At 38.4% G+C, this 141713-nt stretch overlaps 3 protein-coding genes and 1 non-coding gene across 5 annotated transcripts; 1 reads left to right on the top strand and 3 right to left on the bottom strand.

Annotated features, from left to right (window-relative positions):
- The first annotated feature begins 970 nt into the window (after positions 1–970).
- LOC118767239 lies at positions 971–16650 on the top strand. Its single transcript, XM_036511531.1, has 8 exons — positions 971–1092; positions 2358–2442; positions 4856–4974; positions 7056–7346; positions 10347–10426; positions 12277–12402; positions 13299–13345; positions 16599–16650. Exons 4-8 carry the CDS (start codon positions 7115–7117, stop codon positions 16624–16626), a joined length of 513 nt encoding a protein of 170 aa, XP_036367424.1. The 5' UTR covers positions 971–1092; positions 2358–2442; positions 4856–4974; positions 7056–7114; the 3' UTR covers positions 16627–16650.
- On the bottom strand, positions 5481–5590 carry LOC115222720. The gene has a single exon (XR_003882753.1). It is a non-coding gene; the product is annotated as a U6 spliceosomal RNA (small nuclear RNA).
- Positions 16651–23311: 6661 nt separating the features above from the next.
- LOC115222679 (chromosome-associated kinesin KIF4A-like) lies at positions 23312–78624 on the bottom strand. Its single transcript, XM_036511530.1, has 27 exons — positions 78488–78624; positions 76558–76776; positions 70514–70698; positions 69425–69508; positions 65381–65547; positions 64351–64445; positions 63377–63496; positions 61991–62213; positions 61182–61230; positions 59098–59234; positions 57821–57887; positions 53812–53871; positions 51649–51813; positions 48308–48402; positions 43491–43635; positions 42332–42442; positions 42065–42148; positions 39816–39932; positions 37995–38129; positions 36622–36704; positions 35637–35686; positions 35412–35488; positions 33669–33839; positions 31350–31433; positions 30233–30349; positions 27638–27748; positions 23312–23595 (listed from the first exon to the last, which is right to left on the bottom strand). Exons 2-27 carry the CDS (start codon positions 76772–76774, stop codon positions 23521–23523), a joined length of 3024 nt encoding a protein of 1007 aa, XP_036367423.1. The 5' UTR covers positions 76775–76776; positions 78488–78624; the 3' UTR covers positions 23312–23520.
- A 21562-nt stretch (positions 78625–100186) lies between these two features.
- On the bottom strand, positions 100187–126969 carry LOC115222582 (microtubule-associated protein Jupiter). 2 transcript variants are annotated; one of them, XM_029792862.2, is made up of 4 exons: positions 126477–126969; positions 122550–122779; positions 108621–108655; positions 100187–101104 (listed from the first exon to the last, which is right to left on the bottom strand). In XM_029792862.2, the coding sequence occupies exons 1-4, from the start codon at positions 126527–126529 to the stop codon at positions 101033–101035; spliced, it is 390 nt and encodes a 129-aa protein (XP_029648722.1). In that variant the 5' UTR covers positions 126530–126969; the 3' UTR covers positions 100187–101032. The 2 variants fall into 2 exon arrangements, with proteins under 2 accessions (XP_029648722.1, XP_036367625.1); XM_036511732.1 differs by lacking the exon at positions 126477–126969 and adding an exon at positions 125325–125452.
- Between the last annotated feature and the right edge of the window lie 14744 nt (positions 126970–141713).

Genomic DNA, 141713 nt, shown 5'->3' with positions numbered 1-141713 from the left:
AAATAGGAGCTAAAGAATATAACTCAATAGCCACACAAATACCAGCCTCATGAAATGTTCAAGGAACTGTGAGTAGCAAGCCACATCTTTCTCCAGTGAGATGAAACTCACAGAATGAAGTAATTTGAAAGACCTTTCGCAGTCCCTTGAACATCTCATCAGGTTGATTTTGTGTGGCTATTTGAGTTATATTCTTTAGCTCCTATTTCTAGCAATTGTAGGTGTCATCCGTTCGTGTCCGTTGCCAGCCTCGCCTGGCCCCCGTGCCGGTGGCACGAAAAAAACACCATCTGTTCGTGGCCGTTTGCCAGCTCTGTCTGGCACCTGTGCAGGTGGCACGTAAAAAGCACCCACTACACTCACGGAGTGGTTGGCGTTAGGAAGGGCATCCAGCCGTAGAAACACTGCCAAATCTGACTGGGCCTGATGAAGCCTTCCGGCTTCCCAGACCCCAGTTAAACCGTCCAACCCATGCTAGCATGGAAAGCGGACGCTAAATGATGATGATGATTTGCACCCTTATTTATGCATTCTACTTTTTTGGTTTTTAATTGCTTTAGCCACCTATATCATAATGTATTTAATATATCGTAATACATTAATTTATCATTATGTCTTCTTGTATTTATATATATGTGCCCCAGCATGGCCACACCTTGTGAGCTGAAACTGGATAAAATAAAGTTATATTTTTTAGCTCTTATTTCCAGCAATTGTAGATGTTATTTGTGTGTGTGTGTATATAGACATTTTTTTCTCTCCTTGTTTCTTTTCTGTGTATCTTTCTGTCGAAGAGCGTAGGCTTGAAACGTAAAAGACTTTTTCTATTTCTATTCCTGAGCGCTATACTAATACATTTGTTTGTTTGTACTCCACCTGCCTTCGTCTTTTGTTTATTTTCGTAAACTTTCCCTGCATATATATATATATATATATATATATATATATATATATATGAAAGACCATTTTCTCTCTCTCTCTCTATAGACTCCAACTCAGACTTTGATGATGTTTTAACACCTGACTGTCAGTCTCTGAAAACTTTGTCATCAACACCTCGTAAAAAGCTTTACCAATCAGCTCGCAGAAAAGGTGAGTTGTACAATCACAGTCAGTATTCTCCATGAAATAAAGCAAACATCCTTGTCTCTTGAATAGATAATCCCTTGGTTTGGCTTAACACAGCTAATAACTCTCACTCATAAATACCTTTTTAATTTTTTTTATTTTTGCACTTGTTTCAGTCATTTGACTGCGACCATGCTGGAGCACCGTCTTTAGTTGAACAATTCAACCCCAGGACTTATTCTTTGTAAGCCTGGTACTTATTCTGTCGGATCTCTTTTGCCGAACCGCTAAGTTACGGGAATGTAAATACACCAACATCTGTTGTTAAGCGATGGTGGGGGACAAACACACATGCACACACATCTTATATACAATGGGCTTCTGTCTACCAAATCCACTCACAAGGCTTTGGTCAGCCCGAAGCTATAGTAGAAGACAGTTGACCTAGGTGCCATGCATGTGGTTGGTAAATGAGCTACATACCACACAGCCACTTCTGCACCTCTTGATATTTCAGCATGAACACAATGGTGTTGGTGGTGGTGGTGGCGGCACTGCCACAACCAACGACCCTTTCTACAAAAGGCACCACACCCGAAATTTGGTGGGAGGGGATTAGTCAATTACATCAACCCCAGTCTTTCACTGGTACTTAATTTATTGATTTCAAAAGGATGGAAGGCAAAGTTGACCTCAGTGGAATTTGAACTCAGAACATAAAGATGAACGAAATGCCACTAAGCATTTTGCCTGATGTGGTAACGATTCTGCTAGCTTACCACTTTAATAATAATAGTAATAATAATAATAATAATAATAACAATAATAATAATAATAACAACAACAGCAGCATGTGTTGAATGGTCCAACAAGATCTGACAGGCTGGAGGACCCTGTGTTACTTAAATATTTCTAGCTGAATGCCATTCCTAACCCTTGTAGGGTATACTGGTGTGTTTTTCATGGCACCAGCATTAGAAGGGTTGCCATGTCCTCTGTAAGACTAAAGTACCCTCTCAAGTTCATGTTACCCACACTCATTTCTCCAACCACTTTACACAGTGTATTGGCTGATTCTTTCATGCACTGGTACTAGTGTAGTTGTCTTGATAGGACTTGAACCCAGAGTGCAGGGATCCAGTAGCAAAAAATCCAACCCAAAAGTATTTTCTCTTGTGTCCAACAGTTTATGTCATCCACTGTCAGCCAATGATTGGTCACAACTTGCACCATGCCCTCACTTGCATTTTTTTACTGCAATTCCTTTTCTATTTTTTTTCTTGTTGCAGACCATAGAGATGTGGGTATCCCTCTTCCTGGATTGGATATTTCCAATTTATCAGGTGAAGAAGGGGACAGAACAAAATACATAAAGTAAGTTATCTATCTGTTTCTTCTCTCCTGAATCCTCTAACCTCCTCCCACCCCCCACCCCTAGTGCAATGGCCTCTGTTTCTCTGAATTAGCTAGTTGGTTGTGCACCATCTTTGTGTCATTCGATTGACTCTTTACCAGACACTGTCCCAATTATTAATTCCTCTGCAATTTCCAGTCTTCCTCGGATTTTTCTCTACTGATATCAACCAACTGAAGTTCAAACTGACATATGTAAACAATATCATTGAACGTTGGTCAGAATATTTTTCTTATTTCTGAAATAGGAAATCAAATGTAAGGAATGAAGTAATCAATAATCTTCCTCCAATGACCAGCCATCAAATCCTTTTTAGCAAAGCTTACCATCAAGGAAATTTTTTAAAACGGATCAAGCAACTCTCAAACAGTAAAGTTCCATGAAATGATGGCATCCCAGTTGAAATCTATAAGTGGGGTAGTAATGGTTTGATCAGCAAGCTATGTGAATTCCTAAATCTAATGTAGGACAAGGGATCAGTCCCTCAACAATTCAAGTCTGCATCCATCATCTACCATTGGAAGCACTCCGTCGGTTACGACGATGAGGGTTCCGGTTGATCCGAATCAACGGAACAGCCTGCTCGTGAAATTAACGTGTAAGTGGCTGAGCACTCCACAGACACGTGTACCCTTAACGTAGTTCTCAGGGATATTCAGCGTGACACAGAGAGTGACAAGGCCAGCCCTTTAAAATACAGGTACAACAGAAACAGGAAGAAAGAGTGAGAGAAAGTTGTGGTGAAAGAGTACAGCAGGGATCACCACCATCCCCTGCCGAAGCCTCGTGAAGCTTTTAGGTGTTTTCGCTCAATAAACACTCACAACGCCCGGTCTGGGAATCGAAACCGCGATCCTATGACCGCGAGTCCGCTGCCCTAACCACTGGGCCATTGCACCTCCATCATCTACCATTACAAACACAAAGGAAACAGGTGTGAATGTGACAACCACTGAAGAGTATTTTGTCTCCCGTGGTTGGTAAGATTCTTGCATAAGGGATTCTCAACAGTTTCGATATTCCTCTTTCAGAGTCAGTGTTACCAAAAACTTAACGTGGTTTTCAATCTGGTAATGGCACATTCGACATCATCTTCAGTTTAAGGCAGGTACAAGAAAAAGCTAGAAAACACAACGAATTCTACATTGCTTTTGTAGAGCTCACCAAAGTATTTGACTCTGCATTTAGTGGGGGCTCTCTGGAAAGTTCTAACCAAACTTGGTATACCTAAGAAAATGCTTAACATCATTCATTATATCCAGCTGTAGAAACCAAGCCAAATCAGACTGGAACCTGGTGCAGTTCTTTGGCTTACCAGTTTCGGTCAAACCGTCCAACCCATGCCAGCATGGAAAGCAGATGCTAAATGCTTATGATGATATTGAATCTGGAATAGCCAAGGCTTGGCTCAGCATTCAGTCAGCTTCATCATCAACTTTGGAACACTCATGATGTGTGTTTCAAGGTGAAAATTGATGTCTATGAGTCAGTTGTTCTCTCAGCCCTATATTGAGTGGCAAGGTAATATTAGAAACTGTGAAATACTGCATCAATACAACATTACTGATATTGAAGCAAGGGTCAAAATAAGAAGCTTCTATCATGGAACCAGCAGCTTTCTCAAGTAGATTTGTATCAAAGATCTTAATATAATAGTAGTTGCAAATTTTGGCACTAAGCCAGCAATTTCGGGGGAGGTGTAAGTCAATTACATAAACACCAGTCCTCAACTGGTATTTATTTTATCATTCCCAAAAGGATGAAAGGCAAAGTCGACCTCAGCAGAATTTGAATCCAGAACATACAGATGGATGAAATGCCTGGCATGCTAATATTAACTGGTACCTATACAAGTGGCACATAAAAAGTACCCTTCGAATTTTGGACCTCACAGAGGCAGTGACAGGTGACAGAGACCTTTGGCGATATACTGTGCTTCAGAAGACTTCTTAAGCCAAGTGAGATCTCATTCATGACCATTGTTGGTGTTTTGTAACTGGCACCCGTGCCAGTGGCACATAAAAAGCACCCGCTACACTCCTGGAGTGGTTGGCATTAGGAAGGGCATCCAGCTGTAGAAACCATGCCAAATCAGATTGGAACCTGGTGCAGCTCCCCAGCTTACCAGTTTTCAGTCAAACCATCCAACCCATGCCAGCATGGAAAACAAATGTTAAATGATGATGATGATGATGATGATGATTGAGTATTAAAAAATCAAAAATAGGAATTTTTCCCATTTTTTTTTTAAAATCTCTTTTCTTTCATTTTTTTAAATTCAGGTTTCTATTTACTAAACATTGTGAATACAATAACTTATTTCATTTCATAAATGTGGAAACATTTTCAACAAATGTTGAATTCAATTTTTAGGTCTGATGACGAACAGGGACATGGAGATGGAATAATACAGGGACATGGAGATGAACCAGTCTTGCAAGATTTAAATATATCCAACGATAACTTGAACTCAAACAGTGAAAGGAAAACAGGTCTCTGCTGTCTTTTTAGATTTGTGTAATTGTTGCTTCTGCTGTTGGTCTGTCTGTTGTTTTAATTGTTGTTGCTGTTGCTGCTGCCACTGTTGTTATTGTTGTTACTGCTGTTGTTGATATGTTGAGTTTATTACTATTGTTTTTGTTGTTGTTGTTTGAAAGGTGTCTCTTTAGAACAATGGTTCTTAACCTTTCCTTATCTCACCTTTCACTGAATGGCATTTTGCAAATGCCTCCTTTTGCATGTTTTGCACAATTTTCACACCCTGGTACACTTACCTACCCACCCACCTTTTCTTATTTCTTTATTGCCCACAAGGGGCTAAACATAGAGGAAACAAACAAGGACAGACAAAGGGATTAAGTCGATTACATCAACCCCGGTGGGTAACTGGTGCTTTATTTATCAACACCGAGAGGATGAAAGGCAAAGTCGACCTCGGCAGAATTTGAACTCAACGTAAAGACAGACGAAATACCGCTAGGCATTTTGCCCAGCATGCTAACATTTCTGCCAGCTCACCACTTCACGAATCTGTGTGTCATCCTTGCGCAGGGGCCAAGCTAATCTTCTCTGTATCATTCCAATTTTTTTAGAATATGTACCAATTTTTCTGCTTCTCTATCCCTGTTCTCTCTCTCTCTCTCTCTCTCTCTCTCTCTCTTTCTCTCTCTCTCTCTCTCTCTCTCTCTCTCAATTCTTCTCCCCCTTATACCTTGAAAGCATTTCCTCACCATCTCACAGTCTCTCTCTCTCTCTTCCTGGTTGGTTCACTTCTTCAGCAAGACACCTGTTCCTGTCCCCCCTAATTTATTTTCACCCACTTCAACACCAAAGCCCACTCAGTTAAGGGGTCTTCTCTTGTGGATGCTTGGTGACCTCACCAGTGCTGGTGCCACAAGGAAAAGCACCCAGTACATTCTGTGATTTGGTTGTTGTTGCTTTGAAGGACATCCAACTATAGAAACTATGCCGAAGCAGTCACTGGAACTCGGCACAGGTCTCTGGCTTGTCTATCCATGCCAAAATACGAAATAGCCCGGCTATGGAAAATGAAGGTGAAGATGGTGTCCATTATTGTTGAGTCCTTGGGTATAGCACCAGAAGGCATCAAATATAAAGGAAATTGGAATAGAGTGCCAAGTAGAACTGTTACAAAAGGTTTGCCTCCTTGACATGGCTAGAATAATCAGGAAAGTATTAGATAGCTGAAAAGAACAGATAGCATGGTACCGTAGGCTACTGGCAGCAAGCCTGCTTTGCATGCAAGACTCCAGGAGATACAACAAAGCTTGTGATAAAGAGAAACAATAATAATAGTCCTTTCTTCTAAAGGCACTAGGCCTGAAATTTTGGATGAGGGGACATCGACACTGCCCCCAAAGCTGATGCCAGTACCCACTGACTTGCCCTCATGCTGGTGGCACATAAAAAGCAGTCACTACACTCTCAGAGTAGTTGGCATTAGGAAGGGCATCCATCGGTAGAAACATTACCAGATCGGATTACAGCCTTGTGCAGCTGCTGGCTCTTCAGACCTCAGTCAAACCCATGCCAGCATGGAAAGCAGACATTAAACGATGATGATGATGACGACGACAGGGGGTGGGGCAAATTTGACTTCTGCCAGCTTGCCTTAGCAATAGATAGCAATGGTTTCTTTTATTATAATGGTTTCAAAATTTGCCACAGGGGCAAACATTTTGGGGGAGGGGATGTATCTATTACTTGTACTTAATTTATCGACCCTGAAAGGATGACAAAAAGAAAAAACCATCTCGATGGAATTTGAACTCAGAACATAGCAAAGGGGTTTCTTTTATAATAATAATAATAATAATAATTAAAAAAATTTTTTTTTTTTTATTTATTACCCACAAGGGGCTAAACATAGAGGGGACAAACAAGGACAGACAAACGGATTAAGTCGATTAATTCGACCTCAGTGCGTGACTGGTACTTAATTTATCGACCCCGAAAGGATGAAAGGCAAAGTCGACCTCGGCGGAATTTGAACTCAGAACATAGTTTAATATTTTCAGTTTCTAACTCAGTTGATTGTTTTATTTTAACACAGATTATGGAGAAAATGGAGAAGTCTTTAAAACCAGAAAATTGTCACACGCTTCAGAGACCATGGATAGAAACTATGGGTCTTCTGATCTTGACAGGATAGGAAATGTTCTCACAAAAGGAAGATCAGGAGAGAAATCTCTGGCAGACCCTTCGTACCTTACTACAGGCAGACCTGAAGCATCAAAAGAAACAGCTGAAGAAAAAGCATCACCTGTTGCACCTGCTGAGCCTTCATATGTTCTTCCAGCTATTTCTCTTGATGATGCATGGCGCTGCAGTAAAACTACCAAAGGTGCCTTTGAGTTTATTTCTGTTTTACCTTTTTGCTGTAAGATTGGGTCAGATCAAATATTTATTTATTTCAGCTTAGTAAAAGAACAAAGGGGCGAGGATCAAATATATGAGGGGTTTTAAGGTATCGTGAAAGGCCTGACTGAAGGCACAACTTTCCAAGTTCTTTTTTACAGATCTTAGAAAAACTGAAGGACTGCTACAAATAAGTGAGTGAATCTGAGAAGGGGAATATGTTGAATAACTGATCTTCCTGTATTTTCTGTTTACCCAAAGCCAGGAACTATTCAGTACCTCTTCGTGTATATGTATGTATATATATATATATATATAGTAATACTAAGTAATTAAGGGTTTAGCAACGATTTGCCTCACCACACACCGAATTTAGAAATAGCAGTCAAAGAGTTATGGCTATTCTTTCTACTTAAAAGGGAGATCTCAGTAAAACCACAGCTCTTAAAAGGCAAACAACGCAGGCAAAAGAGAAAGAAATGACGACAATCATTCTATATTAAGTCACCTACGGCCATACGTTTCGAAATTAAGTCATAGGAAAGCATAAAAATTACATAATTATGTCTTACCCGACTATTTTTCTCTTCAGCGTAGGACTCTACAATTATGAATAATTGTGTATTAAATTTCTCTTTTGCCTGCGTTGTTTGCCTTTTAAGTGCTGTGGTTTTACTGAGATCTCCCTTTTAAGTAGAAAGAATAGTCAGAACTCTTTGACTGCTATTTCTAAATTCGGTGTGTGGTGAGGCAAATCGTTGCTAAACCCTTAATTACTTAGTATTACTTAAACCTTCCTCAAATGGGGCTTTTACATGCCGAAATCTACTTGGTGAAATTAATGATTATTCCAAATTAATTAATTTCACCCTATATTATTATTATTATATATATATATATGGGGATGCTGAAAAGTTCCTGGCAAAAGGCCTGGTTGGAAATCTCTGAGTGTGTGCATCCTATCATGTAATGTTACTCCAGAGATCCTTGGGTGGACCCCCATTTTGGCCACTCGTATTCACTTGATAGAGGAAATGGCTGTGATATTTAAAGTTCCAGATTTTAAATCGATTATAATTTCCAATTAATATACACCACCTGGTGAGTGGGTAGGGGAGGGGTGGAGGGTCTGACACTGAAATACTGTTTCATATTGAAATTCAAATAACTGACTAAATCAATGTGACTTTTAATTTCATTTCAATTTATTCAATGTTTAACCCTTTAGTGTTCACATTATTCTGCCAAAATTAATGCTTCTTTATCCTCATTGTTTTGAACTAATCATGCATTATGTTGTAGCTATGAGATTTTGATGAGGTCGCTGTTAATTTTTAAAACGATATTGTAGGGCTGGTGTGACAGACCAGATCTGGCCAGTTTGAACATAAAACAGGCAGAATACTTTTGGCCGGATATGGCCGGTTTAAATACTAAAGGGTTAATGAAATTTGAAATTCAATCTAAATTAATTATGTGTTTGTGTGTTGGAAAGACTTTTAGGGTTTTCATAATGTAATGGAATCTTGTGATTATTTCACAAAAGTATCGTTCATAATACTGGTAAAATACCTATTGGTATTTACAAGTAAGATCTGAGACAGTATGGCCATTTATTCTCTTATTGTGTCTTAACTTGTGAAAGAATACCTTCTGCTGCTTTGTGGTATTGCTGTTACTAATGGTACCTTCTTTGTGGAGATGATGTCTTGGGTACCGTGAGAGACGTACCATTTTGTTCTCAATCTGTATGGGATCTCGCCTTTCCTTTGGACAATATCAGTGAAGTAATGAGGACAGACTTATACACATGGGAAACTGATGGTCTTCTGTAATAAAAAAGCAAACCATGCCTAGTTCTGTAGCTTGGAGATGGACTTCCCCGATGCAAATACATGGCCTCGTGAGAAATAGTAAGTCCTTCATTGAGATAGTACCCTCTTTTACTTGGTAATAGTATCTTCTTTTATTTGGTGATGGTGATATTTGTGGTTGCATTTTTGATTTTTGGTACTGAGAGTATTTGTAGTAGAAATACTATCAGCATCTTTTGTTGCTTGGTGCAGGTCAATGTTTGTAATGAACACACTGGTGTCTTTTGATACTTTGTGGTGGTAGTGTTTGTCCAGAAGATCAGGCATCTAATAATGCCTTGTAGATAACTTTATAGACAGGATTTTGGCAATCTTTTTTAGTGATTATCTGGAAATCTCCGATACACTTCTTTTTAACGTGTAGCTCACGACATAGAGCATAACAAAAACATTATATTAATGACTGGGTATGTGCAAGTGAGGTAGTATTCAAATAGCCATCTATATAGCATACTTAATATATACACAGTGTTGATAGGCCTGTTGCTGCAGGATTTGTTTCAAGATAACATCTATTATGGATAATACAGTTCTATATTTAAGAGATGAGGAATTATGTACGTTATTTACATTTGACAGATATTTGTCCTCATCTTGTTTGTTGTTAACACAACATTTCAGCTGATTTACCCTCCAGCCTTCATCAGGTGTTCTGGGGGAATTTCAAACCTGGTTTCTCATTCCTAAGTTGTTTTTCCAATATTATTATTATTTTTATTATTGTTAAGGCCACTTGGAATCTTGGGGTTAGTAGCCTGTGCTCTTAACCACTACGCCATATGCCCATGGGCAATTATGGAGTGAATTTTAGGGCTTATAAATCTAATATTTTATATCCTTCCTTAATACCAGTTCCCATATGCTACTCATATCTGAACTTTGATACTTATTATTTTTAACACAGCAGATCCGTTGAAGATGTTATCTCTGGACAAATACTGCAGCAACTAGCCTATTAACAGTGTATATACATTAAGTATGATACATAAATAGCAGTTTTATTAAGCATATGCTACACTACCACATTTTACAGAAACAAAGAAAATAACTACGTAAATGTATTTCTTATGTATTAAATTTATTTTATCCAAAAAATGTTCATTTATTTCCAGATGATGACACCCCCTTGGAAATTCCTGAAACAAAAGCTGAAACAGCTCTTGTTCCACAGATGCCAGATTCATCTCATAGAGTATGAAGTTTTTTTAACTATTTTATAAAACTAACTTTCAACCTTCTATGTTGTCGTTGTCATCATTATCATCATGATCGTCGTCATCATCATCATTCATCTTCCATACTAGCATGAGTTAGACAGAATGATAGAATAAGTACTAGAATCGATTCAGTCAACTAAAAATTCTTCAAAGCAGTGCCCCAGCATGGCCACAGTCTAATGATTGAAACAAGTAAAAGATAAAAGACATATATCTTTATAGGTGCAGCAGTGGCTCTATGGTAAGTAGCTTGCTTACCAACCACATGGTTCTGGGTTCAGTCCCACTGTGTGGCACCTTGAGCGAGTGTTTTCTTCTATAGCTTCGGGCCGACCAAAGCCTTGTGCGTGGATTTGGTAGATGGAAACTGAAAGAAACCTGTCTTGTGTGTGTATTTGTTATTTGTGTCTCTGTTTGTCCCTCCACCATCACTTGACAACCAATGCTGGTGTGTTTATGTCCCTGTAACTTAGCGGTTTGGAAAAAGAGACTGATAGAATGAGTACTAGGCTTACAAAGAATAAGTCCTGGGGTCAATTTGTTCGACTAAAGGAGGTGCACCAGCATGGCCACAGTCTGAAATGACTGAAACAAATAAGAGAATAAAAGTCATATATTTATATATCTCAGACAGTTTTGGAGTACCAAATCTTATGTGCATAGAGCATTACACTCACAAGGTGGTGTATAGTTACATGCTTGATCCATTACTCTAAGCTTGTCTTAACCTTTTACTTGACTCAGTTGTGGAGCTTGCCTTGGATGGTATTTACTTAAAGACGGTGAGCTGGCAGAATCGTTAGCACGCCGGGCGAAATGCTTAGCGGTATTTCGTCTGCCGTTACGTTGTGAGTTCAAATTCCGCCATGGTCGACTTTGCCTTTCATCCTTTCGGGGTCGATAAATTAAGTACCAGTTACGCCCTGGGGTCGATATAATTGACTTAATACCTATGTCTGTCCTTGTTTGTCCCCTCTGTGTTTAGCCCTTTGTGGGCAATAAGAAATAGGTATTTACTCAAACAAATCAACCCCAATACTTAATTTTTCATTTTATGCCTGGTACTTATGCAGTCGATCTCTTATGCTGAACCGCTAAGTTATGGGGCTGTAAATAAACTAACGCCCAATGTCAAGTGATAGTGGAGGACAGACACAAACGCAAACACATAGACATAGACATATACATATATATATATTCACGATGGGCTTCTTTCAGTTTCTATCTACCAAATACAATGACAAAGCTTTGGATGGCCCAGGGCTATAGTAGGAGACACTTGTTCAAAGTGCCACACGTGATTGTGAAGTAAACATTCAGAGTTGATCAATTACTCTTTTACTTGTTTCAGTCATTTGACTGCGGCCATGCTGGAGCACTGCCTTCAGTCGAAGAAATCAAGCCCAAGACTTATTCTTTTAAGCCTAGTACTTATTCTATTGGTCTCTTTTGCCGAACCACTTAGTTACGGGGATGTAAACATACCAGCATCACAAACATATACACACACATACATACATATATATATATACGACAAGCTTATTTCAATTTCCGTCTACCAAATCCACTCACAAAACTGTGATTAGTCTGAGGCTATAGTAGAAGACACTTGTTCAAGGTGCCACGCAGTGGGACTGAACCCGGAACCATGTGGTTGGTAAGCAAGCTACTTACCACACAGCTACTCCTATGCCTCAACGAGTATTGAATTTATTAGAATTAATAAAGTATTTTTATAGGAAAATTCTAGAGTGTTTTGGATGTCATTGAACTGGTAATCATTGTCTTTCTTTCACTCTCTATCTCTCTTTCTTTCTTTTTAAAGATGCCTGAACCTGAGAATGTAACAAACTCTGCAAGAGCTATGGAGGAAGAAGAAGAAGTTGCCAAGGTTATTAGTGAGAAAAGTAACAAGGATGACGACAGTAATCTGATAGCAAGTGAAATAATGGTTTGTATTTTATCATCTGCTTATTGGTAGTTGTACAGCTCCTAGTGGCTAAAAATGGTCCATGGTAACTAGATGTATGGAGGACTCTTAGTTGATAAATGTATGGTAGACCTCCAGTGGCTAGATGTGTATCTTGGACTCATAGTAGATAGAAATATGAGGAACCCTTAGTGGCTAGATGTGTATCTTGGACTCTTATTAGATAGATGTATGAGGAGCCCATAGTAACTAGATGTATGATTAACTTCTGGTGGCTGGCTGTGTATGATAACTCTTTTGTGACAAGATATACAGTGGACTCCCAGAGATTAGATGTGTCTCATGGACTCTTAGTGAATAGATGTATGATGGACTCTTAGCAGACAGACATTTCATGGTTAACTCCTAGTGGCTATTTTTGAAATGGTAGAGTCCAAGTGACTAGATGAATGATAAGCTCTTAGCTTCTTTTTTTTTTGTTTTCAGATAAAGTGTATATAGGAGTACATTATCTAATGTGTCTTTACTTTTTATTAAACAATAAAGTAAGATACGGAAGATATTTGGCTGCTACATCTAGCACATTGAAGGACTATCTAGAAGCTCTATCGTTAGTTCATCAATAAATAATTTTCAGTATAGACAAAAATTCTAAAATAAAAACAAAAAAAAACAGCTTCAGTAAAACAATCCAACCCATGCCAGCATGGATAACAATTATTTTGAATTAATCCGGCATTGTTCTCATAGCTTAGAAATTTTGATGATTGTTTTAGAATGATATTGTAGGGTAGGTGTGAGAAGCAGGATCCGGCTGGTTTGAGCATAAAACAGAAAATATTTTGGCCGGATATAAATACTGAAGGGTTAATGTTTGCTTTACTAATTACTTGCTCATATCTTGTGTTTAATTTCAGGAAGAATCCATCGTTGAATCTCTCTCACAATCAATTATGACCAACAGGTAGAATAATTTTTATTTTTGTTTTCGTATATTTGTAAAAGAGAATTTTAAAGAAATGTAAAATGAAGGCATATTTTCTTCAGTACATGTGTGTGTGTGCTTGTGTGTATATATATATATATATATATATATAATTTGATAGAATTTTATTTTTAAATATATGCACAGGTATGTGGTTATGGAGTTTTGCTGCCCGTTCATGTGATTTCAGATTCAGTTCCATTTTGTAGTATCTTGGACAAATGTCTTCTAAAGCCACAGACTGACCAAAGTGGATAGAAACTGAAGTATCCCGTTGTGTGTGTGTGCATATATATATATATAAATATACATACATATGACAGCCTGCTGCTGTGCTAACCTTGGATTGTAGAGTGACCCTCTGTTCTTGAGGAGACCTATTGAGTCAAGTACATCAACACCAACATCAAAATAAAAATCAAATGGAAACTAATTAAGATACCCATGCCAAACGTGGCAGATGCCAGTGCCGCCTGACTGGCGTCCGTGTCGGTGACATGTAAAAGCACCAACCGATTGTGGCCATTTGCCAGCCTCCTCCGGCCCCTGTGCCGGTGGCATGTAAAAAAGCACCCACTACACTCATGGAGTGATTGGCGTTAGGAAGGGCATCCAGCCGTAGAAACACTGCCAGATCAGACTGGGCCTGGTGCAGTCTCCTGGATTCCCAGACCCTGGTCGGACCGTCCAACCCATGCTAGCATGGAAAACAGACGTTAAATGATGATGATGATATATATATATATATATATATGTATGTGTGTGTATGTCATCATCATCGTTCAACGTCCGCTTTCCATGCTAGCATGGGTTGGACAGTGTAACTGGGGACTGGCAAGCCAGGAGGTTGCACCAGACTCCAATCTTGATCTGGCAGTGTTTCTACATCTGGATGCCCTTCCTAACACCAACCCCTCTGAGAGTGTAGTGGGTGCTTTTTACGGGAGCCAGTGGGTGGGTGGGGGGAGAGCTGGCATCGACCACGTTCAGATGGTGCTTTTTACATGCCACCAGCACGGGAAGCCAGTCTGGCAGCGACCCACCTTTGGATGGATGATACTTATCGCATGCCACCAGCACTGGTAACAGCCACAACTACAATTTCCATTTGATTTTGATTTTACTTGATTCATACCTTTTAAGTGGACTGGTTATGTGATACTGGTGTAGGCTACAGCGGTGATCTCCCTTTACTTGCCAGGTCTTCTCAGTCACAGCATATCTTCAGGGGTTTTGGTCTTTCGTCATTGCCTGTCTTGCCACGTTTTCCTGAGTTACCCTCTTCCATGGGTTTCTTCCAATGTTAGGGAGTGACACTTCTTCACACATCTCTTCTCATCCATCTGTAGTACATGATCATACCAATGCAATGTCTCTCTTGCACACCACATATAATGCTCTTTATGTCCAGCATTTCTCTCAGGGCACTTACACTCTGTTGTGTATGCACACTGACATTACACATCCAGTGGATCATGCTAGCTTCATTTCTTTCAAGCCTACGTATATCTTCAGTAGTCATGGTTCATGTTTCACTGCCGTGTAGCATGGCAGTTCATACACATGCATCATACAATCTACCTTTCACTCTGAGCGAGAGGCCCGTTGTCACCAGTAGAAGTAGGAGCTTTCTGAACTTTGCCCAGGCTATTCTTATTCTAGTGGCAATGCTCTCTGAGCATCTACCCTCACTACAGACTTGGTCACCTAGGTAGCAGAAGCTATCGACTACTTCTAGTTTCTCCCCCTGGAATGTAATGGAATCAGTATTCTGAGATTTGAACCTGCGATCCCTCGACCATGAGTCTGCTGCTCTAACCACTATACCGTGTGCCTCCACAATTTTCCCCATAGGTGAACAAAAACAATGGATATCAGTCTTTTACTGTTATTTCATCTCTTCAGCATCATATACCCTCGGCATCACCTCAAAATGAATTAGAATCACAGGTCCAAGGTATATATTCAAATAGTGTAGAGTCTATTTGTCAATGTGCAACAGTAACCACAGAATTAATGCTGAATTTACATTATTACAACCATTTATAATTCAAAATTTAAGTGCATAGGAAAAATGCCTTGTGGTAATTGGTTCTGCTGCAGGCAGCTTTATCTTTCCTCCCTTTAGGAGGTCATTAAAATAAAATATTAGACACCTACTGGGGTCAGTTTAATTGATTACTCCTTCCACCAATTTTCAGGCTCTGTGCCTGTGCTAAAAATAATTATTTAGGGCAGTGGATTCATGGAATTATTCAGTCTAAGTTACCACAATGTATTTGTTCTGGCTGTAAATGATGAGGCTTTCTTTCTGTTTCCATCTCCCAAGTCCCCTCATGGGGCTATAGTAGAAGACAAATTGACCAAGGTGCCATGCAGTGGGGCTGAAGCCAGGAAAATATATATTTTATTTCTATTTTAATGGTGATTCCCAACATGGCCACAACCCTCAAGTTGAAACTTAAGCTCAGAATACAAAGGCAACTTTGCTTTTCATCCTTTTGGTGGTGGGAAGGCATGACAAAATGAAACACCAGTCAATTACTGTGAGTGATTTAATTAATTAACACCTCATCCCTCAAATATTTTGCCCTGTACCTACGTTAGAAACAATTATCTCAAGACATCAGTTATTTTACAACTTTCCCATTTTACATCCCTTGCAAATTTCTGTTTGAGGGTTGCGGGGCCATGCTGGGTATCACCATTAAAATAGAAAGAAAATAAATAAATAAAAATATTTTCCTGGCTTCAGGTTCAGTCCCACCGCATGACGCCTTGGTCAATTGTCTTCTGCTGTAGCCCTGTGAGGGGATTTGGTAGATGGAAACTGAGAAAAGCCTGTTGTATGTATGTGTGTGTGTGTCTATGCGTTTGTCCCATGCTTCACAACCAATGTTGATTTGTTTACGTCCCCATAACTTAGCAGTTCAGCAAAAGAGACCAATTGATTAAGTACCTGGCTTCGAAACAAAGAAAAGTTTTGAGATTGATTTGTTCGATTAAAATTCTTTACGGTGGTGCCCCAGCATGACCACAATCTAATTACTGAAACAAATAAATGATAAAAGATGCCACTGACAACCCCTCCCCATTATCCACAACTAACGTCTGAGGGTCAATGTTATAAGCATTTGGTGGAATTGGGTCTCTTTATTTGTTTATTTACTTTTAGTAACTTCTCCAGTTGAATATGTACCGAGATAAATATTTGTAATGATTTCTCTTGCAGTGACGAAGATCCTTTTAAAAGCTGGTGAAACAACAACAATGGAACAAAGGAACAAAAATTGACCAAAAATAATCTGATATTCTTCAAAATAAAATAAAATTTTCAGTGACATAAAAAAATAATATTTCAGACAAAATTTAGATATTCTTTATTCTATATATATTATTAAACTGTATACCATGCCAGTGAGTAAGCTTCTTCTACATGGTAACTAGACTTACTAGATATAGCAGTCAAAACTCCCTCAAATCACACTCTCTGCTTAACCCTTTGGCAAAAGAGACACATATAATTATGTGTGTGTGTGTGTGTGTGTGTATATATATATATCATCATCATCATCGTTTAATGTCTGCTTTCCATGCTGCCATAGGTTTGACGGTTTGACTGAGGACTGGCGAACCAGATGGCTGCACCAGGCTCCAATCTTGATCTGGCAGAGTTTCTACAGCTGGATGCCCTTCCTAATGCCAACTACTCATATATATATGTATATGTATATATATATATATATGTGTGGAACCTTGGCCAAATGTCTTCTGCTATAACTTCGGACTGACCAAAGCCTTGAGAGTGGATTAGGTAGACAGGAACTGCAAGAAGCCCATCGTGTGTGTATATATATGTATGTATGCATATACATATGTGTTTATAGTATATATATATAGAGAGAGAGAGAGAGACGATAAGAAAATAGAGAAATAAATGAGAAGCGGATCTTTGGAATTATAAACCCATTATTTAATTAAGATGTGAGTATGTTAGAGTAAGTTTACAGCTGTTTCCATGTATCAGGCTGGGGTAAATATGTATTTACCTCATTGCAATTGATAGACATCATCTGCGGTTTATCTTTTAAATTACCTACTACCGTATACCTTATGACAAGGAGCATACATACTGTGGTAATTACCAGCAGTGCTTCTGGATACATCTATCCCTTAGTTGGTTTTAATACCTCCAACTTATATATATGTATATATATATGTGTGTGTATGCGTGTATATATCACGTGACTGACCAGGCCATCAGATGTTACTACACATCACTGGTCACAATGCGCTTTGCATTATTTTAGCAGGTCAACAGAAGAAAGTTGTAGTGAAAGAGTACCCCCCCCTGCCGGAGCCTCGTGGAGCTTTAGGTGTTTTCGCTCAATAAACACTCTGGGAGTCAAAACCGCAATCCTACGACCCTAACCACTGGGCCATTTCACTTCCACTGATCTGGCAATGTTTCTCCATCTGGATGCCCTTCCTAACACCAACCACTCTGAGTGTAGTGGGTGCTTTTACATGCCACCGGCACAAGGGCCAATCAGGCAATTCTGGCAACGACCACGCTGAAAGGGTGTTTTTACGTACCACATGCGTTATGGTCTCACTTGGCTTGTCGGGTCTTCTCAATCACAGCATATCTCCAAAGGTCTTGGTCACTAGTCATTGCCTCAGTAAGGCCCAATGTTCGAAGGTTGTGCTTCTCCACCTCATCCCAGGTTTTCTTGGGCCTACCTCTTCCACAGGTTCCCTCAACTGCTAGGGTGTGACACTTTTTCACACAGCTGTCCTCATTCATTCGTAACACATGACCATATCAGCGCAATCATCTTTCTTGCACACCACATCTGATGCTTCTTAAATCCAACTTTTCCCTCTGGGCACTTACACTGTCGAGTATGCACACTGACATTACACACGCAGCAGAGCATACTGGCTTCATTCCTTGCAAGCTTACACATGTCCTCAGCAGTCATGGCCCATGTTTCACTAACATGTAGCATGGCTGTTCTTTCAATTACTTGTACTACAGAGCCACAGTGAGAAAACATTGCTATTTTTTATCATCTTCTTCAGATTGTTCAGTACCTTATAAGTGGAATTTGGTGGGACTAAAACTGCATGGACATGCCTCCAAGTTTAATAGTAAACCACAATGACACTAACAGGATATAAAGTACAACATAGAAACAGGTGTGGGTGTGTGTGTATGTATGTATATATATATAATTCAGTTGAATTAGGTACTTAAATTGAGGCACCTCATTAGATCAGAATAATATAGACGTTATGTAATTATCAACCTTGGTACACATACCTGTACCTCCATTACTCATATTTATATTTTATATATATATGTTGTATTTTAGGATGGCCATTTTATTTTTTTGCCAAATAAACACATGCCCCAAAGTGCCTCTCTGAACATACACTCATCATAGTTACCATTAGAAATGTAGGAAACCAGTGAGTGATTTGTCGGCAATTTGTAACCAACAATATTATTTGCAAAATACTTGATTCTAAAATCTCCCTTCTGCTGGTTTCAACCAAACTACAGCAATGCAAGAGCACCATCATTAGTTTATATAAACATGCATATAATGCATGCTTGCTTGCTTGATGAGACTGGGGTCATCCCAGGTTAGTGGCCCCAGAGACATCACTGTGTGTAGAACCAACCAACCAACTCCACCAGTGCTCACAATCACCCTCTGCATCTTCCAAGGTGACACTGGGCCTCTGGTGTGGAGCCTGTCACAAGGCTTCTCCCAGCCTACAGCTGCTACCTTGAATGAGAGCAAAGCCCTATTAAGATGATCCAGCAGGAAAAGGAAGACATGCATATATCAAACGTTGAGAAAAGAAAAAAAAAAATATATTTTTTAACCAAATGACAGAGAAAAATTCCTTTTAATATATATATATTATATACAACATAGTAGATATCCAGTTCATAGAAAAATTTGAGTTATAAAATGTGCAATGGCAAGTTTGTGAATGATTGCATATATATTACACAGACATACATACATATATATATATATAGAGAGAGAGAGAGAGACACACACACACATAATCACATGTGCATACACACATACTTCGGGAGTCACTAAGCAACTTTCAATGAAGTTGCATTGTTTTAGATAAGACAGAACTATATAAACCTGGTATAACATTCAATTGTCCCATTGCCCAATGATTACAATGAAGGAAGGACAGCTGAACAGAATCACTGCACTAAGTAAAACTGTTAGATTTGCCAGTTTTGAAAGGACAAGAGCTGTATCTTGGAGGAAATATTTTAACCCTTTAGCATTCAGATTTCTCTGTCAAATGTAATGCTTATTTATTTATAATGTTTTGAATTAATGTGCTGCATATAAAAAGCTTAGATTCTCGACCCCATGTCGAATTTATCGATTTTTTTCAGAACTGGGGGAACTTTTCAAAATTTTCGCTGCGTTAGTTTTGAATTATTACATTGGGCTATGTGTGTGTCAAGTTTCATCAGAATCGGTCGAAAGCCGTGGTCAGGGTGAGGGTACAACCTGACAGCCACACAGACAGACAAACTGCTGTTTATATATAGAGAGATTTAAGCAACTAACTTGATGTAAGATCAAGTTGCTGTAGGGTTAACATGCAGTGAATTGCTTCTTGTAGTTGAGCCAAAATCTCACTTAGACTGGCCCAAGAGGAACACTCTCGGGGTTGTTATCTTGCATTACGGAATGCACATTGGTCGATGACAGACTTAATATTTCCAAGTAACAAGAAAATAAATCAATATGGTTTAACTGGGGACGTCAGCTGTCTTATCTAAACTGACACAGATTAACAAATGTACATTCTTTCACTACTATTGCAATAAGATGAAGAACATGTTGACTAATGAGATCAGAATAACACTGAAACAAATCTAGAAGTAAGGAAACCAATTTCCATACTTGTTGAAAAACTAAAATAATAGTAACACTATTTAGTATTTTTTTTAAGCTCGCTATATAGATTTCTTTTAAATGATCCAAATGTTGAACGTTAAAGACTAACTTAACTGTTACAAAGATTAACATTAAAGCTAAACCCAGCGTTTATACTTGATGAGCTACAAACACTTTGTGTCCTCCCTTTCAACTATTTTATTGACTATCAGTGCTTTTCAAAAAAATAAGAATGTTCTTACAAAGCCTCACTCACTTTTTCACACATGTGCACAATAAAACATCATCATTTTTATCTTTTCGTTATATCATGTTTGTATAAGTAATGTACAGGTCTCCTTTGGCGCAGCATCTCACAACTCGTGGTCCTTTGTCACCATGGTTCTGAAATCAGCTTTAACCACTCCTCCTCCTCCTCCTCCAATTTCTTTTCATTACTTCTGTTACTCAGCATTTGTTCTCACACAAATCACACTTCTGCAACAGCACAGTCGCATCTATCTATCTATCTCTCATATGATAGTACTTGTTTCCTCCAGCACCCACTTATTCCCTCAGCTCACTTCTTGTGCTCCGTCATTCATACACACACTAACATTAAACATCCAGTGAAGCATGTATAGGTCATTTCTTTACACAACCTTTACACAACCAGTCCACATTCAGTTACCATGTCTTGATATCAGCAACATCACCCTTCACAGGTACCATGCACTCTGTCTTTCACACAAATACAGAATCTCTCTGTTGTCAGCAAAAGTAAACATTTTTCTTTATTCTTGATTAAATACTCAAAATATGTTCCATTTTCCAATGAATTCCATCAGCAGACGTTGCTCAATTTATGTAGGAACAAATCAGGATACGTATTTGATTACACAATCCGAATGTAAAATTGTCCAAAAGATTCAGATCAATTATTATACAGTTATTCAAAGCTACGACTTGATTCCATTGCAATCCATTTCTGTTTCCCAGAATGACTGAATTTCAAATATTAATCTTTTAGCATTCTGTGTGCTTTAACCCAACAAGTGCCATAAATAGAGCAATATACCCATTATTCCAACCCTGATGACAAACAGGAACCAATGATGGATTTCTGCAGGACTTAATCAAATATCTAAATCATCATCATCATCATCATTTAACGTCTGTTTTCCATGCTGGCATGGGTTGGACAATTTGACTGATAACTGGTGGGGGGGGGGGGCTGCACCAGGTTCCAGTCTGATCTGGCAGTGTTTCTACAGCTGGATGCCCTTCCTAACGCCAACCACTCCGAGAGTGTAGTGGGTGCTTTTTACGTTCCATGATTATGATCTCACAAGACTTGACAGTTTTCTCGAGCACAGTATATCACTAAAGGTGTTGGTCACCTGCCACTGCCTCTGTGAGGCCTAACACTCGGACAGAGTTTTTTTTTTTTTTTACATGCGACCAGCACGGGTGCCAGTCATACAACCATGACTTCACTTGGCTCGACAGGTCTTCTCAAGCATGGCATATTACCAAAGGTCTCAGTCACTTGTCATTGAGGCTCAACATTCGAACATCATGCTTCACCAAAGCATTCCACAAGTTCCCTCCACAGTTAGTGTGACACTTCTTCACACAGCTATCCTCATCCATATGCATCACATGACCATACCAGTGCAGTTGTCTCACTTGCACACCACATCTGATGCTTCTTATGCCCAACTTTTCTCTCAAAATGCTTACACTCTATCATACATGCACACTGACATTACACATCCAGTGAAGCACACTAACTTCATTTCTTGCAAGCCTGATGCATGTCCTCTGCAGTCAGTGCCCATGTTTCACTGCTGTGTAGCATGGCTGTCACACACAAGCACCATACTAACTGCCTTTAACTCTGAGAGAAAGACCTTTGTTACCAAGAGAGATAGGAGCTCTCTAAATTGTGCCCAGCCTATTTTTATTCTAGTAACTACACTCTCGGAGCACCACCCCCACCACCCATTACTGACTTGGTCACTTAGGTAATCGAAGGTATCAACTACTTCTAGTTCCCCCCCCCCCTTCCTTGCATTCCACGGAGTCTATTTTCTCTACATTTTTAGTGTTTATTGTCTGCCTTTCATTCTGAGGGAGAGACCCTTAGTTACCAACAAAGGTAAGAGCTCCCTGAGCTTTGACCAGCCTGTTCTTATTCCAGTAACTACACTTCCAGAACAACTTCCACCACTCCAATTTGGTCGTCCAGGTAACAGAAACTGCCTCCCAGTCTAAGGACCCCACCCCACCCCACCCCCAGACATTTGAGGATCTCTATTTTCTGTACATTTTCAGTGTTACCGTAACTGCACATCTGCCACACACAAAGACTACTTTCTCTGTTAATCCTCCTCCTCTCATTCCACTGTGCACAGTGGCTCATTAATTAATTAATTAATTTTTTCGCTAAGTGTTTTTCCTCTAGTTGCCATACTAGGAAGGCAGCATCAGTAATGCTTCTTCTTGGCACAAAGTCATACTGCATCAAATTAAAGTTAACCTCTGATGGTGAGATATATACATATGTATATATATACATATATATATATATATATACAAAGTGTAGAAGCTAACAATTAATAAAAAAATTTTAAAACTCCCTCAAATCGTAAATAAATAAAATGGGAGTGTAATGATTGGATACATATTTACTCAAAGATGTGCCACTATAAAGATGAGTTGGCATCATCACACAAACACGATGATCATTCACCAGTTAAAAACAATACAACATTCAGACTCTTTGTGCTTGATTTCTATTGACGACAAAATATTCCATCACGGTGGAAAATAGAAATGACTAACTCAGAGATGAGACAGTCAGAGGAATATAAATGAACACACGCACGCACCATGCATTTACACATACACACACACATACTGTATTCGTATGCATACTTACATTACACTCATACACATACATAAATGCATATCATAGCATGTATACATACACACACACACACATACTGTATACATATGCATACTTACATTACACTCATACACATACATAAATGCATATCATAGCATGTATACATACACACACACACATATATATATATATATATACATATACACACAGTTGGGTTGCCAAATATGCCCTTAGACAAAGTTTGCTGCTGAAAGAACTTAAGTAGAACTATCAGATAGAGTTAAAGGAATGGTATACACCCTCTTCACGCTTCAGTTGTCTTCATTTTCGTCGTCTTCATTTTCGTTGTCCACATCGCTGGTGGATGAGTCAAATAAAAATGTCGGCTGAAAGAACAGAAAGAAGAACGTTGTCAATATTTAATTGAAAAATCATTATAAAAACACAACTGGCACAATTAATTATTCATAGGTAATGGTGTAGAAGGAAAGGATAAAGAAGAACCACTCTACATTTGCCATTTTCCTTTCTTTCCAAATTTCATGCACCACACCGACTCTCCACCGCAGTATGGGTTAACAAATCCCAAAACATCTCCAACCCAATGCTGTCAATTCCATCACATTCAAACAGTGTACACCAGAAATAGCTCTTATTCAGACCTTTTTCTTTTCTTTTTTTAAATACCTACAATCAAGCACAGGTGTGGCCATGCAGAGTTCAGTCGCACCGCATGGCACCTCAGATACTCATCTTCTACAATAGCTTGGGTCAACCAAGGCCTTGTGAGTGCATCTCACAGATGGAAAATGAAAGAAGCTTATCATGTATGTGTGTGTGTGTGTGTCACTAACACCCAGCAATCAATTTTGGTTTGTTTACATCCCCAGAACTTAGCAGTCCAGCATAAGATAGTGGTAGAACAATCACCAAACTTATAAATACTGGAATCGATCAGACTAAAACCCTTTATGGCAGTCTCCCGGCATGACTGAAGTCCAATGACTGAAACAAATAAAGACAAAACAAGAATACACCCTCAAGAACAACTCCTCTCGATTAACGATACACTTGGGTGGAAGACCTAATCTGTTGCTTGCAAACTGGTCCTAGAGTGCTTTTAGTGGAATGCATTTCATAGCAAGCGTTCAGGCATGGTCTTCAGCCCAAGGATAATTTTCTTCCTTCCCTACCACTCTCAAACACCATGCCTTTTCTCATCTGAGCCTGTAACCTCTTAACATATTATCCCAAATATTTTCGTTCAGAGATGTCTAGTAAATATATATTTGAACGAAAATATATCTTCACTGTACTCTTGAGGTATCTGCCACTTATTTCTGACCCAAAATGTTTCATTCATGATGTTATTTCCGTTTTCTATCATTAACTCTCTTTACTCTTTTACTCTTTTACTTGTTTCAGTCATTTGACTGTGGCCATGCTGGAGCACCGCCTTTAGTCGAGCAAATCGACCCCAGGACTTATTCTTTGTAAGCCCAGTACTTATTCTATCAGTCTCTTTTGCCGAACCGCTAAGTGACGGGGACATAAACACACCAGCATTGGTTGTCAAGTGATGGTGGGGGAACAAACACAGACACACAAACATATACACACACATACATATATACGACAGGCTTCTTTCAGTTTCCGTCTACCAAATCCACACACAAGGCATTGGTCGGCCCGGGGCAATAGCAGAAGACACTTGCCCAAGATGCCACGCAGTGGGACTGAACCCGGAACCATGTGGTTGTTTAGCAAGCTACTTACCACACAGCCACTCCTGCGCCTATCAATAATTTCATAATAAATCATAAGTGACCCAAAATAATGTGTGTACTTATTCTTCTTTATATACAGATTCAAAATATGGAAATTAAAAAAAAAATGTGTAAATTAAGAGGTTAGAAAATAACTTGTTTAACATCTCATTAATAAAGTCATAAACAAGCATCTCTATAACACTGAGCACCTTTCCACCTGTGATCACATCTCAACAGACCTTGATCTGCTTGCCTTCCCTATTTCATTTATTAGTGATCCCCATCAACTTTTACCGAAAGCAGGGCGCCATTGCAGTTAATATCACTGAAAATTCTCAACAATATCTGGCATAATTAATTAATTAGGTTGCAAGATAACCTGTCGAGAGTCTCTATTAACAAGAAATTTTTTTCACACAGACACAAATCCTTGCATTTTAAAGAAATCCTTAAAAGCTCAACTAATCTCAATAAATGACATGTAATTTTATTTATTGACCCCAGCAGAATTTGAATTCTCAAACAAAAAAAAATAAAAAAACAAAGCCAGCAATTTTAAAGGTGATACTTCATTACATTAACCCCACCCCATTATACAACTGGTGCTTTATTTCAACAACTCCAAAAGGACAAAAGGCAAAAAATCAACCTTGAAAGAATTTGAACTCAGAATGTAAAGCTGGAAGACATGCAAAGCATTTTGCCTGGTGCAGTAACAATTCTGCCAGTTCATCATCATCATCATCAAACATCCGTTGTCCATGCTGGCATGGATTGGACGGTTAGACTGGGCTGGCACACTGGAAGGCTGCACCAGGCTCCAGTCTGATTTGGCATGACTTTCTATGGCTGGATGCCATTCCTAATGCCAACCACTCTGAGAGTGTAATGGGTGCTTTTATGTGCCACGACTGCAATTTTGCTCAGCTTGATGTGTCGTTTTCTCAAGCACGACAAAATGCCAAAGGTCTTGGTCATTGCCTCCATGAGGCCCAACACTTGTGCAGCACAAGGCCAGCAATTTTAAAGGGTGGAGGGTAAATCAATTACTTATCAAGACAGGTTGCCCCTGGGATCTCCTCTATGCAGGTAGGTGGCCCTGCTCGATCTGTAGAAAAGGTGTAGGTAGAAACACCATTAGATATACCCAGTGTAAGCTATGGGCACATAAGCAGTGCAGCAACATCAAAGGAAGATTAATTGAGAAGATAGCTTTCATGTGCAGCAGATGCACAGGGGCAATAAACACTGCAGATGCTCAGAAAACTGATTCCATCAAATTCCAGGAGAAGAAACTAGAAGTAGTTGATAGCTTCTGCTACCTAGGTGACCAAGTCTATAGTGAGGGTGGATGCTCAGAGAGCATTGCCACTAGAATAAGAATAGCCTGGGCAAAGTTCAGAAAGCTTCTACCCCTGCTGGTGACAAAGTGCCTCTCGCTCAGGTTGAAAAGTAGATTTTACGATGCATGTATATGAACTGCAATGCTTCACGGCAGTGAAACATGGGCCGTAACTGCTGAAGACATGCGTAGGCTTGAAAGAAATGAAGCTAGCATGATTCACTGGATGTGTAATGTCATGTACTACGGATGGATGAGGAGAGATGTGTGAAGAAGTGCTACTCCCAAACAGTTGAAGGAATCCGGGGTAGAGGTAGACCCAGGAAGACATGTAATGAGGTGGTCAAGCATGACCTTCAAACGTTGGGCCTCACAGAGGCAAAGACAAAAGACTGAAACCTGTGACTGAGAAGACCCGGCAAATAAAGTGAGATCACAGCTGTAACCTACACCAGTGTCGCATAACCAACCAACTCAAAAGTACCTTGGATCGTAGTGTGACATGCCATGCTTGAGGAGACCTATTGAGTCAAGTACATCAACATCAAAATCAAATGCCGGTGGCATGTAAAAAGCACCATCAGAACGTGGCCGATGGCAGCGCCGCATTGACTGGTTTCCGTGCCAGTGGCATGTAAAAAGCACCCACTACACTCTTGGAGTAGTTGGTGTTAGGAAGGGCATCCAGCTATAGAAACACTGCCAGATCAGCCTCCTGGCTTCCCAGACCCCAGTCGAACCAGCCAACCCATGCCAGCATGGAAAACAGATGTTAAACGATGATGATGATGATGATGACTGCAATTAGTACTATTTTATCAACTCTCTCCACCCCCACCCCAAAAAAAAGGATGAATGGTTAAAGTCAACTTGGTGCAGTTTGAACTCTAATAATAACTATCCTTATTTTGACACAAAGCCTGAAATTTGAGGGGTGGAGGGGTTGATTACACTGACCCCAGTGCCCCACTGGTATTTATTTTATTGACCCCACACCCCGCCCCAAAGGATGAAAGGCAAAATTGACTTCAGCAGCATTTCACTCTAAACAATAATAATCCTTTCTACTAAAGACACAGGGCCTGAAATTTGGGGGCAGGGGCCTAATTGATTACATCAACCTCAGTGTTTCACCAGTAATTAATTTATCGATCTTGAAAGGATGAAAATTAAAGTCGACTTTGGCAGAATTTGAACTCAGGATGCAGTGGCAGACGAAATACCACGAAGCATTTTGCTTGGCATGCTAACGATTCTGCCAGCTTTCCGCTTTACCCCAAACAACAACAACAATAACAACAATAATAATTAAAATACCTTATTTTCACAATTAGCACAAGAACATGAAGGCAAACAGAACGCTGTCTTCTTGAAACATGGGCAAACTTTGGATTTGCATTTACTGCGTAAACACCTGCAACTTTTCAACTGAAATAGAAAAACAAAAAAAGGTTCTAATGAGAAAAATATATCTCCTCACTTCAGAATTTGACAATTATTCCCAATATGCTTTTATTGCTCCACCCACTTACACTTGATATCTTTTGACCATTCTCTCCACTTACTCCCAATAGCCTTTTACCTCTATCTATTTTCTAATATTTCCCAATAGCTTCCCAACACCATGTCCATATACCTGCAACACCCTCTCACTTCTCAACCCACATGCTTCGGATATCTTTTCATTTCTCCACCTACACATTCCTAATACCTATTTCTTTATTACCCACAAAGGGCTAAACATAGAAGGGACAAACAAGGACAGAAATAGGTATTAAGTTGATTACATCGCCCCCCAGTGCGAAACTGGTACTTAATTTATCGACCCCGAAAGGATGAAAGGCAAAGTCGACCTCGGCGGAATTTGAACCCACAATGTAACGACAGACGAAATACGGCTACGCATTTCGCCCGGCTTGCTAACGTTTCTGCCAGCTCGGCGCCTTCACACATTCCTAATACCCTTTCATCTTCCTACCTTTATCATCCTTCGAATTCTCTGCCCTATCACTACTCCTTAATCTCTGCCCTTTTTGATATCAAACCCTTTTTTTCAAATCATTTGTACACATTCTAACCAACTCTAATAACATTGCAAGTTTAACTTGCAAACAATTGCCTAAAAATATTTAATTTCACAGAATATTGCAAACAACACAGTACATACATTCATTCATTTAACCCTTTTGTTACAATATTTCTGTTAAGATGCTCTGTGTTTCTTTCAATAAATTTTAAATATAACAAAGAATTTAGTAAAATAACTTGGTTATGATTAAGTTAGTGTTGGGAATATAAATTGTGACTAAGGTTTGGTGGAAGATTTTAATTCAAAACTTATGAAAACAAGACATTTTGTACTACAGAGCCAGTTTTAGCTGGGTTGGTATCGAAAGGGTTAAACGAATATTATTTATCAAGAATAATCCTTTTAATATTACAAAACTCAGTTAGACCTCCAGAGAAAATTTTAAATTCCAACAAGAAAATGTCATGGAAGTTGGAACTGGACCGTTTCCTAATACGATAATCTATGGTCGTTTCCCCACAACCCTTGCTGTACATCATCTCCAAGATTCCATGCTAAACATTTCACTACCAGGAAAGCAAATGTCTAGGATTTCCTCCTTATTCAGACATTAATTTATGTATCTGTCCAGAGCAGAGGTTCTCAAAGAAGGCAATCCCACCTCCAAGGAGGTGCAGTGAGGTAACATAATAAACATACTAAATTCTACAAATAATAGTAATTATATTATACATAATAAGCCTAGTAATGATTATTAAAATAAAATGAGACCTCATCTGGTACAGGGAAGTCACTAACTTGTATAAAGTAAATTTGCAACTGGTGTCTTTATCAATTTTTTTATCATTTCACTGTTAAAAGCTTATACCTATTTCTTTACTACCCACAAGGGGCTAAACACAGAGGGGACAAACAAGGACACACAAACGGATTAAGTCGATTATATCGACCCCAGTGTGTCACTAGTACTTCTTTAATCGACCCCGGAAGGATGAAAGGCAGAGTCGACCTCAGCGGAATTTGAACTCAGAACGTAGCGGCAGACGAAATACTGCTAAGCATTTCACCCCCGGCGTGCTAACGATTCTGCCAGCTCGCCGCCCTAATGACCTGTTAAAAGCTTATACAATCCACTTTTAGAGTAAGATTATCATCTATGTTCAGTTAAGTAAGTTGTGATACCTCAAACATCACTTAGATGAGAACTAGGCATGACAACTACTTAAAAAGGAGTGCTACAAAAAACAAAAGCTAAGAACCCGTGGTCTTGAAGGGTCTGCAAGAGAAAATGGGCACCAAGCGTTCTTTTCCGACTCAAGTAAATTAAAAAGAAAAGAAATACCATTTTCATTATTTTCTCCTCCATCCTTTATTTACACTGTGAAGCGGGGGGGGGGTGAGGAATGCTTTTAGGTTGTTTCTTAATTTAAACAAAAAGTGAGCCAAGGGAAATAATCGAAGCCATGTATATGTAGCATGTATATGTAGATTGTAGACAAATATGGGCATATCAAATACCATACAATATAAATTCTTGATTTATTAAAATTCTCTGCTGCTAGAGGATATGCCACAATTACCAAATAGTAATTTAAGACCAGCACCATGTGAGAAGGGGAGATAATCTAAACTACCGAAAATCCTCCATTTACTAGTATTGGACCATAAGCATCCATCGTTTGTGAAGACTGACTCAAGCCATAATTTTATAAATTATTACAAATGGAAATAAGCATCACATAAAACTGTGTAAATTACAGGAAAAAAAAATAAGAACAAAAAAAAAATCACAAGCGTAAAGAATTCCTGACAGAATGTTTGCAATAGCCAGAGTTGATTACAGCCAAATATGAAGTGTAAATTTTGAAAAATTCTAAACTCACAGGTTTTGCTTGTTTCTTAGTCACTTTCATATAAGGTGTGTCAAATTCCATGGAGCTATCAGGGTGATAGTCTGGGTCATTATCTAAAATATCTGGAGTGTCAGGAACAAAAACGGTCTAAAAAGAAATAGATATGCAAAAATAGTCAATAAATATGAAAATTAAAACTTTTATTATCGTTATTTGATATATATTTTCCAAATTTAGTCTTTGATGACGAATTTTTTTTATTTAATTATCCATCCATAGATAAATACAGATGTAGCTGTGTGATTGAGAAGTTTGCTTCCCAGCCAATTTTGGGTTCAACCATACCTTAGGCAAGTGTCTTATAGCCCCAGGCCAACCAAAGCCTTGTGAGTTTTATCTCCTAAGACAGAAACATGAAGAAATATCAGTGTGTGCAAGTGCCTCTCTTAACATCACATGATTGTTAAAACATTCATTTCCAGTATTGTGCAAAAATATGCCTGGGCTTGGTGAAATATTAGCTTGCTTAGAAAAGGCAAAGTTTGTGACAGGAAGGGCATCCAGTCATAGAAAAATCTACCACCATAATTCCAGTCCAATTCATGCAACCAAGGGAAAGTGGATGATGATATCTAAATGCTGAAATCTTGTCATCAAAATATCATTTAAAATTAATAATTCATTTGAACTCTTTAAGCCCCAAAAGACTAAATGACATAATAAAGTGGCATTAGTCACAGACACCAGTCTCCCTGGGACATTAAAAAATTAACTTTATTTCTAGTACAAAAACATTGTAAGGAATCTTTTTTTTTAATTTATCACACAATTCAAATTGTAATTAATATCAGCTAAGTTGAAAAGTAAGAAATATTTGAGGAAATATTTAACCTTTAAGCATTTAAACTGGCCATATCCAGCCAAAATATTCTACCTGTTCTAAGTTAAAACTAACCAGATTCAACCTCTCACACGTACCTACAATGTCTTTCTAAAAATACACAAACACCATTGAAATCTTGAAGCCATGAAATAATGGATGATTAATTCCAAGACAATGTGAAGAAAGAAGCAATAAATTGGACAAAGAGATTTGAAAGCTAAACGGTTAAAATAGAAACAGAAAAAAAGAAAAATAACTACTTACATTACGTGCTGCGTGTACACCTTTTGGCACTGGGCTATCTTCTTCCTCTGACCCATTTTTCAGTTGTTTTAGTAAAAACGATATCTGTAATTTAAACAAATTCAAGCTTACCATTTGTTAAAAACTGCCACAGACAACGTCTACATCTGTCCCCTCTATACCTCAAATCTTTCAACTAACACAAAGCCATACCATCTTAAATGCCACTCTCCCTATCCCAGTTGAGGAGTTCTTGTCTTGCAGGGTACTAGGTAGTCATGTCAGAGCTTGTACCACATAAAAAGAACCCTGTACACTCTGTAAAGAGTTACGAAGGATATCCAACCAATGAAAGCGAGCATGGGTTGGCTGGTTTGACAGGAGCTGGCAAGACCAAGGGCAACACTTGGTTCCATATTCTGTTTTGGTATGGTTTCATCATCATCATCATCATCATCGTTTAACGTCTGGAAAACGGACGTTAAACGATGATGATGATGAAACCATACCAAAACAGAATATGGAACCAAGTGTTGCTCTGGTCTTGCCAGCTCCTGTCAAACCATCCACCCATGCCAACACGGAAAATGGATATTAACTGATGATAATGATCAAATACAGGTATGGCTGTGTGATTACAAAGCTCATTTTACCAACCATATGGTTTCAGGTTCAGTACCACTGCACAACACCTCAGTCAAATGCCTTCTGCTACAGCCCCACACTGAACAATGCTCTGGGAGTCAGAAATTGCTAAGAAGCCTATCACGTGTGCTCACCCACACTGCTTGACACAATCAGTGTTTGTTTCCCCCATACTGTGATACACACCAGATTCTAAGTGGGTAGATTGACCTGTTAAAAATAACAGCCACATGTCCCAAAAGAAAGGACTCATTGAGTTATGTAGTCCTACATACAATGATAAGGTTGAGAAGCGGTGTTATAGATTATGCCTAGCCGAAAACGATCACAGCCACATCATCCAAACAGACCGAGTGAAACTGGGTTTAGCTGCTAGTATATATATATATATATATATATATGTATGTATATATATATATATCATCATCATCATTTAGCGTCTGCTTTCCATGCTAGCATGGGTTGGCCCGTTCAACTGGGGTCTGGGAAGCCAGAGGCTGCACCAGGCCCAGTTTGATCTGGCAATGTTTCTACGGCTGGATGCACTTCCTAACGCCAACCACTCCATGAGTGTAGTGGGTGCACAGGTGCCAGACGAGTCTGGCAAATGGCCATCGATCGGATGGTGCTTTTTATGTGCCACCAGCACGGGGGCCAGGCGAGGCTGGCAACGGCCACGATCGGATGGTGCTTTTTATGTGCCACTGGCATATATATATATATATATATATATATATAAAATCGTTTTCGATTAGGCATAATCTATAACAGCGTTTCTCAACCTTATCATTTTGGGTCCCCTGTTTCGATTGGAGTCTCCAGCTGTATGAACATTTCCTGACCCCACCCTGTCAGAAAACAGCTTCTAAATAACTGGTTGTTTTTATGGTGAAAGAAAGAGGGGGAATTCCACTAGAAAAGCTTTAATCAATTTTCTCAGTAAGTATGGGGGCTAGGAAAAAAATACAAAGTGCATTCCAATCTATGCACCTGTCCCCACACGTGTGCCATTTTTCACGCGAATCCACCCTGCCGTTTGGCTGTGAACCTCAAGACAAGAAAGAATACAACGATCGCCCATGTCCAATTTATATTATAGATAACATGGCTGTGTGGTTAAGAAGTACACTTCTCAAACACGTGATTTTAGGTTCAGTCCCATTGGGTGGCACCATGGGCAAGCATCATCTGGACCATCCAATGCCTTGTAAGTGGACTAGATACACAGAAGCTGAAACATGTGTTAGAATGTATGCCTGTACAAACGTGTGTATGCTCGTATCTCCTTGACTTGATATTGCATGTTAATCATAAATGCTTGTTGTTGTTTCACATAGCAGCATGTTTTTGATTTCCAATATTCTGCAAGAACATGATTGGCCATGGAGAGATATAATACCTTATTTGAAAACAGGTGAGTGTTGGCAACACCAAAAGGGCGTCTGGCTGTAGAAAATCTGTCTAAACTAAACTTCGTCCAACTCATAAGAATGAAAAAGTGAACAATAAAACAATGATAATGATGACGATGATGTTATAACAATGAGTTTAAGTTTGTGCTTTTTATAATTTTTTAAATTCTATTTTATCTAGTTTCAGCACACGAGCTGTGGCCATGCTGGGGCACCACCATTTGTGCACACATACATACGTAAGTACTCACATGTGTTTTCGGATTAATAATTTAAAAGTTACCTTGCTTTCATATTTCTGCTGCAAGTCCACAAGACTTGATTCATGCTGATTCTGTAATGATTTCGCTTTCATTTCACTTGAGTCTTTCTCTTTGACAGCTTCCAAATAATTATTTTTAAGGTCTTTTACAGCAGACTTGTCATTATTATGATCAATCCGTTCTTTGATACTCTGTATGAAAGAGATTCAATTAATGTGACTGCATGAGAATATGAAAAATTACAAGACATTAATTCACCTGCAAGTGACATTGCAATAAATATATAAATAAATAAAAAAAGAACCAACAGTCGAGTGGACTGTGCTAAAATCTGTCTTAAAGGAACTGAAAACTTGAAGTTAGATGGAAAATTATTGCCATTCTAGCTATATGTAAATATTTGCTTCAATAAGAAGCATGTTTTGCAGAGAACTACTAAATTGTGAATATATATATATATACATAAAAGTAAATAAATGGCACAACGAAGCACCAATATTTACTGGAAAATAGCGAACGTAATAAATACGACGCTAATGTATAGCTTCACTGCGTATGTACTAGTAAAGATGCGTGTGTGCAACAAACATCTGAAAAATGAAATACCTAGAAACGGATATTACAGTACCGGTTTCAGATTCTTCAAAATACGTCTGCCAACGTATATTTGATTTATCTTCATCAGCTACATATACCTCGACAATATTTCAAATGTTGGCACATCTATGCCAGTACACTCGTCTGAACGCCAAAACGTTAACAGAACGAGAACAGTGAAGAAGTTTCAATGAAAATAGTAATGCAATACGAGAATATTGCTTTCCAGTAAATATATATAGATAGATAGATAGATAGATAGATAGATAGATAAATAAATGGAGTTAAACGCAGGTGTTATTAAAATCATTAAAGATTTGAATAACACCTGCATTTACTCCATTTATTTATTTATCTATGTTATATAAAAACATTTCACCAAAACCTGGAGTTTCTACCTTTATAAGTTGGCTGTTATATCCTTGGTACTTGCCTGAATTTTTGCTACCCTGGTACCTGTTTATTTATTTTTCCCGTGTTATTTGTAAACAGTGAAAAAATACACATACATTTATTTATATATATGGCACGTTAAGCACACCATTCAAGTGTGATCGTTACCGCATCACCTTACTAGCACTTGTGCTGGTGGCACATAAAACATTCGAGCGTGGCCGTCGCCAGTGCCACTGGACTGGCTCCTGTGCAGGTGGCACGTAAAAAGCACCATTTGCGCATGGCCGTTGTCAGTACCAGCAAACTGGCCCTCGTGCCGGTGGCATGTAAAAGCACCCACTACACTCTTGGAGTGGTTGGCGTTAGGAAGGGCATCCAGCTGTAGAAACACTGCCAGATCAGACTGGAGCCTGGTGCAGCCTCCTGGTTTCCCAGATCCCATTCGAACCATCCAACCCATGCTAGCATGGAAAACAGATGTTAAATGATGATGATATATATCCTCTTTTAACTTTTTAGCATTTACATTGGCTACATCCAGCTCAAATATTCCACCTATTTTATGTAGAGGATCAGATCCAACTCATACAGCCTGCTTATTTTATGCTCAGATCAGCCAGATCTGGCATATCACACCAACCTTACAATGCCATTCTAAAAGTAAACAAATACATGATTGATTCAACACAATGTGGATAAAATAAGCATCACATTTGACAGAATAATCTGAATGCTAAACGGTTGAGATAAGAAAAATATAAAAATCTTACCTTCTCAATCAAAAAGTTCAAAAGAACTTTAGAATCATTGATGCTACGGATCGTTTCAACGCATCCTTTGAATTTATCTAAAAGAAATAATTTTTGTCAAGATTTTAGAGAAAAGGTTAATATTAATGTCTGCAATAAATATATGTAAGAAAAATTAAATTTAAAGAAAGAAAAAATTATGACTGGAATGACAAAAAAATAAAAGGAATCAGAATTAATTCTTACCATTTTCTGCCTCTTGGATTTCTGACTGAAGAGTGGCAATTTGAACATTTCTATAATATATGCGAAATAGTATTGAAAATAGCAATAAATTTAAGAATATAAAGGAATTTAGATTCATATTACATATCCACAGAATTATGTATAAGCAGGTATGGCAGTGTGGTAAGAAGCTTGCTTCCCAACCACATGGTTCCAAGTTCAGACCCACAACCTTAAATGAAATTAAGACTATTTTGCCATAAATATTATTATGGGCATCAGAAAGTTACCCAAAAATATTATGGGTATCAGAAAACTACGGTGGAAACGAACTGTTACACTAAATGTAAACAAAGTGAAAGAAAGGATAGTTTGTGGTTTCCCACAACCTTAAATGAAATTAAGACTATTTTGCCATAAATATTATTATGGGTATCAGAAAGTTACCCAGAATAACAAATTCTATCGTAAAATTTTGTTGTATACCCAATTGAATATTAGCTAATAACCCATTTTCTATAGCGATGTTTGAAAATTTTAATAATTTTATATTTTGTTGAATTTACCTGTATCTACCTGCAATTAGAGTCACTTTGTGACAAAAATTATAGTATAGAATTGGTTGAGAACATTTCATTAAATTATCTTCCAAAAATCACGTTAATACATTGATAAATAAAAAAGTTATAGTTGTTTAATGAAACCAGACTAAATTTATGATTACGTTAGAAATTAATTGAAACACATAAGGGGTGTAATTTGGTCAGAAATATAGTAACGAAAGGGTTAAGGGAGATGATACTACTTTGAAGGAGAATAGTGTTTTGTATTTCTTTGAAATTAATAAGTGTCTCTCCTGAAAAAGTCTAAAAAATTCTGGAATGCACCTCGTAGTTAGTTTACTAAATTCTTCATCGGTTTTGAAAACAAAATGGAATGAAAACAATACATTTTAACAGAAATATAGTAACACTAGCATTCAGAAAATTAACATACAAACACAAACCTGTCATTAATTTCATCAGTTAACTTTTTGATACTAATGTTCACCTCCTTTGGACTGCCATCACCATCAGTTGTTATATGTTTCTGAAAATGGAATTCATTAAAATTTTAAAAAAATTTTTTACATCAGGTGCAGCTTGGCTGTGTGGTAAGAAGTTTGATTCCCAACTACAGGATTGGGAGTTCAAGCGTCATTGCGTGCCATCTTATGCAAGTTTCATCTATAGCTATGAACTGATGCATTGAGTGAATTTGGCAGATGCAGACTGAAAGAACCCCCATCATATTAGCATGTGTGTGCATCTTTGTATTTGTCTCACCACTACTACTTGACAACCAGTGCTGGTTTGTTTACATCCCCATAACTTAGCAGTTCGACCTAAGAGACTGACAGAATAACAGGCTTAAAAGAAAAAAAAGCACTGGGATTACTTCATTCAACTTAAACCCTTTGAAACAGTGCCCCAGCATGGCCGCATCCCAGAGTGTGAAACAAGTAAAAGAATAAAAGAAAGAATCACTGAGACAAGTGGAGAGTTTAAGTATCTCAAGAATACAGGGAAACATGAAGCTGAATGGAATGCTAGAATTGCAGGAGTTGGCACAATAGTGTGCCAGTTCCAGTGTCTGATCCTCGGAAGAGAAGAAACTGGTTAAAAGAATACAAAGTAGGCAAACATTGGGAAGTCACAGCTCTGGTACCATGGACATCATCATCATCATCATCGTTTAAAGTCTGCTTTCCATGCTGCCATAGGTTGGACGGTTTGACTGGTGACTGGCAAGCCAAGAGGCTGCACCAGGCTCCAATCTGATCTGGCAAGGTTTCTACAGCTGGATGTCCTTCCTAATGCCAACCACTCTGAGAGTGTAGTGGGCGCTTTTTACATGCCACCGGCATGGGAGCCAGTTAGGTGGTACTGGCAACAACCACGCTCAAATGGTGCTTCTAACATACCACCAGCACGAGGTGAATGTTACAAGAAAGAATCCCAAGATGGATTCTTCAAGCCATGCCAATTGGCAGGAGACCCAGGGGTAGACCAAAGAATGAGTTGGTCGAATAGCATCCAGTGCTAGTTCGTCATACTTGGTAATCCTGCTGAAGCATGTAATTTTGGTTACTTCTGATAGGATCCTATGGAAGGGATGCCTGAGGACTCTACCTCCAAGATTCTTCTACAAATAGCAAGTGGAAAAGATGGATGAATGATTGTTCTACATATTTTAGCAACCCTAAAAACTTCCCATGAAATCCGAGATGGGATCATTTCATTTAAATTTCTTATTCTCTCCCATTCAGACTTTTATACCTTAATTCCTTAATATAAATTTTAAGCGTTATAAGTAAAATTATAAACAAAAGATACCAACCTTTGTAGGTGGATCTGAATTTTTCAAGCGCCTCAACTCCAAAGACAAAGTTTTTCGGTCTTCGACCAAATTCTTTAAGTGGTATTTTGCTTCCTTGACTCGAACTTTCACTTCCAATTCTTGTTCCAATAGTGTCTGACATTATATAAACATAATTATACATATTACTTTCTTGTCAAAGACATTTATGCATAGATATCATCATAAAGGCAATGATCCAGAGGTAACTTCTGATTTATAATGCTTTTTATTGGTTTATATATTTAGTTGTCATTGAAACAATTACAAACAAAAAAAAGCTTTTACAATTCTAAGTAGTTACATCCAAACTTAGTGGAAGCACTCCGTCGGTTACGACGATGAGGGTTCCGGTTGATCCAAATCAACGGAACAGCCTGCTTGTGAAATTAACGTGTAAGAGGCTGAGCACTCCACAGACACGTGCACCCTTAACGTAGTACTCGGGGATATTCAGCGTGACACAGAGAGTGACAAGGCCGGCCCCTTGAAATACAGGTACAACAGAAACAGGAAGTAAGAGTGAGAGAAAGTTGTGGTGAAAGAGTACAGCAGGGATCACCACCATCTCCTGCCGGAGCTTCGTGGAGCTTTTAGGTGTTTTCGCTCAATAAACACTCACAACGCCCGGTCTGGGAATCGAAACCGCGATCCTACAACCACGAGTCCGCTGCCCTAACCACTGGGCCATTGCGCCTCCACTTAGTAACGATTGTAAGTTACACTTTGTTTTGTCAATATAATCAAATTCTCGACTAGATGTGTGTGTGTATGTAAGGAAGAAAAGTGTATGTTGGTAGAAAAGTTCACTATAGGTGGAAGCCATTGGCTTTAAACAAGGACATGGGTGTTCAATAACCCTTAAATTCTTAACATATTTCTCTGTCATGTTTGATACAATAATCATGTAAAACCTTTGGTAATACAAACATTTTATCTTTTTTTTCTTGTTTTTGTTACTCAATCGTATAGATAAAAACACATCATAGATTGGGAAAAGACATTTCTTGAAGTATACATAAAAGAAGAGATTATATATGCAATCATAGAGGAACAAAGATAATAATGAACATCCTACAAGTTCTACATTAAAAAATGAAACAAGAAACAAAAAAATAACTGGATATTAGTTAATAGTTAATCCTTAAGCATTTAAATGAGCCAGATTGAATATTTTACCTGTTTTATTGTCAAACTGGCCAGATCTATCCTCTCACACCCACCCTACAATGTCATTCTAAATATAAACAAATGCATCACTGAAATCTCAAGGCTACGAGATAACACATGACTAATTCAAAACAATGTCAATAAATAAGTATTAAATTTGACAGAGTAATCTAAATGCGAAAAGGTTTTTTGTTGTATTCTTATACTCAAATTTAACCAGACCCACTTACACTGCTAGAACAAGCGACAAAATCACCAACAAATCACAAATATCGATAGGTTAAAAAAAAACCCAAACGATATGGTTCAAAGTTAGAATTCCTTTCATCATCTTGTAGCGGTCTCTGATATCCTCACTGTTTGAGAAACACGGCAGGAATAATCTCGTTGAGATTACGGCCATCTTTGGCCGAGTTGTTCCTGTTGCCAAAGATGGCCGTAATCTCAAACGAGATTATTCCTGCCGTGTTTCTCAAACAGTGAGGATATCAGAGACCGCTACAATCTATTTATTCAATCAAGGTTGACTCAGGGTTAAATATCGAAGTTCCTTTCACAATCAGGAGAGGAACTAAATTACTGAAATTCCTTTTACATTCATACAAAATTCAACAAAAACAAAACCCATCATACCTTTAATTTTGTTGCATTTGCACTGGCGTCATATCTTTCAAAATTATTGTTACGATCATTCCTGACAAGAGCTTGTTTCTTTAAAGCCTCTTTCAATCGTTTGTTTGCAACGGCAGCCTACAATATATATTTTTTTTGTTTGTTATGTTTATCAATAAACAACATTAAACAGGACACATACCGAATAACAAAATTTAAAGGATGCCAAATCACTTTTGAAACTGGCCCAGGTTCTATGTTACAAACCCCCTGTTTTAATGTGATCTAAATAAGAACTTTCATCAAAATTTCTTAGTAATTTGTGTTCTAAACACCAGCTTTATAAGTCAAGTTTATTAAATTCTGAGTTATTTTCAAAATTAATTAAAACAAAGGAGGCATATTTCTGCTGAAATATAGTAACAAAAGGGTTAATTATATTGGTATCTTCTATCTTTTACTTGTTTCAGTCGTTTGACTGCGGCCATGCTGGAGCACCGCCTTTAGTCGAGCAAATCGACCCCGGGATTTATTCTTTGTAAGCCCAGTACTTATTCTATCGGCCTCTTTTGCCGAACCGCTAAGTGACGGGGTGTTAATATTTTTAATGCAATGAGCATCAAATTAAGCTAATTGCAAAAAAAAAAAAAAAATTATACAGTGAGGGGGAAAAACAAAAAGTATATGTATATATAATGTACATATATATGTGTGTGTATATTTTTAAATTTTTGTGTTTGTCCCTAACAAAGCTGGGAACTGTTAATCGAAAAGTTACCTTTGTTAACTGTTAGTCCATTGACCAAAAAGTTAACTTCAATAACCATTAATCAGTCAATTATTACCTAAAGTAACGCAAGTTATCAATAAACCGTTAACAATTTTTATTACAGAAAAAAATCAGTTTTTGCTCTAAAACCACCAAAATACACCTTTAAAATCCATTAACTTCAATTCAATTGATGTTAATGGAAATTAATTAGTCCAATAATGATTTCCACAATTAGCTTAGATGTTAAATCCTTAACGAAAATGTTAATTAACAATTAACAGTTTGGTGTCCAGGTTTGGTCCCCAACCACTGCTGGTTTGTTTGCGTCCCCATAATGACAGACTCAGTAGTAGACTTGTTTCAACTGCCAAATGTCCTGAGGACTTAATAATAAAAGGTCTGAAAACAAGAACAGACACTCCAGGACAAACTTATGGAAATACTTTGGACAGGCAAAGGTTTAAGAAGTTAGGAACTTGAAATTCCTTGGCAATTTATTAGTCTTTTTGCACAGATAATGAAGTGGAATTAGTTGAAGAATTATTATTATTCTTTTTTTTTTGGTCTAATGTGCATAGGAATAGTATTTTACAAAAAAAGAATTGTACCATTTTATCTTGTCTAGGTCGTGTGCTTATAAGAAGTCTGGTTTCCTACCACATGGTTTTGGGTTCTGTGTGGCACTTTGGGCAAGAGTCTTCTATTATAACCCCAGGTAACCAAAGCCTTGTGAGCGGATCTAGTAGGTGGAGATGGAAAGAAGCCCACATTGTGCGTGTGATCTTCAACCACTGCTTGAAAACTGGTATTGGTTTGTTCATGCCTCCACAATTTAGAACCTTAGCTAGTCTAATAGATAAGTACCAGACTTTAAAAATAAGTCAGTTAAATTAGTTTAACTAAAAGCCTTCAATGCAGTACCTCGGCATGGCTACAGTCCAATGACTGAAACAAGTGAAAAAATTTTTTAAAAAGTACAAAAGGTGCAGGAGTGGCTGTGTGGTAAGTAGCTTGCTAACCAACCACATGGTTCCGGGTTCAGTCCCACTGCGTGGCACCTTGGCCAAGTGTCTTCTGCTATAGCCTCGGGCCGACCAAAGCCTTGTGAGTGGATTTGGTAGACGGAAACTAAAAGAAGCTCATCATATATGTGGGTATATATATATATGTATGTGTGTGTGTTTGTCCCCCTAACATTGCTTCACAACCAATGCTGGTGTGTTTACATCCCCGTCACTTAGCAGTTCGGTAAAAGAGACCAATAGAATATGTACTGGGCTTACAAAAAATAAGTCCCGAGGTCGATTTGCTCGACTAAAGGCGGTGCTCCAGCATGGCCACAGTCAAATGACTGAAACACGTAAAAGAGTAAAAGAGAGAAAAAAGTACGATTCTTTTTTTGTAAAATACTATTCATATGTTAATCTCATAGTCGTGCACATTAGAACAAAAAAACAACAAAAAATTAAGGAAAATTTATGAAGAATTTATCAGAAACCTCTTCAGATTTCCTTTTAAGTATGGCCTGCTGCTTTTCTTGAGCTCTTTGTAGCTTTTGGATTTCAAATTGTCTTTTTCGGTCCTATATAAATAGAAGATAAAATAGTATAGGTTTTTTTTTAAATAATTAAAAATATTAAATACATTAAATAATATTAAACAAATATGGATCTAAAATTTCCAAGTTACATGCAATATGCTGTATTATTCACACAATAGAAAAAGAACAAAAATAAGAAGAGTCAAAAAAAACAAAACATCTTACATTCTGTAGAAGCTTGTTAACTTCCACATCTTTTTTCATTTTCCAACTACGGTAAACGTCAGATTCTTTCTTCATTTTCTTTATGAGATTAACTCGGTTGGTTTTCAGGATCTAAGAAATAGAACCACAAAACTATAATGGGGGGGGGGGACATTTATTATTACTTGTGAGAATTCCTTATTTGTAAGCATATGGCAATCTTGTAAGTAATGGAATGTATCTGTCAAAAGAAAAGGAGAAAATTTATAAAATCTCCTGGTTTAATATTATAAGAAAGACTGTAGCTAGGTCCAGTTTCTACTGAAAAATCAGCAAGAAAGGCAGTTTCCAGTCTTGTACCATCTAGGGTATGAATTTATTTTCCTTGTTGCTACTGGAGCTTTTGGAAATCAAAAAAAAATCCAATATATAGTCACACAGGTGATTTTAATATTTGCTGTATATTTTGCTAGATTTTTCCAGGTCTTCTGAGAATCCTTAAAATTCAGATTTACTGCCAAGCAAAATGAAATTGGTGACCTTTTCTAATCCACAGTAAAAAATTTCAGAAAATCAATGCGAAAAAAAATTTGCAAAAACTTGCAAAAACTGTTGGAGATTGTAACTGAGTTGTTTATGTAGTGAAATTACACATTTTCACAAACATACTAATGTCATTAGTGCTGAGATTATCATTTAACCCTTTAGTATTTAAACCGGCCATATCCGGCCAAAATATTTAATCTGTTTTATGCTCAAAGTGACCAGGTCCAGGCTCTCACACCTACCCTACAATGTTATTCTACATTAAGTAATTACAACATCAAGATCTTGAAGATATGAGATAATGCAGGATTAATTCAAATCAATGGGAATCAATAAGCATTATGTTTGATAGAATAATCAGAACACTAAAGGGTTAAAGTCTTGGGCAGTTGGTAACAAAAGGGAACAAGAAAATTAGAGGGAATCATTTTTTGTCACAACTGATGTGAGGATCAAAGCTGAAGCTTTACTACTTTGTAACTTATTGACTTCTTCTAATTGACTTTTCACAAATCAATCTAACTGGCTGGAAGAGATGGCTACTACATTCAATAACACACAGATAGATTATCAAATAAATTGTACTTCTGTAAATCTTTTGACAACTTAAATTACAGGTAAAAAAAAAACATACCTGTATGTCTTGATCGAGGGTTTTGATTTTTTTATCTGCATTCTCTTTTAATTTCTGAAGACGAGCAAATTCTGACATTTTTAATTTTAGGCGATCAATTTCTTGCTCTAAACTTTTCATTTTTTGGCGTCTCTTTTCACTTATACTGAAATTAAATAATTAAAAAAAAAATGGGTCAGAAATTATTTGAACTCCAGTACAACCTGCACTACTTAGAAAACAAAGTTGACACTGATGTGATTTCATTTCAGACAAAAAGAACTAATTTATGGATAGACCTAAATCCACAATACCCCCAAATATATCCATTTTGTGGTTTTGTCACTTAACTACAGCTTAAGTACTTCAAGAAAGCTCAGTGGGGATCACTTTAAAAAGGTAAAGTTATGGCCTACAGAACTCGACAGCACTACAATCACCAAAACAGACACTGCTGTACATATATCTTCTTTAAATATTAGTTGATGCTTCCTAACCATTACTTATCCCACAAAGTGACATTAAAAGAAAAAAGAAAACCTTACACAACAGAAATGTCATCAAACACAATATCAAGAAACTAAACACAGAACTAAGGAAAATACAGCAAAGAACAATAAAATTGGTAAACCATTGTAAGTACACACACCACAAAAACAAACAGTAAAACATTATACAAAGTAATTAACAGGATCAACAACAACAATATTCATAACAATTCCATGTAACATCATCTCTTAAATGCTGACTTTTCCGTGCTTGCCTGAATTGGATGAAGTCTATTGAGGCAGATTCTCTACTGTTAAATGCGACTCCTGTTGCCAACACACACCGTTTCCAAGTTGGTTGATATTTCACCATGACCAGACATGTTTCTTTAGAAGACTGGAAATGAAGCTTCAATGACAGTGATGACACTCATAACTATTATGCAATGCCAAGACAAGCACACACACAACAGGTTTCTTTCAGTTTCCATCTATGAAAATTTTGGTCAGCCTAAGGCTATAGTGAAAGACACTTGCCCAGAGTGCCACACAGTGGGTATGAACCCAGGAGCACACAGTTGGGAAACAAACTTCTTACCATACAGCCACGCCTACATATGAAGGAAAAGTAATATATGCATGTTCCATCTAAAGCCTCACTAGACCCCACCCTGTCATCAGACACCAGAAAAATCTAAACAATTAAAATCCTAAAGAACTGGCAAAAATCACAAAATGAAGGAATCACTGCATTCTATATCAACAATGCCAAATGCTAGAATTTGGGCTAAAATCATCACAATCCTAAAGTATTACCAGACCCATTATCTTCCTATGCCAATCCTCAAATATTTTAAGACTCATCTTTTATATCACTGAGTCTTCAAATGACAACATGGGATTCATGCCATTACACTCATTGACCATGCTAGTTCATTTACTTAACATCCATTTTTCCTTGATAGCATGAGTCAGATGGAGACTTACTTGGGAGATTTTTAAGCACCAGATGTTCTTTTTCCTCTGGCCAACCCTATCCCACAGGTTTTCAAAAATGGTGGCAAGCACTGCTTATAAAATGTCTATATTCACACAATAGACATTCATACAGTTTCTCTGTGCAAAATCCACAAAGCATTGGTCAACCTAAGGCTATAGAAGTTATTTTTCGAAGATGCTACATTGCAAATCTTACTCAAAAAACACATACATCATCATCATCGTTTAGCATCCGCTTTCCATGCTATCATGGGTTGGACGGTTCAACTGGGGTCTGGGAAGCCAGAAGGCTGCACCAGGCCCAGTCTGATCTGGCAATGTTTCTACGGCTGGATGCCCTTCATTGGTTTAAAAAAAGCAAAAAAGAATCTTAATCAGCACTAGCAAAGCTCTCAACTCCAATCTCCTACCATGCAAAGTATCAAACAATTTGCTTGCAAACTATCATTGGTGTTACATAGACAATGTGGCATGCAACACATCAAGAATAGGCACTTTCCCAAATTGATTATCACAAGGATCTGCCTTCTCCTCCCCCACCACTCTTTAACACAGACAGAAAACAATCATGTTAGGAATTACAAAAGCACCTTTACAACATTTATGGCACAGATAAAAAGACGGAAACAAGAGTAAAACCATACACAAACATATTTAGTAACAATCGCAAAATTTCCTCAACTAAGTGTACTAAAGTATATTTTTTAGGCACCAACAATACGATGGGAGTGCTGGAAAGTTCCTGGTTTTAAGGGTATTGCAAAAGGCCCGATTGGAGGCCCAACATTCTAAGTTCATTTACAGGGCTTAGAGAAACTGAAGGGCCACTGCAATAAATGTGTGAATCTGAGAGGGGAATATCTTTATATATAAAAGTCAAGTTGTGTGTCTGTCTCCTACGATTTAGATTCCTAACTACTCCCACATTTTGCGGTGCAGTTTAACCAAAACCGGGTATCTTATAGTCGTTATTCATATCGAGCCTTTCTGGGTATTAGCGCGCGTCTACGATGAGTCTACGATTTAAAAAAAATTTACCATAATTTTTTTCCATTTTAATGCATTTTTTCGCTATTATATAAGGGAAGTAACTCTCTAAAAATGTCTACAATGAGTCAACGATTTAAAAAAAAAATTACCATAATTTTTTCCCATTTTTAATGCATTTTTTTGGCTATAACTCTCTAAAAATGCTTATATAGTTATTTCCCTTACAAACCCGAGCAACGCCGGGCGATACTGCTAGTAAGATATAAAATCAATTTGCTGATCCTGCTGTAATTTCTTTTACCCAAAGCCATGTATTTAAAAAAAAAAAACCCTAGATTATACCACTGCAGCCAGGAGTATCAAATAAATCACAAACAACAACAAAAAGAAAAACAGCACACTATGCATCCTCACAGACCACTCAAGGGGACCAGTCTGTCATTAAGGTCAACTCTCAACAATCTTACAAATTATTTGCAAATCATTATCATTTAACATCTGCTTTCCGTGTGGGCATGGGTCAGTGGTGGTGGGACACAAAGACACACACATACCACAGGCTTCCTTCAGTTTCTGTGGACTAAATCCACTGACAAGACTTTGGTCATACTGAGGCTGTAGTAGATGTTTGCCCCAGGTGCTATGCAGTGGGATTGAACTTGGAACCATGTGGTTTGCAAGAAAACGTCTTTCTACACAACCACTTACATCTTTTTTTTCAAGGTTCCAATCTGATATGGCAGGATTTCTACGGCTGGGTGCCCTTCCTAATGCCAACCATTCCAAGGGTGTAATGGGTGCTTTTTACGTGCCATTTAAATGACACTAGCAATAACCACGGTTATGATTTCACTTGGCTTGACAAGTCTTCTCAAGCACCACATATTGCCAAACGTCTCAGTCACTTGTCATTACCTACATGAGGCCCAAAGCTTTTATATCTACAATACTTAAGAAGCTTGCTTCCCAACCACACAGCTCCAGGTTTTGTTCCTCTGCATGGCACCTTGGCCAAGTATCTTCTACTATAGACTCAGACCAACCAAAGCCTTGTGAGAGGACTTGGTAGATGGAAACTGAAAGAAACCTGTCATATATATATATACATATGTGTGTGTGTGCTTGCCCCCACATCATCGCTTGAAACCGATGTTAGTGTGTTTACATCCCTGTAACTTAGAGGTTCAGCAAAAGAGATCGATAGAATAAGTACTAAGCTTATAAAGAATAAGTCTTGGGGTCAGTTTGTTCGACTAAAGGTGGTGCTCCGCATGGCCGCAGTCAAATGACTAAATGCACAGGAGCAGCAGCTGCCATATTTAAAATTAGGCAATAACACCACCCCAACCCCCTCTTTTGGGAATACCACAAGAATCTGCAAAAAAAGGCTGAGTAGGAAAGAAAATTCAACATGTCCAGATTGCTATAATGCACCATATATACATTTCTTTATTGCCCACAAGGGGCTAAACATAGAGGGGACAAACAAGGACATACAAAGGGATTAAGTCGATTACAGCGACCCCAGTGCGAAACTGGTACTTTATTTATCGACCCCGAAAGGGATGAAAGGCAAAGTCGACCTCGGCGGAATTTGAACTCAGAACGTAAAGAATTAACCACTGCATATCAGAACATGCAGTATCGGCCTCCACTAGACAGAGACATAACAACCAGAGCTATGAATCTGGATTAATTTTCCTTGTTCAGGGTTTTCACAACACAAGGTACACCAGGGGATCAACAACAAAATAATGACCATGTATTGATTGAAACAATTTCTAAAAATACAAACACAAATCCAACAGAAATTTTAAAAACACACATTCAACTTTTTTCTTAATCCTGAAATGGATAAAAATGCTAAAAATGGAAATAAACTACAAATCTGATTAGATTTAGCACAACTGCTATGGGTGCAGAGGTAGCCTTGAAAAAAAAGATGTAAGTGGTTGTGTAGAAAGACGTTTGCTTGCAAACCACATAGTTCTAAGTTTAATCCCACTGCATAGCACCTGGGGCAAACATCTACTACAGCCTCAGTATGACCAAAGTCTTGTCAGTGGATTTAGTCCACAGAAACTGAAGGAAGCCTGTGGTATGTGTGTGTCTTTGTGTCCCACCACCACTTGACAACTGATGTTGGTGTGTTCAAGTCCCTGTGACTTAACAGTTCAGCAGAAGTGACTGACAGAATAAATATCAGACTTATAAAAAACAAATAAGCACAGAAGTCGATTCATTCGACTAAAAAAATTTTCAAAACAGTGCTCCAGCATGACCACCATCTAATAACTAAAACAAGTAAATGACAAAAATTACAAAGTATAAAACTCCACAAAAACAAAAACTGCAACCTACGTTCCAGCTTTACTCTTGGTATCAAGTTCCGTCTTCAGCATGTCTCTCTCTTTCTGTAAATTCTCTATTTCTGATTGCAATTTATCCATTGAAGCCTGGAAAATTGTAAGAAAACAAAATGACTAATATCAGCGGTGGTGCCCCAGCATGGCCGCGGCTTTTGGGCTAAAACATTTTAAAGGATTTTTTAAGGATTTACTGGAACTTGGAAATCTTATGACATAAAAATTCAAAATAATTTTACAATTCAAGAAGACAGCATTCTTAATCTCAGAATGATTACACAAACTGGACAACCATTTTATATCTTGAACATTTGCCTCCTAAGAAGGAATCGGTAGCTTCTGATATTTAATCAACCGTGGCAGTGGGCATTGAGAAAGTATAGGAGCCAGAGTAAGGATGGAGTGAAAAATTTCAGAAGCTCTGTTGACAATGAAGAGTAGAATGTATAACTGTGCATGTCATAATATTACTATGGTAACACCTTGGTAACAAGACATGCACATTGTATATGAAGGGTTCGCTGGACGTGACGTAGAACACACAAGTGTAGTGGAATAAAAACTAGGCGGGCATCAGAAAAGTTGGCTGCAGCTTGAAAGAGAAGAGACTGCAATGGTATGGATGGATATGTGATTTATATGGAAAATTGTCAAATGATGCAGGAAGAAGTCTGCAGGAGAGGAAAACCAAAAGGAAATGCTGTGTTGATCTTAGAATGCTGAACCTTACAAATATGATGATGATGATGATGGACTAGGTTAAGGGGGAAGACAATCTAAACTGACATGTCCAGTCTGTGAAAACATTTGAGAAATTTTTTTATCTTTTACTTGTTTCAGTCATCAGACTGTGACCATGCTGGGGCACCAAGTTGGAGAATTTTTAGTTCAATGAATCGATTGACCCCATCATTTATTATTTTAACCCTGGTACTAAGTTATGGGGACATAAACACACCAGCATTGGCTGTCAAGTGCTGGTGGGGGACAAACACAGAAATAAAGACACACACACACATAAGACATATACAAAAACACACACACATAACTATGTGTATATATATATATATATATATATATTGATGTGTGTGTTTATATATATATACACACACACACACTTATATACGATGGGCTCTAAGTTTCTGTCTACCAAATCCACTCACAAGGCTTTGGTCAGCCTGAGGCTATAGTAAAAGACACTTGCTCAAGGTGCCTCACAGTGGGACAGAACCCAGAACCATGTGGTTAGAAAACAAGCTTCCTACCACACAGCCACATCTGAATGATGGTAATGATGATGTTAATGATGATGTTAATGATGATGATGATGATGGTTCTTTGGTGGAGTTTCGAACACAGATACATCCTCTTCACGTTAACATATATTAGTTAATGACTCTATTTTGTAATTTTGTAATAGAGTAATAAAATCCAACCAGTTTTTCCTTATTACTTGTTAACTGCCATGGCCTGTTACTGGAACATACTGTATTTCAGCTGCTACTGTTCTCAGTGTGGTGACAGCTGTGACAGGAGGAGTGTGTGTTCAACTTATTTCATAATTAAACTTTAATATGTGTAGCACTCATACTATTTAAATATCCCCGAAACCATGTCAGACATACAGAATAAAATATTTTCTCCAATTATGAAAATGTAGCACTTGTGGTACATATGGATGCTGTGTGGAGTTTGCAATGAACCACAAGAGGTCCATGTGGTGGTCAACGTGTTAATGTTTTTTATAGAACTAACACTATGGCCCGGCAATGCCAGGTCATAGTGCTAGTGCATGCATATACAGCCTGCGTGCATGCGCAGATACACGCGAGTACTGTCCAAATCTTGTAACTGATACAATCATCACTTTTGTTTCTGTTAGTGGCTGTGTGGTAAGTAGCTTGCTAACCAACCACATGGTTGCGGGTTCAGTCCCACTGCGTGGCACCTTGGGCAAGTGTCTTCTGCTATAGCCCCGGACCGACCAATGCCTTGTAAGTGGATTTGGTAGACGGAAACTGAAAGAAGCCCGTCGTATATATATATATATATATATATATGTATATATATATATATATATGTGTGTGTGTGTGTGTGTGTGTGTGTGTGTTTGTGTGTCTGTGTTTGCCCCCCCTAGCATTGCTTGACAACCGATGCTGGTGTGTTCGTCAAAAGAGACCGATAGAATAAGTACTGGGCTTACAAAGAATAAGTCCCGGGGTCGATTTGCTCGACTAAAGGTGGAGCTCCAGCATGGCCGCAGTCAAATGACTGAAACAAGTAAAAGAGTATATTGCTCAATGTTACTGTCCCACTATTGCAGCATGTTGCATGTTATCTGCAAGTCAACAAGAGAGCCTCTAGATGACCACTCCACATGCTAGAAATAGCCAAATTTCCCAAATTAAAAAAAAAAAAGTTGGAACACCTTTGATCATAGATTGGTTCAGTTGGGGGTCATCTTTTTAATTCTTTAGCATTCAAACTAGCCGTATCAGGACCAAATATTCTACCTGTTTTAGGTTGAAACCAACCGGATCTGGCCTCTCACACTTACCCTACAATGCCATTCTAAAACTAAGCAATTGCTCTTGAAGGTACAAGATAATCCATGATCAATTCAAAATAATGTGAATAAATAGGCGCAGGAGTGGCTGTGTGGTAAGTAGCTTGCTAACCAACCACATGGTTCCAGGTTCAGTCCCACTGCGTGGCATCTTGGGCAAGTGTCTTCTGCTATAGCCCCGGGCCGACCAATGCCTTGTGAGTGGATTTGGTAGACGGAAACTGAAAGAGGCCCGTCATATATGTATATATATGTGTGTGTGTGTGTGTGTATTTGTGTGTCTGTGTTTGCCCCCCCCCCCCACATCACTTGACAACCGATGCTGGTGTGTTTACGTCCCCGTCACTTAGCGGTTTGGCAAAAGAGACCGATAGAATAAGTACTGAGCTTACAAAAAGAATATGTCCCGGGTCGATTTGCTCGAATAAAGGCGGTGCTCCAGCATGGCCACAGTCAAATGACTGAAACAAGTAAAAGAGTATTACATTGGAAAGAATAAACCAAATGCTCAAGGGTTTAACCCTTTAGTGTTTAAACCGGCCACATCCGGCCCAATATATTCTACATGTTTTATATTCAAACTGGCCATATCTAGCCTCTCACACCTAACCTACAGTGACATTCTAAAAATAAACAATTACATCATTGAAACCTCAAAGCTATAAGATAATGCATGATTAATTCAAAACAATTTGAGTGAAAAAGTATTACATTTAACAGAATAATCTGAACACTAAAGGGTTTAAACAAAAAAAAGTTAGGGAACTTACTTGATATTGATGTTTTAGCATTACTATATTCTCTTCAGACTTATTCATTTGCTGCACGAGATTCATTTTTTTATAAAGAACCTCGTTAATTTCTTTTAATTCTTTTCCCAACGCTGCTTGCTGCATAACATGTTCCTGTGTTAGTGAAGTATTGTCTATGTCACCCTGTTCATAAAACATAAAATTTATTAATTACAACATCTTCAGTATATATAAATTAAGCAGGAAATAAATGTCAAATTGCTAAAACAATAACATCTTTATATATAAAAGAGAAGTTGTGTGTCTGTCTCCTACGATTTAGATTCCTAACTACTCCCACATTTTGCGGTGCAGTTTAACCAAAACCGGGTATCTTATAGTTATGGTTCATATCGAGCCCTTCTGGGTATTAGCGCACGTCTACGATGAGTCTACGATTTAAAAAAAAATTTACCATCAATTATTCCCATTTTTAATGCATTTTTGGCATATATAAGGGAAGTAACTCTCTAAAAATGTATTATTAAATCTCAGAACGTAAAAAGCTACAGTAACACCCCCCCCTTTGTGGTTAGCCATATTGAGATGGCTATTATACTTTACATCTCTAGAAATGCTTATATAGTTATTTCCCTTACAAACCCGAGCAACGCCGGGCGATACTGCTAGTTAATAATTCATTCATATTTTGGCACAGAGCAGCAATTTGAAGGGAGGGGCTAGCCAATTAAACCCCAGTGTTCAGCTGGTACTTATTTTATGGATACTGAAAGGATGAAAGACAAACTTGATTTTGACAATATGAAAACTCAGAGTATCAAGCCAGAAGAAACGCTGCCAATCATTTCGTCTGGTACTGATTCTGCCAGCTTACCATTTTAACAGCACAATTAAAGATGGTTTCGAATTTTGGCACAAGGCCAGCAGCTTCAAGGGAGGGTGTGAGTCAATTACATCAACCCCAATGCTGAACTGGCACTTGTTTCATCAGCCACCAAGGGCAAAGTTGACCCTGGCAGTGTTTGAACTCAGAATGTATCAACGGGTGAACTGCTGCTAGGCATTTTGTTCAGTGCAGTAACAATTCTGTCAGTTTGCCACCTTAACAACACAATTAATAGGGAAGCACTCTGTCGGTTACGACGACGAGTGTTCCGGTTGATCCGAATCAACAGAACAGCCTGCTCGTGAAATTAACGTGTAAGTGACTGAGCACTCCACAGACATGTGTACCCTTAACGTAGTTCTCGGGGAGATTCAGTGTAACACAGAGAGTGACAAGGCCGGCCCTTTGAAATACAGGTACAACAGAAACAGGAAGTAAGAGTGAGAGAAAGTTGTAGTGAAAGAGTACAGCAGGGATCACCACCATCCCTGCCGGAGCCTCGTGGGGCTTTTAGGTGTTTTCGCTCAATAAACACTCACAATGCCTGGTCTGGGAGTCGAAACCGCGATCTTATGACCGCGAGTCCGCTGCCCTAACCACTGGGCCATTGCGCCTCCACTTTCACACAATTAATAATCCTTTCTACTATAGGTATAAGGCCTGGAATTTGAGGAGAGATGATTAGTCAGTCACATCACACTCAGTACTTGACTGGTACTTAATTCATTGACCCCTGAAAGGATGAAAGGCAAAGATGACCTTGGTGGAATTTGAACTCAGAACACAGCGATGGGTAAAATACTGATAAGTATTTCATCCAGTGTGCTAACAATTCTGCCAGCTTGCTGCCATAACAACGTAACTAACAAGAGCACTCAGAGAGCGCAAACCTCCGCCAAGACAACACCAACATCCTCTCAACGATTAGCCAGAGATGATCTTTGAAATGAGAATATCTGAAATAAACTCAACTGCTCTCACATATGAGAATACTAAAAATGAACCTGACCGCTCTCAAAAATTAAGTAAAAAAAAAAAAAGGGAAAATAATCCAGAATACTGGTCTGGTACCGGATTGATCCCAAATCTAATCAGTTCTCATGCCAGCCACGAGGCCAAACACCTCTGAAAGTTTCATCCAAATCCATCCAGTGGTTCTTGAGATATCTTGTCTATGGACAAACAAACAAACACAACTGAAAACAATACATCTGCCTTCTCTAAGGCAGAGGTATTAATAACAATATAAAAGCTGAGTGATGAAATTAGCAAAAATAAAATAGAAAGCGACATACGTCTTGCTGCTCCAAACTTCTGTCTTCAACATTTTCCAGGGATGAATCTGCTTTATCAATCTATAAGTATAAAGACAGACTTTAGTAAATTCTACAGGAGTTTCAGTTCTATTTTTAACCATTTGCATACCAACTCATCAGTGACCCTCCACCACCACCACCATACTTAAGTGCTAATTATTTAAAGTAAAATCTCATTAAAACATGAATGACATAAGGTTTCTGTTATTATAAGTAAGCCAGAGAGTGAGTGAGAGAATCTTTACACAGATGGAAATGGAGCTAAAACTCCTTGTCTAAATAAATTGAAAGATACATGATAAATAATTGAAAGATACGTGCCAGTGGCACGTAAAAAGCACCATCCGATCGCGGCCGTTTGCCAGCCTCGCCTGGCTTCCATGCCGGTGGCACGTAAAAAGCACCATCCGATCGTGGCCGTTTGCCAGCCTCGCCTGGCTTCCATGCCGGTGGCACGTAAAAAGCACCATCCGATCGCGGCCGTTTGCCAGCCTCGCCTGGCTTCCATGCCGGTGGCACGTAAAAAGCACCATCCGACCGTGGCCGTTTGCCAGCCTCGCCTGGCTTCCATGCCGGTGGCACGTAAAAAGCACCATCCGATCGCGGCCGTTTGCCAGCCTCGCCTGGCTTCCATGCCGGTGGCACGTAAAAAGCACCATCCGACCGTGGCCGTTTGCCAGCCTCGCCTGGCTTCCATGCCGGTGGCACGTAAAAAGCACCATCCGACCGTGGCCGTTTGCCAGCCTCGCCTGGCTTCCATGCCGGTGGCACGTAAAAAGCACCATCCGACCGTGGCGTTTGCCAGCCTCGCCTGGCTTCCATGCCGGTGGCACGTAAAAAGCACCATCCGATCGCGGCCGTTTGCCAGCCTCGCCTGGCTTCCATGCCGGTGGCACGTAAAAAGCACCATCCGACCGTGGCCGTTTGCCAGCCTCGCCTGGCTTCCATGCCGGTGGCACGTAAAAAGCACCATCCGACCGTGGCCGTTTGCCAGCCTCGCCTGGCTTCCATGCCGGTGGCACGTAAAAAGCACCATCCGACCGTGGCCGTTTGCCAGCCTCGCCTGGCTTCCATGCCGGTGGCACGTAAAAAGCACCATCCGACCGTGGCCGTTTGCCAGCCTCGCCTGGCTTCCATGCCGGTGGCACGTAAAAAGCACCACCATCCGACCGTGGCCGTTTGCCAGCCTCGCCTGGCTTCCATGCCGGTGGCACGTAAAAAGCACCATCCGACCGTGGCCGTTTGCCAGCCTCGCCTGGCTTTCATGCCGGTGGCACGTAAAAAGCACCATCCGACCGTGGCCGTTTGCCAGCCTCGCCTGGCTTCCATGCCGTGGCACGTAAAAAGCACCATCCGACCGTGGCCGTTTGCCAGCCTCGCCTGGCTTCCATGCCGGTGGCACGTAAAAAGCACCATCCGACCGTGGCCGTTTGCCAGCCTCGCCTGGCTTCCATGCCGGTGGCACGTAAAAAGCACCATCCGACCGTGGCCGTTTGCCAGCCTCGCCTGGCTTCCATGCCGGTGGCACGTAAAAAGCACCATCCGACCGTGGCCGTTTGCCAGCCTCGCCTGGCTTCCATTCCGGTGGCACGTAAAAAGCACCATCCGACCGTGGCCGTTTGCCAGCCTCGCCTGGCTTCCATGCCGGTGGCACGTAAAAAGCACCATCCGACCGTGGCCGTTTGCCAGCCTCGCCTGGCTTCCATGCCGGTGGCACGTAAAAAGCACCATCCGACCGCGGCCGTTTGCCAGCCTCGCCTGGCTTCCATGCCGGTGGCACGTAAAAAGCACCATCCGATCGCGGCCGTTTGCCAGCCTCGCCTGGCTTCCATGCCGGTGGCACGTAAAAAGCACCATCCGACGTGGCCGTTTGCCAGCCTCGCCTGGCTTCCATGCCGGTGGCACGTAAAAAGCACCATCCGATCGCGGCCGTTTGCCAGCCTCGCCTGGCTTCCATGCCGGTGGCACGTAAAAAGCACCATCCGACCGTGGCCGTTTGCCAGCCTCGCCTGGCTTCCATGCCGGTGGCACGTAAAAAGCCACCATCCGACCGTGGCCGTTTGCCAGCCTCGCCTGGCTTCCATGCCGGTGGCACGTAAAAAGCACCATCCGACCGTGGCCGTTTGCCAGCCTCGCCTGGCTTCCATGCCGGTGGCACGTAAAAAGCACCATCCGACCGTGGCCGTTTGCCAGCCTCGCCTGGCTTCCATGCCGGTGGCACGTAAAAAGCACCATCCGACCGTGGCCGTTTGCCAGCCTCGCCTGGCTTCCATGCCGGTGGCACGTAAAAAGCACCATCCGACCGTGGCCGTTTGCCAGCCTCGCCTGGCTTCCATGCCGGTGGCACGTAAAAAGCACCATCCGACCGTGGCCGTTTGCCAGCCTCGCCTGGCTTCCATGCGGTGGCACGTAAAAAGCACCATCCGACCGTGGCCGTTTGCCAGCCTCGCCTGGCTTCCATGCCGGTGGCACGTAAAAAGCACCATCCGACCATGGCGTTTGCCAGCCTCGCCTGGCTTCCATGCCGGTGGCACGTAAAAAGCACCATCCGACCGTGGCCGTTTGCCAGCCTCGCCTGGCTTCCATGCCGGTGGCACGTAAAAAGCACCATCCGACCGTGGCCGTTTGCCAGCCTCGCCTGGCTTCCATGCTGGTGGCACGTAAAAAGCACCATCCGATCGCGGCCGTTTGCCAGCCTCGCCTGGCTTCCATGCCGGTGGCACGTAAAAAGCACCATCCGACCGTGGCCGTTTGCCTGACTTGTCTGGCACCTGTGCAGGTGGCACGTAAAAAGCACCCACTACACTCACGGAGTGGTTGGCATTAGGAAGGGCATCCAGCCGTAGAAACACTGCCAGATCAGACTGGACCTGGTGCAGCCTTCTGGCTTCCCAGACCCCAGTTGCACCGTCCAACCCATGCTAGCATGGAAAGTGGACGCTAAATGATGATGATGCTGATGATGATAATACATTGGATTACAGATATCTTAAAAGAAAAACAGAAAAAGAAAACAAAAAAAAACTATTGGTTATAGCTGGAATGTCTTTGATAATAGATCGATTTTACCAGTGCTGAACTGGACTCAAACATCAAAAATATAAAGCAATAGATATTTCATCAACTCCTCCCAAAAATCTTGATTGAACAAACAAAAAAAGTCTACTCCATAGAAATAAAGTCAAAAAATGTTCAAATAATTTACAAATCATCTTTATCATAGATTTTCCATGCTGGCATGGGTTGGACAGTTTGACACTAATTAACGAGACAGGACACTGCATCAAGCTCTAATGACTACTTTGGTATGGTTTCTACAGGTGGATGTCCTTCCCAATGCCAACCACTTCATAGAGTGTACTGGGAAGCACTCCGTCGGTTACGACGATGAGGGTTCCGGTTGATCCGAATCAACGGAACAGCCTGCTCGTGAAATTAACGTGTAAGTGGCTGAGTACTCCACAGACACGTGTACCCTTAACGTAGGTCTCGGGGATATTCAGCGTGACACAGAGAGTGACAAGGCCGGCCCTTTGAAATACAAGGTACAACAGAAACAGGAAGTAAGAGTGAGAGAAAGTTGTGGTGAAAGAGTACAGCAGGGATCACCACCATCCCCTGCCGGAGACTCGTGGAGCTTTTAGGTGTGTTCACTCAATAAACATTCACAACGCCCGGTCTGGGAATCGAAACCGCGATCTTATGACCGCGAGTCCGCTGCCTTAACCACTGGGCCATTGCGCCTCCACCATAGAGTGTGCTGGGTGCTTTTTACATAGCGCAAGCAATGATGAAGTCAACAGGGACTCAAGACAAGACTCCTTGACTGAACAGGATTCAGTAATGAAGGATGATAGAGGGACAGGAACAGGTGTCCTACTTAGGAAACTAATAACTATCTTGCCAGTCTGGAAAGAGAGAGAAAGAGGGAGTTGTGAGGTTAAGGTGGGAAATGAATATGAAAGAGAGAATAAATAAAATAACAAACCTTTTCTTTCACACTTGTATATGCTTCTACTAATTCCTCTTTCACTGATTCATCTTCCAGGAAATCCCTAATGAGAATACATTAATTTTAGTTGATTACGCTCCAAATTCAAAACAATCTTCAAAGTAAAAAAAAAGATCAAATAAAACAGAACAAACAACAGATATAAATATTTTCATACTTTAAAATACAAAATTTAAAACTAAAAATTATTTAAAAATCAACTTTAATGTAAAAATGAAATTTCAATAAGCTTTTCTTTCTTTCTAAATTCAGCATTGCTGTGTGATTAAGTTCACTTTCTCAACTACACGGTTCCAGGTTCTTGTTCAGATGGAAATTGTGCAGAAACCTAATGTGTGTATGATTGTAAAGGCACATGGCTAAGTGGTTAGGGTAAGACATGAGTTCGATTTGTGGCAATATATTATATTCTTGAGCAGGATGCTTTATTTCTCGTTGCCCCAGTTCACCCAGCTGGCAAAAGTGAGTTGTACCTGTATTTCAAAAGGGATGGCCTTGTCACATTCCATTTCACACTGAATTTCCCAGTGAACTATGTTAAAGGTACATGTGTCTGTGGAGTGCTCAGCCACTTGCTTGTTATTAATTTCATGAACTGTCCCATTGATAGGATCAACTGGAACTTTCATCAGCACAACTGAGTACTTGTCAGTCAGTTACACATTGTCTGTTACCAGTGGACAAAAATAAAAAAAGAAGAGACTGGTAGAACAAGTACCAGACTTCCTAATTAGCACCGTGGTTAATTCAAAGCAGTACCCTACCATTTTAGAATGACTGAAACCAATTATCATCCCATGTAACATCTACTTTCCCATGTTCACAGAGTTCTCAGAAGATTTCCTATAATCAAAAACCATTCTTGTGGCCAACCTGCACCTGTTTCCATAGTAATATTTCTCCATACCCAAACATATTGTCACAGAAAATTGGAAACAAATAACATCATTCTTATGATGTTCATAACTATCACATAAAGTTAAGACAAGGAAACAGACACAGACACACACACATATATATATATATATATTCAGCAGGCTTCTTTCAGTCACTCTCTACCAAATCCGCTCAGAAAACACACAAGGTACCATGCAGTGGCATTGAACCTGAAACCATGTGGTTGAGAAACAAACTTCTTAACCACACAGCCATGCTTATATCCAAGAAAGCCAAAATTATTTGAAACTTAATTTGTTTCTCAAATTTAAAATTTACTTATTCCACATTACAAATTTGTTTACTTTTTTACTTACTTAAGATGGCTTAAGATAGAAGTTAAGCATTCTTGGAAAGTGTCTCGGGATGCTTCAGTGTCAAGGACTTTGTTCAGCAAATCTGTTTCTCTGTCTATTGCTAATTTCAATTCTTCACTTAGAATACTATTTTCTTTCTGAAAGGAAATGTCTGATTTTAGCAAAGCTTCCATTAGCATCAATAACAAAGCAAAACCGTTAAGAGAATCCCTAAGTTAACACTTCATTTAAATACTCATTCACTTGTATAAAAGATAATTAGATAAGTTAAACACCAGTTTCAAGTTTTGGCACAAGGGGTAGGTCATTTACATTGACCTCAGTGCTGGTACTTATTCTATTGACCACAAAAAAAAGAGAACAAATTTCAAATCGGACCAGAAAGACAGACAAAATATAGCTGGCATACTCTTTTACTCGTTTCAGTCATTTGGCTGCAGCCATGCTGGAGCACCGCCTTTTAGTCGATCAAATCGACCCCGGGACTTATTCTTTTGTAAGCCCAGTACTTATTCTATCGGTCTCTTTTGCCAAACCGCTAAGTGACGGGGACGTAAACACACCAGCATCGGTTGTCAAGCAATGCTAGGGGGACAAACACAGACACACAAACATATACACACACATATATATATATATATATACATATATACGACGGGCTTCTTTCAGTTTCCGTCTACCAAATCCACTCACAAGGCATTGGTCGGCTCGGGGCTATAGCAGAAGACACTTGCCCAAGGTGCCACGCAGTGGGACTCAACCCGGAACCATGTGGTTGGTTAGCAAGCTACTTACCACACAGCCACTCCTGCGCCTCATGCTAACAATTCTGTCAACTCACTGCCTTAATTAAATTAAATATTAATCCTTTCGTTACTGTATTTATTTTGAGATGCTCTGTGTTTCTTTCATTTAATTTCAAACATAACAAAGGATTTAGTAAATCATTAAGCTAGTGTTAGGAACATAAATTGTGACTAAGGTTTGGTGAAGGATTTTAATTCAAAACTTATGAAAACAAAACATTAGTACTACAGAGCCAGAGGTGGTTTCAACCAGATTGGTAACGAAAGGTTAAAACAAAAAGAAGAAAAGTTTACGCAATTAGCCAAATGATATTATACTTCAGAACAATCTCACATATTATCCATTACCATCCATTAACATTGAACTCCATCTATCATCATCATTTAGCATCCGTTTTCCATGCTAGCATGGGTTGGACAGTTCAGCTGGGGTCTGGGAAGCCAGAAGGCTGCACCAGGCCCAGTCTGATCTGGCAATGTTTCTACGGCTGGATGCCTTCCTAACGCCAACCACTCCGTATTTTCATTAATTACCCACCCACTACATATCTCACCCTCCTCAAACACTGCACCTGTCTATCACTCTACCCCAACATGTCATCCCTCTTTCACCCCAGTTTACCGTAGCTTCATTCCTATATTGTTGCCCTGCACCATCAGACATAGCCCTACTCCACACTCACTCTTGGCACCCCTGCCCCATCCATTCCTAGCCACATTCTACATTGAAGGTCCATTTTGGCACCTCATCCCCAATGTCCAGCTCCACACCTGGCACTCTTCTAAAATGCCAACAATCATATTACTCCTCTACAACAAGAAACTCATTCTGCTCTGGCCCTTTCTTCCTCACTTCTCTTTATTCTCCTTGAAATATAAGGTCCCTCCACTTCTCACCCAATATCAATACTTGTACTGGAGGCAAGAAAAAAAAACCCAGTTACATGCTGTTCAGCGGATGACATTAGGAAGGGAAACCAGCCCTAGAAATCATGCCAAATAATAGGGCAGGATGCAGTCCTTGGGCCTTTCCAGAGCCTGTTCGGCTACTTAACCTATGCCGGCTTGGAACACAAATAGATGATGATGATGGATGGATAGATTTCTACAAAAGAACTCATATTCTAAGAGGCAAAGACATGCATTTTCTTAAATTAGATACGAAGTTTTAGCTTATGTTTTGCCCAGAGAGTGCACAAGGCTTGCATTAATAACCAAAAACTGCATCTCACTTCATCACTACAATTATATAAAATATATACATTGTAAATTACAAACCGCCTTCAGTTCCAGTTTCTCCACAATTGATTGATAGTCTTCATGATCGCTGAAAAATGTTAAATATAAAAAAAATTTCCAATTATCTTTAGATTGATTTAAAAGTATGGCAGGAAAAGGAAATTATAGTCTCACACATCAAAGGGCTTAACACTGCATTTACTGTTATGTAAGATGTATCAAATGTTTTTTTTTAAAGGGGAAAGTATGTAGTTTTCAACCACATTTCTTATCTTTTATCTTTTACTTGTTTCAGCCATTGAACCGAGTCCATGCTAAGAGATTCTGCCCAGCACCATCCTGTTTTTTGTTTTTTTTGTATGTGTCCTTACTTTTTATCTTTAAAAAAATGACAGGTGCGATTTGAAGTAGATTTGGCTTTCATTTCTAAAATACTTGGGCCAGATATGGCCAGTTTAAATGCTAATGGGTTAAGCTGGTGTTTGAAACAAAATTTAATATGAGATTTTATTTTAGGTTACTTTAACCCTTTAGCATTCAAACCGGCCAGAATATTTAGCCTGTTTTATATTGAAACTGACCAGAACTCGCCTCTCACCTCAGCCCTACAATGTCATTCTAAAACTAAAAAATCACATCACTGAAATCTCTAAACTACAAGATAATGCAGGATTAATTCAAACCATTTTAAATAAACAAACATCACATTCGACAGAATAATCTGAACACCAAAGGGTTAAAACAAGTTTCTTTGATAGAACCTGTTGGGGTGGTCTCAGTTGGGTTGGTACAAAAAGGGTTAATGAAATCATTAAGCATATCATATATATATGTATAAACTGATTTACCTTCCACTGCCGGTGACCCTAATCAGTTCTGCTTTCAGAGTTTCCACACACTGTTTCAGTTCCTGGATCTCGGCTGCTCGTTTGTCTCGGTTAATCAAAGGCTTGTTCTTAATGTGACTTGCACGCTCAGCATATCTCAACGTATTCACTGATTCTTCCAAATTCACATCAGCGGGACTGATACATGCAATCATCAGGGTGTAACTATTTCCTCCAAGAGAATCTAATTCAAGTATTAAATTTTTTAAAGAATGAAAAACACTTTTTTTTTAAATTAATGAAAAACAAAATATTTTATCAAATATAAAAAAAAAAAAGTAAAATTTTGATATAGGAGCAATAGACTCTGCTATAAAGACCCTTAATCATACTAATGAAATCATTGACTAATGAGCATGAATGGAGTGCACTTTTTTTTACTAGACATACTTCTAGAAGACTGCACACAAAACTGCTGTAAAAAGATAAACCTGGTTTAACCCTTTAGCATTTAAACCGGCCATATCCGGCCAAAAGTATTCTGCCTGTTTTATGTTCAAACTGGCCAGATCTGGTCTCTCACACCAACCCTACAATATTGTTTTAAAAATTAACAGCTACCTCATCAAAATCACATAGCTACAACATTAATGAATGATTAGTTCAAAACAATTTGGACAAAGAAGCATTAATTTTGGCAGAATAATGTGAACACTAAAGGGTTAATGTTGGCAGCCATAAATAGGTAAATAACATAGATTGTCAATAAATACAAATTTCATCAGAACCATATTTAGATTCTGAGGTACAGCATCATTAGTACTAAAAGCATCATTAGTACTAAAAGCATCCTACTTAAATCCGAATTTCTGATCATAAAGTATTTTCTCCAGCAAAATATGTTTCAAGTTCATTTGACTTCAACAGTCCAACATTTACAAGCATGAAACAGACGATGCTGTTAGTAATATGATAGTAATTTGTATTTCGATAAATATCCCCCATAATGAATTTAGTAAAGGAATGTGGCCTCCAATAGAAGATTAAATGGACATTGGAAATCTTCCCAATTAAGAAAAGAAATTCAGCTGCACATCACAAGAATCATCAGATTTTAGTAACGAGAAAGCAATAAACATAAAACTGAAGCTTAGAATTAACCTATTAGCATTTAACCTGGCCATATCCAACCCAAATATTCTACCTGTTCTATGTTCAAATTGACCAGATCTGGCCTTGCACACATCCTGCACAATGTCATTCTAAAAATTAACAATCACATCACCAAAATCTCCAAGCTACAAGATTAATGTACGATTAATTCAAAACGATGTGAATAAATAAATAAGCATTACATTTGATGAAGTAATCCTGAAAGCTAAAGGGTTAATAAAATCGTGTTATTACCTTGCAATATTCGAGTCAATTTGGAATCCCTATAAGGTACGTGACCTCGTTTACCACCTTCAAGACTAAGGGCACTGATGACATTTCCAAGAGAGAGAAGGCCTTTATTGATATTGATTCCTACAAAATATTAAAAAGTAAAAGGAAATAGAACCACAAATGAAATTAAAGAGAAATAAAACTTGAGTAAGAAATACACATGATTTTCAACATAAGGAATAAAATACCTAACACTATATTTTACTCACCTTACCTGAGACATTATTAGTCAGCTTTAGGCATGATTGAGTCACACTAACATTGTCACTTTAACCCTTTTTGTTACTATATTTTTGTTGAAATATATTGCCATTGTCCATTCAGCCATCACCCCCCCCCCCACCATTCCTGGGAGGGTTGTGGAGATAGAGTCCTCAGGCACCACCTCCATAGGGTTCTGCCAGAAGCAACTTCCTTCAAAAATTCCCAACCTTGGACCAACTGAAGCTATAGATATTATTCAACCATCTTGTTCTTGATCTACCCCTTGGTCTCCTGCCTGTTGGCTTGGCTCGAAGAATCTGTCTTGCAATACTTTCATGCAACATTCTAATCACACGTCTGTAGCACCGGAGCTGTGACTTCCCAATGCAGAGAGGGAGGAATTCAACATGGAGAGACTCCCTGATATCCAGAGGCTCTTCAGCAAAACCCAATTTCAATCACATTTATTTGCAATTGTACTCTTTCGGTCTTCGCTAACTTCGTCATTATGAAGCTGGTGCCTAGGACCTTAAATTAATATAAAACTTTGATGGAAGATTTCATTTAGATCACTTTCAAACAAAATGCTTGTATTAGAGCCATAAGCGACATGAGGCGAGTAGGTACCAAAATAAAATTCTAGCAAATAAAAACACCTCACAAAATATACCAATATAGAAAACTCTGACCTAAAATGAAAATATGAGAAAGAAACTAAAACATTAGATTACCTTCTTTGAGACGATCTCCTTCTGCCATTGTCTTCTTTATTCTTTCAGAACCAGCTAAGTCCACCAAGTGAAATTTAGCCTTCCGGACATCAACACTTAAATTGATCAAGAAAAATTATATGAATATAAAAATAAATTACATAACTAAAATGTTGAAGAAAATATTACTTAAAACTTAAAATCAGAAGTGTACCCCACTTAACCAAACACACCCCTTCATGTCTCCCTACACATGCATGCAAGCCAGTTTCCTTAAATGCTCATAAATTTCACTTTTGAATGGAACTTGACGAGGTGGATTTTCTGTAGTCAGGTGCTCCTTCTTACACACACATATTGAATTTCTTTACACACAAACATATAGGTCCTTACACAAAAACACATCTAATCCCATTACATTACAATCTCCTTGCCTACACACACACATTCTGTTTACATACACTCACACACTTAGCCTCTTTACATACACAAACACACACACACTTGCACATGGAAATCAATTCAATAAACTTGTAGTGACATCATGTTCCAGTGTGCGCACACACGTTATTCTTCAGTGTGCGTGTGCGGAGCATCCTTCTTCAGTGCACATGTGCGGGGTTGGAACCTTCTGGAAAGGCATAGGGAAGTTCCCTCATGCGCATGTGCTAGAGACTGAAGGGGACTGTTACTAGGACGTTTTCCTTAATAGCGCCGTGACGACCTGCTCTGTTGCTGTTGAATACCTGTTCTGTTGCTGCTGAATTGTTGTAACAAGCTTACAAACGTTAAAATTCAGCCTTGCTATTTCGCACCTAGTGGATACCAAGATACCAACGAACTTCTTTTGTAAATATGAAAATAAAGAGTTATATATATTTTTTAAGGTTGCGTTACTTGTTCCTGACTGGTAGTCTCTGGAATCTAAAGAAAGGAAATTGTGTTGCACCCAAGTTGCACCCCACAGGTGTAAAGAAGCAACCAGTTCCCTTTACAAACTTTAACATCTACATTTGGGAAACACACAAGGGAAAAATCAAATGAAACTCACGTGTCTGTCTTTGAAGTGATAGTGAAAGTAATGGTGAAGATAGCATGCGATCGACTTGACTGAGCATTCATGGCTGTTGAACCAGTTGAACGCACTGTAGATCCCTTTGTCAGACAAGCCATTGTAGATGTGAAATCAGAAACAGACACTTCTGTTAGACCAGGAATCTGAAATATCCAGAAATGTATATTAGCATCATTTTAACGTCTACTTTTCCATACGTGCAGAGTTTAACGAAGCAGATTTTCCATGGCTGGATGCCTTTACTGTTACCAACCCTCACCTGTTCCCAAGCAAGAGGTGACCCTAACCCCACCACCATCATGACCAGACATGTTTTCACAGAAACCTTGGAGGTGAATGACACTGGCAACCATTTGACAACCTATTTCTTTACTACCCACAAGGGGCTAAACACAGAGGGGACAAACAAGGACAGACATAGGTATTAAGTCGATTACATCGACCCCAGTGCGTAACTGGTACTTAATTTATCGACCCCGAAAGGATGAAAGGCAAAGTCGACCTCGGCGGAATTTGAACTCACAACGTAACGGCAGACGAAATACCGCTAAGCATTTCACCTGACGTGCTAACATTTCTGCCAGCTCTCCGCCTTTTGACAACCATTATATGATATTAAAACAAGGAGACACAAACATAACTACACACACACACATACACACTATGGACTTTGTTTAGTTTCCTTCTACTCATAATGGCTTTGATCAGTGAGACAAAACCTGGAGGCATGCGATTGGGAAGCAAATTTCTTACCACGCAGCCACATATAGGCGCAGGAGTGGCTGTGTAGTAAGTAGCTTGCTAACCAACCACATGGTTCCGGGTTCAGTCCCACTGCATGGCACTTTGGGCAAGTGTCTTCTGCTATAGCCCCGGGCCGACCAATGCCTTGTGAGTGGATTTGGTAGATGGAAACTGAAAGAAGCCTGTCGTATATATGTATATATATATATATATGTATGCGTGTGTGTGTCTGTGTTTGTCCCCTTAGCATTGCTTGACAACCGATGCTGGTGTGTTTACGTCCCCGTCACTTAGCGGTTCGGCAAAAGAGACCGATAGAATAAGTACTGGGCTTACAAAGAATAAGTCCCGGGGTCGATTTGCTCGACTAAAGGCGGTGCTCCAGCATGGCCGCAGTCAAATGACTGAAACAAGTAAAAGATAAAAGATAAAGAATATGAATTATATAAACATCCATTCCTTGTTATTTAACCCCATGTGAACTCTGATCAAAGACATCCTAGTCATGACTAACCGATCTCTTTGAGAGCCATGCACTTCCATGTCTTAATAATAACCACCACACCTATTTCAATGTTATGGATTTAACCCTTTCGTTACCATTGTTCTGTGTCAATATACTGTATTTATTTCAATTAATTTCAAAAATAATTATGAATTTAGTAAAGTAACTTTGTCACTATTATGTTAGAGAATTACTATGAAATTTTAAAGGAAAGTTTTGATTTAGATTACTTTTAAACAGTGAATTTGTATAAGGCCAAGGGCAGTCACATGCAGGCTGGAATCAAAAAGGTTAATAGAGTGGAAAGACGAACCTATAAATCCATTTGCATCATCATCATCATCATTTAGCATCCGCTTTCCATGCTAGCATGGGTTGGACGGTTCAACTGGGGTCTGTGAAGCCAGAAGGCTGCACCAGGCTCCAGTCTGATCTGGCAGAGTTTCTACGGCTGGATGCCCTTCCTAACGCCAACCACTCCATGAGTGTAGTGGGTGCTTTTTACGTGCCACCCGCACAGGTGCCAGACAGAGCTGGCAAACGACCACGGACGGATAGTGCTTTTTACGTGCCACCGGCACAGAGGCCAGGCGAGGCTGGCAACGGCCACGAACGGATGGTGCTTTTTACGTGCCACTGGCACGAGGCCAGTCGGGGCGGCGCTAGCAACAGCCACGAATGGATGGTGGTGCACTAAAAATAATTGTAACCTGCTAAAATAGCATTGATTGATTACATTTAACTTCTTCCCTAAATTATGGTCTTGTCTGACATGAAGGATACTTGGCAGCAGTTTCTAGCAAATCAAACCAACATACAGAGATAAGCACCCCACCACCGTTGGCTCAAAGTAAACTTGGTTGTTGTTGTTGTTCTTTAGCTCAATTCTAATTAAACAGACTGGAGAATTTCCACACATGGTCACCTTTTAGGATATCAGGAATTACCTTGTTCAATATAATCCTTTTATGTAAGGTGGTGGAAGATTTGGTTGTTGTTTCAAGCTTTCTCGTTCAACACTGAAACCAGCTGGCATACACTAGTCAACATCAGTTCACATTACTGGTCTGCAATACTGCACATAGACCAAACACGGTTCTCATCAACCGGAAAACCGTTCCTTTTTTTACACTTTCCATTTCATTCCTTCAGAGACAGGGTTTGAAGTATGTGTTGCTTAACACTTCAGCATTTAAACTGACCGTTTCTGGCCCAAATATTCTACCTGCTTTATGTTCCAGCTAGATCAGGCTTCTCACACCTACCATACAATATCATTCTAAAAATATACTCCATTGAAATCTTAAAGCCACATGATAATGCATGATTAATTCTAAACAATGCAAATAAATAAGCATTGCATTTGACAGAAGAATTTGAATGCTAAAGGATTAGAAAGGAATGTAGCAGATTGTGAGATATAGGATTATATATATATATATATATATATATATATATATATTATATATATATATAGGGCCTGAGATATACTGTGACTGTGAAGACCCGACAAATGAAGTGAGTTATGTAGCTCGCAGGACGCCTGCTGTGCTAACCTTGGATTGTAGAGTGACCCTCTGTTCTTGAGGAGACCTAATGAGTCAAATACGTCAACACCAACATCAAAATAAAAATCAAATGAAAATTGAAGTTAAGATACCTGTGCCAGTGACATGTAAAAAGCACCATCTGCCGCCTGACTGTGACGCGTAAAAGCACCAACCAATCGTGGCCATTTGCCAGCCCCCTCTGGCCCGTGCTGGTGGCACGTAAAAAGCACCCACTACACTCACGGAGTGGTTGGCATTAGGAAGGGCATCCAGCTGTAGAAACATTGCCAGATCAGATTAGAGCCTGGTGCAGCCACTGGCTCTCCAGACCTATATATAGATACACATACAATAAAATGAACTCCACTTTGAGAAATTCATTCCCTTTACCTTTCTCTCCAAGATTCCTACCTTAATATTACCGGTATCAGAAGCTATTATTTTCAAATACCTTCCTAAAAGGGGCAAGTATTTTTTGCATCCCAATTATACTTTACCTCATTATATAACTCTAGCAATACCTGACAGGTTTATATTTGAGAAGGAAAAAAAAAAAATGTCAGAAACAAAATTTAACCCTTTAGCATCTTTATCCAGCTATATCCAGTCCAAATATTCTACCCGTTTTATATTACCTGGGGTAGCCTCTCACACATATACAATGTCATTCTAAAAGTAACTATTTACATCATCGAATTCTCAAAACTACAAGATAAAGCATGATTAATCCAAAATAATGTTAATAAATAGCATTACATTGGAGGTGCAATGACCCAGTGGTTAGGGCAGCGGACTCGCAGTCGTGGGATTGCGGTTTCGATTCCCAGACCAGGCGTTGTGAGTGTTTATTGAGCGAAAACATCTAAAGTTCCACGAGGCTCCGGCAGGGGAAGGTGGTGATCCCTGCTGTACTCTTTCACTCTTACTTCCTGTTTCTGTTGTACCTGTATTTCAAGGGGCCGGCCTTGTCACTCTCTGTGTCACGCTGAATATCCCTGAGAACTACATTAAGGGTACACGTGTCTGTGGAGTGCTCAGCCACTTACACTTTAATTTCACGAGCAGGCTGTTCCGTTGATCGGATCAACCGGAACCCTCGTCGTCGTAACCGACGGAGTGCTTCCATAACCCACATTTGACAGAATAATTTGAAAGCTGAAGACTTACAAAAATGTTTCCAAACCTAATAATTAATAAAACTTAAAACGCAGAGAAACTTACCATTATATCACCGCTGTAATCTTCCCTGATGCACAACTGGTCTTTTTGCTCGGAAAGCAGATCATGGATCTCTTCTTTATAGATCTTTAAATATATAATATTTATAATTTGAATAAACATTATAGAGACAATATTTAACACTTCATCTTAAGTATTCTATCCTGGTTTAGAAATAAATTTTAGAAACAAATCTATTATATAAAATCCGTTCTGTCTGTCTGTCTGCGTTTGTGTGTCTTCTAGGATCTCGGGCATCCTCCATCTGATTGCACTCAAAATTGATATGCAGATACCAACGGTATCAGGGCGTGTATAAAAGTCTTGAAAAATTTACAAAAATCAATTCCAGGTGAGAATGCAATCGATAAAGCCGTGGGAATGTGCATTTGTACGTGCAAGTACATCAGCTGTGACGATCGATTCTACGCATACGCGAGAAAAATGCACGTGCAGTTTGCACAAAAAAAACCTTCATGCTTTTCCATCTAGATTTACCTCCAGCTAACCCATTTGCATGCATCGTTTTTGCCCCGCTTTTCTTCCATCAACCTGTACATAACTGCACTTTCCATTTTTTTTTTGTTTTTGTACTGCTTAAAGGCACTTTTCTTTCCTGCCGAGCTTACTGTTTAAACCATGTTTGTGTTCTCCCAGTCAACAGCCTTATCATTACTGGTACTTTAAACTCTTCGGTTGCATATCTGTGTGAATAAAATCGTTTTTCTTTGGAATAGAAAAAAAGTCTATCTTTATTTCTTCTTTTGCTGGTGTCTCAAATTTAGGTTAAATCAGTGTTTCTGAAAGGGGAAGCCTATGGGACGGTTGAGAAAATTTGGTTTAAATGTTTGACAATTCAACACTGTCCGTCGGACAGGGGGGCGTTTTGCTCGTAGGTACATATTTACATTTTCAAAATTAGAAAATTCTCATTAGAATACTGTAATATTTATTTTAAACAAACGAATGAAAGAAAGAGAGAGAGAAAGAGGGAAGGGGAAAGAAAGGGAAGAAAGAGAGAAAGAAAGAGAAAGAAAGGGAAAAAGAGAAAGAAGGGAAGGAAAGAAAGAAAGAAAAAAAAAACCACCTTACCTCTAAATAAGAAACACCTGCAGAGACTTTCATATCTCTTGTTTTGAATTCTGCAAAAATATCGATAAGAACTCTTGGTATTATTCCTCTAGTTTCCTCAGGCGTATCATCTGTGTATGCACCTCCCATTGTATAGGTCTTGCCGCTGCCCGTTTGGCCATAGGCAAGGACAGTTGCATTATATCCTACAAAACAGAAATTTACATTAAGATAATTATATAAAATTTATTTATAACTTAGGCACAGGAGTGGCTCTATGGTAAGTAGCTTGCTAACCAACTACATGGTTCCGGGTTCAGTCCCACTGCGTGGAACCTTGGGCAAGTGTCTTCTACTATAGCCTTGGGCTGACCAAAGCCTTGTGAGTGGATTTGGTAGACAGAAACTGAAAGAAGCCTGTCGTATATATGTATATATATATATAAGTGTATGTGTGTCTGTGTTTGTCCTCCTAGCATTGCTTGACAACTGATGCTGGTGTGTTTACGTCCCCGTCACTTAGCGGTTCGGCAAAAGAGACTGATGTAATAAGTACTGGGCTTACAAAGGATAAGTCCCAGGGTCGATTTGCTCAACTAAAGGCGGTGCTCCAGCATGGCCGCAGTCAAATGACTGAAACAAGTAAAAGAGAAAAGAGGTACAAGGCTGCAATTTGAGAAAGAAGTTAATGTAGTCAAATTAGATGCTATTTTTAGCAGATCGAGTAGTCATATGGATGTGCATTCATTTTAAAGTTATAACAGTCGGTGCAAATGGGTTTTATGGATTCATCTTTAGACAAGGTTACAGTCATGAAATAAGAGTGGTGGTGATTATTAGGAGATGGGGGAGCAGTCAAATGAACTCTCTCTTTTACTCTTTTACTTGTTTCAGTCATTTGACTGCGGCCATGCTGGAGCACCGCCTTTAGTCGAGCAAATCGACCCCAGGACTTATTGTTTGTAAGCCCAGTACTTATTCTATCGGTCTCTTTTTGCCGAACCGCTAAGTGACGGGGACGTAAACACACCAGCATCGGTTGTCAAGCAATGCTAGGGGGACAAACACATATATATATATATATACATATATACGACAGGCTTCTTTCAGTTTCCGTCTACCAAATTCACTCACAAGGCATTGGTCGGCCTGGGGCTATAGCAGTAGACACTTGCCCAAGATGCCACGCAGTGGGACTGAACCCGGAACCATGTGGTTGGTTAGCAAGCTACTTACCACACAGCCACTCCTGCGCCTAACTGGGTCATAAAAATATCATTCATACATCATGTTGGTAATTACTGGTAGTAATTAGTTAGTGAACGAAAGAAAGAATAGCAAATCAATTAGAGGTGGAAGCATTTGACTATTTGTGGAAACTCCACTGACCATCACCAAACAATCACTCAAACCATTCCTGAAAACGGTCATTTAATTTACACACCCACTACAGGATATTCCCTGTTGCTGTCAGGTTCAAAACTTTACGACAACCCCCATCAACATCACAACGATGAAAGATAGAGATACCAAGGTGGAGGTAAAGAGAAGTGTACAGTGAGCAAGAGGCAAGATGAAAATTACTCCAGGAGTCTTCCAGAGTACAAATTATTGTGGGTGGGCATAGCAATGCAGTGGGTGAAAGTATACTGTTGTCAGAAAACAGGTAGATAAGGTAACTGAGGTAGGCAGAATCTTTTATTGATTTTAGTAATCAGACTGCAGCCATGCTGGGACACCACCTTGAAGAAGCTTAGTCAGATGTACCGACATCAGTATCTATTTTGTTTTAGCCTGGTACTTATAGCAGTCTCATTTGCTGAACTGCTACGTTACAGGGATGTAAACACACCAACACAAGTTGGGGACAAACATTCACAAACACACACACATATATAGATAAATAAATAAATAAAATATATATATATATATATAAATACACACACACACACAATGGATTTCTGTCAATTTCCATTTATCAGATCCACTCACAAGGATTTGTTTAGCCCGAAGCTATAGAAGACACTTGCCTAAGGTGCCATGCAGTGAGACTGAACCTAAAACCATGTAGTTAAGAAATAGACCTCTTACCACACAGCCACACCTGCTTCTATGGACAATAAAATGAAAAGCTTAGACCAGTCATGAAGAACACAAGAGCTACACTTGAGCCCTATATACAACATGCAATCAGGACTGGGAGCTGTTCAGAAGGACCCATTTTATGAGGCTCTCAGGCAAATCACCTGAATAACAATTACAGTAACCACATTTCAATGGCTAATGACCTAGTAAATATGTTGGGCAACATCTTGTTGCCTTCTCTGACATGCATGGAGGCTCGCAGAATTCTATGGAGGGAATGAGTAACTACAGGAAACCAGCTGATTGTTTACTAATCATGTGGATACCCAGGCCATACACACTGGGAAATGAGACAGCTAACTGGTTCCCACATGGTCCCAGGTTCAGTCCTACTGTGTGGCACCTTGGGCAAGTGTCTTCTACTATAGCCTCGGGCCGACCAAAGCCTTGCGAGTGGATTTGATAGATGGAAACTGAAAGAAGCCAGTCGTGTGTGTATATATATATATATGTGTGTATATGTTTTATGTTTGTGTCCTTCCAACATCGCTTGACAACCGATGCTGGTGTGTTTAGGTCCCTGTAACTTAGCGGTTCGGCAAAAGAGACCGATAGAATAAGTACTAGGCTTACAAAGAATAAGTCCTAGGGTCGATTTGCTCGACTAAAGGTGGTGCTCCAGCATAGCCACAGTCAAATGACTGAAACAAGTAAAAGAGTAAAAAGAAAATGGTGAGAAGAAAAAAAATAAATAAATGGACAAAACGAAGTATAGACATTCTCTTTATACAAAGTGATAGGAACATCAGTATTACCCTCTCAAAATTTTTGAGGTAACTGAAAACACAGCCTTACTGAATGGTAACTGCAAAGCTGAGATGCTGGGACAGTCGGGCATGCTCCCTAAGCTTCACCTGATACAATGAGATTTGATGCTAAAAATTCTTTGTCAGCAATCCACCTTCCCTGAACGTCTCAAACGTTCACTGGTCAAAAAGATGTAATTTACCAACCATCTACAGTATCTCAGAGTCTAAATCAATAGTTCTCAACCACAGGTCCCAGGGCTACATGCAGCACTTCAAGAGTCAGAGGCTACCATGCCTCTGATGGCCTTCCCTCTTTAAATATAAATTTTTTTTTTTCTGGATCTGACCCAGATATTTCAATTGGCTGACAGCCTCATAGCTGCAGTAATCCACCCACTCAACCAACCACATGGCTCTAGGTTCAGTCCCACAGCATGGGATCTTGGGCAAGTGCCTACTACTATAGCCTCGGGCTAACTAAAGCCTTGTGAGTGGATTTGATAGACACAAACTGAAAGAAGCCTGTTGTGTAAATGTGTGCATATCATCATCATTATCGTTTAACATCCGTTCTCCGTGATGGCCACCAGCAGGTGCCAGGGGAGGCTGGCAGCGGCCACGATCGGTTGGTGCTTTTTATGTGCCACCGGCACAGAAGCCAGTCAAAGCGGAGCTGGCATCGGCTACGTTCGGATGGTGCTTTTTACGTGCCACCGGCACAGGTATCACAACTACAATTTCCATTTGATATTTATTTTGATGCTGATGTACTTGACTCAATAGGTCTCCTCAAGCTCAGCAGGTCACCCTACGATCCAAGGTAAGCACAGCAGGTCGTTCTGCAATCCAAGGTACTTTGGATGGGCTATGTGAAACTGGTACAGGAAACAGCCATGAACTTACATTATTTGTTGGGTCCTCACAGTCACAGCATATCTCCAGAGATCTCGGCCTTTCGTCATTGCTTCTGTGAGGCCCAACGTTCGAAGGTCATGTTTGACCACCTCATCCCTTGTCTTCCTGGGTCTACCTCTACCCCTGATACCTTCAACTGTTTGGGAGTGGCACTTCTTCACACATCTCTCCTCATCCATCTGTAATACATGATCATACCAGCACAAACGTCTCTCTTGCACACCACATTTGATGCTTCTTATGTCCAAAATTTCTCTCAGGGTGCTTACACTCTGTTGTGTGTGCACACTGACATTACACATCCAGCGGATCATGCTAGCTTCATTTCTTTCAAGCCTACGCATGTCCTTTGCAGTCACAGCCCATACTTCACTACCGTGAAGCATGGCAGTTCGCACACATGCATCGTACAATCCAACTTTCACTCTGAGCGAGAGACCCTTTGTCACAAGTAGGGGTGGAAGCTTTCTAAACTTTATATCATCATCATTTAACGTCCGCTTTCCATGCCAGCATGGGTTGGACGATTTGACTGAGATCTGGTGAACCAGAATCCAATCTGATCTGGCAGAGTTTCTACAACTAGATGCCCTTCCTAACGCAACCACTCTGAGAGTGTAGTGGGTGCTTTTACATGCCACCAACACCGGCACAAGGGCCATATATACACGACAGGCTTCTTTCAGTTTCTATCTACCAAATCCATTCACAAGGCTTTGGTCGGCTAGAGGCTATAGTAGAAGACATTTGCCCAAGGTGCCACGCTGTGGGGCTGAACCCAGAACGATGTGGTCGGTAAGTAAGCTACTTACCACACAGCCACTCCTGCGCACATATATATATACGCACATGAATATATTAGATATGCATATATACACACACACACAATGAATACCATATATTAGATGTATTATAATACAGGTGGCCCATAAGCAATTAAAACCTAAAGGCAAGTTAATAGACAAGGGTACAAGTTAGTACCAGCAATTGCTAGAAATAAGAGTGAAAAACAACTCGAAAAGCCACACAGAGTACTAAACTCATGAATTGACGCAAAGAAAGGGAACAAGCTAAAGTACCAAAGAAAATATGAATATTATCCATATATACATATATGTATTCATGTATATATAAAATATATATATATATAAATGCATATATACATATATATGAATGCGCGTATATATAAAAATATATACGGTATTGGTATCCAGAGGACCGAAGGTGGCAAATAAAATTCCACATAACCGTGGCTTTGTCGTCTCAATTTATTTAACACACACACATGTATATGTGTATATATATATATATCTGTGTGTGTGTATGTATATCACACACACACATATATGAAGCTATACAATAGCGTCGTATTTATTACGACTGCTATTTTCCAGTAAATATTTGTGCCTTGTTATGCCATTTATCTACTTTTATATGTGTGTATATATATATATCACGTGACCGACCAGACCATCAGATGTTGCTACACATCGCTGGTCACAATGCGTTCGCATTGTTTTAGCCACCCCGCTGGCTAAGGGAGCAGGCCAACAGAAGAAAGAGTGGTGAAAGAGTACAGCAGGGATCACCATCCCCTGCCGGAGCTTCGTGGAGCTTTTAGGTGTTTTCGCTCAATAAACACTCACAACACCCGGTCTGGGAATCGAAACCGCGATCCTACGACCGCGAGTCCGTTGCCCTAACCACTAGGCCATTGCGCCTCCACACATATATATATATATAGTCATCGTTTAACTTCCGCTTCCCATGCTGGTATGGGTTTATATTATATATATATATATATATATATTAGGCATGCATATATACATATATGTGTGTGTATGTTCACCAAAAATATTGAGATCGAAAATTACTCATATGCATGGCTGTGTGGTGGTTAGAAGTTTGCAGCTTCTTAGGCAAGTGCCTTAACTACAGCCTTGCTTGTGGCTGGTGAATATGGTGAGCAGAAACTGTGGAAGATCCCATTTGAGGAACAGTTCCTGAATTTTTGAGTGGTAGTGTGAATCTCAACCGGTTTAACACCCTCAACTGGACCAAGGATATCTTTAGAGGCCGTCTGCTTTTACATGCATTCGAAGCAGGTCAGAGGTGAACTTCCTCCTATTCTCCCGTTAGTCTCTTGGCGGTACAGAAAATAAAAAGGTCATGGACGATTTTTAATTCTTCCGTCTCACTAAACATTATTAATCCATATTTAAAGTATAAACACACAAAAAAAAAGAAAAGTCTCACCTAAAAATAGATTATTTATTAAAGGCTTCACAGCTTCCTCATATAAAATTATTTGAGATATTTCAGGTGAGAAAACAAAGTTAAAACCGAATATTTTTTTACGTAGACAGATGCACGATCCTTCGGAAGGAAAATCCACACATGTCTGACCACCTTCGTCGGTTTCTTTGTTATTCAATGGTCGGCAACGGACTGCCACTTTAACTGGGATTGCCATTTCTAGAGAGAAAAGTAGAAACACATCTTAATAACATACAAATAATAATAATAATAATAATAATATATGAAATGTGTTATGGAAATGTTTGTGACTATTTTTAAAGTTAACTGTTATTGTCACGGCCCGTTATTTGGAGGATATCGATGGAAATTTCTTAATTTAAATTCAATGTGCTAATGTTTTGATTTACTTATCACATAGTCACGTTAACTTAATATAAACATGTCCCAAGCAATTAAAGTTTAAGAATTCTCGGGAGGAAAAAAAATTATAATAAATCGAAATTTTATACATAAGAAAGATAATCTCCGAAAAAAAAAAGGGTTAAATTAATTCATTTGCCTCTAATTAAAGACAATGGAAAAATATAGCAAAGAAATGTTATTCAATAAAGAAACATATTTGAAAAATAAAATTTCTATTGTCTACATCAAAATCTGAATTCAGTTGAAAAGATGAGGAGCAAAAAATAGGGCAAATTTTCTTACAAATTACAGAAAAATAACAATTTCTGAATATCTTCAATAACACAATGTATCGCATAAAAACGTTTATTAAACACGAAAAGAAAAAGTTTGTTTATGTTCACCCGTTTGTAATGCGACAAGTTTAATTTAAAAAATAGTGTAAAACTTTATGGAAAGTTTAGAAGTATTATTAAATATTTTCTTCCATGAGCCGAGGGTTTTAAAGTTTGCGGGGAGGGGACTAATCAATTACATTGATCTCAATACTTAATTAGTCTGATCCCAATACTTAATTTGTCTATCTCAGCAAAACTGGAACTCAAAACATTAAAGACGAACAAAATGCCGATAGGTATTTTTGTCAGGGCATGAGAGCGATTTTTAACATTATTAACTGTTAGCTCGCACTAAACATTAATTAAATGGAGTGATAAAAAAGATTGAAGATAAAATATATATTACAAGATATTTAAATGCAAACAGTTGGGGGTTGTATTATTATTTAGGGAATCGTATTTTAATCGAGTAAATACAGGGTTTGTTTTTTTTTTTAAAGTTGTACTGGTTTTGGCAATTAACCGAAATTTCGTATTGAAATTGAAACATGTCGCAGTGGTTGTGAGATAATTAATGATAGACAGTTAAAAGAACACACACATACATCGTTAGTGATTTCTGATGTTGGTGGGTAGAATTGTAAGATTATAAATAATGTCGAAAAATCTCGTACATCATAAATGAAAAATGGTTATATATATATATTTAATTAAAAATAAACAATTCTAATAACACGACGACAATAAAAAATAAAGTGTAAATATATAACGTGTGTTTGAGTATATATGTGTGTGTGTGTGTGTATTTATGTGTGTGTGTGTATCTTTATGTATGTGTGTGTGTGTATATTTATGTGTGTGTCTATTTTTCGGAAATGCAAGCGAGTAAAAAAAATGTTACTAGGTGCATATGGTACAGGTTACCTTAGGTAAAAACTAATTTCTCTCCATCACTGAATCGTTTCTATACGGAACGATTTGCAAAATTTCATCAAATCACACCATATGCAGTTTTTTTTTTAAATAAATGTCAAGAGAGGTTTGATCAAATAAAAGTTAAGTCTTGCATCGAACTAATTAAGAAATCCGATGATCATAACTACAATTGATTTTGGTTAATGAAGGAGGAAATTTATGATTGGAAAATACACAAAACAAATAATAAATAGAGTGAATAAGTTACATACCAACTGAAAGAAATTGAGAGCAACAAAAATACGTTTGATGTAAACTAAAAATTATATTTCAAATTGGCGCCGTTCCACTCTTCGCTGATTGGTCGCTTCAAAACGAGGCTCGAAATCAAACTGTTGCGCAAAGTTGGAGGCGGTGACGGCGGCGGCAGCGACGGCGACAGAAGCGGAGTGGAAAACGGTTTTTGATTCATTCAGTCCTTTTTTTTGCTCATCATGTCGGACAAAAAATACATGACAACACTACTTCGTCCGGTGAAACGTTCTGAGTTCAAATTTCGCCGAGTTTTCACTCTGCTTTCCATTCTTTCAAATTCGATTTAAATGAACTAGCCCCTTCCCCACCAAAATTTCAGACCTTTTACTTATATAGCAGAATTATTACGTTTAGCCCCCCCCCCCCTGTGGGCAATAAATGAATAAATAAATAATTATTAAACAATTGCAGCGTGGAAGGTGTTTATAAGCCATTTAAGAAACACACAAAAACCGTTCGATTCACTTCAACATTTAAGTTTAATTTGTCAAAATATTTTCGTCGCTTTAAAACCGCGACCTCTTCACTGACAAAAATCCGTGCTGCATCTCTATATAATTATTATTATTATGCTATAGGTTGTTTTTTTCTCTGTTTTTCTGCCTGTTACCCAGATCTGATGAGAATATCCATAGCTTAAATTAAAATCTGCAATGGATTTGCATCCAGTTCAGGGGGGATGTTGTAATTTCGACACGCCAATGGAAACTTGTAACCGTCCCTAGGATTCATGGCAGTCTCGTTCAAGGGGTCTCTATTTACCTTGATCTGATCACGAATTCTTATATCTTCCAAACCATGATAATTCTATCTCTCTTTTTTTCCCACTGCTATTATTATTCAATGTATCCTCTAACAGAAAGAAAAAGTTTGCAGGGGTTATTTCTAGAGCGCTAATACAGTGTCACTTAATTTTTTTTAACTTCATGTCCTCAGCCGTCTAAAGACATGTGTAGCTTTCCTTCCGAAGACATCACTGGTCTAGGGGTCCAGTTCTGATCAACGCATCATGCAGCTTGTCAATAAATAAATATTATAGGACCAGTGCACTGAATTGCCAGGGTGACAATAATGCTACTAAGATGACCTTGTTTACGTCCACCTACAATAATAGCCTATACGATTAAGGAACCTTAAATATTTCTTTCAAAAATAACAATGTCACAAAGTGTAAGGATCAAGGTACTTATGTAGCTCCTTTCTGTCTCGTGTTTTAAAACGTTTAAGTAACCATTAATTTGATTTCATTTTACCATGGAACACAAACCGTTTTTAAAATGGAACACGGAGGACAAGATGTCATCTTTATTCATTTGTCCCCATGCAATCGTCTCTTTAAGAAATATTGATTCTGTAGATATTAATAGTAGAAGTTAACGAAGCTAAAGTGTTAAGCCGAAATTGGAAAATTATTAGATAAAAATTATAACTATAAGATTAGGTACTCGACAAAAGCTGCGCCAGTTTAAACAGCTGAACTAACATTCTGAGTAGAACAGGTTCCCACGCTCGTGTGACCGCACCACCTCACTCTTAGCTCTCTTTTTACCTTAGGTAAAGCAATGTTTTAGTCCAGTCAAGAAAACGTAAGCCTTAGAGGAATATTTGCTGTACTCCAATGTGCCTTTTCTCATACACTTCGCTTGCATTCATCCATATTTTTTTTAGTGTATAGACTTGGACATTTGTTTTGCTAATTATATTATTTAAATTTATAGCCTCGCTGAGCCCTAACGACTGAATATACGCTGGGGCATCGTGACACCAGTTGTAAAAAAAGCACTGGGGTAAACGTTGTTTTGAGAATTTCGTTACCCTTTTGTTACTGTATTTATTTTGAGTTGCTCTGTGTTTCTTTCAATTACTTTAAATATAACAAAGAATTTAGTAAAATAAATTAGTTATCATTAAGCTAGTGTTAGGAACATAAATTATGACTAAGGCTTGGTGGAAGATTTCAATTAAAAACTTATGAAAGCAAGACATTTGTACTACAGAGCCAGAGCCGGGTTGGTATCTGCTTTTGCAGATATGGACTGTCACAATTTTACTCAACTTGTTTTTCTTTCTTTTTCTAAGATCTGGAGCTTGATAATTTTATAAGATTTTGCTGGCAAATTCTTAAATTAACATAAACATTTAGGCGATCTAAATTTATTTGCGCGAAAGAAAATTACGGGAGAACTTTCTTCTTTTAGAAAAGATCCCTTTCTTCTAATTCAACCAAATCTTTCTGCTAAAACTGTATTGAAACGATTTGTAGGGAAGAAAGGAAAAAAAACAACAACTAAGCAGCACCAAGCGCTTCTACTGGTCACACACCACAAGGTTTAACGGAATCAACTGAAGTAAAACAGCACGTTCATAGCATTAACCACGGGCAATGGCGAGGCTAAGGCACTGGAACAGCCAAGCGCCCTTGCGGGCATCACCTGGTACCTTGGTGAGGTGAGCTGCCAACGTTGACGAGAACTTTGCGGTTAGTGACCCAGGGCATGTCTGAAAGGGCCACTATGAACAGCAGTAGCCCCAAGACAGTGCCCTGTGGAACACCGCTTGTTATTTGTGTTTCCTTGGAGGTGGCTCATTGGCCATAACTGCCTGCCTTCTATTTTTTAGGAAGTTGTGCAGCCACTCTCCAAGTTTTCCGCCTATGCCGAGACCACGCAGTTTGTGACAAATCATACCATGGTCGACTTTATCAAAGGCTTTTGCAAAGTCGAGATATATTACATCCACATTTGAGCCATTTAGTAGCTGTTTTAACACCCAGTCATAGTGTTGCAGGAGCTGTGTTAGGCAGCTTCTACCTGGTCGAAATCCATGCTGGGTGTCAGTCAGCAAGTTATTTTCTTCAAGGAACATGATTAGTTCTTGCGGACTATTCATTCCATGACTTTGCTGATGTGTGAGGTCAGAGAGATAGGCCTATAATTTTTAGCATCTGCTCTACTTCCTCCCTTATGGTTAGGGCATATTACCCCCTCTTTCAATTTGACTGGGAGCTTACCACTTGCAAGAAAGCTCTGAAAAAGAAGCTGTAGCGGTTTTGCAAGGGCTCGTTTGCATGATTTGAGAAGGATCGCTGGAAATCCATCAGGTCCAGCAGCTGAGTTTGTGTCAATCTCATCTATGGCCAGTGTGATATCATCATCTTCAATGTTGATGTACTCAATTTTTGCCTCTTTGGCCACAGGTAAAGTGGCAAAGAATTCTTCTGGGTTGTTTACTTGCCTGTGTCCTAGAGGTGTAGTGAACACACTTTGGAACTGTTCGTTCAGTATTTCACTTATCCTCGTGGGATTTCCTGTGAGGGAGCCATCTTTTTGGAAGATATTAACAGAAACAATAGGGAGCAGGGAGTGGGGCTAAAAAAACATAAATGATCAAATTTTCGTTTTTTTACATATATATAGCATAAATGTGTTTACGGGGGGAAATATTGAAAAACATCAATACATATTTGAGTGAGAAAAAATAAGGAGGGTGGTCTTGCGATGTGCTAGAAACACAAGTCAAATCTCCCTTAAATCACACACTTTTTTCACGCCCCCTTCCAAAGCATTTTGCCTACAAAGTTCTTTGTAATCGTAATCTACACCATTTGAAAGATATTTGTATAAAATCTCATTTAAAAAATACCCATTTTCCTGAAGGTTATGAGGGGGAAAATGTCGGGTCGGGTGAATTTTCCAAAACTCCTCTCCCTAACCCCTCGGAAAAAATTCTTCCAACAATTCTCTATATACACTCAATCTGCAGGATATAAGCGATTATTTGTTGAAAGTTTCGTTAGAAAGTATCCATTTTTTAAAAAAAAGTTATGAGGCAACATTTGTCAATATCCGTTGGAATGTGAAAGGGAATAGACTGGTCACACGGATGCATGGGTGAAAGACTCGGGAAATACGAACAAAGTCTAGTGACATACGACGTTGGATCAGGAGGCGATGAGTTGTCTGGCGCTAACATTGTACCAGGGAGTACCACGGTGGTACCGTAAAGGAGTTCAGCAGAGGAGAAACCTAAGTCTGCCTTAACAGAAGTGCGACAACCAAGAAGAATGAGAGGCAAAAATTCTGTCCAAGACGGCGAGCTGGCAGAAACATTAGCACGCCGGGCGAAATGCTTAGTGGTATTTCGTCTGCTACTACGTTCTGAGTTCAAATTCCGCCGAGGTTGACTTTGCCTTTCATCCTTTCGGTGTCGATAAATTAAGTACCAGTTGTGCACTGGGGTCGATGTAATCAACTTAATCCCTTTGTCTGTCCTTGTTTGTCCCCTCTATGTTTAGCCCCTTGTGGGCAATAAAGAAATAACAAATTCTGTCCAAGACTGCGGGTCAGAAGTGGTGCGTAGGGCAGCCTTCAGTTGTCTGTGAAAACGTTCGACCATCCCGTTGGAGGCTGGGTGGTAACTGGTCATACGAATGTGATGAACTCCTAGGATTCGTGATAATTCACGAAATAGGGAAGCCTCGAACTGGCGCCTACAATCAGTGGTTATTTTAGCTGGGACACCAAAGCGAGCAATCCAGTTAGAAACGAAAGCTCGAGCAACTGACTCAGCGGAAATGTCCACTATTGAAATGGTGTCTGGCCAATGAGAGAAATGATCGACGCATGTCAATATGTAAGAGAAACTGCGACTGACAGGCCATGGTCCAACGAGATCAATGTGGACATGGCGAAAGCGAGTCTTCGGAGGAGAAAACTATCCAAGAGGAGCGCGAATATATATGCCTGTGGATTCTAGAACACTGGCACTTTACACAAGAGCGTGCCCAATCGGTGATCATCTGGTGAATATTAGGCCAGAAAAACCGAACCGTAATAAGCTTCACTGAGGCAGCGACGCCAGGATGTGACAGTGAATGCAAGGCATCAAAAACGGAGTGCTGGTGGTTCTCAGGTACAAACGGTCTGGGAGAACCAGTAGCTGTGTCACAAAGTGAAACTCCCTGCAATGGGTGTAAGAGACGATCTCTAGAACTGGTTGAAGTCCTTTATTATCGGCCGAATTATTATCACAGTTCTAGGACAGCACTCTTCACCCTATGAGATGACATCTGGTGTACAACAGGGATCTGATCGTGGAGATGTTTACAAAGTCAGAAAACAGCACAGCTCCCATGACTTTCGGAAACATTTCTTCACGCTGAGAGTTGCTGAAGCATGGAACAAACTGCCGGCATCAGTTGTTAATTGTCGGAGCACTGCATCCTTCAAAACTTCCATGCTTTCTGAGATTCGCCAACACTACACCTGATTTTCTCCCCTCCATACATACGCAAGCATGCATCTGACTCATGCATTGTTTGCTTTCCAGACATTTGTACATTACTGCATATACTTTATACGCACTTTTTGACAAGTTGTGGTGCACCTGAGCACTGTATACAATAATTTTATTATTATTATTATTATTTTCATCATCATCATCATCATCATCATCATCATCGTCGTCGTCGTCGTCGTCATCATCATAATTATTATTATTTCATTATTATTATTAAAGGATGGTGCCTTCAGCAGTCGAAAGTGGGAGATAGGCAAACTTGCAACAGGACAACTTGGTAGAAGCTAAATCCAAAGCGTCCAGAGTTGACTGATCCTGCTCAATGGCAGTTAAATCGATTGCAGCAGGAGATGAAAGGGAACACACAAGAAGACGAGAGTGTGTGTCAGCAGGCACGTTCTCTGTTCCAGGTATGTGCCGAATGTCACTCGTGAACTGGGAAATGTAGTCCAGGTGAAGAAAAGCATGAGGCGAGTGGTTGTTCGATTTAGATGACAGAGCAAACATAAGAGGCTTGTGATCAGTATAAATCACAAAATCTCAGGCGTCGAGTTGATGTTGAAAATGACGAACTGACAGGTAGGTCGCCAAGAGCTCGTGATTAAATGTACTGTACCGACATTCAGCTGGCTTTAATTGAGGAGCAAAAAAATGCCAAAGGTTTAGTCTGATTGTTCACAGTGTGCTGCAAAACAGCGCCAACCACAGAATCTGATGCATCGATATTTAAAAAGAGAGGAGCATCGGGAACCAGATGTGCAAGCAAAGGGACAGAATGTATTTCCTTCAAGATTGACTCAAAAGCAGATAAAGTAATAGGAGAATCCTTTTTTGTATTTGCTTTCAATAGCTGAGTCAAGGGAAGTAACTTGTCTGCACAATTACGAATGAAGCATCCGTAGAAGTTGACAACTCCCCAAAAAGTGGCGGAGTTGGCGTAGTGAAGTAGGGGGGGTGCGATGCGCTGAATTGCATCGACTTTGGAAAAGAGAGGTCTGATCTCATTTGAGTCGATATAATGCCCCAGAAATTCCAAAGAGGACTGCCCGAAAACACCCTTATCGGGGGCGATTCGCACATTGTAGGCCTGAAGACGCTGAAAGAGTTGATTTAAGTGTTGGAGGTGATTCTCACGCGTGTCGCTTGCAATGAGTATGTCATAACGTAAGTGAATACAAAATCAAGTCCACGGACAACTTCGTCGATAAATCTTTGGAACGTGCTCATGGCGTTCCACAGACTGAAACTCATAAAAAGGAACTCTAAGCTGCCAAAAGGAGTAGTGATGGCAGTTTTCGGTACGTCATCAGGATTGACCGGTATTTGATGATAGGAATGAATAAGGTCGACCTCAGAAAAAATAGTACAACCATGTAGATTAAAGAAGTCCTAGAGAATTCTTATGGGATAGCGATCAGGAACAGTGACCGTATTCAAACGTCTGTAATCCCCCACCGGGCGAAAATCAGAATCCCCTTTCCATGCCAAATGAAGGGGAAATGCCCAAGAGCTGGTGGAGGGGGTGAATAAGGCCATGCTGGAGCATATGCTCAAACTTGGACCTAGCATTCTTAAGGCGGTGTTTTTACAACGCAAAACCGGCTCCTACTTGTTTGGACATGAACTCACCAGGAACCACCTGACTGGGCATACGAAATGTTCAGTTGGTAGTCAACACCTGTAGCTAACAGTTGCATACTGTCCTTCTCTTCCAGAGTGTGAAAGCTTACCATAATGTTTAATCTAAATACAGTGAAATTTTAAGACTTCATTTTTTTATGGGCATATATGGGTTAAATCAAAGCTTTCTATTTATAGGAGTTGTATTTTAATCTATCTTCTGTGTGCTTCAGGAACATGAATCACCTCTCACCCACATACAGGGATTCATGTGTTCTACTGTTCTCTCCTGGCAACATGTTTGCTCTTTACAAAATGTTAGAAATCAATATTACAAGAAATTGGAATAATAATAATAATTATTATTATTATTATTATTATTTTGCTCAATACCACAGATTTACGTGTCAGTTGTTTAACCATAACCAGTTGAGCATGTCCCTTAGTGGCTGACAATATGTGCATCTCTGATCACGAGCAGAAGTAGTGGGGGAGCATCATAGCCATGTGTTGAGAGGGATTCTTTGGGGTTTGAATAATTCACCCCTGGAAACATGGATGGTTCTTTAAACATCCTTAAACAATCCTTATTCAGGGACCTTTTGAGCGGGATGGGTTACTCGACCTGAAGAAAATTCTAATTCGGCCCCACCTGCAAGGTCATGCACTGTTTATCTTGATATGAAATCACCATGTCGCGCACATATGGTTGTGATGCATGTGCCTGGTGTACCCTTATCAGACGGGTAGTCATGATGGGTATATTGGGCTTCGTATATTTTACCCCAGTGTCACTTTGATGGCATGAACTGCTCTCTCACTCAATAATAATAATAATAATAATAATAATAATAATAATAATAATAATAATAATAATGATAATAATAATAATAATGATAATAGAACAGCTGTGAGAGAAGAAATCTAGAGCAGAAGCTAAGAATTATTTCCCCAAAATATTAAACATGATGAGCAGGCTTCGAAGAATCTTGCTGCATTAAAAATATTAGATGTAAAGAAAATTACGCAGAGCAAAATGTCACCAACGTACATTTAGTATTTTCACCACAGCTACTGGATGACTTTCATCCGCTGCTATATTTTTATGTTTTTTAACATTGTACATCATCGTCGTCATCTTCATCATCATCATCATCATCATCATTTAATGGCTATTGTCCATGTTGGAATGGGTTGAACGGTTTGACCAGAGCTGGCAAGCTGGGAGAGGTGAACTGCACCAGACTCCAGTCTGATTTGGCATTGTTTCTATGGCTGGATGCCCTTCCTAACACCAACCACTTTACAGCATGTACTCTTTACTCTTTTACTCTTTTACTCTTTTACTTGTTTCAGTCATTTGACTGCGACCATGCTGGAGCACCGCCTTTAGTCGAGCAAATCAACCCCAGGACTTATTCTTTTTAAGCCCAGTACTTATTCTGTCAGTCTCTTTTGCTGAACCGCTAAGTGATGGGGACGTAAACACACCAGCATCGGTTGTCAAGCAATGCTAGGGGGACAAACACAGACACACAAACATATACACACACACTTATATATATATATATACATATATACGACAGGCTTCTTTCAGTTTCCGTCTACCAAATTGGTCGGCCCGGGGCTATAGCAGAAGACACTTGCCCAAGATGCCACACAGTGGGACTGAACCCGGAACCATGTGGTTGGTAAGCAAGCTACTTACCACACAGCCACTCCTGCGCCAGAACTGCATGGGTGCTTTTATGTAGCACTGCCACGAGTGCTTTACACCACCAGAGGGACCAGCCTTAAGACTTCTGCTGTCGAGTATGGGTCTTCTTGAGTGCAGCAAGGTACCGAACATCTCAATCTCAGGATGATTATCACAGTTTTGTGATGTATCTGCATTAAATATGATAAACAATATATAGATATCTAAAATAAAATATACAATAGGCGCAGGAGTGTGGTAAGTAGCTTGTTTACCAGCCACATGGTTCCGGGTTCAGTCCCACTGTGTGGCATCTTGGGCAAGTGTCTTCTACTATAGCCTTGGGCCGACCAAAGCCTTGTGAGTGGATTTGGTAGACGGAAACTGAAAGAAGCCTGTCGTATATATGTATATATATATATATGTATGTGTGTGTCTGCTGTGTTTGTCCCCCTAGCATTGCTTGACAACCGATGCTGGTGTGTTTATGTCCCCATTACTTAGCGGTTCGGCAAAAGAGACCGATAGAATAAGTACTGGGCTTACAAAAGAATAAGTCCCGGGGTCGAGTTGCTCGATTAAAGGCGGTGCTCCAGCATGGCCGCAGTCAAATGACTGAAACAAGTAAAAGAGTAAAAGAGAATATTCCTCAAGGAAGAAATTGGTAAATGTGAAGCCTAGAATAGAAGCTGTTCAAGATCAATTGGCCTGCTAAAAAATGGCCTGCTAAAAAATGGCCTGCTAGCATGGAAAACGGACGCTAAATGATGATGATGATGCTGTATCTGTGTAGTATGCATGCTATCATTGTTGTCTTTCTTTAATTCAACGGTTTTCTATACCCTCTTCTCTCTTTTACGACAAGCTGGAGTACACCCGAGCACTGTATACAATAAATTCAGCTGGCCTCCTTAGCAGAGCTGCAGCCCTAGATCAAGCAGAGACTGAGAGAAGGCATTTGGTAAGTGGAATATCTTCAAGCAAACATAGCCCTCAGCCAGTCAGACACTGCAACAGGTTGAGTGTCCACTTTAGTGCTCTATAGAGGATTAATGGTGGTTTAATAATGGAAGGCAAGGTTTACGATATCGGAGGAATATCATCTCCTTCCATCATCTTCTTGTTCTTTACATAGTTCAGGCTTCTGGCAGGCGAAGAGAAAAGACTTGCACAGGTCTCACTAACCATTCATCTATCCCTAGTTTTCTCATTGACCACCAGATAAGGGATTGGGGGACCCTGTCAAAGGCTTTCTCCATGTCAAAGAAAGCCAGATACAACTGCTATTTACAGCTGGTTTATTTACAGGAAAGGTGAAGTGTGCTGCTCTCAGCTACCATCTTAAGCTCCGATATTGTGGGCGCATTACCTCTGGAGATAGAGAGGGGAAAAGCCTCAGCCAGTGGTGGTGTTCAGCCAGTGCTGCTGTGAAGGTGGCGTCAAAAGAGACAGGTCTGAATCGGTTTCCCGTTTATATAGTTTCCACCACAGCAAATGGATGCAGGTGAGGTCTCGCTTCAGTCTCAGAGATGGCAATAGCTGCTGTAAGATCTCATCCAATATGGTGCTGACTGCTTGTGCCGCTACAGTGGTAAAGTGTGGCAATGATCTGGAGGAGACCTTGGGCATCAAAGACAATCAGCTGACCATTCTCTTCCAAAAAACTTTCAACCTGGGACTGATAGATAACTTCTAGAAGTCCCTGGCCTGGCAATGCCACTGGGGAACTTTGCCTGTTTGAGATAAACTCTACAGGCATGGAAGTGCCATCAGCCAAGAATGTACAAGATATGGACAGGGCAATGAAACCATCTTGTGCGCACTTTTCCAGTGCCCGAGCACTGCTGACCTGTGAGCTTATGTTGAACACCTGCTGTTGGATGTGGGACGAATCCAGTTATCAAATGAATCCATCAGGAAATCGCACCCCACCGCCTTCTTTTAACCAGGAAGGGCAGGCAGCATTTATACACCTAATGGCCATGGCGCAAGAGGTTGAATGGTGAACAAAATTGAAGGTGATGAAGGCAAACACTTTCATCTTTAGCCAATTTCTGATCAACTTCTTCAAGTTTCACTCGGAAAGGAAAATAAGGATGGAGAGAGAAGTGTTGTGTTTTAAGCCAGTTTGATGAAGGGTGGATGAAAGTGGCGAGAATGGTATGAGTGAAAGTGTCTGTCCTGAGCATACACCTGTAATCGGTGATGAGGAACAGAAAAAAGGCACCTGCTCCAGAAGTAAGGACTTTCATTGGTTTCATAGGGTTTTTTTTTCTATGAGCAGCGGTCAAACGTCTTCTCCCTATTGAGGATTCCACGTTGTTAAAATGCTTCTTTTTTTTTTACGTTAAACCTGTTTACATGTAAAACCCTCACAACACACATACACACACAAACAATTACTCACGCATATTCAATATTTTCTCCGTCCATAATATTTCCCGCTGTAATTCGGAAAGGATCGATGGGCCACGCTTTTGCGGTCCGTATTCGTACTGAAAATCGAGATCGAGCGAGCTTTTGCCCTTTGCTCGACGTGTGGTTTCCGTCCACGCTGAGCTCGCCTTGGGACACCTGCGTTACCGTTTGACATAATATTTTTCGTGATGTAAATCCTTTGTGGTTAATAAAAAAAAAATCGCGATAGTCCTCCTCCTCCTCAGCAGCAGCAGCAGCAACATCTTCATCAACTTCATTATCTCAACATCGGTTCGCCTTAGTGACAAACTGTTTGATTATGCAGGAGTTACCTCCCCTAAACCGTGCGAAAATAACCGTTACGCTTTCTCACTGTGAGTGAGGTCGGAGATGGGAAGAAAACAGAATGGAATTTTACAGGAATTTAAACTCGCAACGACATACCAACGTAGACAGCAGGGCTTGAACACTGTGCAACTCATGCCAGCATGGAAAATGGACATTAAATGATGATGATGATGTACATACTGCATGGCACCTGGGCAAGTGTCTTCTGCTATAGCCTCGGGCCGACCAAAAGCCTTGTGAGTAGATTTGGTAGACGGAACTGAAAAGAGGCCTGTCGTATATATGTATGTAATATATATATATATATATATATATATATATTATATATATATATATATATATACACACACATGTGTGTATGTGTGTGTGTTTTTGTCCCCCCCCCCAACATCGCTTGACATCCGTTGCTGGTGGTTTACGTCCCCGTAACTTAGCGGTTCGTCAAAAGAGACCGATAGAATAAGTACTAAGCTTACAAAGAATAAGTCCTGGGGTCGATTTGCTCGACTAAAAGCGGTGCTCCAGCATGGCCACAGTCAAATGACTGAAACAAGTAAAAGAGAGTATATACACACTCACTCACGCCCCATCACATACATTTATATTACATATGTGTGTTGTGGTGTATACACATATATATCAAATCAGATAATATATATATATATATATATATATATATCGTGAAGTATATTTGCCATTTAAATGTGGCTAACCCTTAAGGGTGGAAGCTACTGTAGCTTATAGCCCCAGGAGGACACCTCCTCCAGCTCGTTATTGACACACTTTCTGTGCCCTATCAGTATTTGCATCTTCAACCCAGGTCCATGTGTATCCATGGCCCTGGCAAGGATCATGCTTGGACGTGCTTATAACATTCCACTGGCACGAGTGCCAATCAGGCTGTACTATCATTGGCCACGTCAGCAATTTTTGTTTTGTTTATACTTGCCTCAATAGGTTTCCGCAAGCGAAGTTTATTGTTCAATGAATGAGAGGTATTCATAAATGGGCTGGTTACACCCCATGTTTGGATGTGCTTTTAATGTTCCAGTGACACAAGTGCCAATCAGGCGGCACTGTCATTAGCCACATCTGTGATTTTGATTTCACTTGCCTCAATAGGTCTTCACAAGCAAAGTTTATTGCCCAATGAATGAGGGATACTCATAAGTGGACTGGTTACACCCACTGGCATAGGCCACGGGCTATGGTCTCACTTGGCTTGTCGGGTCTTCTCAAGCACAGTATATCTCCAAAGGTCTTGGTCACTAGTCATTGCCTCAGTAAGGCCCAATGTTTGATGGTCGTGCTTCACCACCTCATCCCAGGTTTTCCCGGTCTACCTCTTCCAAAGGTTCCCTCAACTGCTAGGGTGTGACACTTTTACACACAGCTGTCCTCTGGTGGAACAATGTTGTAGACAGGGCTATTAGAGAAAAGAAACAGGCTTGGAGGGACTCGAAGAATGGTGATAGCATGGAATTGTATCAGACTGCCAGAAGAGAAGCTAGGAGACAGGTTTATTTAGCCAGAGTGGAAGCAGATAAGAAAAAATTTGCCAATGTTCTGTGCCGTGAGGTCCAAAGACTTGAGGTACTTCGTGTTGCAAGACAGTGTGTGAGAGAGAATTATGATGTTGTAGGAGAGAAATATGTCTGCATGGATGATGGTTCACTTGCACTAAACGAGGCTGCAAAGTGAGAGGTTTGGAGACGCCACTATTAAAGGTTGCTCAATAAAGAAAATGAATGGGATAAAGAGAGTCTGACAAATGTCGATCCAACAGAAGGACCAGCTATCCGAGTTGATAGTACCTTGATAGATAAAGCAATTAAAAGTATGAAGACAGGGAAAGGCCCCGGCCCATCAGGAATTACTGCAGAGATGCTCAAGATATCTGGCAGTGTCGGCTATAGCCTAGTCACCCGTATAGTTAACAAGGTGATACACAAAGGAGTCATACCCAAAAACTGGTGTAGCAGCATAATAGTCAACTGCTACAAAGGTAAAGGTGACGCTTTAGGATCAAATGATTACAGAGGTATCAAACTGTTGGATCAGGTAATGAAGGTTATGGAGAAGGTCATAGTCCAACTGATTAGGGAGAGAGTCAGCTTGGATGAGATGCAGTTTGGTTTCATTCCAGGGAAAAGCACCACTGATGCTATATTTCTGTTAAGACAGCTGCAGGAGAAATACCTAACCAAAGATAAGCCCCTGTAATTGGCTTTCGTTGACATGGAGAAAGCCTTTGACAGGGTCCCCCAATCCCTTATCTGGTGGTCAATGAGAAAACTAGGGATAGATGAATGGTTAGTGAGACCTGTGCAAGCCATGTACAGGGATGCTGTCAGTAAGGTGAGGGTTGGCAACGAGTACAGTGAAGAATTCAGAGTAGAGGTAAGGGTTCACCAAGATTCAGTCCTCAACCCCCTCCTATATATCATAGTCTTCCAGGCAATAACGGAGGAATTCAAGACAAGATGCCCCTGGGAGCTCCTCTATACTGATGACATTGCTCTACTTGCTGAGTCACTATCAGAACTAGAGGAGAAGTTTCAAGTGTGGAAACAAGGATCAGAATCGAAGGGTCTTAGAATCAACCTAACTAAGACCAAGTAGGAAGGCAGACAAACCACAAATCCCTTCAGGTAGATAGCTCTGCTCAATCTGTAGAAAAGGCGTAGGTAGAAACTCTATATGATGTACCCAGTGTAAGCTATGGACACATAAGAGGTGCAGCAATATCAAAGGAAGGATAACTGTGAGGATAGTTTTTGTATGTGGCAGATGCTCGGGAGCAATAAATAACACTGAAAATGTGCAGAGAACAACTTCCGCCACATTCCAGGGAGAAAAACTAGAAGTAGTTGATAAGCTTCCATTACCTAGGTGACCAAGTCAGTAGTGGAGGTGGGTGCACTGAAAGTGTAGCTGCTAGAATAAGAATAGCCGGGGCTAAGTTCAGAGAGCTCCTACCTCTGCTGGTGACAAAAGGCCTCTCGCTCAGAGTAAAAGGTAGACTGTATGACACATGTGTACGAACAGCTATGCTACATGGCAGTGAAACATGGGCCGTGACTGCTGAGGACATGCGTAAGCTCACAAGGAATGAAGCCAGTATGCTCCGCTGGATGTGTAATGTCAGTGTGCATACTCGACAGTGTGTTAGTGCCTTGAGAGAGAAGTTGGACCTAAGAAGTATCAGAGTGGTGTGCAAGAGAGACGACTGCGCTGGTATAGCTATGTGGCGAGAATGGATGAGGATAGCTGTGTGAAAAAGTGCCACACCTTAGCAGTTGAGGGAACCTGTGGAAAAGGTAGACCCAGGAAGACCTGGGATGAGGTGGTGAAGCATGACCTTCGAACATTGGGCCTCACTGAGGCAATGACTAGTGACTGGGATCTTTGGAAATATGCTGTGCTTAAGAAGACTCGGCATGCGCAAGTGAGACCATAACCTTGTGGCCTATGCCAGGGATGCAACCAGTCCACTTATGCGTACCTTTCCTTCATTGGACATTAAACTCTGCTTGCGAAGACCTGTTGAGGCAAGTGAAATCGAAATTGAAATCAAATTCAATGACTGGCATCCGTGCTAGTGGAGCGCTAAGAGTAGCATACGAGAGAGATCTTTGCCAGAACAACAAGCTGGCCTCCGTACCGACAGCATATAAAAAACACCATTCGAACTTGATCGTTACCTTGATCATCGTCAGTGCTGCTGGCTCCTGTGCAGGTGGCAAATAAAAAGCACCATTTGAGCGTGGCTGTTGCCAGTACCGCCTGACTGGCCATTGTGCGTAAAAGTACCCACTACCTCTGTAAAGTGGTTGGTATTAGGAAGGGCATCCAGCTATAGAAACTCTGCCAGATCAGATTGGAGTCTTGAGCAGCCATTTTGTTTGCCAGTCCTCAGTCAAATCGTCCAACCCATGCTAGCATGGAAAACGGACGTTAAATGATGGTGATGATGATTATGATATATAAATGAAGGACAAAAATTGGAATACATCATTTTATTATCCATTATATATACATATATATATATATATATATATAAGTAAATAAAAGAATTTGAATAGCATCTGCATTCAACTCCATTTATTTACTTATACTATACAAATTACTGCACATTAACCCGGAGTTTCTACCTTTGAATAGGCCGCTACCTCCTTGTTACTTGCGTGAATTTTGCTACCCTGGTAACTGTTTATTGAATTTTCCAGTAAACAAAGGATAATTCATTCATCTATTTCATCATCATCATCATCGTTTAACGTCCGTTCTCCATGCTAGCATGGGTTGGACGGTTCGACCGGGGTTCTGGGAAGCCAGAAGGCTGCACCAGGCTCCAGTCTAATCTGGCAATGTTTCTACAGCTGGATGCCCTTCCTAACGCCAACCACTCCGTGAGTGTAGTGGGTGCTTTTTACGTGCCACCTGCACAGGTGCCAGGCGAGGCTGGCAACGGCCACGGTCAGATTGGTGTATTTTATGTGCCACCGGCACGGAAGCCAGTCGAGGCGGTGCTGGCATCGGCCACGAGTCGGATAGTGCTTTTTACGTACCACCAGACCAGGGATCCTGGCTGGTTCAATATATATAAATATCAATATGCATGCATAAATATATATATTTATTGGATGTGTAATGTCAATGTTCATACTCGACAGAGTGTAAGTACCTTGAGAGAGAAGTTGGACCTAAGAAGCATCAGTTGTGGTGTGCAAGAGAGACGTTTGCGCTGGTATGGCCATGTGGCGAGAATGGATGAAGATAGTTGTGTGTAAAAGTGCCACACCCTAGCTGTTGAGGGAACCTGTGGAAGAGGCAGACCCAGGAAAACCTGGGATGAGGTGATGAAGCACGACCTTTGAACTTTAGGTCTCACCGAGGAAATGACTAGAGACCGAGACCTTTGGAAGTATGCTGTGCGTGAGAAGACCCGGCAGGACAAGTGAGACCATCACCCATGGCCTCAGTCCACTTATGCATACCTTTCCTTCTTGGGACACAAAACCCTACTTGTGAAGACCTGTTGAGGCAAGTAAAAACCAAAAAACAAAAAATCAAAAATCAAAATCAATCAACATGAATGGAAATTGTAGCTGTGATACCAGTGCAGGTGGCACATAAGAGAACCATCCGAACGTGGCCATAGCCAGTGCCGCCCCGACTGGCTTCCGTGCCGGTGGCACGTAAAAAGCACCATCCGACCGTGGCCGTTTGCACATAAAAAGCACCCACTACACTCACGGAGTGGTTGGCGTTAGGAAGGGCATCCAGCCGTAGAAACATTGCCTGATCAGACTGGGCCTGGTGCAGCTTTCTCGCTTCCCAGACTCCAGTTGAACCATCCAACCCATGCCAGCATGGAAAGCGGATGTTAAATGATGATGATGATGATGATATGTGTGTGTGTGTGTAATAATAATAATGAAATTATAGTGTATAGTGCTCAGTTGCACTATAACTTATCAGAGGTGCATGTACAGTACATAGAATTATGTACAAAAGTCAGGAAAGTGAACAGTGTATGAGTCATGATAGACATGTGTGCATGCGTATGGAGGGGAGATATCAGGTGTATGTATGAACGTATGTATTTACAAATATATATATATATATATATAAATGAAAGAATGGAGTTGAACGACGATTTAACAAATTCCTTTATTCTCAGAGAATAAAGGAATTTTGTTAAATCGTCGTTCAACTCCATTCTTTCATTTATTTATAGTAAAAAAAACACACAAATTTCCACACGAAAGCACGTGATTTCTGCCCTTGGCATGTAGCTTCAAGCGTGTTTTCTGACGTGAATTTGCTACCCGAGTATCGGTTAACCGAATTATCCATACTAGGATAATTCATTCAACTACTTATATATATATATATATATATATATCAATATAGAATAGTGGTACAACAAGGCACCAATGTTTACTTGAAATAGCAGTTGATAATTTTGCGATGCTATAGTAAAGCTTCACTGTACATATGCGAGGACAGTGAACGTAAAGGATTTTGTCTTACGTATAGGAAGAACGTTAGATAAATGGACAACTAAGAATTGGTTAATCTAGTACCTAGGTTTCGGACTCGTCAAAATACATTTGTTCTCGTAAATTTGCTTAGTCCTCCTCAGCTAAATTTACCAAGACAAAATTTCAAATGATGCTACATCAGTGCCAGTAAACTTGCCTGAACGCCTGGCTGTTAACAGGACTGAGAACAGTGAAAAAGTTTTCAATGAAAAAAACCATTAAATATTGCAATACAATAGTATTAATTTCCAGTCAAATAAAGCACCGTAAAGGTAGAAGTATAAATATAGGAGTTGTTTACTTAAATATAACATAAACAAATACAAATGGTGTTTAAAATTTATGACAGCTGTTTCAGTAGAGTTTTATTTATTTAATGCAATCATAAAAGATTACAAAAGATGTAGTCTTTATGATGGCATTAAATAAAATAAGAGTTTCCCGAAACAGCTCTCGTAAACTTTTAAATGCCCTAAGTATTTACTTTTTATACCTATGCCATACCAAGGATCTGTGGTTTAAATTGGATTTGGTACACGCATATTTCCAGTTCTCTTTCTCTCTTACTTGTTTCAGTCATTTGACTGTGGCCATGCTGGAGCACCGCCTTTAGTCGAGCAAATCAACCCCAGGACCTATTCTTTGGAAGCCTAGTACTTATTCTATCGGTCTCTTTTGCCAAACCGCTAGGTTACGGGGAAGTAAATACACCAGCATCGGTTGTCAAGCGATGTTGGGGAGGGGCGAACAAACACAGACACACAAACATATACATATATATATATGTTAGATGATGATGATGATATATATATATACAATGGGCTTCTTTCAGTTTCCATCTACCAAATCTACTCACAAGGCTTTGATCGGCCCGAGGCTATAGTAGAAGACTGTTACCCAAGGTGCCACACAGTGGGAATGAATCAGGAACCATGTGGTTGGTAAGCAAGCTACTTACCACACAGCCACTCTTGCACCTAAAAACGACTGTGGGCTCATCCGAATTATCCAACATTTGGTGTCTTGAATGTTATTTATTTCACTGTGAGCTCAGTGTTGTTGTACTTAGCCATTTCTGGCATCCTACAAGTCAGCAAGGAAGCTTCTTTGGGATCACATAAACTGCCGAAAATAGCAGCCAAATCTATCCCTTTTGTAAGGAAACACACATTTGATAATATAGTGCTAAAAATACGTTATAAATGAGAGGCTATGTGGATGGGATGTTTTTGATCATCAAGAATGATCTTGAGCTAAATGAATAAGATACACTGAGGAATTTCCCAGACTATTACACTGCAAATAATAAACCACTGTATGTAAGAATTCAGTCATTCTGAAATTAAAATATACAAATATAGGTGCAGGAGTGGCTGTGTGGTAAGTAGCTTGCTTACCAACCACATGGCTCCAGGTTCAGTCCCACTGCATGGCACCTTGGGCAAGTATCTTCTGCTATAGCCCCGGGCCGACCAATGCCTTGTGAGTGGATTTGGTAGATGGAACCTGAAAGAAGCCCGTCGTATATATATAAGTATATGTGTGTGTGTGTGCTTGTGTATCTGTGTCTGTACCCCCAACATCACTTGACAATCAATTCTGGTGTGTTTACGTCCCCGTAACTTAGCAGTTCAGCAAAAGAGAATGATAGAAAAAGTACTAGGCTTACAAAGAATAAGTCCTGGGGTCGATTTGCTCGACTAAAGGTTGTGCTCCAGCATGGTCGCAGTCAAATGACTGAAACAAGTAAAAGAGTAAAAGAATAAAAGAAACCCAATGAATAATATCCACAAGAGTGTCCCTAGACCAGAGGTTCTTCTCAACTGACTCACAGGTCTGCATGTTGACCCTTAAACATCCTTTTGGTGGTCTCCAACAATTTCCCCTCTATAAACATATTTTTGGCTTGTTTTACTTTTTTCCATGTGACCCCCTAAAAAAATCCAGGTTTTGGATCTGGCCTGAATATCATACAGGTTGAGACCCACTGCCATAGACTATTTCAAGAGAAATGGTTAACTCCAAATATTTATATGCTTAGCAAGCTAGAGATTTGAAAATAAGTTTCTCATCTTGTAGCCTTTAACCCTTTAGTGTTCAGATTATCCTATCAAACATAATGCCTATTGATTCCCATTGATTTGAATTAATCATGCATTTTCTCATATCTTCAAGATGTTGATGGTGTAATTACCTAATGTAGAATAACATTGTAGGGTAGGTGTGAGAGCCTGGATCTGGTCAGTTTGAACATAAAACAGATTAGCTATTTTGGCTGGATATGGCCAGTTTAAATACTAAAGGGTTAATACATTTCTCCTTAAGCAGTGCTACTGAGAGAAACCAATGGGAATTATTCCTCAATAACAACAGCTGCAAGACCATAATGAGTCCAAGAATCCGTTTATCCTCTCTCTCTCCCTCTAGTTTATGTCAAGTGCATCTTTCTAATTAGGGCAAAATTGTAGAGGGTGGAGTGAGGGCTACCCGAAGTCACTCAGTTTCAGTGAGTTATTCTTGTAGTTAGCCATCAACCCTAAGTTTATTCTTGCTCTTTGCCATCACCATCATCAGAATCCTTTAGCATTCGTGTTCCATTCTAGCATAGAGTGAATGGTTTGACAGGATCCAATGAATCCAAGGACTGCATCGTGTTCCAGTTTCTACTGTTAGAATAATTATCAGGCTTTAAAAAATAAATCCTGGAGTTGATTCATATGCCTGAAAATTCTTCAAGGTAGTGCCCCAGTGTGGCCACAGCCTAATGACTGACTCAAGTAAAAAAGAAAAAAAAAGGAATATTTGCCTCCAACTTTGAATGAATTCAGCTCTTTTGCACTGGAAAAGTGTTATTCTTAAATCCTCTTAATTATTGCATTGCGAAAAAAATCGAAGTTTTACTATGAAAGATTACAGCAAATAATTGCTGGAATTTGTTTCTTGAAACTTCTTAATTCTACAGCTGGATGTCCTTTCTGACATCACCCACTTTACAGCATGTACTGGCCTTTTTTTTTTTGTACCAACTGCAACAGATCGTGGCCATTGCCAGCCTCCTGTGGCACATAAAAAGCACCCACTACACTCATGGAATGGTTGGCATTAGGAAAGGCATCCAGCTGTAGAAACACTGCCAGATAAGACTGGAGCCTGGTGCAGCCTTCTGGCTTCCCAGATCCCCGGTCGAACCGTCCAACCCATGCTAGCATGGAGAACGGACGTTAAACGATGATTATGATGATGATGACAGTACTAATACATCCATACAATGGACCCCAGTTGAGAACCACAGGTTTAAGCTGAAAGTTAAATGAACTTAGGGAGAAAACGATGAATCGTAAGTTTCCCTGTTAAATCTATGTTAAAGAAGAAATACATGCTTAACGAGACAAACGAAGAAACACTCAATGAATATGAAAAGAAACATTTGTTCTTAAATAAAAGAATTTTATTTCTCAATAAAAGTTATAAAAATTAAAAGTTAGGCCTGAGTACTTTGCAATGACAAAATCCATACAATTTAAAAAATAAAGTTACATATAAGGCCATGAAAGAATGACATTCATGACATCCCAGTGATAAAGATTTGAAGTGTATTGAATGTGTTCATTATTTGGCAATAAACCAGTATAAGCCATTTGGCAAAAACTTCATCATCTCCCTTATCTCACATTTTATATAATTATACATATTTTCAAATAGCCAACATAGACTATCAAGTCAATTATATTCAAGTATAAGGCTAGCTCTAGGATTTAATACAAATTTTGTATCTTACAAAAAAAGAAAAAGAAAAAAAAAGCAGTTAAAAAATCATTGTTTGGAAAAGTTGTAAAAATCCAATTGTGAAATGTTGAAAAAAAGTCAACTGAATATTTGAAATAATGATAATAATAATAATAAATTAAATCATTGTAAAAAGTAACAACACTTGGTTGCATTTGTATTTTTGATTCAAGTGGAACAATTCAGATTTGCATTCTCTTGTGAAAAGCCACTACAAAAAAAGCCAGTTTTTGCCATTGAAAAATCAATACTAAATGCAAGATTGTGTTGATTTTCTTTAATGAAGCAAAAGTTATGAAGTCATCTTTGACAGCAAATAAAAGCTTTTATAGATCTATAAATTTGTGGTAAAAAAAAATTTTAACATAAATGTTAAAAACAAAATTTGGCTACACATATTTTGAAGGCTTTAACTATATCTAAACAGTATGAATGGAAGTTTTTTGAAAACTATATTGAATCGTTTGTATTTTCCTCCAAAAGATAAAATTAAACCAACAAACACACACTTCTTTTCCCAAAGTCAAGCATTTTATATAAGCTTTCAAGGGAGAATAACAATTAAGATAATTCAATTAAAGTTGAAATGTGCAGCAATATTTTTTAGAATAAAGTAACACATGCTGATGAGGTTTAGGAATAAATAACTAAGGTTCTACCTCAATTCATTCTGCTTTATAGACTAGTTAACTACTGAAGTGTTACAAATATATATGCCTACCAAGTGTGCATCATGAAGAACAGACCATAAACTTTAATCAAGTACAAAATAATGGAAATATACAAAGAAAATGATCATTTGAAATATTGCTTCTTTTTTTTGATTTTTTTTTTTTTTTTGTTATTTATATTTGATTAACAGAACATAGTATTTCTTGATCTTTAGTTTAGATGGGAGCTACCAATAAGAATACTTCCACATTTATGCACCATACATGCATTCCAGTCCTTTCTGCAAGGGTCCAATACACGAGACGAGTGTATATTCAGGTTTCAAAAATACAAAAACAAAATCAAACAAAATACTTATTTGTTGATTAAATACAATGAATAAAATCAACCTTAGTTGCCAAGTAGTTTGATTTGCAATAATAGAATTAAAACTCTCAACCTAAAATGTAAAACTTTGAAGTTTATGAATGGCTACATACTTTGATATTTGAGAGAAATTGTTAAAGCTAAAAAGAATCAACAATATTAAAGTGCCTTTAAGGTATTAAAAGTACACAAATTGCTGTATGCCAAAACTTTTACATTTTTGAAATCTTCAAATTGAACAAGCAAAATCACCAAAGTTGATGGCAATGGCCACCAGGAGGTTGAGAAATTCTTGTATGCATTACTTCTGAATCGGCTGGCTGAAAAAGTAAACAAAAATCATACATTTACAATTAGACTTGTAAAAAGATTATGGAGAATATATTTTGTATTTAATAAATAAAATAATGTAGTAAAGATTATTTGTCAACATAACATGGCAGTCCTGGTTTAGGATGGATGTTGCTGTAATTTAGCCCCAGGAGACATCATCTCCAGCTGGCTATACGATACGATTTGTGTCCTTATATTTTCAAACAGGGGAATTATAAGGACACACAGATTGTGTCGTATAACCAGCTGGAGACGATGTCTCCTGGGGCTAAATTACAGCAACATTCATCCTAAACCAGGACTGCCATGTTATGTTGACAAATAATCTTTACTGCAAAGTACTGTTGCTGAATATCTCTCGTTGTGAGATTTACAAATAGTAATTTTCTAAAATAAAATAATTTTCTTTATTATAATGTATATAAAAAAAATTTTTTTCACCACTGATAAGGGAATCGGCCTTAAAAGTTCAAAATGAAAATTATTTTAGTAAACACTACATACATCAACTGATCTGTGAGTAAATATTTTTTTTCTAACAAGATTAAAAGTAATATTATAATCCTAATAAAGTTCCAATCTAATATCACTTAATAACACTTTCAGGGCAGTATGTTTTAATATTTTATCTTCTCACTGATTTCTGTAATTCCGGTGACTAAAAAGGAGATGATCTATTCTAAGGGATCTGTTGGATTTTAAAATCAGCAGTCATTTTTGATCATTTACTTTTATAAATCTCAACTTAGAATTAGATTTTATCCAAAAATTATAGTAATATTTTTTTTCTATGCTAAACAATATTGCAGATTAAAACCATTTCCAAATTCTGAACCTTGTAATTTTAATCAACACTTCAAAATTATAAGATTAAGCTTTTCCAACACTTTCATTTCATATTTACACACACCTACACACGCACACACATATACAGGAAAGACAAATGATAAAACAATGATGATGAGATACACTCTTGTATCAGCAAATCTTAAAAAAATACCATCAAACTTTCACACTCTCCTTATTGCTACTTGAACCTTATCTAACCTATTCTAGCCTCTCTTGACTTAATAACTAGGACAAAATGGGTAACCAGTAAGATGCCGATAGTAATAAATACCCTCTGGAATCTGTTTGGTAATGATATTTATATGCACAATTGTATAGTTACCATAACAACTCTAAAGACTACACATTGTTTTCACTTCAACCCCCCCCCCACTTTAAATCCAAGCTTTCGTCTCACCCATTTCTTTAGGAATTCATACAAAAGTATACAAAATTCTCTGGTTTCATACAACTGGTTGCTAAAGAAAAATTTCATATCTTTTGATCTTAATTGGAATATACTTTCAAAGCATAAATGGGAGAGGGCATACATTTCCATTTTGCTAAAATTCTATTATTCAACTGCCTCTCAGAAAAGATTCCAACCTTTAATCATAGAAGAAAAAGACTCGCAAATTTCTCCAACCAATTAACCTCTTATCTCTGTTTTTGTGTGCTTTGTCTGATTGTGTTTATTCTCATTAACGCTGCTTGTTTTAGTTCATGCAGTATATTTCAATCATATCTGTTGTCAACTTGCAACAACCACTTCACCACTAATTGTTCACTTGACTTGCTAGAAAAAGTAACCAAACATCCTTTGAATCACACCTTGTTACCCTCTTACAATCAGAAAGTAAAAATAAAAAAACAAAAAAGAAACACACAGGTTAATGTAGTTCAAGATAGACTGTGAGACTGCATGAAACGTCTTTTACCCAATGCTTGCTCAACCAGAGATAATCTGAGACTAAAACAATAGCTTTACAATGACCAAACTTTGAATTTACTGTATGCTTTAAAATATTTTACATTTTCGCCTCGTGCTGGTGGCACATAAAAAGCACCATCCGTTCAGGGCCGTTGCCAGCGCCGCCCAGACTGGCCTCGTGCCGGTGGCATGTAAAAAGCACCATCCGTTCGTGGCCGTTGCCAGCCTCGCCTGGCCCCTGTGTTGGTGGCACTTAAAAAGCACCATCTGTCACCTGTGCGGGTGGCACGTAAAAAGCACCCACTACACTCACGGAGTGGTTGGCGTCAGGAAGGGCATCCAGCCGTAGAAACACTGCCAGATCAGACTAGGCCTGGTGAAGCCTTCTGGCTTCACAGACCCCAGTTGAACCGTCCAACCCATGCTAGCATGGAAAGCGGACGCTAAATGATGATGATGAAATACCAAAGGCATAGTCATGGCTATGCAGTTAAAATGCTTGCTTCCCAACCACTTTGGTTCCAGGTTCACTCCTGCTGCACGGAACCTTCAGTGGGTGTCTTCTACTGCAACACACATGCATATGTTTATGCGCTTCACTCACTGTTTGGAAACAACGACTTCACAAACGGTACCATTCTTTTCCATTTCTCCACATAAACATGCTCAGGCTGCTTCTTGTTCAAGCTCTGGAGCATTATGACCTCATTTTGGAAACGGGTAGGGGTTGGCAACAGGAAGAGCATCCAGCCACAGAAACTCTTCCCCCAACATATTTTCACTGGCCCCTTGCAAGCACGGAAGAGCAGATGTTATGATGACGATGATGATGAAACAGTGATGACAGATGAATTCATTTTTGATGTTAGGGAGAATGAAAGTGATATTAAACATAACTTTTCTTGTCTCAAATTGGTGTTTAAAATGACTAAAAAAAAATCTAGAATAATGAAGTCATGTATCTTTTCCAACTAATGGAGTTAACAATATATAGGAGCAGGCTGAAGGGTAAGAAGCTTGCTTCCCAACCACATGGCTTTGGGTTCAGTCTCACTGTGTAGCACCTTAGGAAAGTGTCTTTTATTATAACCCTGAGCCAACCAAAGCCTTATGAGAGGATTTGGTAGATGGAAACTGAAAGAAACCCATGGGATGTGTGTGTGTGTGTACCTGTTTCTGTATCTTTGTCTTACCACTACTTGACAACCAATGTTCGTTTGTTTACATCCCCGTGATTTAACAGTTTGGCAAAAAAAGACCCAGAGAATAAGTACCAATCTTTAAAAATCTAAGTTTAAGTACAGGAGTCAATTTGTTTGACTAAATTCTTCAAGGTGAAGCCCCAAGTATGACTGTAGTCCAATGACTCATACAAGTGTCAGGTCATCCCATAAGTTCTGTCCGATTTTACCTTTTTCAATAGTATTTTAGAATGTCTAATGGAATTAAAAATTATTTATATGCATTTGTGTACATTTAAACTAATTAAATATTATTTTACAGAATAATAGAATTAAAATTTCTCTGATTAAAACCCTTTCTAACATGGAAGTATCCAAAGAGATTTAAGGCGTTAGGAGCACAAAAAAAGGAAACCTGCAGCCGAAGCAACTTGAAACATACACTCAGTTTATGGAAAAGAATGCTTGAATGAAAGAACTTGAAGAAGATGGTTTGCAAAATTCAGAAGTGGAGATTTCAGCCTTGAAGATGAAGATCGAAAGGTTCCTAAACTTGGAAAATGAGTGCCTCATAAATTGTCCGAAAGCAACTGCAAATCTCGAGTTGACATCTGCTCTTCTCTCCATTCTCGCAAACTAATTTCACCCTTTTTGGATAGACTTGTGACTGGTGATGGAAAATGGATCTTCTATCGAAATGTTAAACATCATAAACAGTAGTTGGTAAAATGGAAAAAGCCCAACTACAACTGAGAAGGGAACTTCTTGGAAAAAAGGTTCTTCTCTATCTGGTAGGATTGCAAAGGAGTAATTCTCTTTGAATTGTTACCACCTAATGCAACAATCAATGCTCAAGTCTACCAAAAAAGCTTTACATTGATGGGATTAAAAAGCTTGTAAATAGATGGAAGGAAGTCATAGATGATCAAATTGATGATTAAATTTCAATTAAATATAACATTTGATCACTTGTTTTCTGTATTCAAAATTTGGACAGAACTTACGGGACGACCTGATGCTCATTTTTTTGGAACCCATTTTACCAAGATTATAAGTGAACGATTTTGCTGAGAGACATTTAAATATATTTCAAAGTCCTTGTTTTCCCTCTTTTTTCCTACTTTCACTAGTTGACAAGTTATACTAATTAACGATAATACCTAATTTCAATGAAAGTAATGAGCTTAGCATTTTGGCACAGCACAATGCTTTTTGTCAGGATTCCAGATCTATAATCACACAACTTTCCACTATTTTAAATACTTAATGCTTCACATGAGAATTAATCATCATTATCATCATAGTTCAACATCTGCCTTCTATGTTGGCACGAGTTGGACAGTTTGACAGGAGCTGGCTAAGCAGAAGACTGCCCCAGACTTCTGTGTCTGTTTTGGCATGGCTTTTACTGGATGCCCTTCCTAACACCAACCACCCAGTAGAGTGTATACAACACAACTAATTAAGTAAACTGATATAAAACACTAGCTTCATTAAAATGTCCTAAGAGGGGGATTGGAATGTTTTAGCCTGGCTTCTTAAGTTAACAGCTGTAGGGGTTAACATTATATATTTATAAGGCAGCGAGCTTGAAGAAATGTTAGCACACTGGGCAAAATGTTTAGCGGTATTTCATTTGTCTTTACATTCTGAGTACAAATTCTGCCGAGGTCGACTTTGCCTTTCATCCTTTCGGGGTCAATAAATTAAGTACCAGTTGCATACTGAGGTCGATCTAATTGACTGGCCCCCTCCCCAAAAATTTTGGGCCTTGTGTCTAGAGTAGAAAAGAATATTATACATTTATGAAAATTACATGAAAAATATATATATATATATGTGGTGAAACACAGCAACAAAAATACAAAAAATACTGTAAACATCATATAACAATATAAAAAAAAAATAAATGCGCCCTTTTAAAGCCTAGCCAGGCTTATGGGCCTGGTTTCCCGATTTCTATGGGCTATGCACTCCCCAGCTGGACGGGACGCCAGTCCATCGCAGCGTTACTCATTTTTGCCAGCTGAGTGGACTGGAGCAACATGAAATGAAGTGTTTTGCTCAAGAACACAACACGTCGCCCGGTCCAGGAATCGAAACCACAATCTTACAATCATGATACTGACACCCTAACCACTAAGCCACCACATAACAATATAGATACACGTTTTTCTTTAGTTCTTTACTTGTTTCAACCATCATGGGGCACTGCATTGAAGAATTTTTTTTTAGCCAAATGAATCAACCCCAGACTGGTGATTATTCTATCGGTCTCTTTTGCCAAACCACTATGTAACAGGGACATAAACACACTAACACTGGTTGTCAAGCAGTGGTGGGAGACAAACACAGGCAAAGACATGCATGTATATATACGATGGGCTTCTTTCAGTTTTCCATCAACCAAATCCACTCACAAGGCTTTGATCAGCCTGAAGCTATAGCAAGCCAAATGAATCAACCCCAGACTGGTGATTATTCTATCGGTCTCTTTTGCCAAACCACTATGTAACAGGGACATAAACACACTAACACTGGTTGTCAAGCAGTGGTGGGAGACAAACACAGGCAAAGACATGCATGTATATATACGATGGGCTTCTTTCAGTTTTCCATCAACCAAATCCACTCACAAGGCTTTGATCAGCCTGAAGCTATAGCAGAAGACACTTGCTCAAAGTACCATGCAGTGGGACTGAACCTGGAACCATGTAGTTCAGAAGCATACTTCATACCACATAGCCATGCCTAAAAAAATTATTTAATATTACAGTATGTACAATTAAAATACAGTAGATAAATTGTTAATTTCATTTGATGGCTTAAGATGACAAACGAACTTGACGTGATGAAAGTGAGGTTAGAGGGTACAGGTGATGAACCTGTCAGTTATAAATCAGTCGAGCTCTGATGCTCCACAGTTCCTGCCTTTTACTAGTATTGGGTGATTGAAGAGAGACTCGGTCATCAACTTCACCAACTGCAGCAGAGTTGGGAAGAAATGGTGTGAAGAATTTGAGTTTCACATGTTTTTTTTTTATTGATGCAGCTTTCGGGTAATGAAATCCCTTAAGGCTCTGAGATATTGATAATACAGTTTCTGCTGGCATGTTAGTGTGTGAAATGGTGTTAGCAAAGATTCTCTTATAACAGAGCGTTCGGTTCTCTCGTGTAACAGTTTGTTGTCTTCATCATTTCATTATTTCTACTATCAGCAACAACTCCACTTTATCCTATGTCACTGTCTTCTGTATCTGCTAATCATGCTGTGACCATCAATATCTAATGACATTAAGGTGGAAATCTGACAGAATTTTTTTTTTTTTTTACACTGGGTAAAATGTTTCAGGTAGTGAGCTGGCAGAATTGTTAATATGCCAGACAAAATGCTTAGCAGCATTTCTTCACAATTTGAGTTGAAATTCTGCCAAGGTCAACTTTACCTTTCATCCTTTTGAAGTTGTTAAATAAGTTCCAGTTCCGCACAGGGCTCGATGTCATTGACTTGCCCCCCACTCCCACCCCCCAAAAAATTGCTGGCCTTGTACCGAAATTTGAAACCAAGATCTAACATCTATTTCACCTACCCACTGAAGAATGAAAATCAAGAGAATATCTGACCATCCATCACTCGCTGCTTTGAAAATCTTGATACTCACATGCTTAGCTAGCTTGACAGTGGTGACGCTCTGAATTTCTATACCACAGGATCAGTGACAGACATTATTACTGTCACCATCTCCTTAAGATTTGCATTTTCTACAACTTTCATCCGCCTCCTTGCACAAACATGATTTAGCATTTGCATCAGTGTATTTCACAGAAAAAGCAGTGAACAACTCAACCTGTTTGTTTTGTTAACACCAAACTCTTGCACAAAAACACTAACCTCTACCTGTCAACTAAGTTACAGTTTACGGTTCAGATAAAGTAACACGCTTCTTTGGATCACAACTCTTCCTTAAAATATTTCATCTGATTTATCCAATATTTTAAACAAAATTGCTATGAATTCAGTTCTGTAATAATTTTATTATAACATTATTCTTTTCTACTCTAGGCACAAGGCCTGAAATTTTGGGGGAAGGGGTGGGAGGCAGTCAATTAGATTGACCCCAGTATGCAACTGGTACTTAATTTATCGACCCCGAAAGGATGAAAGGCAAAGTCAACCTTGATGGAATTTGAACTCAGAATATAAAGACAGACGAAATACCGCTAAGCATTTTGCTTGGCGTGCTAACATTCCTGCCTGTTTGCCGCCTTACTACTAACATTATTGACAGTAAATTTTTGATGCATTACAAATTATATATTGTCACAGTTCTAATGCTAATTATCCCAGATCTAATGCAGTTATAACAATTCCAAAAAATAAAATCTTGCAAAAGTACAGGGATTTAATATTTAATTACATTTCAGTAATATAATTTATTAAGAATACTGTATCTATGAGATAAAACAAGATGTGAACCTAAAACTGTTAAAGTGGAAATTAATAAAAAGAAAATTAAAAAAAGTTAAACTGTGATGGAAATAAGTTAAAAAAAAACAACTTACTGCTCCTGTATTATTTATTGGATCATTGAAGTAACCTGAAAATAGACATTATAATTTTCAAATTATAATCATCAAAAAAAAAACAAACATCAACAATAACAATAAACTAACAGAATCAGCAATTTTAATGGCTAAAAATGCAATGGCTAAAAATGCAATATTATACATTCTGGGAATTAATGAATTCTTTACAATCATTTCAACATGGATTGTCACAATTGTTTATCATCCATCCAGAGAAAAGTGTAAGATATTACGTCTTCATTCCAAACACTTTTCCCACCAAACATGTCCACTATTCACATCATATTTGTTATACGGTTATCATATGGTTTACTTATCATTTGGAGACAGAGACCTTAAAGGTAATGGTACACTGAACTTTTTTTTTTATCCTGTCTTTATTCTGATTACTACATTTTTCACAACACTGATCTCTACTGCTGATTAGATCTCCAAGCTAACAAGAAACTACCAACTATTTCTATGTCATTGTTTGGACAATTGAGAAACATAATCTTTTTATATGTGCATACATACATGTGTGTGTGCACTTATATTGCACACATATACATAAATTTGTTTTATTTTATCTTTCACTCCTTTCAGTCATTAGACTGCAGCCATGCTGAAGCATCACCTTGAAGGATTTTAGTTAAACAAATCGGTTAATATAGGGCGTAACAAATATCAGAAAAAAAAAAAAAATGTGTGTAATAGGTGTAAAACAACTTCCTATGAACGAATATGAAAAAAAAAATTCGCGCACGCGAAAGGGGGGTGGGGGAGAGGCCTCGGAAAATTCACATCGGGAAGTTCCGAAAGCGTCTGAGGGGCTGACCCGGACACCAAAACAAAAAAAAATAGTGTAATATGTGTAAAACAACTTGCTCTAAAACGAATATGACAAAAAAAAATGCGCTCTTGAGAAGAGGGGTGGGGGAGGAGGCCTCGGAATATTTATATCGGGAAGTTCCGAAAGCGTCTGAACCGGGCACAAAAACAAAACAAAAACAGCGTAATAGGTGTAAAACAACTTGCTCTAAACGACTATCATGAAAAAAATGCGCGCTCGTGTGAAAGGGGGGTGGGGGAGAGGCTTCGGAAATTTCACATCTTCAGTCCACGGCCTTTTAAAACTAAGAAAAAATAGTGTAATTGGTGTAAAACTACTTGTTCTAAACGAGTATCAAGAACACACACTCACACATGAATCATAAACTCCGTATTTCGCAAAAAAAAAATAATAAAGAGAAGAAATTCTGGAAAAAGTGAAGAAATGTTGGATCTCCGCCATGTGAATCAAATACGTGTCAGAAACATCTTGAAATACTACAGAAATTATGTTACGAAAATGATAATGTATACATACCTCTTTGAGTGGTCCATCGATAATGATGATAAAGAAATGAGTTGGATTTGAACTCAGAATATTGACTAACACAACTACATACTACAGACTCAAAATATTCAGCCAAGTCACCACCCTTTAACTAGCAATAATAATAACATCAATAACATAACAGCCAAAAGATTTATTTGTTCTGAAAATAACAATCATAGTAAATAAATATGTTCTTTAATATTCACATTCATGTGCACAGTTAAACACACTTACATACAAACAGTCACACATGCATAATACAGAACGGAACACATAAATGAAGGATGCATTACTTAGTATATATTACATCTAGAGAATTTTGATTAATAAGTCAAATATGCAAATTATAAAGATAATTAATTGCTTTACTAAACAGTGTTGTAAAGGTGAAAAAATAAATTTGGGAAAAAAATACACGCCAAAACTAAATTAATAAAGGATAATTAGGGAAGGATTGACACAAAATAATAATTTTTTCTGTCTCTTTTTTTCTGATAAATGCATCTTAATAAGTGAGAAGAATTGCATATATCTGAACTATTTCAAAAAAAGCATAAATTTAATGTTTAAAATAGCTTTAACCAAGGAATGAGATCCAACATTTCTTCACTTTTTCCAGAATTTCTTCTCTTATTTTTTTTTTTTGCGAAATACGGAGTTTATGATTCATGTGTGAGTGTGTGTTCTTGATACTCGTTTAGAACAAGTAGTTTTACACCAATTACACTATTTTTTCTTAGTTTAAAGGCCGTGGACTGAAGATGTGAAATTTCCGAAGCCTCTCCCCCACCCCCCTTTCGCGAGCGCGCATTTTTTTCATGATAGTCGTTTAGAGCAAGTTGTTTTACACCTATTACGCTGTTTTTGTTTTTGTTTTTGTGCCCGGTTCAGACGCTTTCGGAACTTCCCGATGTGAATTTTCCGAGGCCTCTCCCCCACCCCCCTTTCGCGTGCGCGAATTTTTTTTTTCATATTCGTTCATAGGAAGTTGTTTTACACCTATTACACACATTTTTTTTTTGATTTTCTGATATTTGTTACGCCCTATATTAACCAACAAATCAACCTCAGTAGTTATATTTTTAAAAACATGGTACTTATTCTGTTAGTTTCTTTTGCCAAACCATTAAATTATGGGGATGTAAACACACCAACACCAATTGTCAAGTGGCAGTGGAGGACAGACAGACACACACACACTGTGGTCTTCATTCACGTCCACCTACCAAATCTGCTCCCAAGGCTGTTGTAGAAGACATTTGCCCAAGGTACCATGCAGTGGGACTGAACCCAGACCCATGTTGTTGGGAAACAAACTTCTTACCAGATGGTCACATCTCATTTATTTTTCATTTCTTAGTTAGGTGGAAAAGTAATACCAATAAACTTTTTATAGGATCTCCAAGACTGGTGTGAAGGATGGAAGAAGGTATTCTAAAACTAGAGATTTGTCCCAAATGCTTGCAACAGAGTGGACTCTACAAAAAGTACTTCAGGTACCAGGTGTCGGTGTTAAACTAGGTGCCAGATTAAATCTATCAACCAAGTAGACTACGGAAAGATTTGAACTCAGAAAGCAAGGAACCAGAACCAAGGCTGCAAAACATTCTAACATGTTCTGCCAACCCATTGCCTTAGATTTGTACTTTACCTTATTGATCCAGAAAGGAGAATAAAAGACAAAAGTTCCGGTTATTTTGGCAGAATTTAAACTCACTGAGCAGAAAACTAGAACAAATGCCAAAAAGCAATCTGTCCAGTGCTCTCACAATTCTCTCAGGTAACTTCATTTTCCCATGTTGACACTGGATGAACAGAGATTTTTGGTGAACTTTGTATACACTGCCATGCTTTACATATACAACTATATCTATGTACTAGACGTAAGTTTCATAAACTACAAAATATAAACATCCACACAACCTCACTTGAAACGTACCTGTTATAACTCTTTTATCTTGATTCAAATGTAGATGAAGGTATTTAGAATGGCCAAACTTATTTCTGCAAATGTGCTTAAGCACTGATGCCAATCATAGTTTAATCAATAAGCGTAGGAGTGAGATAAATACAATAAAAATAGGGGGATCAGTGGGGGCCCCATTTAAGTGGCCCTTCAGAAATTAAACCTCCTTATGATACTCCCTGGGTGTTCATGGTATGAAATTCATTGTCATTGCTCTGATTTGGTCACCATTTAGTTTAAAATGCAGTAAAAATAAGGGGGGGTCAGTGGGGCCCCCAATTAGGCAGCCATTAAAAAAATAGACCCTCTTGGGACATTCTCTTGGATTAGGGGAGTTGCTGGTTTGAGTTTCATTGTCCTTGTGTCAACTGTCTAGGAGGAGTTAACGAACATAAAAACGTAACGGACAGAGAAACATCACTCAAAGTTATAATAGGATATATATGTATATATCATTGCTATTATGTTAAACTGTCGTAAGTCCAAATGTGCTTTTTTCAGTATTTATTTTTGCCTGCAATAGTCAGACTATCAAACTATCATATCTCCAGCTGCTTCAAATGCCAAGATATCAAAAAATTGCCAAAGTGTAGTACAACGGTTTTGCTATGGAATGGCAAAACTATTTTTATTGATTTCTGACAAAGCAACGTTTTGGACTTACGACACTTTTGCATAATAGCAACGATATATATCTTTTTACCTTGTTTATGGTAATGATAGGGGTATGCAAATATAGCTAGATTGTCCTTCATACTGGCAAGAAGAGATAAACATCCCTCTGTGATTCATCCAATAATGCAGTATTACTGCCTGATGAAATGAATCAATGATGATGATCAACTGGATGCCCATGAATAGTATGGACTATACTTTACTAATACCAAGGATACCGACTCTGATGTTAAAATCATATCTGATCTGTGGAAATGCGTAGTGATGATTTAAATATTTATAAATTCCATCTTAGAATTATTGTTATTATTGTGTGTGTGTGCACAGACACACTTTTTATCTTTTGTTTTAGATATTTTTTGTTGTGCCTTGAAGAAATTTTCTTGAACAAATCAACCTTCAGTCCTTTTTTTTTTTTTTTTAAATATCAGGTATTTATTCTATCAGTCTCTTTTGCTGAACTGCTAAGTTACAAGGACATAAACAGACCAAATGATTGTCAAACAGTGGTATGGGACAAACACAAATATATAACAGGCTTCTCTAAGTTTCCGTCTAGCAACTTAATTTGCAAGAATTTAGTTGATCCAGGGCTATAGTAGAAGACACTTGCATTTACTGAATTCAGAACCATGTGATTAGGAAGCTAACTTCTTACCACACAGCCCTGGGCTAACCAAAGCTTTGTGACTGGAATTAGCAGCTGGAAACTGAAAGAACCCCATCGATATATGTGTATGTATAGGCATAAGTATGTGTCTCTGTATCTGCTACATATTCACTGAATATTACAATCCACAAATGGCAACATAGTCGGTATTTTCCAATCAACCAATGACCCACTGGGTTTGCACCTTGAAAGGCATGTGGAATAAGAAATCCAAAGAAAAATAGGCAAGGACGAGAAACAGGAAATGCAAAAGAACATTCTTCTAACTTATGCCAGCATGAGAAAACAAACATAAAAAACAAAACATACACACATATGCCAAATACTTCACTTTTGGCAGGAATCAAAGATATGACCTAACAAACATGTGCCCAACACCCTTATGATTAATATACATTATCAGGAATACATCAGTTTAACAATTGAGTTGGTTCCAATTGTTTGAGCGAGTAACTAATTCATATAAAAATGTTACAAACAATACTTATATTCTCATGAGGGATTTAAGCCAACAGCCTTTCTAAGTGTTAAGGAAGGAACAATAAAACATTTCCGGCATAACCGATGCTTCAATACATCATCATCAGCAGCAGCATTCAACATCCACTTTTCCATGATTGCATGGGTCAGGCGGAATTTACCGAGGCAAATTTTCTATGGCTTGATGCCCTTCCTGTCAACAACCCTTAATTGTTTCCAAGCTACACAAGTTTTTTTTCACAGAAAACTGAAAATGAACGATGTCGTCTGTCTGATGGTGATGCTATTTTACAATTATCACGTGAAGTCTAGAGAAGAGTAAACACCTAAATATACATTACAAATACACACATACTCATTTGATTATATATATATATATATATATATATATATATATATATATATACACATACATACACATATATATATACACACATATGCATACATATATACATATAAACACACACACACATACATGATGATAGGTTTTTATTTCAGTTCCCATCAACCAAATCCACTGACAAGTTTTTGGTCAGCCTGGGGCTATAGTGGAAAAACACTAGCCAAAGGTACCATGCAGTGGGACTGAACCCAAGACCACATAGCTGGAAGCAATCTTTTGAACCAAGGTCTACATTGAATAATGCATTTACAAATAATAGACAATCAAATGTCACTAGGTTTTTTTTAACTTTTTATTCACCAGTTAATGATGCTTTGCAGCTCATATTTAGGTCAACCTCAAGGAGTTTGTTTTCTTTGTGTCAAGAGCTTCTTACTTTCATGGCAGTCTTTTCTTTTCTAAATAGATCATACTAGCCATGAGGTTTATTAACATCTGCAGAAACATTTCTACTTAGCTTGAAATTTTAATCTTGAAAATATAAATCACTATTTGAATATGCAGAAAAAAATTTTGTCTAGACCTTTACATGAGGAACTTTCGTATTTTATATATTCAGAATAAGAATCCTTCCCTAATATCTCTTATTTTATTCTTTAACTTTTCATCCTCCTCATCATCTTTTAACATCTATGTTCCTGCAAGCAAGAGTTGGATGGTCTGAGTCAAAGACTGCATTGTGCTCCAGTGTCAGCTTTGGCATGTTTTCTATGGCTAGATGCCCTTCCTGACACCAACCAATTTACAGTGTGTAAATGGGTACGTTTTTCATAACACCTACATCACTGAAGTCTCCACGCGGGACACAGAACTATGAATCCTGAGGGAGGTGAGAGGGATCTGCTTTATGCTGGGGAAGAGGGGGTTAAACTATGAGAAGGGGAATGGCAGAGAGAAAAGAGAAAATGAACAGTAAGCTCCTCTTCTTGTTGTTTTTGCTGTACCTAAGACATTGAATAATCTCCAAAATCCTTTTAATGAGAATCCTTCCTTATCTTTCATGTAGCTAATCAAATGTGTCAAAGATAATATCCTTTAAATGTCATGGTTTGTTGCTGGCAAAAATGATTATTTGACAGTACAAACATTAACCTATATATGGATGATGGTGTAGACATTGTAGATGACAAGTGCATTATCTCTGATTGGTTGCACAAGAACTAGAATGTTTTTTTTTTATCTTCAAAATATTTTTCTTTTTATTTCAAGTAAAGAGTCATACAAAAAGAAAATCTTTAGATTGTGAAATAGTAAACCAAGATATTCTTTTTATTTGTCTTCTGTATGGAAGTGTAGCTTTACAAGGCCTTCTGGTGCTGTAAGATTTTCAACAGAAAAGCAAAAGTATGGGTCTTAACTCAATCTCTAGCTGAATTAGGTCTATAATCAGTCTTTAACAACTTTAAAAAAACCCTTAGCATCAAGAAATGTTTTTTCTTGCTGGCATGCACTTCCAACATAGGCATGTTTCATCTATGCTGACGATTTGTGATAATGTGTAACTATATTCAATTACTTCTTTCAGTTGTTTTGGAAGCAAATATACAACTTCAACTCTTGCTTTCACAGCTTCTTGCACTTTAACATTATGCCAACCAGCTCATACATGCTTATCACATGAAAAATACTCATGCTAATGCCACGCAAAAATCACCCGTACTTGTACCATGTAAAAAGCACTCATGTTGGTGCCACATAAAAGAGCACTGGCACCACATATAATGCACTAGTGACACGTAAAAAGCACCCAGTACACTCTGTAAAGTGGTTGGCATTAGTAAGAGCATCCAGCTGCAGAAACCATGCCAAAACAGACAATTGAAACCTGCTGCAGCTCTCTGGCTGGCCAGCTCTTGTCAAACCATCCAACCCATGCCAGCATGGAGAACAGATGTATAATAATAATAATAATGATGATGCTGATGATGTATATATAAATATACAATTAATCTAAAGGTCTTATTTATTCTTTCATCTGCCCAATTACAACCTGTGCTAATGGAGTACTGAGGTGGTTTTTAGAGCCATTTGGCTCTAAAAAATGGTACCTGCAAGGTTTTTATTTCATGCTGGCCACTTGATAAAATCATTAAAGTAATTTTATCCCTAATTTTAAATGAACATTTTATATACACACACACACACACACATATATATATAATAAAATATTAGGGAATAAATCCAAACTTACAGGGAAAAATCAGATTTAGGATTGAATCCAATTTTATAGTAAAATATTATATTATATTAAATTAGAGATAAAACCACTATTAGGCAAATCAAACAATGAAAAACTTAAGCCAATACATAAGATTAATTAATTTATATTATTTTAAATATATATCAAAAGTGATATATATTTAAAATAATATAAATTAATTAATCTTATGTATTGGCTTAAGTTTTTCATTGTTTGATTTGCCTAATAGTGGTTTTATCTCTAATTTAATATAACATATATATATATATATATATATATATATATATATATATATATATATATATATATATTATATATATATATATTATATAAAACCATTCACTACTTAAAAGTAAATGTTTCCTCATTTGCCTTTTTTAAAAATTCAAGAGATTTATCGCAAGTTTAATCAGTTATGCATATTGATAAATAAGAAGACCAATGTTGACCAGTTCTGTACTACATATCTTTATAGACTGCCAAAGAGTGAGCACTTTAAATTTCATTTGAATATTTCTTTTATCCAATAAAATCATAGGTACCGTTAAGTAAAGGAAACATTTTAAGCTAAATCTTTAATAATTTTCCAGTCTTTTGTTTGGTTTGTGGTCTTGAGTTTTGTTTCCAAAGCAATCGCTTTCCATTTCTTTATATAATTAATTACATTCAACATAATGCTACCCTTTCATTTTGATGCTTAGAAGTGTAAATTCAAAAGTTTTGTGACAACAAAATAGTGACAGATTGTGAACCCACAAAGTATGTGTATCAACATTCAAACTAAGTGACTGACTGAATGAACCAACAAACGCACGCATATTATCAATTCATACATCGCAGTAATTGAACATTTTTAATTGTTTATATTTAAAAAAAAAACATCATTAAAGCAAGATATTACCTTACACACATATATATATTTTCACATCAACAACTCAATATTAAATAAATTTATGAGGGTGACCATGCTAGATGTAGCAGTGAAATCTCTCAAATTACATGCCCAACCACAATAAAAAAAAAACTGTAGACATTGTAATCTTGTGATGTGAAAAACAAACAAAAATACAGTCAGTTGGAAAATTATTTGATTTTGTTCTTTTTTTATTTACAGGGAGAGAAATTTATGGTATGTATTCTAAAAAAAATACACAAATGATTTGCTGACCATGGCAAAATTTGAATAACAAGCAGAGGATAAGTAACAAAAAGAAATCCCACAAAAGCTCACACATACAAAGAAAACAAATTAGCAGAGTCATCAGAGCGCTGAATAGACTACCTTGAGGCATTTGTTCCAATTTTCCACGCTTTGAGACCAATTTATTCCAAGGTGAACACTGTCACTCTCATCGTTTTCAATGGTGGATGGGGAGAGAAGTGAATTAATGGAACACCTTGCTGCGTGTATTTTCCGGCTCTTTGCAATCTGACAGCAATGCCTGTGACACCACTCGGCACCAAGATGTATCAGCCTTTAAGAAAAGGCCTTTCTTTTAGACAACAATGGTAGTGTCACTGTGTGGGGGAGACTTACAAGTATGGACTCAGGTGTACATGCAGATACATATCAACCCTGTTCAATGGAGACCCTCACATCAAATATCTCTCAATAACATAGGACTACCAGTCAATAAAGTATTCAACACATTATAACATACATTTTACACTGACACACACACAAATGTAAAGCTATGTGGCCTTGTGGACTCCTGATAGTGAGGTTAAGAGTGTAATTCTCCAACGGAGATAGCGTGCTGTGTCCTTGACCAAGACACTCTATTTCTACATTGCTTCAGAGTAGGAAGCTGGGGACTAATCTTGCAACAGACCAATGTCCAATGCAACAAGAGTCTTGTACTTTCAGTCACTTTTACAAATGGAAAATGGAATACATTCCAGCCTAATTAATGAACCTGTAGGGTCAAGACAGTCTATAACTTTTGTGCATGTTTCTACAAAGTTTTGTGTAAGACATTTCTGAAATTTAATGCTCATGTTATTTTCAATGGTTTCTATTATCTACAGCCAGTTGTCGTGACTATGACTGTGTCATGGCTTTGGTATGACTTGGTAAGCTTTCTCCATACTGGCCAGTTTTTCATTTGAGATTGCCATTTGTTATGGTCAATTCCTTTGCACTTCATATTCATTTCTATACACATGTATACAAAGGAATGTCACACTTATATACAAGTGATTTTTTTTTAGCCGCAGAGAAATGTAAAGTTACAAGTTTACTGTTCTTCTGAAGTGACATAAATAGTTAAAACGGTGGAATAAATTTTATGTTGTGAGGCATTGAATTATTCATGCTGGCATGCAACTTCTTCAAATTTACTCTTTTACTCTATTAGGGACCAAAATGGAATCAAAACTTGGATATGGAGTCCTCCATTTGCTACATTTTCTATATATAAAAATAATAGTTTTATAAAAATAAATAGAAATATTAGAAATGGTGTAATTACACACAAAATAATGAAGAATCATAGCTTTACATCCAATTATCCAAACTGACAAGGTATGAAGACATATTTTAACACATTGAACAGTTTACACTTCACAGCTTCAGCACAATAGCCCTACTGACATACTTAATAATAATTCTAGCTATCACTGTGCTTGAGGTTGCCAATACAAAACAATAAAAAGGTTAGGAAAAAAACTTGATATCTGAGATAAAGAATATAGCAATTAACGACCAATTAATCAAAGACAATAAACGTTTCATTAGCAACCCGGCTGAAACCAGCTCTGGCTCTGAGTACAAATGTCTTGCTTTCATAAATTTTCAATTAAAATCTTCCACCAAACCTTAGTCACAATTTATATTCCTAACACTAGCTTAATGATAACTAAGTTATTTTACTAAATTCTTTGTTATATTTAAAGTAATTGAAAGAAACTCAGAGCATCTCAACAGAAATACGGTAGCGAAAGGGTTAAGCTTAAATTGAAAATATTTAAAAGGTTTGAAAAAACTGTATATGGAGCCCATAACAGTCTAAAATTTGAGACTGAGGCCAATTATATATAAACACACACACTGTTCTTTTACATTCTATAGTTGCTTGTCTATGCTATCAGCTTTATATTACATCTGGCTCTTGATACCAAGTTGATGCAAGTGACAAAGAAATTAATTTCATTTTATTCCACTAAATATATATAAATTTATATCTTCCATCCTGAAATTAAGTAATAAAAGATAAAATATATGTTTATATTAGATGTATGTAACTTAACTTTTTTTATATCAACATTGATTTTCTATACACTTTCATTCAGTCGCCCATATTCTCCTAAAGCTTCAGCACTGCCCAAATTAAAACAGTAGTCATTGCCATGCCTTTTTCAGGGCTTCACAACTGCTTTATATCAATAACCACAACTTTATAATATACCACACAACCTAATTACCTCTATTACTAACAGTATATATTTAGACCTCCTGTATTGTAACTATTACCTTACCCATATAAACTTGTATGATAGCCAAACAAGGTGTAACCAGCCACAGAGGCCATCCCAAATCAGAAAGTTTTGTTGGTTAGTCAAGGAAATAACATACCTCTTAAGATCCTGCTAATATCTCATGCACGTATCATTTAATGAACACAGGATTTAAATGTGAGCTAATATAAGTTTCATGCTCAATCAGACAAGCCATGTGGCATATTGTCACTTCAATATACTATGAGACCTGAAATGTCAAACATTACAAAACATGACCTCACTGTCTCCCCATAGTATTGTAGTTAGTATCTACTATTCACAATCACATGTCTTACCAACGAAACCATCACTACTACATACACCAGCTGATACTTCCTCAAGTGCCTAGTCACTAACTCAGCACACTTGTACAAGTTGATACTTGAAACTCAACAAATCAAATTCATCTCATTTCTCCCCAGCCTCCACTGCAGGTTTTCTTTAACTATACAAAGCAGTATTACACTTCTAACAAATGCATGTACGTGCAGAACCAAGCTGGGGGGAAAAAAATTAGTATCCAGCCAACGAGATGGAGATGGATATATATATATATATATACTTTATTTAAAGCAGCAGAAAATTCAACAAAACCTGTTACTCTGAGTTTCCGAACGGCAACGGGAAACTCAGAGTAACAGGTTTTGTTGAATTTTCTGCTGCTCTAAATAAAGCATATTACTCTACCACTGGTATTTGAGTACTCTTTTTTCCACCTTGTTTCACATTTATGTGTTTACTTCGGTATATATATATATATATATATATATATATATATATATATATACAGAGAGAGAGAGAGAGAGAGAGAGAGAGAGCATGACAAACTAGTTTTGTCAATTCAATCAATTCAAATTTAAATGATTACAAATACGATTACCTCCATACCAAGACCGAGTATAAGAAAAGTGAAGAGAGATGCTGCAATGTTGGCAGGGTATTTTTCTGCTTAATCACAAACAAAATTATAAAACTCCATACATATGGATGTGTCCTCAGCTGAATCCGTATTTTAAAACAATAATCCTTAATGCTTATAAATGGACAACACACACACAATGACGAACACACGTTTGGGCGTACAAACATGGGGAAAAGTACACCATACTCGTAGGGTTTAAGTTGTTCTTCACTACACGGTTTCTCATACACATGCACTTGCTCGACCATTCTTTGTTGTCTGAGATAACTGTATACAAACAAGCACACTCAAAGAGCAACAAAGTAAACCGACATCTTCATGTGATTGTATGAAAAACTACATTATCTTATTACATATACACAGTCGTTAAGGTCGTTTGGTTAAAAGAGTAGAGTCTTGTTTCAAGTTATCAAAACACATAAATTAGTACTAAATTACTAAAGACATATCAATGGAAGAGAGGTGTCAGCTAACATCATATTATTATACAAACACATGTTGAGGGGGAGGAAGCAATGAAAAACAGTAAATTAGTCTACAGAACGAATACTTGAAAGAAAAGCATGTTCACAGGCAGTAGTTATTGGTTAGGTTTTGAATTCCTTGCACACGATCGTTTTATATAAACAATAACCTCGAAAATATAATCATTTTGTCATATTTGTTCATTGTTATCTAAATTTCTTTAGACACAATCACATTAAAAAGCATAAATGTAAAGAAAATATATAAGAATAGTGCTCTCCAATCCCCGGTTCCACTGCCTACGACTAAGCCATATTTCTCTCCCAAAAGTCTACAACTTCTCGTATTGCGTTTTTAGCATTGGATACAAAAAGATAATAATATCCATCAAAACGATAATTGTGACAGTGTCGCCTTAAAAGACTGGGAAGTTGCTGGGGGACCCTACTGGCCTGATTCTGGTCTATGTATGTTGTATCTTGAAGTCAGTTGATTTGCCCGAAGGCTTATAATTCTGCCAAAATGGACTTGCAGTGTAAGCATAGGCTTTGGTCAAACTCTTTTTATTTGCCCTACGATTGACACTAATTAATCATCTGGATCTGAATCTCCAATCACTGGCCATAATCACAATATCACACACTCGATTAATCAACTGAACAATTCTAACTCCAAAGTTCACTGCTGGAATATCAACAATCTAGGCCAGATTTCAATGTTTCCTTATCGAAAATCGTCATCACATTTATAATGAAAATGTTGAAAAACGCCGAGAAAAACTATTAAATATTATGAACAACTCCTTGATCCAAACATTTAGAGTTTTCATTCTAGAATCAACATATAAACAGGCTCTTTTTAACAGTTTTATACGCATCAACGAAGATAGCTTGGATATCTTTTTATGCTTAAAATACTTCAATTCTAAAGAAATATCAGGGATGGGATATTTCCTACATTTTTGATATAATACCAAGAGGAAAACTGCCTGTCTGATTGATACACACATAAATCGTTAAAAAAAGTTTTCGTTCTATCGCCTGATATTAATTAGGACCTGACTTTTCTATTACTGTTATAATATTTTATCCAACAAACATCAATTTGCACCCAATCTCCAATTAAACACAATCGTCGCACTGTTCACAGGAAAAAATAATGTACAAAATATCTTCTACAACAGTACATATTTATAGAAGGGCCTTTACTCCCGTACATACATAATTTTAGTTACTAACACACACACACATATATAAAGAGAATTACCTTGACCCTTCACGGTGGCAGCATTAAAATCAGTCCTAACTTTCAGTTTTTGCTCGCCGAATAAGTTATTATGGGTATCTTCTTTCTTGGATGCTGCTGCAGGCTGAGGTTTTGTATCCGGTTCTTTAAACACATTAGATTCCATGCGGTTCACTTTGCTATTTGCAGATGATCCCGCTACTGCAGGACCAAATATATTACTTTCTCCTCCGCCGGGTGGTTTCAGCACCCTACAAACAAACAAAAAAATAGATTAAATTAAAACTTTAAAATTTTATCAGTAAATAAGATTTAATATAGTAAATAAAAAGATAAAATATCCTGAAGTATTTTGCAATACTACACATACCCCTAGCCCTTTATAAAAAATAAACTAGTGAAGTTTAAAAACCTCTAAGGTAATTTTTAGATCAGCTCCGATAGCTTGAGACATTAGATTGAAGAAACAAAAAGGAAACCTATTCATCAGATTAAAAATAAATATGGAAAATGTTGGAACTTTTAAAAGAACCAGTTGTCAATTTACAAAATGAAAACGTCACCATACAAGAAATCTAATAATAGTACTATTAACTAGTATTACAGCTTTTGAATTCTTAAACAACCAGAATTTATAACTAACTGGGTATTTGTTGCATTCTAGAAATGCCATGCATTATTGAACGACCATCCCACAACATAAGACATTAATGAAAGAATTTCGCCCTTCATTATATTAACAAGAGAAAAACCATTCATGCATCCATACAAAAATATGTTTGAATGGGCCACAAAGTGAATATATGCTGAACGGGGAAGTTAAGTGTATTAGTTGAGATATCAATTAATTTTTAGTTGTAAGGAAACTGATTTTGTTTATCTTTTTCTTTTTTTTTTTCTTTCTAGTATATTAGTCATGTCGGTGCGTCTATCCATTTCCTCACCAACCAGGCTTCTCATTCTTAAGCCCAAATATTTCATTTATTACACACGAACTCATCTAATGAATAGACCTTATTAGCGAGACGAATAAGCAGCGCCAAAACGACATCTAAATTTTTTAAGAAAAGCTATTCTTAACCCGAGGGAGATGGCCTTTATTTGATGGAGTTACATCCAGGCTTTTGGGTTTTTTTGTTCTTAAACAGTCAACTCATTTTATTTCTGTTAATTTATTTTTTTATCAAACACAACAAAAAAAGACAAAAGAAAATCGACGAAAAGAGAGAAGATTTGCTGCTAAAATCTTGCGCTGCCAGTGAAAAACAGAAAACTGCAAAACAAAGACTTCTCCTAAATATTTAGAAAATTCTAGTCGTTAAAAATAAATGTAAAATTGAAACAAAACATCCAACCAGAATAGACACAACTGAAAATTATCAATTCATAAAGCTTTAACAGATTGAAAGATACACATTCTAATTGCTAAAAAGCAAAGTCTTTATTCTTAAGAATTTATAACTGCTGCTTTGTGAACCTTAATATTATTTACACAACAATTATTAATTTGTGTAAAAGTCAGTGCGATGCCATTTTTGTTTTAGGGAGGGAAAAATTGTTAGAAAACCGAGTTTATTATTATCTTAGTGTCGTCTAAACGGGTATATACGGTGTTAAATGGATGTACTATTAAATTAGTATCCAACTTTCTCACCCTCATTAGTTGATTATATTTATATATATATACCTCCAAGACACAGTAAAATAAAATGGTTTGGTATAAACTAAAACATTGAAGATGGAGAAATATTATCAAGATAATAATTAACAACAAAGTCTGATGTATTTATTACAAAGGCCATCAAGTGAGAGAGAGGGGGGAGAGAATGTGTAGTATTCATGCCTTTCCCTAGAGCATTGGTGACATCGTCTTCGGTGATGTGGATGTTCTGCGAAGTGATGATGGTGGAATGGTAAGAACGACGCCAACCGAACGAAAATAGACACAAAACGCTGCTGTCATTTGAATCTCTTTTCCTTTGTCGAAACTTTCAAACCTGACAAACGCACCACATCTCGTCACACAATTTACATCAATGCAACGGTTTTTATGATTTAGGCACACAAGGCCAGGATTTTGAGGGGGGGAGGGCGATTTAATCGATGCCATCGACCACTCAGTGTTCAGCTGCTGGTACTCTGTTTTATCGAACCCGAGTGGGAATTGTACTCTGATCGTAAGGAATCGACAAAAATGCCTGCAAGGCATTTTGTTTGACAGCTCTAAAAGATTCGCTTTGCCACCCGACAATCCTTTCTACCATAGGTACAAGGCCTGGAATTTTGGTGGAAAGGCAATAGTCGATTTCATCGACTCCAGTACTGGACTAGTATTTTGTCGTTCTCGAAAGAACGAATGGTTAAATCGATCTCACATTCATTTAATAAAAACATATTTATATATATTTCTATAGGGGAAATGTACATTTCAATAAAGGCCTCTCTTCCGATCGTCACCAACACAGCCGTTCTCTTCGGCTAGATTACGATATCGGATCCTATCTTTTATCACCGACAGAGACAGGAAGAAAGAAAGAATAGTCCAAAAAACATTCTAGATAACAAATTTTAAATAGATGAGGTTAACAAGATGACTAAAACCTCATTCGAATCTCATTAAGCTATAATTATTAATATACCATTAATTTTAGAATGCATTTCCTGTTGCCAAGAGGTCTTTCGAAACATCATCCTTTCATTAAAGTATCATCAAAACACACGTTCACTTTATATATCACAGAAGTGCACAACAAAATAAATATAAGTCTGCACTGGGTTGGCTTTTTTTGAGTTTACCTTAAACAGACTTCAGCTGGAACTATTTTCGTAAGGTGGTTCCAATGCACTTCCTTACCAGTTTTCTTCGGTGGGAACGAATGGTATTCTTCTCTAGACGCACACACACACATTATCTATCTCTCTCACACACACAGACATACACACAACAATACACATATACCCTGCTGTTAGTACCAACTATTTATTATGGATCTTTCCAGACGAACGAGGAAATGAGGGATATAATGGATATGTGTATATGTTCTGCAGACACACGAAGTGTGAGTGTAAGTATGTATAATATATGGGTGGGGATAATCAGAGAATACACACACACACACAGAGTTATGTGTGTGTGTGTAATGTCAGACTATCCACACCCATATATTACACACACACACACACAAACACATAGTCTGATAAGTCCGCACACACTGAATCAGCAGAATGTACGTACACGTATCCCTTCATTTCCTTGATCGTTTGACAAGGAGCCATAATAAATAAAGCATCGTTTCACTAGAATCTCCTCAGGTTTTTTAGATTTGATAAAACAACAACAGCTCTAAAGAAACATCATCAATTCAAAATGTTGCTATCCGAATGCTTGAAATAATACAAGGTAACTGAAACCAGGGAAAATGTATGAGATAAGAGAGAAAAAGAAAGCCTACCCGCTTACATACCTTCATAGCTGTACCAGGGGGAACAAAGATAAGCAGTACAAGTATGTATAAATAGGTACTTTTAGATATATGTATATATTCTTGAATATATGTATATATTCTTTGAATACTATAAAATACAAATAGTAACTCCTCTTTACCGTTCTATATGTCTGTCTGCTTATCAAATAAACTCATCATATATATATAGAGAGAGAAAGAGTGTGTAGGAAGATATATATATATATATATATATATATATATATATATATATATACATATATATATATTATATATATATATATATATATATATATATATATATATTATATATATATATACATATATATATATATAGAAAGAGAGAGATGAAGAGATCTACATATCTGTCTATACATAGATATGCATGGAACATACAGAAACATATATACAGATGCATAATTCAAATATATACACACATTGTGAGCAAAAAGAATTTTTTTTAAAGAAAGCATGGAATATTTACCTCGATGATGGTTTATTTTCGCTATAGCCCGATCTTATTTCTGTGGAAGTCATATTCCGTTTTTTACCTTTTTGATCCAGTTGGAAAAAAAAAGACAAAACAACCCCAAAAAACCACAACAAAAAAGTAAATGTGTATATATATATTAATTAATATATAAGGCTGTGTGTGCTGCACTCTGGGGTTTGGTTTGGTTTAGCCAAGCCAAAACGGTTGATCAAATTTGAGGCTGCTGTGTTGACAATGTCTGTCTTAGATGGAAGAAGGGACAACGTAGATGCAGATGAAGATCTAGATATGGATATATATATACATATACAATTGAGAGAGAGGAATATGCGTGTGTGTGTGAATAGGCTTCGACAGTACTAAATACAATTGCGAGTAACAGACATACGGCGGGCGACAAGGTCGGGAGAGAGAGACTGCGATTGAAAGCGCTGCTTCTCGGCACTACTGGTTGCTACTGCTGCTGCTGCTGATTACTATTGTTATTGTTGTTGTTATGACGATGATGATAACGGTGATGATGGTAGTGATGGTGATGATGATGATGATGATGATCGCGCGACCGAAACGAGTGCGTGTCACGTGTCACGTGTCACGTGACATATATGGATGACGCGAACAGCAACAATATATAAAATATATATAATATATAATATATATAAAATATTTATATAGTAATATGAATATTTTCCCCCACCACAAAGCAATGAGAAGTGATAAGTGAATTATTAATTAACAAGGAACGAACATTGGTTCGGTTCGTTCTTTGTTAATTAATTTAAGATCTCTTTTTAAAAGATATCTATTTTCCTTTTCTTTCTCTTCATTGTGTCTTATTTTATCTTTCTTTGTGTTTTGATCGGAGTCTAACCATATAAATACGTGAATGAGTGGGTGATGGTAGGAAGTATGTAATAAAATATATATGCGAAGCATTTTTTTCATATATTACGTATATATAAGCACAAGCACACACCCTCTATTTCTGTCATTCATTATATATATATCATACATAACTATATAATTGTGTGTGCTTATTATATGCATCTAAGCTTATTTCCTTCAATAGTATACCCCCCCCCTATATCTGTCATAATGTATGGATATATATAAGACGCATACACACACAAGCACTCTCTCTCTCTCTCTCTCTCCATATATATATATATGTATTATCGTCATCATGATCATAAATATATATAGAGCGTGTCTATAGGTTTACGTTATGTCTATTTGTCCCATGTCTAACGGTTCGACGTACAGACACCTATAAATGTGTGTATATATGTTTGTACGTATGGATGAGTGTGTGTGTCTGTGTGTATATATAAAGTACTCAATAGTTATTGCTACTAATATTTTCTTACAGAGGCACAGTCTCAAATTGAGAAAGTAAGGGTATAATTGATTACATCGACTTCAGTTAATTATGGTAATTGTTTCTAACATAATCATTAATTTATAATACTAAATTTTATAATGCTTTCTTTATTTTAATAGGAGCAATTAAGACAGATTATATGGTATTGTTTGCGACGGTATAATTTCTAATCTTCTTAATTGCTATTATTAATGCATATACAACAACAATTAAAGCCAAGAGAGAAAGAAAAACAGAGATTGCTGAAGATTTATTAGCGTTAAGCTCGTTCTTTATTAATCCATTTTGTTTAAACTTTTTTTTTCTTTTTGTTCGATTAAATTAATTGACGCCATGATTAAATAAAATATATCATTTATTTATTCCGAAACCTTCAAGTGTCAATTCCAGCAAAATTTGCTCTCGATTTTTCATTCATTTACGCAGTGTAACTTTTCCGGAACTCCACTGACCACCCATTGAAATGTAGAGTCGGCGACCCTCTTCCTCTCCCTAGTTTTAACCATTTTACTTTATTCTCCCGTTAATACTCAAGTAAAAAGGTTGAACAATACAACACTATACTTTCCCCCCATATTCTTTGCAACTGTGAGACACAAGGAAAGAATAAACAAATTTTTTTTTTGTAGTTTTCTTTAACAATTCCGTAACGGAAAATGAAATGTAAGCTTCTTTCATGGTATCTTTTCATAACTTATATTCGTAACATCACACACATACACCAGGGCAGTTGATTGTTTAGTTAAGTAGAAAATTCTGTCCATCTTTTAGAAAAGATCCGTTGATTAATTACAATTTGGACAGAAATCATTAAATTTATATTTATATACAGATTTTGTAAAAAGAATATAAATAACACTCAAAACGCGCGTCCGCACGCGCGCGTGTGTAACTGAATAGTAATGTAACGTTTTAAAATGGTCAATATTGAAGATGTTTTGTTTTGTTTTTCGTGCTTTTGTTTCTTCCTTTTTTTAAACGCTTTCACTTGAGGCGGGAAAAAGTGATGTCTGTTTGAAAAGTGAGAAGCCGATTGATTTAAATATGGAAACCTAATTGTGATAGAATACCTGAAAAACTGCAGGAACATCATAATTCTACCACTCAACTGCTTTAAATTCGGCACACTACACACATGCTCCCTCCCCTCCCACGTCACACATATATTTGAATTGGAAGCATACTTTTGGCTTGCATCAGAAAGTTTTGCTTCGGCTTTGTTGGCATGTGTCGTGTCTGTAAGAGACCCACACATGAATGACAGATCTGCCTTCAGCCACTAAGCTTCCTGTGTTGTTTCCCCCTCATTTTACTTTTCTTTATCAGCATGTCTAAACTTCTCCTTTCGTCTTTTTAAACTCTTCAGTTCCAATCTCATGTTGGAGATATCACGAGAAATACCCTTAAAAAGATTTTATGTCGCACACGTAGATATCTTTAAAACGAAGACGTGGTCGGCCCTCTGTTCTCTTGCTGGAGGCCTTTCGGGAACTTATATGACAGGGGATATATGTGACCGAGCCAGAGGAGGTAGAGTGTAGTAAGATGACAAGGCTGGATATCTAGATGCAAATAGGACCCCTTTGGCGGTTACATAGTAAGTCTACGTGATGTGCAGCATCCAAACAGAAAGATAACGTAAGTAGTGGCAATGATATTGTTAATAATACAGAAACAAAGGTTAATCATAAAAGTTCAAACATGTATGAATGAATGCAAGTCAGTTTCACAACATTTTGTCTTAAATTGTAACTTTAGAACGACTTCTACTTGTCCCCTTAGAGATATTGTTTTAGTAAGCAACGTTATTTACAGATGTAGTGTCATAACATCAACAGATATGAGATGTAATTCCTTTAAGAGTCGCTGCAACTTACACAGAGCTTTAGAAATATTTTTTTTAAATTATATAATTCAACTAAACTAGCTAAGTACACATTTTATCTTAGCAATTCGAATACAAAATACGAATTTCACTGGAACATCATAGCAATTATTCTGGAAACAAGAAAGAAAGCAAACTTTATTGAAGTGCGGCGTATTTTATTAGTTAATAAATTACCTTAAAACAGAAATCTATGCTTTTTCTCGAGCAAATATGATATTTTAAAGTTGTTACAATTAATCAAATACAATTCTCTAGATAAAATAACAAATGATAGTCGAGCAATTTCTTTTGCTTATCTCCGCCTTTCTGTCCATGACTTCTCGCACGACTATTCAGACTCACTTCAGAGTTTGACCAGGGCATACAATAACGCACCCACAAATAAATACGCACGTCCCAACATGGCGGACACATACCCAACAGACTGTTTTCCACCCCAGCCTCCAATATAAACTCTTACACTCATTTTACCCATACCCTCACCGCATGTACACATGAAGGTCTACGAACTTAACTGATAGATAAAAGAAAAGCACACTAACGAACACAGATGTGTATGTCCACACGCCCTGCAAAGGTTATACATATAGTACCACTACACAAATCCATTTCCACAAGAACACCAACCTTAAGGACACACACATTTCCCACAAACACTTCCAGAAAATTCTTGCCGACTTGCAACATAATCACCCAAGTGGTTATGGTTTGGTACCAAAGGGCATAACTCTTAACTCAAACCCCTAATCGTTTTGTTTCATCATCTTTTTCACAGCAACCGCAAACTGGACGTGTCTATTCACCTCCAACAATAGAGAGCAGTCGCCATATTTCATTTCATATCGGCTAGCTCTGATGAGCGCAGGCTTACACAATCGGATTGTTACCTAACACTCCGTTGAATCCCTAGGGCGAAACTGATTGGTAAGATCAGTCATAATGGGTGTAAAATACTGTACACTTCGGAATATAAATGTATGCATGTATGTATGTGTGTGTGTATGTATATATGCATGTTATGTCAGGTCACTTTCGAGTGCTACTGGTAACATGTAATCCAGTACAACCTGTTGCATGGTCGGGTCGTCGGCGACTAAACCGGCAACCCCACCAAGCTTGCTTGGTGAGGAGGGTGTTTATTGGACACCCTGCGGGATGAAAAACAAAACCCGTCAAAGGGCGGAGGAACTCTTGAGAGTCAACGGCCATCCAATAAATGTCTTAAGGCTGTATCATGCGCGGGGACATAGAAATAATCGGACTGAATACCCGATCGCGTGGTTAAACCATTGGGAGTGAAGGACTCCTAGCCTTTGTTAGGGCATCCTTCTAGGAGAAGGTAACTCAGGTAACTGGGATAACTCCGACATAAAACCTGCAGCTCAGTGGTTACCGATGATGTTGACTTGTTCTTCTTTTCGGATTATGGCTACTGTTGCTTAGTGAGTGGGATTGACTCAGTGCACAGCCTTTCCTCACTTTAAAAAAAATCTTCTTGCACAGGCATTGCACGATAACAACATTGATTAAGCTTCGTGCAATGGCTATACTCGATAACGAGGGGGCAGCCACCATGTATGTATGTATGCATGTATGTATGTATGTGTATAGGTATATATAAACAAATACATACAAGTACATATATGTGTATGTGTAAGTGAATACATGTATACGCATACACACGCGCACATTGCACATTACACATGCACACACACTCACACACATTTATGATGATTGCTTCATCTTCACAGATAATTACCGTCTCCTTGTGCTTCTTCATTGTCAGTGGCATTTCTGACTTTCTGTCCATGGCTTCACACATGACTATTCAGTCTCACTTCAGGTCTGTATGGTTTGAAGCATAGGTGACAGACGACGGAAGTTGTAACTTACTGAACACTTCCTCCAAGTGGTTCGGTCTGCACACGTGCATGCATTGCCATACGACTTTCAGTAGATGGAATGACAAATGAGGTCACCATAAAGAGACATCTGTACGTCATTGGATTGTAGTGATAAGCACTTATGCGACACGAGTACCACTGTCTGAGTCTCTGTGACTAGTCCTTAGAGAGACAGGCCAAAGCGAGATGATTTGTGGCCATGTGAAACTGCAGGTTTTTACATCAGAGTGTCTGTCTCTCTCCTGAAAAGATGTTGTGATAACAGTTAGGGGTCCCTCACTCCAGGTGGTTTGACTACGTATCCTGATGGATCATTACATCTGCTCAGACGGATCGTCATCTCATCTGCTAGTCAACCCATAGCTGGGATCCTGACGGAGGCTACTAGTCTAGGCCACAATAGACCTGGAAATGATAGTGGTAAAGAATTGGTCTCACACTCCTCAAAATCCTGGAACTTCCGAACGAGACCCCCACTGGATACGTACATACATACATGCAGGCATGCTTTTGCATATATACAAACATGCACGGCAGACTCATTGGTAATGTAGGAAACTCTCGGCCCCGGAGTCACTTTGTGACTTCCACCGATTTGAAATGATTAAAGTACACATACACACACACATACACACAAACACATACACACACACACACACACAAACACACACACACATGTATATGCACGCGCGAGCGCACACATACATGCAAGCAATGACGCATAGATGAAAGAACAATGTAGTTCTGATACACTAGTAGCAGTGGTCACAGCTGGAATGGCTTTGATGATATATTGGCTTGTTCAAGGTTGAACTGGTCTTAAACAAAACCTCAAGTATCTGATTGATGAAATTTGGATCGGAAAATGTGGAGGACCAGCTATATGATGTACGATATTTCAATATTGTTTAAGTATAGGAACAGTGGCTGAAAATGGAAGCTAAGAAAAAAGAAATACGAAATGAATTCTACTTTCGTTTTCTATGATAGACAATTTACCATATGGATCGATAAATCATACCCCAAATGAGTGCTACTCAGTACTTGGCTTCAGTGTAGAAGGATCTAGAAACATAGGGCGGGAGAAACAGAGAGAGAGACAAAGAGAAAGAGAGAGAAAGAATGACTGAGTGACAGAGAGAAAGAGAAAGAAAGGGGCAGAGAAAGAGAGAGAGAGATGAGTGGATAGAAGATAGCACATGTTATTCCTTGATACAAGTCGATCCAGTACGGGATCGTTGCTGCTGACCTACATTGCTCATTTTGTTAGTTAGCTCATTTGCATAAATCCATTGATTATGAAATGAGTGTCAAGCAAGCATACGCTCTAGATAACAATAACAGAGGCGAAATTTATACCGCAATAGCTAATGCATATTTAATCATTTTATCGTATTATTTACTGCAATATAATGGTCACTCTGGCTGCATCTGCAGCTTTCATTCGTGAGAACATAGAAATCACGATTGACTGAAATCGTCAATGCATACGCATACGTTATTATCTAGACTTCTGTTAACTTCTGTTTTCATTGTTGCATACATGTGTTATTGTTTAACTCCATGTCAGGCCTGAATGAGCAGAATTAGTCAAGTCGTGAGCGCCCTATATTTGTTTAATGTTATAAAATGTTTCCAGGACTACAGTATCCTAGATGCATAATTTCTTCCTTTCTTTTTTTTAATTTATAGACCGTAGTGTGTGAAATAAAAAAGATGATGACTACTATTTGCAGCAGATGGAACGAACGTGCAAAAGTTTCTATTTGGTTCGTTTACATATACTATGTTTATAGATATATATATATATGTATGTGCATTTAAGTAGAATTGGCGATCTTTCGAACTTAATACACATGAGTTGACGAACAAAAACAAACGGCATTGGATCAAAATGAAAGATAAACTAATTGTTAATAATCGGTTATGCGATTGATTTCACACACACACATGTATAAATAATAGGCTGACATAGTGATTTGGGAAAGAGATACCAGCTGTTCAGCAGATGTTAATATAAAGCTAAAGACCAACGAAAAAGAAAATACCTACACTGAACTATTGAGAAATCTACAGTTACTCTACCCAGATCACAAGTTCAGATTTATACCTGTAACTATTGGGGCACAGTGTCTAAGTACCAATCTTGAGAAATTAGGCTTCTCCAAACCAGAAAGGAGAAAGCTAATTGGAAGACTACAGATCCAAGCCATCACTGGAACTGTACAAATCTGCGAAACTTTCCAGAGGTTTATCATTTAAGTATATATGTGTATGTCTAGATATGCAAATATATGCATGATTATACATACATAAAACGAAACATACACATCTGCACATGCACTGACTCCAAATACTGCACATTTACATACATACACACATACATAAAAAATACATTGTTGATGTTGTCGAAATTCCAATGTTAGAGCTTTGGATCAAGGTTAGAAAATGGCTCTTGCTCTATTGGCAAGATAGCTTGAAATAAAACTCAATAATTACATATACATACATACATGGTGGCTGCCCCCTCGTTATCGAGTATGGCTATTGCACGAAGCTTAATCAATGTTGTTATCGTGCAATGCCTGTGCAAGAAGAGTTTTTGTTAAGTGAGGAAAGGCTGTGCACTGAGTCAATCCCACTCACTAAACAACAGCAGTCATAATCCGAAAAGAAGAACAAGTCAACATCATCGGTAACCACTGAGCCGCAGGTTTTATGTCGGAGTTATCCCAGTTACCTGAATTACCCTCTCCTAGAAGGATGCCCTAACAAAGGCTAGGAGTCCTTCACTCCCAATGGTTTAACCGCGCAATCAGGTATTCAGTCCGATTATTTCTATGTCCCCGCGCATGATACAGCCTTAAGGCATTTATTGGATGGTCGTTGACTCTCAAGAGTTCCTCCACCCTTTGACGGGTTTTGTTTTTCATCCCGCAGGGTGTCCAATAAACACCCTCCTCACCAAACAAGCTTGGTAGGGTTGCCGGTTTAGTTGCCGACGACCCAACCATACATACATACATACATATATATTTAAATGCTTATAACCATTAAGAAATATACTATCATCAAGACAGCCCCTTCTAATGATCTTGGATCATTCTGGTCTAAGATCTGGAATGAAACAAGCAGAGATATCTCAGCCAGAATGCATCATTTTAACATCAACCAGAGTAATGTACCAATATCAACAGAAAACATACACATTTGGCTCTGAAACTTTCACCATAGCTGAAGGCAAGATACATAATGGAAAGGCACCAGGAAGAGACTAACAGTTGGGTACTGGTATAAAACCTACAGAATGCCTATGCATATTCAAAAGAAGGCAGAATTGCTTGCATGCCTGGCAAGATGCTTTGTGGCATTTCATCTGTCTCTACATTCTGAGTTCAAATTCCACTGAAATTGAATTTGCCCCTCATTCATTCAGGGTCAATAAAATATGTACCAATCATGCACTGGCATTGATATAATCAATGTACCCCTTCACCTGAACTTATGCTAAGATCTGAAGCCAGTATGTATACTCAAAAGGCTATGGAAAGCCAGACTGACATTCCTATAGCACAGATGAATCTTGCAGCCAAAAATAAAATCACTGAGCTAGCAGGAAACTATGAACCCAATGCTTCCCTAAACATTATGTACAAGCTGTGCACAATCTGTCTCAACCAATTTCTCTAGAATCATAGTGAGTTCAACAACACAGTGACTGGTAAGCAGACAGATGGAAAGAAGGAAGTCTGGGGATATTCCAAGCAATTTTTAGTAAACAAAGTTATGTTGCCTGAAGTAAGAAATTACTGTAAAACCTTGTAGCAACAAGGCTTGATCATAGGAAAGCATTTGACTCTGTTCTCCAGACCAGATCCAAAACCAATATTTTTTAAGGGAGCAGCACGAAAAAATGTAAAATACAAGTCAATCAAAGAAGAATTTATATTTACAGAGGGAAGACCGTCAAGGGCTGCTTGAAGGATGTTTGAGGGCCACATGCGGCCCTGGGAGTCACTGTTGAGAACTGCTTTTTTAGATTTTGTCAGATGCACAACATAAGACCACAAATTTTGAGGAGAGGAGATTTGGTGATTAAATTGACATCTGACCTGTGAGAGCATCATCCTAATTACCAACATTATTGAGACAATGCCCATTATATTCTTAATGAAACCTACCAAGGTTAACTTTGCTTCCATTCCACTGGGTCAAGAACCAGAGTTAATTTAATATTCTTACACAGCATGCAAAATATGTATGGACTTATAATGGATTCTTATTTAGGCATGAGAATGGTAGTTTTAAGGTTGGTATGGGTGGATAAGTGATTACCACTGACCCCAGTACTGGACTGGTACTTTTTTTTTATCCACCCTGAGAAGACGAAAGACAACGCTGACCTTGGGAGGATTTGAACTCAGGAACAAAAGAACTGAAAACGTTACCACAAAGCATTTTGTACAATGCTCTAATGATTCTGCTGGCTCACAACCTTAAATTGAATTATAATAGTAAACGAAAAAGGCTTTATTTTACTCATGCTGTTTACTGTTTCTGCTTAAATTTTGCTCACAAAAACATAATGTTCTTTATGTACTCTCATTCCCAATAAAAAAAAAGGGGGATAAGAAAAAAGAAAAAAGAAAAAGAAGTCAAAGATAAAAAAGCATATTTCGATGTATTGATTTTCATAATCAAAATTTTCATAGCAAACAGTCTAATATAAATAATTTGAACCGTTTTTCTATCTAATTTCCTCTTTCTGGAAAATAAAAATTTTTACATAATTTATATATATATATATTATTTTTATTTCTGTGTGCATGTATAAATGTAAAAGTGTGATTGTGTGCATGTTTACTTATATATGTGTGTGCATCTGCATGTGGCTGTATGTGTATGTGTGTGTGGCTGCATGTGCATAACTGAGTACTTATGTGTGTGTGTGTGTGTGTGTGTGTTTCTTCACCGATTTCTCGTATTGATTACCTTATGTTCTCTTTTCTTCCTCTTTTCATCCAAACCCAAGTCACTGCAGCACTTGGATGCAGCAACTGCAGACAACGTTGCATCTGTTTGCTACAAGGTATTTCAATGAACACCAATGCCAACAAATGAGACTCTGCATGCATACTCGACCTGCTAAAAATAGAAGCCTGATCTTCTTTGGATAAATTCTTTACATTAGGAAATGACATAACGTTTAAACAGACTGGATGATCATAGGAACTGCTCAGTCAGGGTTAGCCTGGGGTTAAATAACAGCAACATGTTCTGTTACAAGCCAATGCCAGAGCCTCTAAGTGGTTGCCCAACTTGCTAGACATAGCAGCCAGATCTTAAAATAATTCCTTACCATTTTAAATAAAGAGTAAACAGATTAGGTGACTTCAGCCTAAATATCCCTTATCCTTAAACAACTTGATCGGTTACAACTGGGGTGCTTCTTGATCACAGATCTTTTAGATCTGGATCTAAGCAACAACAACAACAACAGATGCATATTCTTCCACAATAAATACATCTCAAAACCAGGAACAAAATTTTTGATCAATAATTATTTGCTTCTTATATTTGTTCCTTTTTCTTTTTTTTTTATCTTTATTTTGATTTCGTAGAATTAGGTAATAGTCAATAAATTATAATTGCAGATCTCTCTAAAATGGTAATTTAACTTTTTAAATAAAAAAAAAATATGCCTATTTTTAGCTCTGATTCAAATTAAATATAATGTTGTTTTTTTTTTTTACTGATTCAAAGTAAATATAGTTTTTTTCTTTTTAATTCTAGTTTTAATAAAATTTCGATTTCATTTTTTTTGAAATTTTAAAAATTCAAATATCTTTTTTCTTGCATTTCAACTTTTTACTTTCTTTGATTGTAGAAAACATCTAAGTTTTAATGATTTGAAATTTTAAACCAAAAGATGGAAACCCTTTCTCTTTCCTTGAAGAACCTGAATTGCCCTTCCCAAACCTCTTTATTGGTGATGACAGCAATGGTGATTTATTTTTATGTCCATTTTTCCACGTTTGCATGGATCGGATGGAACTTGTAAAGGCAGATTTTCTATGGCCAAATGACCGACCTTCCTATTACTAATCCTCACTTATTTCCAAACAATTAAATATTTCCACATAATCAGACATGTTTTTACCAAAGACTGGAAATTAATGACACTGCTTGTATTAGAGTGTCACTCATTTACATCTATCACTTGATATGAAGATCACACACACACACACACATACACGTGCATGCACGCACGCATACACGCAAACATACTTATGTGCGTACAATCACGCTTAACACTTGAACGTGGAAATGGAGGAGGAGAAATGATGGGGATGGGGATAATGTGGGGGAAGAGGAGGAGGCCTATGTCCATGTTCGTTTTGAGTTGCACCCCTTTACACAGAAAGATTAAACTTAGTGACTTGATAAATAGAGGTAGAAAAATTTGGAAACATAAAAGTGTTTTACAAAAGACGCAACAGAGGTATATGTTGGTACTTGATATAACGGACTATTTCTGCAGCCTGTTTGTCCTTGATTCGTTATCGGATATGTCTGCTAAAGGAAATGATATAATAACTGTAATGAACCAGAATGAACTTACATTTGGAGGCTTGATACCAATATATGTAAATTAAGACTGGTACTTCAACCATTAGTGGTAATTTGGAACTATCCTCTTTTTAATCAGGGAATCTCTCATTTAGTTTAATTCATAATGTGATCATCCTTGACCACATTATGCAATGTGTCCTGTCATTCTTTACAACAGGAGAGTAGAATTTGAATGAAATTTAGCTACTATTTCTAACTGGCCAAGTGACTACACAGAAGCTATCTTGTTGGCTCAACATATATCACTAGCTGGCCCTGCGCCATTAAAAATGATGGCTAATTGTAATATTTTATATATTAATAGGACAAAAGATAGAATATGGATAGTAATTCAAACTAATACACTTGTCAATGCTATCTCGTGGTTGTATTTTGAGATGTGATATCAACCATCGTTTGTTACTGAAAGAATGCTGGTTCACACATACATTCACACACTTACCTTGTACACACACACACACACACACATATACTCACACAGAGTTGAAATGCAGTTTGATTTTTCTTTTCGGCATTGAATGTTCACCATCCCACTTCCATTGCACGCACACACACACAAACATTCACACACCTCTCCTTTACATATACACACATATACTCACACAGAGTTGAAACACTGTTTGATTTTTTTGCCTTTTCACCATAGAATTTCCATCATCCCACTACTAAGTTTGCCATCACCCCTCCCTTCCTTATTCACCTATCATCTCTTCCTTTCTCACTCATATGTTGTGACTGAAAAAACAGGAATAATATTGTAGTAGATTCTTGTTTATAACTGAAGATATTTATTTCTTTATTGCTCATGGGGGGGAATAAACATAGAGGGAACAAGTAAGAACAGACAAAGGGATTAAGTTGATTACATCGACCCCAGTGCGTAACTGGTACTTATTTAATCGACCCCGAAAGGGTGAAAGGCAAAGTCATGGCCTTGCTGGGCACCACCTTGAAGGGTTTTAGTTGAACAAATCAATCCCAGTATATCTTTTATCATTTACTTGTTTCAGTCATTGGACTCTGGCCATGCTGGGGCACCACCTTGAAGGGTTTTAGTTGAACAAATCAATCCCAGTATATCTTTTATCATTTACTTGTTTCAGTCATTGGACTGTGGCCATGCTGGGGCACCACCTTGAAGGGTTTTAGTTGAACAAATCAATCCCAGTATATCTTTTATCTTTTACTTGTTTCAGTCATTGGACTGTGGCCATGCTGGGGCACCACCTTGAAGGGTTTTAGTTGAACAAATCAATCCCAGTATATCTTTTATCATTTACTTGTTTCAGTCATTGGACTGTGGCCATGCTGGGGCACCACCTTGAAGGGTTTTAGTTGAACAAATCAATCCCAGTATATCTTTTATCTTTTACTTGTTTCAGTCAGTGGACTGTGGCCATGCTGGGGCACCACCTTGAAGGGTTTTAGTTGAACAAATCAATCCCAGTATATCTTTTATCATTTACTTGTTTCAGTCAGTGGACTGTGGCCATGCTGGGGCACCACCTTGAAGGGTTTTAGTTGAACAAATCAATCCCAGTATATCTTTTATCTTTTACTTGTTTCAGTCAGTGGACTGTGGCCATGCTGGGGCACCACCTTGAAGGGTTTTAGTTGAACAAATCAATCCCAGTATATCTTTTATCATTTACTTGTTTCAGTCATTGGACTCTGGCCATGCTGGGGCACCACCTTGAAGGGTTTTACTTGAACAAATCAATCCCAGTATATCTTTTATCTTTTACTTGTTTCAGTCAGTGGACTGTGGCCATGCTGGGGCACCACCTTGAAGGGTTTTAGTTGAACAAATCAATCCCAGTATATCTTTTATCTTTTACTTGTTTCAGTCAGTGGACTGTGCCATGCTGGGGCACCACCTTGAAGGGTTTTAGTTGAACAAATCAATCCCAGTATATCTTTTATCATTTACTTGTTTCAGTCATTGGACTCTGGCCATGCTGGGGCACCACCTTGAAGGGTTTTAGTTGAACAAATCAATCCCAGTATATCTTTTATCTTTTACTTGTTTCAGTCAGTGGACTGTGGCCATGCTGGGGCACCACCTTGAAGGGTTTTAGTGAACAAATCAATCCCAGTATATCTTTTATCTTTTACTTGTTTCAGTCAGTGGACTGTGGCCATGCTGGGGCACCACCTTGAAGGGTTTTAGTTGAACAAATCAATCCCAGTATATCTTTTATCTTTTACTTGTTTCAGTCATTGGACTGTGGCCATGCTGGGGCACCACCTTGAAGGGTTTTAGTTGAACAAATCAATCCCAGTATATCTTTTATCTTTTACTTGTTTCAGTCAGTGGACTGTGGCCATGCTGGGGCACCACCTTGAAGGGTTTTAGTTGAACAAATCAATCCCAGTATATCTTTTATCTTTTACTTGTTTCAGTCATTGGTCTGTGGCCATGCTGGGGCACCACCTTGAAGGGTTTTACTTGAACAAATCAATCCCAGTATATCTTTTATCTTTTACTTGTTTCAGTCAGTGGACTGTGGCCATGCTGGGGCACCACCTTGAAGGGTTTTACTTGAACAAATCAATCCCAGTATATCTTTTATCTTTTACTTGTTTCAGTCATTGGACTGTGGCCATGCTGGGGCACCACCTTGAAGGGTTTTAGTTGAACAAATCAATCCCAGTATATCTTTTATCTTTTACTTGTTTCAGTCATTGGACTGTGGCCATGCTGGGGCACCACCTTGAAGGGTTTTAGTTGAACAAATCAATCCCAGTATATCTTTTATCTTTTACTTGTTTCAGTCATTGGACTGTGGCCATGCTGGGGCACCACCTTGAAGGGTTTTAGTTGAACAAATCAATCCCAGTATATCTTTTATCTTTTACTTGTTTCAGTCATTGGACTCTGGCCATGCTGGGGCACCACCTTGAAGGGTTTTAGTTGAACAAATCAATCCCAGTATATCTTTTATCTTTTTTTGTTTTTGGAGCCTGATACATGTTCCATTGTTCTCTTTTTGCTAAACTGCCAAATTACAGGGATATAAACAAACTAACACCAGTTGTCAAGTGGTGGTGTGGAGTACAAACAGAAAGTCACAAACAGGTGCCAGCACCATATTAAAAGCACCCAGTACACTCAGTAGTGATTGGCATTAGGAAGGGCATCAAGCTATAGAAAACCAAACCAAAGCAGTCACCTTGAGCCTGGTGCAGCCTTCTGGCTTGCTTACTCCTGTCAAACCATCCAAGTCATGCTAGCATGGAAAATCGATGTTGATTTATGGAGATGATGATGATGGCACACACACGCACACACATGCACATACACACACACATGCACATGCACACACATACACACACACACATATGGATGTATGTACAAATATTTCTATGAATACGTGTATGACCTTCTTTCAGTTTCTGACCACTCATAAGGCTTTGCCTGG

Source organism: Octopus sinensis, linkage group LG20, assembly GCF_006345805.1.
Source record: "Octopus sinensis linkage group LG20, ASM634580v1, whole genome shotgun sequence".
Lineage (NCBI taxonomy): Eukaryota > Metazoa > Mollusca > Cephalopoda > Octopoda > Octopodidae > Octopus > Octopus sinensis.
This window is presented reverse-complemented; position numbering and strand designations above follow the sequence as displayed.

Excerpts from the sequence above, each read along its gene's own strand:
- LOC118767239 (XM_036511531.1), top strand. The coding sequence starts at position 7,115 with ATGGATAGAAACTATGGGTCTTCTGATCTTGACAGGATAGGAAATGTT. Across the intron at positions 7,347-10,346 it reads CTGCAGTAAAACTACCAAAG|ATGATGACACCCCCTTGGAA; the intron begins GTGCCTTTGAGT and ends ATTTATTTCCAG. Across the intron at positions 10,427-12,276 it reads TGCCAGATTCATCTCATAGA|ATGCCTGAACCTGAGAATGT; the intron begins GTATGAAGTTTT and ends TTCTTTTTAAAG.
- LOC115222582 (XM_036511732.1), bottom strand. The coding sequence starts at position 125,437 with ATGTGTGTGTGTGCGTCTAGAGAAGAATACCATTCGTTCCCACCGAAG. Across the intron at positions 122,780-125,324 it reads CCAGCTGAAGTCTGTTTAAG|GGTGCTGAAACCACCCGGCG; the intron begins GTAAACTCAAAA and ends GTTTGTTTGTAG. Across the intron at positions 101,105-108,620 it reads CAATAAATAATACAGGAGCA|CCAGCCGATTCAGAAGTAAT; the intron begins GTAAGTTGTTTT and ends TTACTTTTTCAG.
- LOC115222679 (XM_036511530.1), bottom strand. The coding sequence starts at position 76,774 with ATGGCAATCCCAGTTAAAGTGGCAGTCCGTTGCCGACCATTGAATAAC. Across the intron at positions 43,636-48,307 it reads ACCAAGAGTAAAGCTGGAAC|TATAAGTGAAAAGAGACGCC; the intron begins GTAGGTTGCAGT and ends ATTTAATTTCAG. Across the intron at positions 35,687-36,621 it reads ACTGATGAAATTAATGACAG|AAATGTTCAAATTGCCACTC; the intron begins GTTTGTGTTTGT and ends CATATATTATAG.